Consider the following 126169-nt stretch of genomic DNA (forward strand, 5'->3'; position numbering starts at 1 on the left):
GGAGTTACTGCTGTCAACGTACAGATCAAATAAAACTGAAGTGACTGAAGCATCATGAAACTCAGTGGGTTAGGGTTAAAAGGAGAAGAGCGAACCTGAGATAAAGGTCACAGGCAGGAAGTGCAGACATGATGGGTTTATTATTGCAGACTGATATAAGCTGCAGATAAGGAAAACTTCATAAAACCCTCTTCTGCATCTCGGGGTCAGGGATTTGTCTCCTTACCTGTGTAAAATGTAGACTTGACTGCTGTAACATACTGATGTCTTGTCTGTTCAAAGAGTCAAATTAATAGTTAACATTTTGAATAATAGATCTGTATCTGTCATGACACACAATCATGGTGTCTTTTTATTGAAGGCATGGTCTCATATGGTTCCTTTTAAGCCGGTGTAACATTGATACATCATCAGGTTACTCATTAATCTGAAGCACACTCACATTTTTAAATAACAAACACCAAAGCTGGATCTTAAAGGACATTAAAGGACAGCCCACTTTAGAGTGAGACTGAGGACCAGAGGAGCAGTGGATATCGCTGAGGCTAAACATTGAAACGTTTGTGTACGTTTAGGTGAGTTGCGTCCTGGACTGGAAGCCAGCATAGGATGGGCAAAACAAATGACTCTGAGGTGGAGGAGAGACCCAAATGGGACAACAAGACTGAGTACATGCTAACGTGTATCGGCTTTGCAGTGGGAGTTGGAAACGTCTGGCGTTTTCCTTACCTGTGCCAAATCTATGGAGGAGGTAAGATGCTATCAAATCACTACTCAAAACACACCTGTTCCACTCTGCCTATAATTCTTAACCACCACTTTTCCTAATTCTGTTTTTGTTCTGTCTGACTGTTGTATTATGCTGTTCTATTTACAATGTATCTACTTCTCTGCGTTTTCTTGTGTTTCTGTGTTTTTAAATGTATTTTAATTACTTATTTTTCATCTGTAAAGTGTCTTTGAGTGATTGAAAAGCGCTTACAAATAAAATGTATTATTATTATTATTATTATTATTATATGACGCTTGCAAAAACCATGGCTACACAAACTCTAGCTGTAATAGGTTGCTATTAAAGAATTGAATTAAAGTGGTAGTTTAATCTACTGTATTCCAGACTTTTTATCCAATAATGAGCAACCAAGAAACACTTACCTCTTTCTGCCTCAGTATAATTAGTCATTAACAAATAGGCTAGGCCATTCATTTACAAAATGGTTAATCTTTTCTGTGTATGATTGATCATCTCATCATTAGGGATTGCTCACGCTCGACTTTCTAATCCCTGTATGTACGTCCGCTTACAGTAGTTTCAGGTAAACTAGGAAATTCACATATTCAATGAAATTCTTAATTCCCACAGGGCTAAACTCAATTTAACTACAGTTTAGTGATGAATAGGACAGCTTTTTCAGGTATCTTCAGCCAAATATCTGATCTATTGTTTTACTTCTCCACTGAAATGATGGGATTAGTCTATCAGATAGTTAAAAAATGTGTATTGATGTCTTCAGGTGCATTCCTCATCCCCTACCTGATCGCGCTGGTGTTTGAGGGCCTCCCTCTGCTCTACCTGGAGATGGCTATTGGACAGAGGCTCCGTATGGGCAGCATCGGCGTCTGGAACTCCATCTCACCACTCCTTGGTGGAGTCGGTGGGTGGAAGACAATTATTAGCGATATTTCTTAGAATTATATTTGTCAAATTCTCTATTATTTGAATAGCTAATCCCTTTCTAGAAATGAGTTAAGATCTTCTAACCGACCATGAACAACTGTAGTCAATGTAGTAGCCCCTGAAGCGTTGTAATTCACATTGAATGCACCCATAATAGATGTGGTACTCATAGAAAGCGTCACCAAAATGTTCTTTGCGATATTAAATATGTTGTTTATCATGTATTTGTGTAGGAATCGCCTCCATGATAGTGTCCTTCCTGGTGAGCATTTTCTACAACACGCTCCTGGCCTGGGTGATGTGGTACTTCTTTCACTCGTTCCAAAACCCCCTGCCCTGGAGCCAGTGCCCGCTCAATGATAACCTCACAGGTAATAAGAAAACACATCAGTCATTCTATCTGCCCTTTAAAGGTCTATTATCACACGTGCAAGGACTGGTTAACAATGATGCAACACGTGGCATTTCAGGTCAGATTTCATAGGAAAACTACTGGATTTTTTTGTGGTTTTATGGCACCAACATCCTGTGGCTTAAATTAAGAATTGGCTTTGACCCTTGACTCTACTGACTTTCTGTAGCAGTCATGGTCCCTATTGTAGGAACAGACATTTTAATCATTACCTCAGTATGTGCATGAGCACGTGTCACTACTGTGGACTGATATTTTTCTGCTGTGCTGTAAGGACCTGACCCGGCTTCATATCGATCCACTTAAGCCCTACAGGATTGACATGGTGCACCTTTGGAGTAAACCGCACAGTGTGACTCATCATGCACTGAGGAAAGTCCAACGTGGACTGAAACATGTGCACATTTTTCTCTATGGCCCTGTACTTTATCAAAAAGCACAGTCTGTAAGAGTCTCTTAAGTTCTCTGTGTGCAAGTCCTCCCCTAATGCACTGTAAAAACTATAGCTCAATAAAAGATTATATTGTCTCGTTTGTTTTTAGTATTCTTACCAAGACATTAAGTTTGTTTCATGGTGGTAAACAGTTTTTAAGATGTTCCTATGTCTTAACCTATGCAGAACTCTTTTATTGTGGGATAAAATAACACTTATCTCTGACAGTACAAAATAAAGCCTGCCACAAGAACCGTTTTGATGAAGCTCATATTGTCCTTTGTGAATGCATCTTTACAGGCTACAATGAGGAGTGTGTGAAGAGCACTCCAGCAAACTACTTCTGGTACCGTGAGACCCTGAACATCACACCTGACATCGACAACAGTGGCTCCCTGCATTGGTGGCTGGTCATCTGTCTGGCCAGCGCTTGGTGCGTGGTCTACATCTGCTTCATCAGAGGCATCCAGTCCATTGGAAAGGTCAGTTTTCCAGGAGAAAAACAGAAATACGTCCTATTCTAAAATGAAGCGCCTTCCTGCACATCCTTTATATCAATTCTGACAGTTACAGAGGGATGTAGGGATTTCATATTTAAACTTGATTGTATGTTTGCTTGTTTCAGGCTGTGTACGTGACAACAACATTCCCTTACCTGGTGCTGACTATCTTCCTGATCCGGGCCCTCACTCTGCCTGGAGCTACTGATGGACTGGTGTACCTCTTCACTCCTGATGTGAGTGTGTTGCTACTAAAGGGGATGTAAGATTGTAATGCAGACAGTAGACCTGATGTGTTTTGTTATGCTATGTGCAGTGGGAGATCCTGAAGAACCCTCAGGTGTGGCTGGACGCTGCCACGCAGATCTTCTTCTCTCTATCGGTAGCCTTTGGAGGTCTGATAGCTTTCTCCAGCTATAATGAAGAGAGGTAAATGCTGATACACTTGAACTCGCTTAGCAAGATTGGGATAATTTGGGTGACTTGTTTCCTCTTCTGTGTCAATTAGGAACAACTGCGAAAGGGATGCTGTTCTAGTCGGAGTAATAAACAGCGCCACCTCTCTCTATGCCTCCATTTCCATCTTCTCCATCCTGGGGTTTAAAGCGAACTCCGCCTACAACTCCTGTAACGAGGAGTAAGTACGCACAAATATTCTATGTTAATGTTATGCTGCTTTCACAACAGCCAGTGCTTTGTATCAGTAGTAGGAACCATTTCCCTTCTTCAAACATATATGTTGATCCCTTAAGAGATAGGGAGGGAATATAGACTCGAAAGGGAACGACATACCATGACGGCTGCCTTGGTACATGGGATGCCTACCTTACCAGGATTGCACCATGGCGACAGTTTAAATTCCTACCTACATGTTACAAGAAGCTGCATTACAAGTTAAGAGTTAAACAAAAAATAGAAGCAGTATGAAGTGCGACCACTGAAAATGTGTGTTTTCCTTTGGGCAGAAACCCTGTGAATGCAGCATAATGCCTGTTTCATGCTCCTTATGGTCAGCACGGTGGGTGGCAGATGGCAAAATTGTGCAGTTGCGACCTGGGCAAATGTGCGCCAATGGGTTTGAGCATCGGGCAATACACTTACAAGATTTTGTAACGGTGCAGGCAGGGTTTGTGGGGAACATATACGCGAAGTTCATACTGCGCTGTCCACAAGAAGCATGAAACAGTTTTAAAGATTCTTTTTTCCCTGCCAATACCATTGAGGCAGATTTTCTTTTGGAATCCTGTCTGCAGAAACATCTTGATTCTGACCAACCACTTTGAGTTTTCTGACCAGAACATAACAGTGGAGAACTATGATCACTGGTTTAAGTATCTAAATCGTTCATATCCAGGTGAGGTGGCCGGTTTGGACCTGAAGCACTGTGACTTGCAAACATTTCTCGACCAGGTACTGTAAACACATTGGATCTTGTAAACTGCATTCTAATTTCCTAAGTTCCCTCTTCCCCTTAAATCATGGTTGTTACTTCCTTGCCTCTCTTTCATCGTCCTCCCCCAGAGCGCATCGGGTACCGGCCTGGCTTTTATTGTGTTGAGCGAAGCAGTGGTTGCGATGCCAGGCTCACAGATATGGGCCATACTGTTCTTCACCATGCTCTTCAGCTTGGGTCTGTCTTCCATGTTTGGCAACTTAGAGGGAGCCCTCACGCCTGTCAACGACCTCAACCTATTTCCCAAGTGGATCCCTAATGAACTCGTAACAGGCAAGTGGAATTTATTGATGTTGCCGCTGCTGAAAAGACAAATTGATGGCTGTCTGTTTTCCTGAGCTTAGCAACCACGAACAACAAACTGCATTTACTTTCACACACTTTGTTTTTTTAAAAGTGTGCCTTTTTCTCTACTGGGGATTGTAACTTCATTAACTTACATTTATCATCTTTGCTAAGTGGATACAGCTATATGGGGAAGACAAACGGCTATCCTCTCAGTGCTTTGGTTGTGTAATGGTTGAGGGCTTATAGGCAATCAATCTAGCAACAGTTAGCCAACCGTGTAAAGTCAAGTTGTTCTAAAGACAAAGGAATACATGTTTATCCTATTCATTCCTGCCCTTTTTCTCACTTTCTTAGCAATCATCTGTTTGATATCCTTCTCGACGGCTCTCATCTTCACCCTGGGTTCGGGGAACTACTGGTTTGAGATCTTTAACGGCTACGTGGGCTCCGTACCACTCCTCATCGTTGCACTCTTTGAGATTATTGGAATCATTTATGTCTATGGAATGAAAAAGTAAGTTGTTCTCCTCTTCTGATATGAGATTTATAAACAATTTTGATCTCAGTGTGTGAAACCTCATCTCTTGTCTACGTGACCTCCAACAGGTTCAGTGAAGACATCTATTTCATGACTGGGAGGAAGCCCAACATCTTCTGGAAGGCCTGCTGGATGGTGATCAGTCCGTTGATGCTCCTGGTGGTGTTGGTTGCATACGTTGTCGTTCAGGCACAGAAACGACCCTCTTATCCCACTTGGAACCCGGACTACGTAAGCAAGCCATGGGTACTCACATGGAGATGTTTCGGATTTAGATGTTCGAATTCCAGGCTTGAAATATAATTGGAAGATGTACTGCAATGTGAAAATCCTAATGTAAAAATATGTAAATGAGTATTTAACTTTGCTATCATCCACATTACATGTTAACTATTGACTCCATGACTGTGATCAGGGTCTCTAATATGGATAATTATTCCCATTAACCTTAGATCTATAGAAGGTTTAAGCATATTTTAGATATTGGTTTTAATGCCAACAAAGTTACCAAATGATTACTACAGTTATCAGTACAAATGCAGGTTTAAATGAATAGTTTTGGGGAATTTGTAGCTTCATATCGAGCGCACAATGATGTAACAATTCCACATTTTACACTTCTTTGTATTTTTTTCTTCAGGAACTATTCCCAAAATTCGAGGTAAAGCAATATCCAGACTGGGTGTTTGCCATCATCATCCTCCTCAGTCTGCTACCTGTGATTTCCATCCCACTGGTGGCTCTCTACAAACTGATCTCCTGCAGAATGAAAAAGTCCTCCGCTCGTGCTCTACATAGTCCCTACTGCAACGACGGTTTTCAGGTTGAACAGGAGGAACGGAAGAACCGGAGGGCTTAAAAAAAAAGGGCATAATCCTGTTCATTGTCACTGCTACTGTGGAATTTGCATCCTAATTCACCAGAAAGCTGACAAAATCAGTCATGCTGAAGTGTATTATAGATGTTTCTATGATTTTTGAGGTTTACATTTACCCTGACGAATCACATTTGCTTCCTTGATAATATAACTGGATTTATTTAACAGTGAAAGTTGTTCCTTTGTACATTGTTGTGCAGTGAACATGATGTAAATAAACAATTTACCACATCATATTGAATCATATAGCCATGTCAAAAAGTCATTGCATGAGATATAGATAACCGTGAGTGCTGACAATATTTCTGTGTACTGATTGACATAGGTGATGTCATGTCTGCCTTGTGGAAAACTACCACAAAGTGTAAATCAAAGTCCACAGAGGAAAGCAGCAGCGGTATGAGACGGGGTCTAGTAAAGTGGCTGGATGATTTTCAACTATCCATCTTTATATCTGCTGTTTTATAGGGTGTGTTTAGGACTGAGGTTTATCACTTTACCTCTCTAAAGCCTTTTCCCTCACATTGTGAAATGGATAAATTACATTTTTATTTTGTTCTGTCACTTTTGTTGACACATTTATAAAGAAAGGTAGACACAACTCCAGACATAAGTATGTAGTCCAGCTTCTCTAAAAGGTTTGTCTATACCTTTGAGCTGCTGTGGCTTTCATGGTTGTGTTGGGAGCTGTATTTTGGGCGTCTACATCTGGATGGCGAAGAATTCGTCAGGGGTCCTGGGGTTAGTGGCCTGTCGGACCCTGGCCAGCCTCAGATCCCCCAGACGCTGCTCAAGACTGCGCTTCCCTGTCAAGACAGCAGAGGACACTTTTTTATTTTTCCCTCGTTAATGGTGAGATGTAATATTCAAGCATCAATTAACAATGTCTGTACATTTGGATTAAAAAGGGAATGGCCTTACGGGCAAGTTGTCATGATGATTTTTTCATATTGAAACCAATGGCGCTGCGTTTCTGTGAGTTATTTTCTTGCTCTTAATCAACATGCTCAGTGAGGCTGTGTTCATTATTAGGGAAGGCCTCTCTCATTGCATTATAAAGGCAATGTTGATAGCTTAAATTGGCAAAGGCACACACACCAGGATTAGCCTGAAACGGCCTAGCACCTCTAAAAGATAGTCGTTGCATGAGTATCCTGCAACCACAGTGGAGGAGGAAAAGACTGAAGCAGACTTCGGTCCACCTTGGTTTGAAAAACAGCTACCCCCAGAGGAGCTTCCCATCTTGTGCTGCAATAGGATAGTTCCTGTGTGGTATTGTTGTGACTGTGTGGATGCTTCCTAAGGGTACATACGTTTGTGCAGGTGCGGGATCAGAGCCTTGTAGAGAGGACGGTGCTGTGACAGCACAAGCAAGAAGGAAAGACAGAACAGCAGCTCCACTGCTTCATACTGCAAAGTCCCAGTCTGAGCCTTACTGCCTAAAACCAGTCCTGCAGAAAAGGAAAGAGATAAGGGAATTATAAAAAATGTTTTGAATATAATATTGATGCAAGTCTTTTTAGATGTAAAAAAAGGAAATGCCTTTGTTGCTGAGCCTGATGAGCTGATTGCCGTATTCGGCCATATCAGATATCATCCTCAGGAAACACAGAGGGTTCTTAGCAACAGTCTGGCCAAAGGGCAAACTCTGGGCACACACATGGAACCTAATGAGGAAAACAAACAAAAAACAGAAGGCAAAAGTGAAAACAACACACTAGAAAAAAGGAGGTTCAACTAGTTCCCAGTGAACTTTACCTGCATGCATGAAGCAGCACCAGCTTGTAGATGTTTTTGTAGACTGCCTCAAGAGAATTGGTCTAAAAAGAAAAATAATTCATGATCATATGATAAGGACAAAAGCCTAGTTGCAGAAATAAAATGGAAGAACTGATAGAAATACAAGTATTATATATGACACTTGGGATTGATGCATCTCAAGAACTTATATGAAAGTCAAAATGTTAAAGCAATTTAATTTGTTGTAATTGCGATTCCCTTTGGTTTCTTCCTTTGGAGGTTTTGTCTTTCAAAGCAGGCTACCACTTAGCTGTGATGCAGCTAATGTGAGTTAGCTTATTTTAACATGCAGTTTTGTAAACAGCCTTTGTGACCAGTAAACACATTTGGAAAAGACCCGTTACTTGAAAATCTATTTAATCAGAGTAGTTTTGTTCTGGCCAGGCACCATCATTTCCCTCACCTTCAGGTCCAGGAACAAGGCATGGGACTTGAGTCTAAGGACAGCCATCAGTTTCCTCCTCATTTGCTGTCCAGCTGAGTGGAAGGAGCCCAAAGTGAGGCTGTAGCGCAAAGACAAGCCTGCATAGCTGTGGGAAATGGACAGTAAAGAAATATATTCAAAAACTACAAAAGAGAACTTGCCATGAACAAATACTGTAAGTAAAAATGTGGTTATATACTGTGCAAGACTGGGAACTGTAAGAACAGTTAGGGTAGGTTCCAAGTACATGATCACTATACTGACGAGATGCTTCACCTAGAGTAGTCTTTGTAGACATCCAGTGAGTGTGTGTCCAGCAATAGTCCGCACCAGGGGAAGAGGCAGTTAGGGGGCAGCACACGGATGCCGGGACATGAACCCATGCTTCCCGGCACCTGAAAGTTAACCCCTACCTTCTGCGGGTTGACCACCAGACCGTACTGTGGTACCCCGGCCAGCAGGATCCTGCACACAATGTGCAACTGTCATTATCAACCCTTTAACCTCTTATCAAAATAAAACTGCAGCAAAAGAGAAACAAAATGAAAGAGTAAAAAGATAAATACTAGGTAAGAGCCCTTCTGAAATATAGACAGTAATGAGTGTAAAGAAAACTAGTGTAACCAACATACTTGAGAAAGCTTTGTGCTTTGTTTAAGTCTGGGGTGATCAGAAGGAAGTCATCCACCAGTCTCATCAAACATCTGCAGGACACAGAGGAAGATAACTCATGCATTAAATACTGAAAGCAACAATACAGAAAGACTGCCCTCTGTTGCTGCAGATGTTTTACTACATCTACAGACATTACATGAATATATAACCGTCTGCTGTACCCTTTGTTTTCAGTAATGCCTTTAAACAGGACATTCTCCATGTGACCGTAGCAGAGACAGCAGAGCAGGCTGGACACGACTGAGCCCTGAGGAATCCCTCGGCACTGACGGTATGTTCTGAAACACAAAGGGACAAAAGCAGATTCTATTTCAAACGAGGCAAAATAACAGTTAATGAGAGTTTTAATGTTATATAAACTCAAACACCTCCTGGGTTCTTTGCATGGCATCACATTCACAAATGGGCTGTGACAAGCTGCTTACATATAGGTCTATTTAATCTCGATAGTGCTTACTTCTTGCCAAACTGAACAACACTGCCCGTCAGCATTTGGGTGAAGAACTGCAATGCCTCACTGCCGTGAAGATCGAAGCAGAAATGCTAAAAGAAAAAAGAAAAGATGCAGAGGTTAAAAGAAGTGACAAGCATAATGATCCGAAGAAATATCTCAGGATGTCTCACCTGCTCCACCAGTATGGCGTGATGGACTTTTCCTTTTTTCTGCAGTGACGTCACGAACCCTTTCATGTTGGTGGATCCCATGCTATCCTCCAGTAAATCTGCCTGTATGAACAAACATGAGAAACAGTTGCACACACAAGCATACTGTGTACAATATGTGTATGTGTGTATGTGTGTGTGTGTGTGTGTGTGTGTGTGTGTGTGTGTGTGTGTGTGTGTGTGTGTGTGTCGTACCTGTCTGACAAAGGACTTTTTCAGGCCTTCATGTCTGTCCGCCCAGATCTTGGCATAGCGGCGGATGGTGAAGAGTTCGTCCTGCACAGGGGACAGAGCCTGCTCAACCACTTCAGTCAGTTTCTCATGGGGCAGACTCTCATAGGCTCCACTCACATCCACCTAAATGCAGGGAGGGAGACAAATAGCATTTAAGAGGCACAATGAAAGGGATTGATGGATGTGGTTTGTAAAAACAACAAACAAATACAGATGGTCTGATTTACAAGCCCTGATTTTACGGAAGATGGCTAGTTCAAAACCAACTAATGCCGCTCGTTTTGCCTTTTAAAAAAAAATACTTTACAGCTTTAAGTATTTGTTTCAAAGTTGCAGGAGTGCTTAAAAAATATTACAATGCTTTTTGGAGTCATCACAAAAATACAAACATTTAATAAACTGTATATGAGAAATATACATAAGAGACAAAACCAACCTTTACAAAGTAGAGGGGTTGTGGCTCCTTCTTCAGGGCTGGAGCTAGAGAGCGTAACACCCTGTGGATGTCTGTCATCCCCCACACTGTGGAGCCCAGGAGGGATGGAGAGGAGCGCACACAGGCCCGGAGCATGTCCAGCAGGTCTCGGACACGCCCTCTGTAGTGCTACAGGGGAAAGAAAAAAACCCTAAATGTATACACAAGCTCACAAGTTGTAATAACCTACAATTTTATGTCATTATCAAGATTTACCCTTGTTTTGGCATCTGCTCCAATGACTCGTGTGATAGGCCGCATGCTGTCAGTTTTTGGAATGAAGCGAAGGCGGGATGTAACGGTGGCTTTTGGGAGCGATGCCACCTGAGCCGGAGTCATCTCCTCCATCTGACCCTTGGAGATGTGACCCCTTAATCAAAAAAAAAATGATTGTGAGCTCTCCAGTGATTGCACGAGTATACACCTTTGCAGGTGTGTGTGTGTGTGTGTGTGTGTGTGTGTGTGTGTGTGTGTGTGTGTGTGTGTGTGTGTGTGTGTGTGTGTGTACCTGAAGGCTAAGTCCTGCAGTTTTGCCCAAACTTCCGGTCTGTAGAACCTGATGGCGTTCTTCTGGCCCATGCTCTCAGTGACATAGAAGCAAGCTCGAATGAGGCCCACAACATAGCCGTCCAAAAGCCAAGCCAGGTACTGACCCAGGATCTGAGTCCGGTATGCGAGCTCACTGGGAGGGAACCTGCCTGCTGATAAGAGGGATGTAGTTAAATCAGCTAAAATTAGAAGAAGAAAAACAAAAACCTATGATGAGTTACCTGTTTTACTGATCTTCAACCAATCACAGTCATTCCCCTTCATCTTCCACATCAGTTCAGAGAGTGAGAGCTTCTCAAACTTGCCACTGCGCAAGATGCCCCTCACCCTGAAGAAGAAATGTAGTCGATTGTGGTCGGAGCCCCACAGCTCCTGAGGGATCACAGTGGAGAGGCATTCCCTGACGAACAGGTAGACCCGGTGAGGAGCACAGTGTTGAGGCAACAGGGAGCTTAACTCCCCTTGTTCTGTGTCTCTCTCCTCTACAACTGGACACATCCTCTGCAGTATTCTGCTGTAGGCACATCTCTTGTGTTGACGCAACAGCTGACTGAACAGGGGGACCATGTTAAAGAAGCGCCGGGGGAGTTTCTTTGGCTTCCTCTCGATCCCGTTTAGGTACGGCAGTCCCTCAAAGAAGATTGTTCGTACCAAATCTTGCCCTTGTAGCCTTCTGCATCCATTGTTACTCTTTTTCTTCCTGTTGAGAATGAAGCCACGCATGCCCTTTCCGCCATACAGAAATCCTAGTGTGCGGATAAAACATTGCGAGGGAGGCAATGGGGGGAAATTCCCTGATCTCCATTTGGGTCCTCCCTCCAAGGGAATTGTGCCAGTCTGCATTTCAACAGACTGTTTGGAACCTGTAGGGCCATTTTCTAAAGGATTTACTGATAGTGTTGGTTCCACACATATAGGCTGCTCTTCCTCCACCGGTTCAATACAAACCTGTTGAATTTCCTTTGTGGATTCTTGCTTTGCAACTCGTCTCCTCTTTCCTACCGTGTCAGAGTCTCTTCCTCCTCATTCTGATCAGTTTCTCGCTTTCTTTTCCCCTCCATCACACTTTCATTCTTTCTGTTCCTCGTTTTTCTGTAAGTAGGCTTCTCAACATCCCGTCTCCTTTTGTAAATCCCTGCACCTCGACTCCTGCTAGACTGAGCACCACTTTTCTTTTTAGACCCAGGCTGGAGAAAAAAACGATTGGAAACAGTAGACATGGACACCCTGTCATAGATAGGAGCGCCGCACACCTGGAAAACACATGATGGAGGGACTGCCACAAATACAGAGCAGCTCTCCAGCAGGTACCGTGTGAGGTCTGTGCCAAGGCGTAATGTGACTCTCTTCCACATGTCACTGCCATGAATATAGGCAGCACTTTGAGTTACATCTCCTTGGAATTTAAAGGGGTCTGCATCCCTCTTCTCCTGAGCCAGCCCCTGAAAATTGTAGCCATGGGCCAATATGTTCCTTTTTCTTTTTCTTTTCAGACCGTTAAGAACAAAAGCCAGCAGTTCAGGGAGAGTGCACATCTGTGGAATTCATAAAATAAATGACAGGGTTCATCAGAAGAGTTTCTCATTCAGATATAGCAAGAAAATGCTCTTTCCTTCTTAAATGTAAAAATATACCTGATGGCTTATTGGTTTGAACATCCATAACATAGGAAATAACAATACCTACTGAACAACACATGTTTCCTTAAAATCACAATTTAGGGTATTTAACAGTACACAATATAAAAATAATGTATTTGAAGTGCACTGTTCATATAAGTAACATGTATTTACTCATTTACCATGGGATAACATAACATTAAAACCGTTGACAGTTAGCACGACAGCTAGCGTTAGCAACAACTGTTACATGGTTTTACAGAAGTCACGTTTTGTTAGCTAAATGTTAAGTCTACAAAATTAAAATGCCAGGTAGTTTTTAAGGTAAAGTTACCTGGTTGAAGCTTGGCACTTGCTGTAGTTCCTTGTCAAAGCACACAAAAACACCCCGGACGAAGGACTTGAAGCGGTTTGTGTCAGACTGTTCAATGAGCACTGCTTTCTTTCCTTCTCTGAACACGACGCTGTTTGCAAACTCCTCCAGTGTCTGTGTGTGCGTGTACAGGGACCGGACAATGTCCAGCGTAGGAGACATATCAGTCGTAGACATACCGATGGTTGATGGGTTTGTCATTCAGGACATGGTGAAATATAGGTGAAATTCAACAGTGGCTCGCATTAATACTTCGAGGTTGAGATTTATTATGCCATTGAAGGTCCCGCGTCACCCTCAGCCAATGAGAGATCATCTTACTTTAAGCGTCCAATCAGAAAGCCCCATACTCCAAATGCAAATTCCAAGTCGACCAATAGCCATCAAGAAAAGGCATGTTGTCTTTTTCCCCCATGCAATGTGACTGTTCAGCTTGCAAAGAAAAACTGTAAATCAAAAGGAGTAGGTTTCAAACGTTTTGGTTTCACCTGGAAAATCGATCCCACACTTCTTTTAGGAGGCGTTTTATTTCATTACATTAAACATTCCTGCCCACGGCAATAACTCTTTTTAATAAATCTCCTCTGGCTGGCAGAGAACTCTCTGCTTCATAGCTTCACTGGACTTACACCTCACTGGACATTCACATCCACATTCATTTAAATTATTATTAATCCTGTTTAATCATTCTATGTATCATTCTTACTTCCCGTTCTTGTTCTTCAGATTTGTAAATAATTTTTTGTTTTTGTTTATCGTTATATTTTACTATTTCTTATTGTGTACATTTTGTATTGTCTCTATGTTTCTAATGCTGCTGGAACAAAAGAATTTCCCAAATTGGGATCAATAAAAGTCCTATCTATCTATATCTATCTATCTATTAAACCTACATTTCAACAACATGAGGATTCAAGATTCCACCTCAGAAAGGACATTCTGATGTACAATTTCAAAATAAAACACCTTTGAAATCTCTTATATGAGCTATCGTCCCTCTGTTTTTAGATAAGAATAATAATTAAAAATAATAAAGATTTCACAAATTAAAACGTTGTTGTTTGGATAAAATGTGCATGACAAAGTTTATGTAGCGATAATAAATATAACATATATTGTTAATGGATTTTACTTCTGAATCTGGAGGTAACCACACCCCGTTCATTTGAATATAAGTAATGGAAATGTAGAGCTGTGAAATAAATGTGGCATTGTAAATAAAAGTCCCCTGAAATAAATAAATGTGGCATTATGAAATAAAAGTCCCATGAAATAAATACATATGTATTTGAATTTACATTTATATATATGTATTGCCTTATTTATTTATTTCCGAATTTATTTCATTACCATATGTATTTATTTCATAGGCATATTTATTTACATATGTATTTATTTAATTATTTATGAATTTATTTAATTCTGGCTTAACTGCTGCCCTCTGCTGCTCTGCACCCTTTACAGTTTCTGCTCTCTGATTCGCTGAAGGACTGCCCTCCCGCTTGGAGAGAGCGCGCGAATGCACCCACGTCTCTCACAGTCGGTTGTTAGCTAGCTGTTAGCTTAGCGTTGTTCACTGTGCTTTTAACAGCACCGGGGCTCTGCTGGCACACAACAAGGAGAACCTGAGATAAGGATTTTTGGCTCAGCAGCTCAAATATCCTTAGGTTTCTGTGGACTATCAGCTGGTTAAGAAACCTGCAATGGCGGACAAGGAAGGTAAGTTGATAGCTTTTATTGTTTTCAGTTGTTATCTGACATGTTTTAGCTAGCATTAGCTACCTGGCTAGCTTTGGTAGCAGCTAGCTTCTGTAGCACCAAAGCCATAAGCGGTCATAACAATAGCTGGGTGCGTTTTGACTTGTATGCTGTAATAATCTACGTTTTAGTTTACAGTTGTTGTTTTCACACCCCTTGGTGTTGTCTACCGTACATCATATTTGCTATTGGGGCCTTTTGCTCGACCCAGTTAACGTTATCAAAAGTAACGTGTATGTTAACACTAGCAAGAATATAATCTTGATAGCATAGTAAGCTAACTGTTGTGTTGGTGAAAACTTGATATCTAGTACTACGTACGTAACACAAATCAGGCCATGGTTATATTTTTCGTCTGCAAATGCAACCATACACAGTTGTTAATTATGTACCATAGTATAACCTATCATTTATGTGTTGACGATCTGAGATACACCGACAGTTTCCGTAATGTTACACCAGCAGAAACAGTTAATGACACGTATACACGTATCCGTCAAGTGATGAATTATTGTTTTCTAACTATTTCAAAACTCATGAACATGTTTTTGTAATCCTTCTCAGTTGGAGCGTTTGATGATGCGGTTGAGGAGAGGGTGATAAATGAGGAGTACAAAATCTGGAAGAAAAACACCCCCTTTCTGTACGACCTGGTTATGACCCATGCTTTAGAGTGGCCCAGCCTTACTGCCCAGTGGCTGCCTGATGTTTCCAGGTACATGCTTTCACATACACATGCACTCTTTCAATGGGTATGAATGGCAATACTAATCAAGAATTGTTCTCCTCTTACCAGGCCAGAGGGGAAGGACTACAGTGTGCACCGTCTGGTGTTGGGCACTCATACATCAGATGAGCAAAATCACCTAGTCATTGCCAGTGTTCAGCTTCCCAATGATGACGCCCAGTTTGAAGCCTCACATTATGACAGCGAAAAAGGAGGTGGGTTACCGGCTAAATAAGTGTCAATGATAGTAGTCAATTTGTGTAAAGTGACATGCATGCAACAGTTTCCTTTGCTGCAAGTGACCACTGGAGAAACCGTTCTGGTGCTCTTGGGTGAATTGTACCTTATTTTGAAAAACGAAAACGTGTTCTGTGTTTCCCCTCAGAGTTTGGAGGCTTCGGCTCAGTGAGTGGCAAGATCGAGATCGAAATCAAGATCAACCATGAAGGAGAGGTTAACCGTGCCCGCTATATGCCCCAGAACCCCTGCATCATTGCCACCAAGACCCCCACCTCTGAAGTGCTGGTGTTTGACTACACCAAACACCCTTCCAAACCAGGTATGTATCTCACACACAGCACATACGACTGCTTAGGATGGCATATTGTTTTGAAAGTGAAGGGACTTATTGAAAATATTTCTAATTATACTGCCTCATTACAGTGTATGCTTTTGTTCATTCTGCAAAATAAATAAACAATTAATAAATGCAATCATCAGTAGATGCGTCTGGAGAGTGTCACCCTGATCTTCGTCTGAGAGGCCATCAGAAAGAAGGCTATGGTCTTTCCTGGAATCCAAATCTGTCCGGCTCTCTCCTTAGTGCTTCAGATGACCATGTAAGTCAGGTTTTATTGCTATTGCAACAAGACGCTTCCCATAACTTGGTTGTTTTATAAGGTCACCAAATTTATTTTGATCTGTTTGTGTTTTAGACAATCTGTCTGTGGGATATAAGCGCTGTGCCGAAGGAAGGTAAGATTGTAGAGGCAAAGACCATTTTCACTGGTCACACTGCTGTGGTGGAGGACGTCTCCTGGCACTTGCTGCACGAGTCACTCTTTGGATCTGTAGCTGATGACCAGAAGCTTATGATGTAAGAAGCCTGCACTCAAATCTTACAGGAGGGTGAAACGGTTAACCCCGAAAAGTCATTTTATCTTGCAGTCTTTGAAATTAAATGTTTTGTTTTTTACCTCAGTTGGGACACTCGTTCAAACAACACCTCCAAACCCAGTCATGCTGTCGACGCCCACACAGCAGAAGTCAACTGTTTGTCATTCAACCCTTACAGCGAGTTCATCCTGGCCTCTGGCTCTGCAGACAAGGTAAGGTCATGTTCCACTACATCTTAATTGATGCTATTTAGTTTGAATTACAGCGTGTGGTGCAACTCTGTGAATTCACATGCATTTGTAACTCCTTGACTTTGCAACTACAGTGTGTGAAATATTTTTCTCTCGCTCACAGACTGTGGCTCTTTGGGACTTGAGAAACTTAAAACTGAAGCTGCATTCCTTTGAGTCACACAAAGATGAGATCTTCCAGGTAGGATATTTACCAATCATGACACTGGTCCAGGTTCATGAAAGACTTTCTGTTATTCATGCCTAAAAGTTATAACTCCGAAGTATCAACACCTAATGTGTGTTTTCTGATTGGCTACTCCAGGTTCAGTGGTCACCTCATAATGAGACCATCCTGGCATCCAGTGGAACAGACCGCCGTCTCAACGTCTGGGACCTCAGGTAAACAACTTACCATCTTATCCCTGATGTCCACAACATTCAGCTGTGTTGCATTCAGGCTCCTTTGTGGTTACCAGACATGATCCCCTTCACGTAGGGGTTAGTCATAGTTAAACAGTGTTTGCAAATAGTTCAACTCTTTTGTTTTGTATTGTTTTTTTTGTAGTAAAATCGGAGAGGAGCAGTCACCAGAAGATGCAGAGGATGGCCCGCCCGAGCTACTGGTGAGTCTCATTGAAGCCTGTCTCACTGTGGAAGTTGAGATTCTCTATTATTGTTCACATCAGCTTGTATAATGATAATAAACATGGGGGGCTTTGCTTCTATTTTCTAGTTTATCCATGGAGGCCACACAGCCAAGATCTCTGACTTCTCCTGGAACCCCAACGAGCCCTGGGTCATCTGCTCGGTCTCTGAAGACAACATTATGCAAGTCTGGCAAATGGTAAGACAGCTTCAACCACATTTTATTAAAGCATGTTTGTAGGGACAGGCAGAGAACATGACTACTCCTTTGTTTTACATTGTAAGAACATGTGGAAGATAATAAATTCTGCAGCAACATGTTTGCGTCACAAACAGCAGGCAACTCTGCTCTCCGGTTTCCATATCTCATACTAAAACCTCAACCTGAATCAGAGCAGGCTTCGAAGAATTCTCAGGGAAATGGAGTGATGCGTAGTCCCTGACATTTCCACTACTAACTGCAAAGAGAAAATCTACCATTTGGAGTGATTCAGTTAGGGAAAAGTGAGGAAGCAAAAGAGAGGAATGGTGAGTTTACTAACCCGTTCCCCTTCTTTCACTTTTATAGTACTATGTGTTTTCTGTAACACTGTGCTTTGATAATAGTCAGAAAAGCTCACAGCAGAGCAGTATTCCTACTGATTTCTTTTTTTATGTGGCTCTTTGAAGCTTCAAAGTTGATCTTTTTGTGTTTGTCCTAGAATCCAAAAGATGATGTTAATACATCTTAAGGACCCTTGGCTAAATGACTAACCCACTGATTCTCCATTTTAGGCTGAGAACATCTACAATGATGAAGATCCGGAGGGTTCGACAGACCCCGAGGCCACAGTGTAACTTCTCTCTGCTGAGTGTCTTAAACTGCAACCTTATCACAAACTGCCAACTGCCACCTCTGTACTTCCATGCAGCTACTTATCCCTCCTTCCTTTCTCTATTCTACTGTGGAGGAGTGTATGCTGTAAATCCCTGTAAATACAAGTAAGAAAATAATCCTGTAACACCTTGTTTCGAATACTCATAGTGAAGAACTCTCCTTTTAAACTGAGTAACTTATTGTTGGAAGGATCTCACTCGTGTTTTTTCGCATTGCCTATAAAATATATATTTTTGTAATGAAATTGGCTCTCCCTTGTGTACTGAAATGAAGCAAATGCTTTTTCCATGATAAACTAAACGCGTCTCTAGAACCTAAGATGGTGATCATACTGTAAGCCCACAATAAGTGGAATATTCATAACAACCTGTTTAAAAAAAACCGAAACAGATTCTTATAAGCTCCCTCTGCAAAAGTTGGAAATACTGCAGGAAATTCATCCAGCTTTTTGACAAGATCCACAGCCCAATTACTGTAACTTCAAAAGATGCCAGCCTAGAAATGGTCCTAAAAACGTACCACATCGTCCCTTGCTTCAGTCTGGTCATCACCTAGTTGTTCTTGATTTTCACTCCTGCTGCTTCTCGGATGAAATAACTATTTTAGAAAGAAACATCTGTGTTGTGTCCCATTTGTCCTCCCAGCTCCCCTCACCCTAGTCCTTTATTAATCATTTAAATGTTGTGATGTAGATTAGTGCTTGAACTTTTTTGATGTTCAATATTTTGTATTGTACAGTGATTGCATTCTTAATAAAAATGTGTTTCATTGGTCATTGGGTGCACTTTGTCAATGTTTCTCAGTATGAATGTGTCACTTGCATATTTCGTTTATAAGATCACCGGCCTGCTAAGCTTGGAAGTATTTAGTAAACAATCCTGAATTATCCTTTTAGCAAAAGTCAGTTACACCTCATGACACTTTTATGTGTCTGATGTGACGTGTTGGTGCTTTCCTGTCTGCCGTACCTTCTCTCACTCTATTACTCTGTCCCACTGTTTAGATCTTCATCCCCGTTGCCCGTATAAGTACATGAAGCCCTCTCGGCTCATCTCGCAGACATTAACCATCAGTTGCACTTGGATTACAACCAACACAAAAGCTTTATTCATAAAAAAAACGTTCTAGAAGCTGCAGTCTAGGTAATCTTCACAGACTATTCTAAAAACTACAGCATTAAATGTGTGTAAAGTGCATTAATTGAAGTTCACTGTTGCTAACAAAAAAAAGTTATAAAATCAAGAACGTAAAATCATGTTTTTTCCTTGTCGTCACGCTTGTTGAGGTCCTCAATGGCCGTCCTGTAAGAAAGAGGTTTCCCTTAGAGCTGTTTCTGAAGGTCTATTTCATTATTATGATACTGAATACCAAACCGTACCTGTAAAGGAGAACTTGTTTTGTTAGGCTGTCTCTCAGCTCCTCTATCTCTTTGGTTTTTCTCTTCTGAATCTTCAGCTCTGTCTTCAGCTCTCGGCTGCTTTCCTCCAGGAAGTACACTGTCTCCTTTAAAAAAAATAGCACAGCTTATAGCTTTGTGTATCCCTGTGTCTTACTTATGCACGATTAAAAGGATAGATCTCCACTCCCTTTAATTTTACACCCATTTGCCATCTTGCTTACCTTGTACTGCCCCACATCCTCTCTCCTATGTATGTGAATCAGTTTGAGTTTCTCCTCTAAGCAAGCCCTCTGGAGACTCAGCTTTTGGATCTCCTCCTTCAGGGGTCTGAGCTGGGCCCTCATCTCTTGTGCCTGCTCTCTGGCTTTCGCCAGCGCTTCCACCGTTGTCTCCCTTCTCTTCAGCAACGTGAGCAGAATGGGTTCATACCTGTCCGAGAAAAGCATATACAGATAAAAGAGTCAGACACGAAAGATCGGTGTTTGAAGTGTAATCAAATAAAAGTAAAGTAACTATCATGACCAGTACTAGACGGAGACAGCACCTGTCCTCCAGCGCTTTCAGCCCAGCCTGCACATACTGCTGGATGTCTCCACAGGAGTGCCTCTTGCTCTGCTGCAGCTCATCCTGGGTGTTGGAGGTCTGACTGGCGCTCCGGGCATGAAGCTGTGCCTTCAGGTCTAACAGCTGCTGATTTTGCGCTGCCCTCCGCTGGGAACACTCTTCTGTGAGCTGGAGCACAAGCGACTGCAGCCTTTCCTGGAAGATGGGAATACAATTAATTTTACTTCAAGTCTTTGTCTGAAATGTGTTGCACATATTAAGACTTTTCCTGAGGTTCTTCTTACCTCTTCTCTCTTCAGCAGCTCCACCTCACGGTGCTGTGTGTTCAGTGCGGCCTGGTTGTGAGCGCAGTCCCTAACCATGGAGAACAACCTCCTCTTTAACTTTCTAAACTCGTCATGCAGCCCCTGCCTCTCCAGGTTCACCTTCCACAGCCTCCTCTCCTCCTCTGCCCTCTCCTCCCTGAGGCTCTGAATCTCTTTTTTCCTCTCCTCTCTTCTCCCTTCTTCCTCCCTCTTCAGTGCCTTGATCAGCTCTGCCACCTTGCCTTCAATTTGTTCTTCTGTCTCCTCTTCATGGATCCCCTCCGCCTCCTCAGTGTCTTTATTCCCTCTCAACTCCAGCACCTCCATGAGCAACTCCTTTCTCCTCTTCTGTAACTGCTGAACCTCCTCTATGCACTTCTCCATCTGACATCCTAGAGCACTAAGTTCATTCATGCCAGTTTCCAGATCCTCCTGTCTGTCTTCAACAGCCACTTCTGTGTTGTTGACTTCAATCCCAGTTATGTCTGATGTGTTAGATGTGGCTTTATTAGTAGTTGTCATCGCCTCACAGTACATGGGAGCATTTTCTTTACTCTCCAATGGCATTGATGGCCCTGAAAACCTAAACCGAGGATCAAGCGCACCCTGGTCTTGCCATTCCAGTGTTTCCATTAAGAGGCCACTCTGGTTTCCATTTCCTGCTGAACCCACTGTTTCCTCATATCTTGTTTTTTTTGGAGATTTATCGTCCTCCACATGTTGACCAACCAAGTATTCAAACTGCATCGGCTGGGTTTCAAACTTCCTTGGACTTTCTTGCTGAATGGGCACCAGTGTTGTACCCCGGTGAGGATTCTTACTGATGTGTACATACTCTTGGCTTGCTTCTGTAGCCCAGCCTTGAGGCTCAAAATCCATCCCAGACTCTTCCATACAGCTCTCCAACATAGCCAACATCCCCAACAGCTGACCCTCGTACTCCACCATGGTTTCACTCAGTTTCTTTCCTGCTGAAGTGAGAGGCATTGCTTTTTGGTGCAAATCTCCTGAGGTCACTTGACACCTGTCAATGGTGCCCATCATCTGCGACTGGTCTTGTGTTGGTTGGTCTTCTGTTCCAGACCCGTCCATGTGTGTGTCAATGTAGCTTGTGGAAAGATATGCTTGGGGAGAAAATATTGTTTCCCCGTGGCTCTCTACTTTGGTTTCCTCTCTGCTGTGGCTATAAGATGTTTCGGCCAGGCTTGTTTCATTGAATCGAGAGCCAAAAGAGAGACCAGTGAGCTCTTCACAGCTCTTCAATAAGCCATCCATCTCCTGCAAGTATGGCTTGATTAAAGATGATTGATTCACCTGTGTTCCTGCGAAGGTGAGTCCAGATTCACTTTGTTCCATGAGGCTTATGTTCGGATCTGCATCCTCTTCTTTAATGAAAAGAGGCCTGAGCCCAGGTGATGAAATGTGATCGTCCTCCATTGGTTAAGCCTCGTTGTAGCCTCTTCCGATGAAAGAGTCTCCTTTACAAGTGTCCCATCCCCTAACAAAAGAACATGAATACGTTACTGATCCTAGCTAATACATATCAGACATGGTGGCTGTAGGTCAAGGCGGTCGTGTTGCAAGTCAGAAATACTATGCCTGGTTTAATATTTTGGCCAGACAGCTGTGTAAGTCATGCTGATGACACGTAGAGGTGGGCAAGGGGGGCATTTTAGCAGATGGTAAGCTACCAGCAGCTGTCCTGGAACGCTAGATGCCCAAAGGGACTGACTGAATGCTTGGCAATGGTCAGAAACACACCTCAAACAAGCCTGCTCTTGCATCTACATGTACACCACAGGACTACTTATATAAACACTTACAAAACTAACAAGTGGCATTATACAGATTACATTAGAGAGCAGATTATCATAACATGTCAGTGTGCCGATGGATGGGCATTTGAGTGTTTCCCTGGTGAATAATGGAGCTGTAATTTCACCCTTTGAGGTGTTTGCCAAAAACTATCCAGAGACTCTCAAAGGGTAGATTGATCAAATTGACCCAATACTGTCATCGGTACGGATTAGTAACGTAGAAAAAAGGGCATAGGAGACAAGTGTGATTTATTTCATAGCAGCTGTTTCTTCGCCAAAATTCTTCTAGACCAAAATTCTAGATGCATCTTCCGAGTCAAACAAGGTCTCATGAAAAAATAATGCTGAGTACTGAAACACACAGGAATGGATGTCGTTGTGCTTTGCAAGGCTGACTAAAGCCCTGGGAAAGTCATCAGCTGTCTCGCTGCAGGACAGGCATGGGCACAAGTCACATTCCTTTAGACCTCGGGCACCCAAAACAGCACTGGCCTATATTTGCTGAGCATTGTGAGCACTTACTTCCATTAATCATCATATATTTAACATATAAAGAGTATCTTTCTTTCAAGCTTCATGTGATACATGTATTAACTGTGCAACTGCTACATTAGTTCACAGTTTAAAAGCTGCATGAATGGTTAGTGTTTTGCTTTTCTTCAGGGATTTCCGTTCAAATTTGATCAACCACATTACACAAGCCTTCGTATGTCAACATGAAATAATAATCCACTTACTTCGTGTGTATCTGCTCGCCGTTATCCTCAGGGTGAATCCGTTGAAATGAGTTGAGGTTCAAACGACAGCAAAGAGTGAGCGGGAGCAGTGTGTGTGCATGAATTTAGCAAAGGGGGGGAGTAAAGACAGTTGACCCAGCCTCCTCGCTCTCTCAGTCACTGTACTGCTATGTGTGACCATGACTACCTCAGTTCTGTTTAGGTTTATTAATAAACACTTGCTGGCAGAAAGAGGAGTCACTGCAGACTGTTTCGACCCCAGAGACACGAAAGATTGTCTCAAAATGAATCTCTAAGAATTATACTGAACCCCTTCTCACCACATGTAACACGTTTATTTTGTATAATTTATCATCAGAAATCCTCCATCCCACCAAACTGAAGGTTGTATTTAGACCTACAGTTGAATAATTGACTGAAAATGTTTGAAAAACGTCTCTCAGATTTCAACGCTGGATTGCCAGATTGACTGGTGGAGTTCCAGCTGGATGCATTTATTGTGGCTGTTTATGAGTGTGTGTGTGTGTGTGTGTGTGTGTGTGTGTGTGTGTGTGTGTGTGTGTGTGTGTGTGTGTGTGTGTGTGTGTGTGTGTGTGTGTGTGTGTGTGTGTGTGTGTGTGTGTGTGTGTGTGTGTGTGTGTGTGTGTGTGTGTGTTTGTGATGAAAGAGAATATGCCTCCAGCAGTCCTCCCATGCCTCCTCATTATCGAGTCTTAAAATACTCTAAATAGCAGCCCTCACTTTTCTGGCCACTTCCTATGGGAGGATTGGTTTCAGCCTAAACTTCTGACCCCCTACAATGGACCACAGGTGTTCTTCTGTAGTCTGAGGAGAGGTCAGCGAGGATGAGACAGGCCTGTCAAAGACGGGGAAACACATGGGGCAGATGTCAGGGTGAAATGTTCCAGGGATAAAGGAGGAGACGATGGACGAGGTGGAATGTTGAGAAACAGACATCAGTGGAGAAACTGTGACATACCGAACATTTTTGCTCTTACAACAAACTTTATTTTGTTAATGACAGTTTTTTTTATTCATTTGACATCCTTTTTATTGATTGTATGTGTTGCCTTACTGTTCATATGTCATACCTTTCAGTAAGGACTATTTTTAAATATTTCTCAATGTATATTGCACTCAGACACCACTAGATGGCCCCACTGTTTAATTTCAACTCATCCTAATGTTAACATAAAAGGAAAGGATGAGGGTCTTTGACTTGGATAAAATTGCTTACTTCAGAAACTCCTTCATGCTTTTAACTTTGTCTTTCTGTAGGTTTTTTCTATATGTGAATACAGCAACTCATATAATTAAATAGTGTTTTAAGATCTAATATAACAGCACACATATTATCTGCTTGTTGAAAAGATATGATGACCTCTTACAGAGTTACTGTAAGCTTTTGAAGATTACTTTTCACTTATTGTTTGTCTATCTTGCTCATTATCAGATGTCTCATTGAAAGCTAATTCTTGCTTTTACAAAGTGATGTAGATGTGAAAACGGTGAATGATGTATGCAAGTTTTGCTGCTTTGTGATATAAAAGGAACAAAACAATAGATCAGTTTTCTGGAAATTACACTTCAGAGAACGATCATTCTTACTAAATATACTTTAATTTGCACTTACCCTATAACACCCTATAAAACAATGACGCTCATTCCTCTGAGATTTTGCATCAGTGTTTCCATGACTAGATTACATCCCTTGTGCTCAAGAATTGATGTCATGTTTATCTAAATCACCCTTGTTGACCACGGTGACTCTTTGTTTTGGCAGGTCTAGTCCTTGGGAGAAACACAGTAATTTAGATAAAATGATGTCGAGTGATTAACTGTTTCAACACACTGTTCAAACCTGAAGCACAGCCAATGGACTCCAAAGAGAGACTTTCTGTTACCTGCCATAAAAATCACCTTTTCAGTCTCTTTTCTGTGCTTTCCTTCATAGATGATGTAGTTCATCAGTGTGGGTGTGAAGTAGGACAACGGGGGAAACCAAATATTTAAGAGGGCGTTGTGGTTGACGACTGAATGTCCCCACTGAGACGCACCATATGCTGGACATTCATTTGGACCGGTGTGTTAGCTCCAATCTGCAGTACTGTCCAAACTCACCAGAACATCAGGGTGTCCTCCCTGTTCTCCTGTATCTCTTTTATTCCATCTTTTATTTTCTCATATCCAGCTGAACTCATCAGTGTTTTTTTTTCTTTCCATCACTCTGGTATATTGGGGAAATGGTTTCGTAGGTTTATATTATTTCATTTTCAAACCTTTTTATTGTCATTTAGGGATTGCAGGGGAGTTTGTCTTGGTCCAGAATTGACAAACAAACTGTACCAAACAGTCTTTTATGTATTATTTGATATATGATCGTTCTTTATGATCACCTGTTAAGTCAACTTTACGAAACTTTTGTTGACGTGTGGACTTCTCATAGTCTCCATAGTCTATAATACTATATTTCCAAGGGTATTTGAGGGAAGGGAACCCTGTGTTTAATCTAAAAGTGGCGCCTATGGGTGATCCATAGTGGTTGCAGTTTTTTTTTGTGTGATTCTGAAAGGTAGTTTTTATAAACCTCCAAACTCTTACTTCCGTCCTCTCACTTTGTTGTTCCCTGGCTTCTGTCACGTCGGGCACCATAAAGCATTGTCTCACTGTGGCTAAGTGTGTTTTAATGACAGTGACCTTATCGTGTGTTTACTTTAAAGAGAGTGCCTCTGCTACATAATTGTCAGCCACCATCTTCTTACCGTCGTCAGCCACCCAGTGTTTGTACCAGTTGGCTTTTCATGGTCTTAAGGGATCACTTGCTATAATAAAGGAGGGGGCCCGTGTGTCCTTCTTTAGTGTGTTTTTCCACTGTTCTGGATTAAGAATGTTCTCTATTTAAAGATGTGTGTATGACATACACACTTACCCTTTAAATGACACAGAGCTTGTTCCCACAGTGCTTCAATTAGCCTTTTATTTTCCAACCAGGTTACTTCTGTACTTCTGAGAGTTTTTGAGAAGTTACACCGAATTAGGAGACAGAGTCCAGGTTTTCTATCTGGTATTCCTGACTGTGATTTATTGTTCAATAAAACATGAAATCACCATAACAAAGTCACAACCAGTTCCCATGAAGAGACACTGCAGATGAAAACAGCTGATATAGAGAGAAGAGCTGACAGGTCACATGCTCAGTCAGTGACAATCATACTGTGGCTTCAGTTTATGGTTCAGTCATAGTTGACAGATTTCATATTTACAGCGATAACAATTATATCATTAGGAGATGTTCAATGTTGATCTGTAAATCTTCAACCACTGACTTGGTTAGCATATCGGTGTTTGTTTATGAGTTGGACAGGCTGTTTCTGTGTATGAGTGTGTAAACATAAATATTCCTATGTTCACTGACATTAGGACTTTGTGGGAGGATTCAGTGACTGCAGAGTCAGTGTCGCAAGAGCCAGATGTATTTTTCAGTCGCTTTAAGAAATGCTGTCAGCATACATACTTGGCTGAACGTCTGACCTTTCCTTCTGTAATTTCCCCAACCTTTTCATTGTCTTTGTTCTAAATATATTGACAACTATTATATTGATTGCCATGAAGTTGGGTATAAATATCCAGACTTATTCTTTGGTGCCACCACCAGGTTAAAGTGTTCACATCTCCTGTGAAATTCAATATCTACTTGATGGATTGGCACACATTTATTTTACAGACATGAATGGTTCCCAGACAATTTACCCTCCGAGTTTGAAAACCCCCTGACTTTCCAGTTATTGCCACAATGAGATTGACATAGCTGGTTTTGACTGAACTGTCCCAACAACTATTAAATAGATTGCAAAGAAATGTTGTACAAACATTCATGGCCCCGTCAGAAGGAATTGGATTATTGTTGATTATTTAATTCATTATTTTATGCCATCATCATTAAAAAGTCCAATCCTAACTTGGAAACTAATTCCAATCAGATTATAGCACTAATTGTTAGCTTTTTCAAATGCTAAACCCACTTGTTACCATCACAAAGCCCCCTGTGCTTCAGTGTACGCCTACAGAGCTGCTTGCATGGCTGTAGATTTATGGTCTTGTTTCAACATTAGCACAAGTAGGTCTTACTTGGTTCCAGTAAGTACATCAACATATTATCCACCACACTAGTCAGTATAAATTGTAGCATTCCACTGGTCTTACTCATCTCTCTCCAGCAGAGGCTCACCCAGTAGCTGGTGCCACTTTTAGCAAAACCATCCATCATAAAGACAGTCTTCACCTGAAGCTCGCTGTTAACCCAAACATCTGAAACGTAGATGTAAAGCTAATGTTGCTATGAGTCAATAGGTCCTAACGCACTCCCAGCAGCCTTAGAGTGGGACTGCACAAATATATTTTGTATCGCTTTTGTTTTCAGAAACGGTTTCTGTTTTCAGCTTTCCTAATTAGATGTTGTGCATGTGCCAAACCTGTTATTTTTATAAAGATTCAACAGAGGTTAACTCGGGTTTCCTGGCTGACACACGTCAGTGCTTAATTTAAACGACCCCCCTGAGTGATTGAAAACAGGCAGATAGTTCCCCTGCAAATGGAAAGAGGGAGAGACAAAAAGAAAGAAAGAGAAATGGTTGGTGGAAACTTGTGGCTTGTTTTTGTCCAGTCCCAAACAACCCAGCAGCAACCACACCCTCGCAGGAATTCCTGCTGCAAAAATATTTCATGTCACGTTCTTTTAAGGAGTTGTTAACGTAACATTTTTAATGTTGTGTTGCATTAAAGGATGTATGGAAGTTAAAAAAGCAATATATTTCACGTCTAAATGCAGCTTTTAGTAGATTTGTTATGTAAAATGTACAGTATGATAACAATAACTATAAAATGTGTCAATGAGAATACATATTTTTACAGGAAATAAATAGAAATGTAACTTGTGGATTTTGAACAAACCCTAATATGTGGACCATAGTTACAGATATTTAATTAGGTTAGATTCAAACTACAAATGTCAGAGGGAGTAAGAAAGAGACAACAATTACAGACAGTAGTCATGAACAAGGTTGTTTAAACAAAAGTATTGTGTATCCAAGCCCTAAGTATATGTGGCTTTTATTTGAGTAAATTGTGTGTATTAGTGTGTGAGTGTGTATCTTTGTGTGTATATGAATTGCCAGCCAGATGGCTCTGTACACAGCCAGTGTGTTTTGGCTCTGACCACTCTTGGATTCTGGGAAATACTTTGCCGTCCCCTGTGCAGACAGTCCACTCCGAACATCAACACAGGGATTTGTAGGTTTGCTCTTACTCAGTTTTATTATGTAAGTACAAGCACAAGAGTGGATGTACTTACACCAGTGTGGATGTAATGGACCATTTATAAAGTTTATTTTATTTATGTATGTCCAGAAAAGGGTCATGTCAACCTAAAGCAAGAACTTTCAACAGTCCATCTTCAACGTGTCGGGGCAGAAGCAAACAATGATTGGCTCGTAAAATTTGATGGGTGGCATAAGGGTCAGAAAGCTGATCTATGACAGGGTTACACACACATGGAGATCCCACCCCTCGTCCCTTCTATAGATAGTATCAGACAGATAGACAAAATAATTCAGGGTTGACACCTCAATTACATTTTCTTGAGTATCTCCGTCACATTTTTACTTTCGAGGCACTACATCAGATACTAAAGTGTGTTTAGCATCAGCTTCAAAACAGTTGTTTGAAGGAGAAGTCATGATAGCGATAAATATAGTTTACATTACTGCATTGTTTTTGGATTATTGGTATGTTGTGTAATGTGTTTGATTGAGAGAAAGAGAGCCAAGAGAGAGTGATTCACAAACTGCAGTGTCTGAAGGATATTGCTTGGTTTTAGGGTAGAAAATCACAGCTAAGAAAGAAACTGACCCTCCTTTAGCCCTAGTATAGGCCGTCTGGTTCTTGGACAAAATTGTTCCCTACAGGCGCCATAAAACAGACAACAGCCAACACTTACAGCTTGATTTTCAGCCGGTTCAACCCACATGTTCTCTTTCCTGTCCTCCTCATCTCTCACTAGAGGCATGACTCAACAATGTTTCTTCTGCTTTCTCCTTTTCCGTAAGAAGGCAATGAAATGGACACCTCCCGCTTCCTCTCACAACCTTATTACCTAGTCTTTTTGTGCCTCCGTTGAAGGCAGGTCAGAGGAATGTGGTAGGGACAGTGAATGGCTCTCCTAACACCAAGGGCCAAACATGTCTGGACGGGGAAAACTGGAGTGCAGAAGAGTCGGAGGATCGTTTTTTAACCTCCTTTTTTTTCTTTGCATTTTTTCACAATTTTGAGTTGTTCATTCCTCTCTCCCTACCCCTTTTCCAACCAGAACTCACTGTGAACAGAGACTGACATCTATTCTAGTCGTGGGCTGGTGAGACAAAGCTGTCTCTGTCGAGTCCCCTCTGTGTGTTTCACAGCTGAGTTTCAACCTGGAACATCTCCCTCTTTCCTCTGAAACTATTATTACATGCCTTGATTCTCTCTCTGTCCTCATTCCTCTTTCAACCTCTCTTGCCACCCCTCCCAGCCTTGACTGTATAAATAGTGGACTGTGGAATGTAACTTTTGGAGAGTTTAGTTCAGTTTTATCCCTTTTAATTACATACTTTAAAAAGGTATCTGAACATAACAACAGAGAAGTGCATTTGAGACATGTTTTGGTGGGTTCTTTTTCAATGTAGTTTCAATATGTTATGCTGTTGTTAGAGCAACAGACACAGAGAAGCAGTCAGTGCAGAAAGAATGTGTGTGTGGCCAGACAAAGGCAGGTCGGGAACGATAATACTGGTCCGAGAGAGCAGAGCTTATCCCAACCGGCAGTACGGACTTCCTGCCTTAACACAAACTCAAATACACATACACCCAGGTCATCGACAGAAAGGTCCAGCTGCTCTTGTGATGCTGCTGTCAGCTCACCGTGTGATTGGTCAATCTCACGGCCTCAAATGCTCTTGAGCAAGGTTTTATGGACGTTGTTAATCATTTATGTCAGCTTTATTCTTAAACTCCATTAGGGGACAATAGTATCTTATATGCATATGTTCCTTACTGGATTAGTACCATAATTGAACTACCGGTTACATATCGTGTCAGGATCTTTTAAGAAGAAAAAAAAACTCTGTTCTACAGCGCACCAACGGCTGGAACTGCGAAAACAACCACTTTACGACAGCACTGATCGAGGCTTTCTGTAACTGTTCAAGTCTGTTTACAGTTTCTGATCCACTAACAAGTCCTTAAACACTACAGAGTCCATACCGTGTTCCTGTTAGTGTTCACTTCCTGTCTGTCTTCTTCTGGTGATTTATCTGACGTCCAGCGCTCCGTCTTTTAACATATTTTCCTTTCTCTTTCTTGATCCTCCTTAGCAACGGTCTTTATAGTCCTTGACAGCAGTCTGTACTACTGGATTAACCACCTGTCACATATTCTGAATCAACCAATCAGAATCGAGTGTTCAACTACACCGTGTAGTCAATGATGATAGTAAATTTGCCACACCGTTAATTCCAAGTACAGAGTTCTTTGATGAAACTTTTACTGTAGATTAAAATGTAGTCATGCCAGTGACATGACTCAATTGTTGGTCCATCCAACCCTTGGTTTTGATGATCCCTCGGCTTCTTCTTGAGCGCTACCTTTAGGTTCATATCGGTGCCTTTGTGTAAATAGTTTTGTCAACTTTTGAGTTGAGTTTGTCACTCTAATACTACATATTCCTGGCTCTACTTGTGTTGGCTGTTTGTTTTCAGACTGAACTTGTTTTGGGTAGTTGCTATGTCTTATATGCACGCAGTGTTCCAGATACTGCCGTATTTTTCTGCAATATTCATCATCCATACTTAACAAGGACTGGTAAGTCCCTGTAGTCATGTGTTCATGATTCTTGATTCTCTTTCTTGCTCTGTTCTCCACAGATTATAGAGAATTAAGTTTGATGCACAGAGAAATGCTGGATCCAGAGCTTTTGCGGCAGTCTCTTTTCCCTTCTAACTCAGTCCAGAAGTGGTTTGCATTGTGTTTTGATGATCAATTTTGTTTGACCTTTTGTTTTACAAGCAGTATTAATGCCTGCAAAGTAGTGTGTGCGTGCCATCATAGCAAGCAAATGAAGCTTACACAGTTGAGCTAGAAAAGTGGAGATTGGGGAGAAAAGAAACAGAGGAGGGGAAGATTGGGTAAACATTCCCCAGAAGGCTCTAACGTTTCTGGCTGATAATTATTTTTGTTCTTCTTTCTGCAAATGTACAGACCCTCTGCAGCTCCCTCTCAGACATACAGAGGGCGGCTGTTTTCGATTGTATCGCCATGGAAACATTGAAATATTTCAATGTGTTCGGAGTGAACTAAACCATGACTCACGTGAACCCCTCCCAACACACCAGTACACGCACACAGTATGGATTCCCCCAGTGAAGAAAAACAACCACACAGAAACATCATGAATCATCCATTCGTAGAAGACAGGTCAGATTTTATTCAGGGGAAAAGCACGTTCATTTTTGATACTTCTCACAAAGTGAATCTGCCGCACATTCAACACAATATTAATTGTATAATCTACTCCATATGTATGAATCCAGTCCTGACTGAAAAGGATCCACACGATTCTCTGTAATGTTTACTCATGAGATATAGCACGAGGCTGCCGGTATGTGATCTAGTTCAGGAATGAAGCCATTAAAGTTGCAGCGTACAGAAGAACAGTGACAGTGATATCTTCAGGTCGTGTGCCGGAATTATCCCAGGAATCTCAACGGACAGGTAATTTAGCTGTCTCATCACAGGAAGCTAAATGAATACCCATAGGTCACTTATAATGGAAGCAAACCTTGTGTCACACATTATATAACAGATATACACGCTTTCCTTGTTGGATATGTCATTTGTCCAGAAAAACTTGTATTTTATTGCTTTTTCTTTTAGCTGGGAAAACTAAAACCAAGGAAATGTCAAAGCTTGTTTGTTCGTGGATTCGAACTACTCAGTAATTTGTCTGCTGAAAATCTTTTCTAACCAATTTGGCTGCTCTATTTAAGTGTCTCTGGATAACTTTGGTAAGTTCTGCAGTGCTTTTTTAATACCCAAGTGATATATATTAATGTAAGTGAACATTATTGTTTGCGAGACAGGGTATGTTATTGCTTGACAATAGCATTTGGGGTTTGGGGAGCGCAGGAAATTGATGAAAAAGAACCTAGCTGGCAACTGCATAAAGTTGAAACAGAATAGCCATTTGGATAAAACCATCTGAAGTGGCCGACCATGTAACCGGCAATCCATCATTTCACAAGCCCACCATGAGGAGGAACAAATATGTAAATCGCCGCTCAATCCCTTTGAGTTAAACCACAGAGCTATTCTCGACAATTCCTGGTGTGGTGTAAATGCAGCTTAAGTTGAACTCCTTTAATTCCTCTGCTTCCCCTTTTTTTTTTACCCCAGTGACTCTCCTCCACATTCAAACCAGATGAGCCAGTCCCACATGTGCACTCCACCCATTTCTGACAAGTGTCCCCCCACCCACACACACACCCACACACACAAACTGTGTCAGCTTGTTTTGTCCTCACCACTGAGCAATTTGAAACTCACTTTAGTTCACTTACAGATTTTGAATGTTGTGTTAGAGAACTAGACATCACTTAAAGGTAACTGGCCCCTTGTGACCCGCCTCACCTGTCTGTCTGTCTGTCTGTCTGTCTGTCTGTCTGTCTGTCTGTCTGTCTGTCTGTCTGTCTGTCTGTCTGTCTGTCTGTCTGTCTGTCTGTCTGTCTGTCTGTCTGTCTGTCTGTCTGTCTGTCTGTCTGTCTGTGTCATGTTTAAAAGGGGTGGGGGTTGGTTTCCACCTGGCTGCACAGTGACAGGAAAGAGTCACTCCCTCTTATCTGCAGAAAAAACTGCTGAACCTCTTCACCTTTGCCAGGCCAGCTTCCAACACTGAACTGCTCAGTAGTTTTCCAGGAAGCTTTGTCCTCAGATTTAACCCTTTTATCTAACTTAAAGAGAAAAAGCAAAATCACCGGCTCTCTCCACAAAGGCCTTCATCTATCTGGAGATTTACTGGCAAAAGGTGAATATTTCTTTCCTATCCACCATGATGCTTGATGACCCAGGGGTTCCCTTCCTGAGGGAGACTGGGATGACTGCACCTGATCCCCGGAAAGGAGGCTAGCAGAAGAGACGAACAGAAAAGCCAACAGCAGGAAAAGTAACTATGAATGACCTCTGCGAAGGACCCAAAGCTGAGGCTAAAATACAGTTTAAGAAGAAGCAGCTAATACTGGAATGGTATGGCCAAATCCTAACAACAGTGTGAGAGGTGGGAGGAGAGGCTGGCTCTCACACAGAGGGAGGGAGGGAGGGACTGAGCGAGCATGGAGCTTCATTCACTCTGCTAAACACACACACACACACATGCTTGGAAAAGCTGTTCTCAGGCTGAGAGAAAAGAGGGGGAACGAAGGAGAGGACTTCTCGATCACTGAGTAAGTTGTATACCGTTATGTACTGTCTGTCTTAACAGCAAAACTCTCTCTTGCTTTCTAACTCTGAGCAGCTGAAGTGCATCTACATTCTTTAAACAAGTCTTAAAGAACTAAAACATAGGAGTTGTGTGTGCAGGTATTTTTCCACTGCTAGTTTTATTGAATTGAACTTCTTTCTCTTCTCCAACTCAGCGTTACACACTATTCTGCTGATGTGAACCACATGTCACACATACATGCGCACACACACAATAACACACGCATAGACTCTGCAGAGGTCCAGCTTTCCTCCCTGGGGCTTCTCTTCTACATACACAGAAATGAGAGAATACAAAAGGGGGGAGTGAGTCCGAATGTGGAGGGGAACATTTGTAGGACAATGTGGGAATGCTTTTGATAGGGTGAACATGTAGGCTGCTGTCTTCTGAATATTTTATTCTATAAGAACCCGTGTGAGTTTGAATTATTCCATTTAATCTATTCTAATGAATCTGCTTTTTTGCCATCTCATTCTTGCTCTCTCATCTCACTCTGTCCTCCCTCTGGGTTTCATTTTTAACCTATTATTGTGTCTTCCCATCTCGCCCTCTCATCCTGCTTATCTCATTGTTGTCCCAGGTGGTGACACACAGGAAAAACAGAGAGTGAGGCCAAAGAGGGACTGAGGGTTTTTGTCACACCGATGAGAGCTGGGAGGTTTCAGATCCTGTGACTTGTTCCCAAAGAAGACATCCGGGTGGAGGTACCGATACTTTAACTCCCAGGACCAACCTCCAAGATGTCCCGGAGGAGGTCTACAGGGGACCTGGTGCCCAGGGACGTCACTGAGATCTTAGCCCGGGAGGCAAGGGTTCAGCGTGGGCAGAAGAAGCCGGGTAGCTCCCTGGGACAGGCCTTCGGTTGGTTAAAAGGGAGCCGGAAGAAGAAGGGCCTCGGTAATGGGCTGAACCCAACTGGAATTGGTGTGACGGATGCCAAGCAAGGACTTCAGAATCATGACCCTGCAAAAGGTGAGTGGGTCAAGACATAATACTTTTTATGTTAGCTTAGGTGCTCAGCAGATGCTTTTAGACAGTGAGCGTCCATAAGACATAAATCAAGATTTAGGTCAAGACTTTTGAGAATTTACAATATTCGCTTATGAAAAAGACTCATTTAAAGTTGAGTTGAAGGAAAAAAATTCAGTTTTTCTTTCAAAATTTCGTCTTTCAGCTCATTGTTGGGTTTTATGCCCCGCAACTCTATCAGAAAAGACGTAAAATGAATGTTTATGTTTCCCCAATATCTACTGGCAGTCCAAATAAACAAGCATTAGCTAATATGTCTGCCATAACAACGCATAATGTTATGTACTGTATCTCAGTGTTGTGTTTACAGCTTTTTGTTCTGCCCCCAAGTGGAGAAAGATGCAGGTTTAAGAGATAAAACACTAAAGATGTTAGCTTAACTGCAAAAATATTTGACCTTGCAGCAACTCTCCCTCCAGGAAAGGTATTTTGTTTGTTATTAAAATGGCCAAGGTTGGTTTATGTGTCAAAACAGTTCTTCAATCCATCATCTACAGAAAGCCTGATACCAATGACAGAATTGTCTGTCCCTAATAACAGTTGGATGGATATTGCTTCCTAAGGTTCAGTTAGGTGAGGTGAGGTCACTTGTTTGGCTCTACTGTATAATTCTGTTGTTTTGTCTCTCATGACAAAGATTGTCTCGTCATGATGTTTCAGATAAATGTGTTGACTTTTGGATTAAGAGGGAAAGGTATCAGGGTTATCATCAGTCTGTACATGTGTAAAATGGCCAAAGTGACACACACGTAGACTGACACAGCGGTCTAATCCCTCTTTCTGTTTACTGATGCGTTTGCTTGGTCGGCAGCACAGAGATTACCCTCGGTCCCCATTTCCTGTTTTTCTTCCATCTCCAAAGCCATCCCTTTCTCTTTTGTCATTGTGTGTGTGTGTGTGTGTGTTACTGTAGTAACTATCCAACAACTCTTGGAAATCCAGATTCTGTCTCTGGGCTCTTGTGGTTTTTTTCTCCTTCCGCCTAAAACGATTTCCATGATCCCTTATTATGCCTAACATTGTGGTTTTGTTTTTTATTTTGGAGACTTTTAAATACTGGATGGGTAACAGACAGTGACTCCATTTGAAACCAAAGATGAACTAGCAGTAGGGCTAATAATTCCCCAGCAGAGGATGTGGCCAAAGGCTGATAGTAAGAATGTGTGGGAAATATATTTTTGGGCTTTTTCTCTCATGTTTTAAGAGCATGTCCAAAAAAACAGATGCAGATAATCACGGAAGCCAGGCACTTCAGAAGGGACCTTCAGTTGTTTTCTTTTTAATAACTCTTACGTTTTTGTTTTAATGCTGATGGTGATGGACCAGAGGGGGGTCCTAATGTATCTCCAGATCTGCTTACCATTGGTTAAAAGGTTTATTTTGATCAGTGAACCCTGAAAGTAAAAAAAACGGAAGGTGTTTTGTGTTGATGCAGCCATCGTTGACTTGTTTTCCTACACTGTATCTAGTGACAGAACAGTCTGTTCCTTATTTCTCCAACATGAACAGCTGGTGCTTTCTGTTTCACCTCTGAGCGTAAACAAATTGTCAGGTTGGGATTGTCTTGCTTTTTCCTTTTGACACTTTGTCTCCTTCAGACTACAGATAGTGTGACAGGAAGAAAGCCTGTTTTTCCACCAGTAAGTAATTGGTTCATTGCACCTTCCATTTTTCCTATGCTACGCTTCATTCTCCCTGAACTCGCTGAGTGACTTTAAAACCCTGACAAGACAAAGCAGAAGTGTGTTGAAAGACAACTGTATGTACTGGATGTACCAATACAGGCTCGATAGTATATGAAGTGAAACAATCAGGCCTTGTATCTTATCACTTTGTCTTTGCAAAAGTGTAACATTGCGTTTCATTTTGACACAAGCTGTTCAAGCAGTGACTTGTCCTATTGTGATACTTGAAAATGTGGTTATCCAAATAGTTTTAGTTCGCAACACAGGGGCTCGGTCCCTCCAAAGGGTCACAAGATAAGTCTGAGGGGTCAGGAGACGGTTGGTTTGTCCCCAGTTATTTACAACAAATACAACTATTTTAGAATCATTAAGTGTTGTTTTATACAATTAATCAGATTATGTGACCATGGGCCCTAGCTGCTTTTCTTTAGAGGGGTTATAAGCCAAAAATAGTGGGGAACCACTGACTTGAGCTACATGGGGGCGACTGTGGCTGCGAGGTGTGTGCGGTCGTGTTTCAACCAGAAGGTTTTGGGTTCGATCCCAGCCCGAGCAGTCAACATGTCGATGTATCCTTAGGCAAGATACTGAACCCCGATTTGCTCCCGATGGCATGGCCAACGGTGTGTGAATGTGTGTGAAATGTAGTTCGCTAGAGCAAAAGTGTACTGCTCTGTATGAATGGGTGTGAATGGGGTGAATGAGATGTAGTATGTAAAGCGCTTTGAGGGGTCGAAAAACTGGATAAAGTGCTACAAGTCATTTACCATTTTACCATTTACATCTGAAATCATCCCCTAATTGCTAATCAGTGCAGTACTTATTAAATGCATCCAAATGTGAATTCTGATTCTGTTTCTTTACATTGTAGTGCCCCTTTTTTTTATCATTATTCTGGAGCAAAAACAATAGACACTGTGTTGTCTTTGCTCTCATGATACCATATCTTGTACACATTCCTTTACAATAATGCAAAATGTACTCCGGCGATGCCACTCACATTGATTAAAAAGTAAGTAATATACGAAATATTGAATAACAGTCAAGAGACCATTTCAGAATGATAGGTTCCAGTTTTGGGAAAACATTGGCATGATGGCCAAACAGATTACAGTGAGAGAAGTGAAAGAGAAACTTTCTATCCTCCTCTCGTTTCTGTTGCAATGATATGCAACTCTTGCTATAATCTATCGTTGTTGCTGTGTTTACATTGGCTCAGATCTTCTCCTCCTTGATCTAGAGCTCTGCAGTCCATCGCTGACTGCCGGCTATATTTTACAGAGATTTCTCTCCCATAAAAGAAACTAACACTCTTTGATGTGCTGAATTCCTGAGAGCCGTGCATCAGGGCAGCGAGTGTGTGTGTGTGTGTGTGAGCGCGTCAAGGTTTTTCAGCGTGAGTGTGTGGCAGCCTGGATGCCAGATTGGGCCTAGAGTTATGCGATGAAGAGGAGAGATTACAAGGCATCACAAAGGCCCATTCAGCCTTGAGAGGACTCTTCAGGAACACTGTCTCAATGGCTTTTTTTTATTAGAGCGACTTCTCCGCACACACAAACACACAAACACACACACCTATTTCTCTTTCTCTCTCTCATCGTGCCTTCTCATTACTGCATATTACTGTTTTTGATTTGCTTCTCGCATTGCTTCATACCCTCTTTTCAGCGCAGGCAGTATGTGTGTTGGCCTTCACTGCTTATTATTGTGCAATCAGCGTGTGTTTAAAGTTGTGTGTGAACATCTGCTGCCGAGGGAGGGTGTGTGACAGAGTGCTACCCTGTATCAGAGGGTATCTCTGTGTTTGTGTGTCAGCAGCATATTGCCGGGCTTAGGGCGGCGCCAACCCAGAGCCGGCGCTCATTACATCACCTCCACACACACACACACACACACACACACACACACACACACACACACACACACACACACACACACACACACACACACACACACACACACACATAAGGGTTTACAGAGCCCCCGCAACTACCTGCTTTGTCCAGCCGAGCCCATCTTCTGCTGCTGGCTGTGTGAGCGGTGAGGTCATCCTGCACATTCCCTTGGATTCCACGTGTTTGTCCGAGTGTGTAGTCATTGTGTGTGTGTGTGTGTGTGTGTGTGTGTGTGTGTGTGTGTGTGTGTGTGTGTGTGTGTGTGTGTGTGTGTGTGTGTGTGTGTGTGTGTGTGTGTGTGTGTGTGTGTGTGTGTGTGAATACTTGTAAAGGCCAGCGTTGTAAATCTGTTCATAATGGATCCTTGATTTTTCTCTTTCTGCATATATGTGTGTGGGTGTGGTTGCCACATCACAAAACACAGTCAGGGTGTGTAGATTCACAAACTATAATGCAGATTACAGAGCCGAGCGGAGTAATTGAAGAGCAAACATCTCATTACACGGAGAACACTGTATACAGCCTCAGCTCTATTACAGGCCACAACTCAGGGCCACTTCAGTACTGGATGGAGGCAGCGGGTGGAGGGCAAAGCAGAGAGAGAGGGAGGAGTGTGAAAGTTTAATGCAACCTCACCATGTCCCCTGCAGACTTCATTCACCACACACTTTGAGGAGGGAGGTAATTTTACCTGGGTAAGCTGATACCTCCAGCCCTCATACATCACCCATAGACCTAAAGCCGTGGTGGTGAGGTAAACGTCTCCCAGGCAACGGCACTGTGTGGCAACAATAGTGTCCGTGTTGCACTGAAACATTATTCGTCTTTCAGGAGGACATGCAGTGGAGTAGCATGCAGATATGTGTTGCGGTAGAGTGGGATAATGTAGAGCGGATGGAAAGGAATGGAAAACACGATAAGAATGGAAGGTCACAACCCCCCCACTGTTTGTGTTTATCAGATTCATTTCATCCTGATAATGATATGGCCCATCCACACACCAACGCAGAGAGCAAAACACGTTTGACATCCTCCCAAAGAGGTTACGTTTTCCGCTCAGTTTATATGGTTTCTCCAAAAGATTACAGAAAAATTTGGGGCAGGTTTTCATTAAGTTCTGTGGGAAGGTTGTAGCATTCGTCCCCAAAAATGTGGAGCCAATCCAAGGGTGCAGACCGGAATTATGTTTTACATTTCTTAACATTGCGAGGCTGTATTCCGGTATATATTTACAGACTGGATAAATCAATTGACGGCCACTTAGGTCGGATTAACAACTGTTTAAATTCACAGAGTTATGATAACAATTAACGTTTTAGTGTCCATGTTGTTTCCACATTGAAACCTAAAGCTCCTGAAAACACTGAAGTCAGAAGTTACACTCCCCATGGAGCATCCCAGGTTATGTGAATGCACCGTTGGCCTTGGCGGAGGTCTGCCATCTCTCTCGTGTAATTCTGGTTTTGTATATTTTCACCATATGTCTCTACAGTATCATGCAGAAACCCCTGCAGATTACACATATGGATACACTCACATGTACATTGGATGGGGTTGCCAAGATGAACGTCCATAGCTCCTCTCCAGAGGGTGTTGTTTATGGAATAATAGCTAATGGTTTGTTTTATAGGACATGGAGTGCGTTTGATGTGGCGGGGGGGAGCAGCTGGGAAACATCAGCGTGGGACTGAGGAAGTGGGAGTCTGTATACACACAGGGATATACAACTGCTTTACCCTTAAAGAGTGTGTGTGTGTGTGTGTGTGTGTGTGTGTGTGTGTGTGTGTGTGTGTGTGTGTGTGTGTGTGTGTGTGTGTGTGTGTGTGTGTGTGTGTGTGTGTGTGTGTGTGTGTGTGTGTGTGTGTGTGTAGGTTCCTGTTGGTTGTAATAGATACACCTGTTGAACAATGTTTACCTGATCCAGACTTTTTGGGGGGAAAACTAAATGATAGACCAGATGATGATATAGCAACTTAGGAGTTCAGTCAGTCTTGAGTAAAGGGACATTTAGGATCATGTCTGTGCTGATGGCTTCAGTAAAATATCTTTAAAAGTGGATGTAGTCACTGTGACTCCACCCATTTTTTCTAAATACCCTGCTTTACTTTAAGTGGGACCCTACTTTACAAAATGAGCAAGATGATGAATTAAAGTAGACCAGAAACCAGCAACTCATTTTGAAAATGCTTACTAAGGTAATAAAAGTGAAAGGTCAATTTCTCCTAGACTTCTATACAATCAGACTCCTTTTTGTGGAGTAGCCCCCTGCAGGGTATTAGGGAGAATGCAGGTGTATGGATCTTGGCTCTTCATTACCTTTTCAGATTTAAAGGTTGCAGCCTGGACTCTTACTTTAATTTAAAGGATAAATCTCCTGATTTTTAAAATGAAGAGGAAGTGGGTTCAAAGGGTTGATCAGCTATCTGTCACTCTAATGGAGAGCATTTTCTAAAAAACAACATGATATTTCTCTCTATTTTTGGGTCTATGTTATGTTTGGATTGGATCCCATTCCTCCCTGGTTCTTTTGAATAACCAGAAGGACAAAGGACTCTCAGTGACATTTAGAGCCTTGTGAGCTTTATACTTTTCCCAGTATTCAGCAAAAAACATGCTGAACTTAACAAAACTCTTTCCATTTTTGCAAGTCAATACCTCAAAGACACATAAACAGAAGCCACAATGAAGAAAACACTGCAGGTGTCCCGCTCACTTTCCTTGCCTGTAGGTGTCGCACATTCTCCTCTCTGCATCTGATTTTTTTGTGTAGATGGCACAGGTTAGTCTGAAACTGCGGGTCTCTGCGACTGTTATTAGTTTAATGGTTTTAGCCATGCCTTGCCACAAGATGGGAGTGCTGGGCTGATGTCGGCATACTCATTGGATGTGGAGAATAAACTGTATAATTGTGCAGAAGAGAATAGACACCATCAATGCCATAAAAGTCAATCTAGAATGACTGTCAGTGATTTATTTTCCATGACTTTTAGAACAAACTAGTTTTAAACCCGCTTAATCTGACTAATTAATGTATATTATGAAAGACAGGGGTCCCTAATCCAGTCTTGACACCCTGGCGATAGTCACCCTGACAACCACTTTCCCCTGACAACGGCATTCCCCAACACAAGCAATGTACGTCGGTCTGTGTGCAGACTTCGATATCCTTTGAGTTCCCCCGCTGCTGTCAAATCCTTAAATTCCTCCTGACAGTGACACACACTTTGATCACACTCATATTTAAATGTATCTAGGGCACGTTGCATTGCAGCTGGTGGGTGAAGGCAGGGTACAAAGCATCCAACACACACACACACACACACACACACACACACACACACACACACACACACACACACACACACACAAAGTGCACTCTCTATTACAGAGAGGTAGTGAGTGCTCCACCAGCACAAATGTACTGGGTGTGGTTCTGGTGGGGCTGCATTAGGAGGCAGCATCTCTTTGTGAGCGTTTTATTGCAGATCATTTTACACATTAAGCTCGAGTGATATAATCTCATATCTTTGATCTATCTTTCTCTTTCTCTTTCTAGACCTTGTTATTCAGAATCAGAATTCCTTTATCAGAAATAAGGGCTAGGAAATGAGTAGCAGCAAATAAAAACACTAAAAGATATTAGTAACACATTAGGGTGTTGAGACATTATAAAGATTGTCTTTTTTTCACATAAAAGTGATTATCTCACATTAAAATTGCTTTAAAAAGGTCTGTATATTGCACGTTGCATACTTGGGAATTCCCCTAACTCCTCCAGTTCTTCAGACACAAAATCAATTCCTCTTCTAGAAAAACCAGGGGATTGTAAATTCGCTCAGTGGTCCAGCACATCTCCCCCTTCCTCACGACTCCCTCAGTCAGTAAATCTGCTTTTTATTGGAGGCTTTTTATCTTCCAGCGGCCCTCTACTCACATGAGGGGTGGGGGGAGAGGATGGGAAGAAACGTGATCAGGGTGACCGTGATGAGCAGTGTGGGGTTTCACTTTCTTGCTCTTCATCCTTACACCCTCCCTGCCTCTTCCTCCATTTTGTAGCTCACAAAGGAATCTCAGTTTCACGTGTCTCGAGCACATGCTGATGTCGTTTCACTTCATCCATTTGTCTCTCGCTCTGACCTCGCTCTGGAGGACTGGTATCGATCCGCAAGCTCTGGGAGCCCTCAGTGAAGACAATGGATCATGACATCATCATTGTGGGCCTGCCAAGTCATCATGGTATTTCAGGGACGTTCAGGGATGGCAGGAGGATGAAGGAAACAGAACATGAGGAATGACTTCAACTTACTGTAATCATTTACTTCCTCATGTTCTCCCACAACCGTGTTAATGCTACATTTAAAGTAATGTTGCTTCTGTGAAATCCCCAATCATCCCTGTTTCTGTGACTCACCCATCTGGCTTTACATCTGTATATTTCCGTCAGGCATAGCAGGAATGTTTTCTCATCTCAAAACAAGCTTTGATCTGTCACAGCGGTTGACTGGCACACATCCTGCCCTTTCTAGTTTTATCTATCTATGTGAGTTGTGAGAAAATTCAAAAAGTGCCAGACAGGAGAGCTGCACCTGTGAAGATCGTTTGAATTATTGAACATCCCCTCCTCTGTTTTTAGTTTCCAGTCTTGCCTTTTAGTCAGTTTTTGCTCATTCATTCCTATTAACACCACTGATCTACTGCTCTGTGCCCAGCAGCAGCAGCAGCAGCAGCTCTGTGTGTGTGTGTGTGTGTGTGTGTGTGTGTGTGTGTGTGTGTGTGTGTGTGTGTGTGTGTGTGTGTGTGTGTGTGTGTGTGTGTGTGTGTGTGTGTGTGTGTGTGTGTGTGTGGGGGGTGTGTGTGTGTGTGTTTGCTCCATCGCAGCGTTTTGTTGACAGGATCTGTCAGCTGTGCTTTAAATGGTTTGTGATAAAGAAAACTGATCACTGCTCTCCACTTTGGGACATTTGGGGAGATACACTTCTGAACAGTTGCAATCACCATGAGATAAATGTGTGTGTTAATCATAGATGATAGTAAGGAGAAGAGTGTGTGTATATGTGTGTTTCTTCACCCCCCTCTAACAGTGAAAGCGCTGTGTGAATGCTCAGCTCGGGAGCACTGCGAGCTCAGAGGCAGAGAGTGGGAGGGGCACTTGCACACATGCATACACACACACACTTGGTAGTGATCTTGTCAGTGTCGGATGCTGCGGCTGCTTCAGCTGCTGGATGTACGGGACTGGAAGTGTGTCAGCTTGGACAATAGGATTGTTTTAAGTCTTTGCATGCTGGATATGTGTGTGATAGCATTAGCTGTGTTTGTTTTAGAGTAATTGTGTCAAAGGGTCTTTAGCACGCATTCACTACACCGAGAGAGTGTGTGTGTAGCAGCAGGAATTATTTGAACCAAAGGGATTCAGGAGCACATCAGTGATCAAGGGTTTCATGCTGGAGAAAGAAGGACTTATGAGAAGGATTACAGATGTAATGACACAGGACGACGAGATGACAGACCCTCTTTAGGGGCTTTAGGACTGCCCCAACATGGGGAACAGCGTCCACAAGAAGAAGAAACTCCACTCAAACTTCTCTGTACCGGTGTCCCCAAGCCCCAAGCGGGAAAAAACGAAAGGCTTCGGGCTGTTTGGACATCAAGACAAAGTGAAAACAGGTGAGAGGAACGCAGAATGTCTGTTGTCATAAATGTTAATGCACAGTTTAGTAGCTTTTCATTGGATTTGTCAGATAGGTTGTTCTCGGTTCTGTTTGTTTGTCTGCAGGCTAGGGTTAGGGTTGGAGAAACTACTGACCTGATATTCATGAAACTTTGCATAAAGGTGTAGCATGGCCCAAGACAGAACCCTATATATTATGGAGAGGATACTCATTATTTTTAAAATGTACATTTCTAGGACATATTGTTAAGATCGGAGCCCCAATTTTTAATGTCATCACTTTAGGATGAGTTGAGATTACATACGCACTTGGCTCTGTATGCCTGTGGATGTGAGGTTATGTGCACGTGAATTAGTTCCTACACTAAGCATTTTAGATGCAGAGTGACAATATTCCCATGCTGATTTTATCTTAGTCAGCTTCAAGGAGTTCCTGCTTATTGCACACGTGTGCAGAAGAGAGTTGTGTGGTGCAAGGGGTGTGATTTGGTTCCAATGACTTGTTTCTCCTGCTGATAGATGAGAAATGGAGGATTGTGGTTGAATTTGCCTTTTTGTGCAGCTATTTTCCCCTAGACCTCCATGCACTTCAATGTGGGTGTGTATTTGATCCTGTGTGTGGGCTATGTTGTGATTCTGTGAGCTGTTATTGCCACACTAGTCTACCTGCAGTGGAAAAACAGAGCCGAGCCTGTCCCACGCTGATCACTGTCAGACCCTGGAGCAACAAAAAGCACCAGACAAACAGGTTTAACACAAGCTCCCACTGACACAGACAGATTGTCAGATAATGAGATTTGTCTTGCACAGATTTGCTGTTGACACTTTCTGTTTCTCAGGCTTTTTCCTTTCATGTTTTCTGTCCTCAGCAAAGACTATTTTTAGTCTACCTGGGTTTGGGCTTGTGCCAACTCTAGCCTTGAATTTGCAGTCAATATTTTTATACTAACAAGGGATCCAATTACTGCGTGCACACAGTATAAGGTTTGTTATTTCCCTGATGATTATCACTTCAATATGCAGATCCCTTTATTTCGACACAGCTTTCATTTGTGTTTTTGGTCACATGTTTTTCATTCTTCAACCTGCACTATGACTTTACTATTATAAATTGTACTATTTTGGGTCACTCTGCTATCATTAGCCTTGTTTCCCTTCGCAGCAGGCAGCTATTTTTTAGCTGTGGAAAAACCCATTTGACACCACATGCTTAGCAACAAATGTCAGAGAAATCAATGTACATAAAAGCTGGTGATCAAAGTGGGGCATTTTGGCATTTTGGGAGTTTCTACACACCAAAACATAGATTTAAGTTGAGTGAATATTCAAGCCATATCCACCAAATGGCCGGGCACACACCGAATCAACTTTATGAGGTAACAATATATCAGTGTGTGTTTACAGCTTGTTACGCAGCCTAAAATGACCACAAAAATGCATTATGCTGCCTCAGTAAATGATGCTTGGAGCCATGCAGTTAGACTTAAATACCTTCAGGCTGCATTAAACATACGGGTAATGATCCTTTCTCTTTTATTTTGTACTCTTTGGTTGGAACTACAACGAAGGCTGCCACCTGGTTTACCAGAATACACCCACAATAAAGTATTTCTAAGGCGCTGTTAAAACTAATATGAGCCTATCAGTTGTTTTATTGTCTTTGCTAAAGTTTCCATCCACGTACCTTTAGGGAAAGTGAAACAGTGCTAAACTAAATACAAAAGTCAGTGTGGCGAAGTTTTGATGACGAGCTGTTGCAACACTTTGCTTTAAGCGGGTGTTTTTTAAAGTAAGTTGGGATAAACAGTGGTGAAAGACTTGAGCAGATGCTGATGAAGCAATCCTTCCACCACAGATCTGCGTTTCCTCTTTCCATTAGAAGGCCATTAGTTGGAGTTTGTGCATTTCTAAATGCATCCAATGCTTGTGTCATTAGGCTGCATAAAATATGACTTAGATTAGCAGGAACAGAAATGACAATCAGACCGAGGCTAATCCACTCTTGACCGACTTCCATTTTCTCTTCTTAGTTTGTTCTCCATTATTTTTAAACTTCAGAAGATGACCAAAAGTATCAAAACACTCTTTATAATTGTCTTTATAGTTGAATCACCCTTCAGCGGATCTTGTTTTTCACTTATACGTCTGTGATGATTGAAGTCTGTCCCTGATGCGACTGGTTTCCATGGTAGCGTCTGACCCTCCTGAAACCCGCGTTGGCTGTCTGGAGACTGGGTAGTTAAGTCTCCTAACAAAACAATCAAAATGCTGCTTGTTAGTGTGCGTAAAAAAAAAGAAGGACTAAGCTTGTTATGGATTATAAATGTGTTCACATCTTGATTCTATTTTCTGTCCGGGCGGTCGATGTTCATGCGGCCGTGTGTTATTGTCTTCCTCTGTTCCCCTGTATTCAGCCACCTCATTCATCAGGAGTTTATTCAGAAAGATGGGGTGTGAAAGCATTCTTACATTCCAGCACATTTCCTTACGCATGAGCACCCATCCAACACCCAAGCACTCAACTACATGAAATGAGGCTCAATTCCTGTTGTTTGGGATTTTATTGCAGCTGTTTTTTGTCCCACAATGCCTCAAAATGAGTAAAGATTGAGCAAGAGAGAAGAAAAGAGTGCTTTGTATTGCATGGAACTGTCATTACATGTGTTTATGTGGAGCTGCATTATGGCAATGCTCCTCAAATGTGTATTTATGTACCAGTAAACCATAGCTAATGGATTAAAGTCACAGTACGGTTCATGGTATCTCTGTGCTGCAGGCTAATGAAACAAGCAGGATATGAACACCGACCAGATCCTCACTCTGTACTCCTGAAGTATGTGTGGTTTTGGACATTTTCCAAATCAAACACCCTGCCTGTGGCCTTCACAACACCTGAGAGGTTATTTATGTTGGGGAACGCAACACTTAGCAGACTGGGAACTGCTGGATGTCACACGTTTAATGTTAGCTTTTCCTGTATTTTCTGGTCAAGGCCGTCCATCAGAGTTTATGTTTCTCCAAACCACGTTTACCATTTGCTTTGCTCAGTCGCAAACAACCTCATTTTTCAGCTCCTTAAACAACATTGTGAACACTAAAACCAATTAAGTGTCATCATGAAAACGAGTCATTCAGTAATTGCAAAGATTGATTGTCAAGCAGTGGGTCGCTGTAATGAAGGGGAACCACAGGGAAGCACTGAAGAAGAGTTACCATTAGGGATGCAACCAACAATTATTTCCATCAAATCATTCGCTGATTACTGTCTCAATTAGATGTTTGGGCTGAATTATATCAGAAAGATAGTGAGCAACGTTTTCTGGAGTCTAAAAATGAACTGGAAAAGCATTACTCAATACTTTAAAGTTAAGAAACAGTCTAAAAATAATAATAATTGGGAAATGGGAATGTTTTATTAAAGGAACGGAAAGAATGTCTTTCAATCAAGTAATAAATTAAATGACTAATCGACTAAAGTGTCTTAATAGAGGGACACTTTCTAATTGTTGACTACAATGTTAAAACTAGATGCTTTTGAATTTTTTAACATGAATTTTGATTTATCTGGCACAGTCCCACTGTCAGCTCATCAAATAATGATCAATGAGTGCCTGCGTTTCTTGGTGCACAGTCTGTCAGAGGACACAGTGTGTGTGTGCAGGGTGGAGATGTTGTCAGCTGAGCTCCGGAGTCACACAGATGCCTATTCATCTGCTGGTGTGGGCGCAACAACAGTGGATAAGATTAGCTCACTGTGAGCTCACTTTATCCACAGGTGGTCAGTGACACAGAGAAAGAGCCATGCACACACACACACACTGTACATACACACATGTCTTTATATAATTATTGGGCCCTTTTGAGATTTCATAAACGTATATGATGTACCTCCAGATGTTTTATATTACTTCTGACTGTCCGCTCTGCAGGGAGAACCTCAGCTGGCTTTCATCGCGGGATATATTGTGTTTCGAGACGAGACGTCAGTATGATTCATCCCTCGCACTGGTATCCCTGTGAATTGAAAATATTAGGACAAAATAAAACACCTCCTCTGGCTTTTTACTTTCACCTCCTCATCCTCCTCCTCCTCCTCCTCCTCCTCCCCTCTGCTTCCTCCCCTTTGTGCTGTTATCTTCTTGACCTTGCATTGTTGGCTGCTCGTTTATCTTACAGCATTCCAAAGGGCTGATATTTGCATGAAAACACGTCAAGATTTACTCTGACCCGAGCTGTTGTGACTTAAGCGACAATGAAGAATTGATAGGTGAAGTAACTGATGACAGAATTTGGGAGGGAAAACAGAAAGAACTTGACTCCAGTCTAAAGGATAGCGAAGAGAAGAGGAGCACGATGTATGGCGCTGTGTATAATTCAGGAACAGGGCTGCGGGCAGATTTCATTATCACTGTCTTCCTTTTGGCCGCCTGCTATATTGCATATTCCATTATCCTGCCTAAGCCTTTTGATTTCTGTAAGCTGGACTAAGACTCTCTCTTCTTGGTTCTCCTTTGAAGATCCCATTTACTGTGTGCCACTGTCAAAGTCGTGGGGTCCCAGCAGAGAGCTTAGGCAACATACGTGGATAAAGAGAGACGACTTTTTCTTCTTCTCCTCCGCTATCTTTCCCTCCTACGCCTCGCCCCATCTCGTCATCCAGCCCTGATCTTTTACATTCGGTTGCTGTTTCTCTTTCTGCATTACACTGCATCTCTTGATGGCGTACATATATAACAGCCATTTCCTTTTCCATTAGTTTCTCTTCTGTTCTTTTTGAGGCAGTTTTTCCCACCGCAGGAGGATTAAACTAAATGGTAAAAGGGTTAGTGCATTTGACTGCATTTATACAACATTTTCCAGTCTGTGCAACCCTTCAAAGTGCTTTCAAATATACAAGTCAGCATTTACACACATTCATACAGAGGCAGAGCATTTTGGGGTGCATTTCTCCCAATCTCCTCCCAAGAAACTATTCTTTTCCTCTCCTGTTTGCCTTTCTTCTTCATCTACATCTTCACGGTTTCAAAGTCTGTTTAAAGTCAGTGAAAAGGCTCTGTCTGCCTTCATTGTCCTCATCAGTTGTTCACCTGTAACCTCATGTTCTGGCCCGTTGCACCAAAATGTTTTCCGGAGATGAAAGAGGGTCGTTACCGTCTTCCTCTACCCTGTCCTCTCATGCCCTTTAGCTTCAGGAACTTTTGTATTCTTCCTCTAAAGGAGAGGAGTTTAGCAACATGCAATTGTGGTTTGTCTGCATACTCTGCTCCTAAAAGTAGCATGGGAATCCTCCAGGGCTCGTTGAAGTAAGGATACATGCTTCTTTCCTCCAAAAAAGAGAGTTTATGTGGAGTGCTTCTAAGTTTCCTATGTGAAGAGTTGACCCAAATTTAACTTAAGTTGCCGCTGTGAAAGAAAATCCTGTTATTTCAGCCATGGTAAGGAGCAGTGATGGGCTCATTGCTCATTAGAAAAGTGTTTACTACCTGAGGCAGTCATACATTAAACCAGATATAACATCCATTGCTTAATTATAGCCACACTAATCAACAACTGTTTTATAAACAGTGGATGAAAGGACTTAAGGGAGACGACTCTGCAGTTCCTCTCAGCTCCACCGGGCCTTTAGCATCTTTCAGCTCATTGTTTTGGTTGTTTATCCCTCAAGCTTATATATTAGCTTTGTTAACAGACAGCTGTTTACAGTAATAACAAAATCAGAATATCTTTATTCGTCCCACAGAAGGGAATAAACACTGTCCTCTGTCTACTCAGAACCACAAAACAGACGTCATTGATTAGCTGCTGAAAGTCAGATAAGGTAAGATAAACCTTTATTGATCCCTCGAGGGAAATGCAGGTGTCTTATAGTGGCGACAGAAATAAGGGTGTAACACAGCATAGGACAGATGTGGATTCACACAAGGAGGACTAATATAGCAAATTGTGATGAACTGTTTTTACTTTTATTATAGAAAACTGACGAGACATTAGAAACAGACAAACAAACAACAGCAGTGTTGGAAATCACAAATTAGAAAGTATGATACAGTAACAGAAACACATTTTAATAAGAGGCAGATATTACAAAGCAAATGACAGTAGACTGAAAGAAAGGAAATATGACTTCCAGATGTTTATGTTGTTTGTACTGGATGTTATTACATTAATGCAGATTGAATCTTAAGGGAATTGATTTTGTAAAAGAGGGACAGGAGAAGTAATTCATACTTTTTCTTGTTAATGTTGTGTAATTGGACTCTCTTTTTTTCTGGCATAAGCCGTGTTGCTGCTCAAATCCCCCATAGCTTCGTCTCTGTGTCTCCAGTACAAAAGGACTCAGTGTTTGGATTGCTCTGTAATGGGGCCCAGTCCAGTAGCTTCCTGCATTGCCACCTAAATTGAATTAAAGCATCAGGCCATGCCGCTAAACAGCACACACACACACAAACACGCAGACCTGTGTGTGACCTCCCTATTCAAAGGACATTATTTGACATTTAGACACGGCATGGATTTGATGTTTATCCTTTTGAAAGGAGAAGAAAATCATCTTCAAATACTCACGTTAGGCTTCATTTCCCCAAATCGCTGTGTCCAATCTGTAATTTGAAACTTGTGACAGTCTTAGCTCTGCATGTCCTTCCCTGCTGATGGAGACGAAAGATTAAACCTCGCTGAAATTAACTTATCCATTCATCCAAATGGCTTTTACTGTTTGTCAACTCAGAGGTTTCCTTCTGACACTGACAAGAGTAAATCTAGTTTTCTTCCCTGTGAACATTACTCATTGCTGTTCTGTCTTGTGTTGGAAAACCGAGACTCCAACCAATGTTCTGTGATTGATTTAAACATAAAATAGGACCATGATCAGTGGGTCCGTTACATCACACAAGCATGCTTTTATTATCAGCATGAAAACGCCTAAGAATTAGCATTTGAGACCATCAAAGTTCAAGGGGTTTTATAATCAAATGCACAGTACAGTGTTCTTATGGCAATGAAAATATTAGGTTTCGAGCTCCTCCAACAATACAACATATTATAAATCGGACATAAGACAAAATAATAATGAGAAAAACTAATAATACGAAAATAAAACAAAACAAATTGTGCAAAAAATAATAATAGGGTATCAAAGACCTTCCCCTTATCCCATTATACATCTGTGGTATCTTTTAGGTGCAATATGCATAGAGACACATAGAGTTCAGCCTAGCATTTACAGACTGACATTGATGAAGTGTAAGTAAATGCCAAACACCAGGGAGTGTTTATTCTGTCAGATAATTGAAATTACTTTGGTTTTACCCTTGGAAATAACATTAAACACCAAACAGAGCAAGAGAAATGTTGATTATGTGAATTTCCAGAAAGGTTTTTAACTAAATGTAGTACAAATAACGCAGATTGTAACAAGCACACACATGTATGCAAACAGGAACTCATTTTGTCCAAGTTTTTTTAGACAAAGATACAGAAAATGTGTTTTTCCAACTCTAACACCGTGGAGTTTTAGTCAGAGTGCGATGGTTTTATTATGTTCTTAAACACATGGGATTCCCTGTAAGTCTTTGATGACACCATCTATAATTAACCTCAACAACAGAAGTTATGTCATCTTACTGGTGACAGGAAACCTTGTTACCATGTTGGCGTCAAGAAGCTGTGTGTGAGTGTGTGTGTGTGTGTGTGTGTGTGTGTGTGTGTGTGTGTGTGTGTGTGTGTGTGTGTGTGTGTGTGTGTGTGTGTGTGTGCCAAGCAGATGGTGTCGAGCCTCAGCCGCTGTTTGTACTTCAACGTTTGGCAGCAGGTTCCCTCACACACGCTGTCGTCTTTTCACGGGGATTTGCAAGTGTTTTCAGACTGATTCAGTCAAAATTGGACTTGTTTACGAAAAGGGAGGCTTAGTTCATTGGCCGTGAATAATGGGATTTAACTGAGGAAGAGTGATGAACAGGAGTGTGTTTTGGGGACTTTTTTGAAGGCTCAGAATTGGCAGAATAAGATGTTGTTGTCTGTGGGCAGGAGGCACACACACAACCCAAAAAATCTGCATATCTCTTACTCACATGCACATGTTGTAGCACTAATGAAACAACTAGTACTCTCCCTGCCTTTGCTTTAATGTGTGGTGCTTTAAAACGTGTGTGTTTCTGTTCAACCCTAATGTGTATTCGAACAAATCAAATTAACTTAAAGTCAATTGCAGCCCATAGCTCAGGACTTCAAACGTAAGCAAATGTTCCTCATCAGCTCATTTGGCTTTGATGAAAAGCGTCAACATGGTGACCTTATCCTGAATGCGTAGTTTTATATTTTCCATTGTTAAAACAGCTATATCCATTCCAATCTGTGGCCGCATTCACATGACATCAATCCATTATAATAGACACAGTCCGTGTGAACAAGGGAGCGTTGTCTCACAGAAATGTCTGGAAATCTTTACTATCTCTATAGCTTCCAGAGGAGGGTAGGGACTTGAAATGATGTAAAATGACATTTTGGTTAAAAGTCGAATGAAGACATACATTCTGATTCACTAATGAGAAAAAAACCATGCTGTGACATTTGGATTTTATAGAAATTGAGGAAAGGGCAACAAGAGGCGGAGATTTTTGAACTGCAGCTCGATGTGAAACAATGTTTTCCTGTAAAATAGACTTCTTTATCTCAGAGTTTTATGGTGATAACCCAAGCCTCATTGGTCTTGGTGTGCCGAGAGTAACACTGTCTTTCTGTTTGCAATGCTACTACAACCAAACAAATCAGAAACAGCATTTTCTCTTTAAGAAAAATGTACCTCTTAAAAGTTGAAGAGTGACATTAATGAATGCACCTGAAGAAAGATCACATATGATGCTACAGCCGGGATACCGTTAGCTTAGCTGCTGCTTAGCATAACGTCTGACAGCAGGGCAGAACATAACCACGCTTAAACCACACCTTGTCATTTTAACTCTGACAAGTTTTTTGTAGAAATTAAGATAGCTTTGGATGTGCTGGTTGGCGGATTTTGTTACATTTGGTGTCCAAAGTAAACAAAAGCCAGGCTAGCTCTTTCCCCCTGTTTCCGTTCTGTGTGCTAAACAATGCTAGCTTTAGCTTGAACTTAGTATTGATAGGAATTAATGAGCACATTTAAAGTGTCAAACTAATGCATTAGCTAATACTAAACCATGTTTGGACTTTCTAAAAATGTCAGAATATTTTTAAATGATGCCCTTTTTTGTTGTTGCTAGGATTGTTTTATTTTTAGTTCACACCAACGTCTCCAGACTTTTCTAAATAGGGGCTTTAGGCCTGACAAAAGACCTGAGGGCGTCGGGCCTGTCGTGTCTTGTCGTGCTCGGAGATGAGTCTGTGCGGAAGCTGTAGCTCTCTCATCAATCAAAGCAAATGAGTCCATTCACCATTAGGGAGACATGACCTCAAATAACCTCCAGCACCTGCAGTGCTTTTTTCTTCCAGCTGTTGCTCGGGTGGTTTACCTGTGTTAATGGTAATGCAGGTTATTTAGAGTTTACAAAGGTTTTTGCTTCTAAATGGTATCTGTATCTGTGACACTGCATGGGAAGCAGCCACAATGAAATGAAGATAGTTTTTTTGATTTATATCATGCCCTCGTTTGGTCTGGAGGCCTTTGTGTCTCTCCAACCCTCTAATTATCACCCTAAACGACTACTATGCTCGCTCCCACGATAATTACCAACAAATAGATTTATTATCTTGTGTTAAGACTGCATGATTGAAGTGGACAATAGAGGATCTGTGTCTCCGCTGTGACGCATCTGTATCAGTGTTTGCAGAGCTCTCAGTTTGGCTTTTTTTTAAAGTGGAAATGACAGGAAGCCAAAACAGCTCATCCTCCATGAGGAGAAATCCCCTTATCGGGTAGAGAGAGAGAAAGAAAAAGGGACAGAGTGAGAAATACACAAAGAGACACTTTCCGGGTTTGTGTTTCCTTTCATTGCAGAGAGTCCTGAAGTGCAACCGGTCTCCTCCGCTCAGGTGTTCAACCTGCTGCAGGTCGGGATCAGCTGACAATGGTTTCTTAACCATACTCAAATATTGCATTGAGCTGATTTTACTTATTTATCCTAATACAACATGAAGCTGCCCAGAGTAAAAACATCAACTTTGTCAAAGCTCTATCTCTTATCACCGATATCTAACATAAAAGAGGTAGATTTTTATGATGTAGTTTTGTTCATAACCCTACAGTGACTTGCTTCCCTCTTCATCCTCCCCCCTCTTATTCAACCCTCTCACCTCCTTTCCTGTTCCCTCTTTCTCTCTCACTCTGTGAACCCCCCCAGCGGAAATCAGAAATGCGGTATGAGGTTCATGTGACAGTTACTGTACTCAGTGATTTATGTCCTTCCTCTCCCCTGAACCCTTCCTGCCTCCTCCTCCTGTTTCCTTGCCCCTCCCCTCTGTCTCCTTCCTCATGTCTCTACATCTCTCTCCACCCCTCGTGCTGTCATCTCCTAGTCTTACATTTTGTATGTTTTGTATCGCTCCCTCAGCGACTGTTAGCTCCCCTCAGACACAGAGTAATCTCACTGTATATATTTTATTATAGCATGTCACCTGAACAGATGTGCCGGATATTTTCATACCAATAACAATGCAACATGAAGTCTTCCACTGGAAATGTACATAGCCTGCTCCCCCCTCTCCCCCCCTGGTTAATACTACACCACTCAATAGAGGGGAGCTCATAACTCAAGTATACCACAGCAAGCATAGAATACAAATCAGGGGAGTAATGACACCTGTGTGTGTGTGTGTGTGTGTGTGTGTGTGTGTGTGTGTGTGTGTGTGTGTGTGTGTGTGTGTGTGTGTGTGTGTGTGTGTGTGTGTGTGTGTGTGTGTGTGTGTGTGTGTGTGTGTGTGTGTGTGTGTGTGTGTTGGGGCGAGGGTTTATTGCTGGTCACATTTTAACCCTGTCTTCCTGCGCTCTGGCAGTTTCATTACCTCTATCTTGAAGGAGGGAAAGAGCAACCAGGAGAGAAAGACGTTGTGGTCAGCAGGAACAGTCACCACTATGGTGGCAGATTTTTCTATATTCTGTCTAATTCAGCTGCAGTGATGTCTAAAACACATTCAAAGTACATTAATGGGACACACTGTTTTATGTTCCGTTCTTAATATTCAACATCAAACACTGTCCTTATTAAAGCACGAATTGTGTATTCATCCACCCCAGAAAATAGTTCCAAGCAAATGCATTGACTCATTTATGAATGACATAGTATCCATTGTACGTATTTAGGAGATTTTTTTTCCCCTATTTAAATATTTTGTATTGAGCCAAAGAAGATTATAGATACTGCATATTGTTGAGTCAATGCTCATTGTTATTCATATGAAATTATATAAAGTGCTTGTCATGTAAAGCCACAGATACAAGACGAATAACACAGTTTCCCCCCTGTTTTTTCTCATAAAATAGGTCTATGATCAGTGATTTCTACAATAATCTTCTTATCTTTCTAAACCTCTGTTTTCAATAACACAACATTATCTTGGGGCTGAAAGTCCTATAACACATCTTACAGCCTACAGTCAGTTTTCCAATTGCTTAGACATTAACAGACATTAAGCTTATTCCATAGAAATGTAAGTACATAATTGTTTCATCAATCCAACCGTACATTTCCCAGAATCCTCTAGACACTAACAGAGGACGAAGAAGTCCCAGGCTTTCGTCTTGAACAGGCACTTTGTGTATTCCCCAGCTGGGACCTTGTGTGAAACCATGCGGGCTCTGCAGGTGTGCCCGACACCTGGTGAGACACACTGCTCCCACTACTTTCAATGTTGTCTTTGTTGTACTCAATTCTATCTTTATTTCTCCGTCCCTGCCTCCCAATGCCCCCTCACCCAATTATTTTTCTAATACACCCAGCATGAAGGCACTGAATATGCACACACAGTGACCATTTCAAGCGCAGTCGTGCATGAAGTGGAAACCCGGTTACTTCTCATGGCCCAATGGCCTGAACGCTCACCTGATACTGATGTGAAGGTTGAGATTTAATTTCTATTCTCTATCTGATTCCCTGTTTACACGCTTCTTCCTCTGTGCAGCTAATAGGAGGTTGAGCTGAGGACATGAGATGAGCTAATACTCCCCATGTGGTCACGGTATTACATTTTCCAATAAGTGTGTGTGTGTGTGTGTGTGTGTGTGTGTGTGTGTGTGTGTGTGTGTGTGTGTGTGTGTGTGTGTGTGTGTGTGTGTGTGTGTGTGTGTGTGTGTGTTAGACTCTGGGCTTGGTCAGTCCCCTGGGAGTCATTTTTTACATTTAGCTCTCTGTCATCAGGACGAACTGGCCCTGTTTATCTCCAATTAATGTTCTTATACTATGACCTGCTGTTTTTGCAGAATCATACTTGCAGAACAGAAGGAGTCGATATAGCGCTCTCTAGTGGAGCAAGAAGTTATATCTGCGTACACGAAAGGGCATGTCGATGTAGCATATCTGCGTCTTATCCGCTAAAACTGGCATATTAGGTTTTTATTCAATCCTGATTTTTGTCAGTCAGTCTCGTCTGGTTTTTAAACGATTACGTTTTGTCTGATTTATAAGCAGCATTTTATTCCAGAATAGTTATGGTGGGTGTCTCGAAGAGCTAGCTGCAAATCAACCTTACAGTTTTGGTTTGAAGGTTCACTTTTGTGTCCTTAAGAGTGGAGAAGGTGGACCTACATGCAGGACATTGCAGGCGAAAAGGAGTTGAGTGTATACCTATAAGATCATGAGGCAAGGCCAAACTGAAAGACAAACCAAAGGACAGAAAGACTGAAAATCCTGACTTAAATACAAACTAACCTGAGGAGAGGATGAGGTGCAGGTGGAGAGGTGGGTGCTCAGGTGAAGGTGATTGAAGTAATTAGGCAGAAGATTGGGAATGGCTGGGGAACTTTTACAAGGCTGATTGAAGCAAAGGAGGGAAAGGCATTTCAGTAAAACGTGAACAAAAAAGCACAGGACCAAAATCTGTCTAGTCTGCAAAATGTCTGAGAGAAACTGGACACATAAACAATAACAGGTTCACTTTTAAGATGCTGGAGCCAGGGCATATTTGGGTTACAAGAATATGGATTTCTTAAAATGATTATCAAAATAAAAAATGTGTTTTCTTTGATTTACTACCCGAATAATCAACTACTTCCCTCAGCTCTATGCCACATACATACCAGCTTTACTGGCTGGAATCCACAACTCCCGATATAAATAAGAAAAAGAAAACATTGTGTCAAATTATCCACACTATTTTCACAGTGGCTCTTACTAATGAGGTGTTTTTCTTTTGGCCTTTGACATTTTAACAAGTCTGTTTTGTTGGCCGTCTGAACTCTGATTGTCCTCCTGCAGGCAGCCTGACTGGCTCACCGTCCACTCGGCTGATTTATAGTATTATCTTTAGTGTTCCTCGCAGAAAGCCCGTAAATCAGCCTCTGGGCCGCCATCAAAGAGACACAGTACTTTAATTAAAAGTGTTGAAAGAAGGTTTTTGCAGCTTTAGAGTTAAATGGATATTGGTATTGGAGGAAAAATGCTGTCTCTTCTTATTTTTTTCTAAGCCGGATAAAAGTCACATTAGCATGGAGCTAGCATATGTTACTCTCCTCTTCTGCACGGTTTGATTTTGCCTATGCAGTGGAATGGTGTGTTTTTGTGTGCTGAATCAAAGGCATTTAGAAACCCTCTGTCCCAGGACCAGATGGTGTCTCTTTAGGCCTTCTAATGAATATTGATATGAGGGGTCTTGGTTAACAACAGGGGGGTGCACAGGCGCGGCCAGAGATCCCCAAAATTGGCACTTAGTAAAAGGTCTGCATTGAAGTGTTTGGAGTTGGGTTTTTGACCAAATACCTTCAAATAATGATGATTATGACCTTCAGATATTATGTTTGACCAACAATGCTTACAAAAAATATTTGTCAAATGACAATGTTGTTAATTGATCACCATAAATGTGGATTAAATTACCATATGGGTAAAGGCTAATAAAAGAAAAGCTGGTAATATCGAAAATGATATGTTTTTTTGTAATGCAGCCTTAAAAACAGGGAAAAGACAGTAATTACTACATATATTTATTAATAATATTCAAAATCTAGGACAATATCTAGTGTCTTATCACCAGAACTGTATTACTTATTGCCCAGGCATTTATTAAAAGGCCACATCACTGTCAAAGAGAAGCGATTTTCTCACTTTCCCACATATTGGTAAACTGTCGTGCTCAAATGAATATGGATCAGGAGCTAATGAGAATTGCTGATGGAGGGGAAGTAAATATGAGAGGCGGGGGGTGTGAGGTGATGAGAGGGACAGGTTTAGTCTCTGACAGAGTAAATCCTCTGGCCTGACTCCCATATCTAAAGCTGCTCTCCTGGAGGCCTCAGATAATTCCTGCCGCTACACCACTGCCAGGCAGAACCGCAGGCCTTGCAGTCTGACCCTGGACACCGGGGTGGAGATTTTCCTTCACTGGAGGAGCTTTAGTATCCCCAACCAGTGCCAGGTTTACCAGCTTAAAGGCAAATCAAAATCTGCTCAAAGATTTTAGAAGAATGTCTGTGAATTGACCAACCATAATAACAAATTGAGGCTGGCAAACAACTCTGACTCTGGTTCCTCAGGTTCTAGGTCTTTTCTTTTGTGAAAAACTTCATAACGTTGAGAAAGCAGGTGAAAGAGAGTCCATCAGTATTTAGAAAGACCAAATGGTGCGTCTCTTTTGCGACCAGAAGGAATTATGGGACAGCATTATCTCTAAAGGAGGGTCAAATGTTTTCCTATGTTAAAGAAGACAATAAAGGAAGCATTAAAGAGCCATCCCTCAGCGTTCAAACTATTATTACGGCTGCCACTAAGGTACTTCTGGGTTTATCTTTTGGGCCGAAAAGACCCCAGTCATGTCCTAAAGAGCGAATATGAATTGATACCATTACAACCGAGGTAATAAGGTTAGCCTGAAGACAATCCCAACATTAAACACAGAGTTTAATCCCGGATGAAATGTAGATTTAAGGGCCTTGAACACGTTGTCTTTGGTAATTTAATGTCCTGTTAGTCTTAAATATTAGCCGCTGTAACCGATGTCAGCCTTAATCTGACAGTCATTTATGATCCTTCTAATCTGTATTGTAGGAGTTCTGTGTTGGCTTGGTGTGAAGCGGGATGGTGGGAGTGATTGTGTACTACCCTCCAGCTGGTCCTGTTGTACGGGCCAGCTGTAGCCCCCTGTCGTGCCACTTTATTGGGAATAAACACCGTTCAGAGGACAAGTGCTGCATCTGTAGTGTGGAAGTAACCCTGCAACACAGCACTGGTTGTTTGTTTGGCACTGAATCTGCCTCTCCCCCCCCCCCCCCCCCCCCCCCACACACACACACACACACACAGCAACGATGATTCGAGGCTCTGTCAGATATTTATAACTTTAGACTTCTGTGGCTAAAAGGCAAAGGGGCTGACAGGAAGGGAAAGGCAGAGATGTAAAGGAGGAGCAATGTGCAGAGACAGAGGGAAGAGAGACGGCGCTGGAGGAAGAGGGTTAGACTTAGGCATTGAAATAGTTTTTCAGCAGTAAGGACACAACCTCTGTTGTCTCATGCAGCCCCTGTAGCCGTGAGATAATGAGACGGAGCGTCAGGCAGATGCACGGAGTGGAAGGCTTTCTTTAGGGGAAGGACAATGACTAATAGAGCTGTATAACCCTAAATAAATAACCATGATTACAGCGTGGGTTTAGCTTTTATTATAGACACAAATAAAATGTATGACAAATAACAAAAGGAAGAAAGCCTGAAGTACTAATAAATAACATTTGATGGCACAGGAAAAGGAATGCAGTTATTTAAGGTAATAATAAATATACTCATGTTTTGCTATGAGTAAACAACACATCTACGCATTCTTAATTAAGAATATTTGTATTTAAGCTGTTTTATACATTAAAATGTGTAATACGTTCAGGTGTTTTCACTTATTATTTGTAATATTTCACACCAATATATACATTATTGTTTGTATTTTGCTTTTAACCTATTTTAGTTTGCAACAAAAACAATTACATGCACCAAACTCTTCTAAAGAATTAGGTAAATATACTTTCATATTAAAAAACAAACAGGATATTTAATGTAAACCCTTAAAAAGTAGTTCACAAACTGTGGGTCAGACTCTCTATGGGGTCTCAAGATAAATCTGAAGCGTCACAAGATCATTTAACGGAATATGTTGTCTGATTTTTCTCCAAAACGTTGTGTCTCTCATGGCTCTTGGCTCGTGTGTGTGCCTTCACAAAATCACACGTGTCCGTCTGTATTGAACGAAGTGGGGGTCGATGCCTCCTGAAAGCCAAACTTTGACAGCCGTTTTGCTGCTGAGGGGGCGTTCTTAGTTGGACAATAGAGAGGGAATCGCAATGGAGCGAACCAGTGTGAGCGACAGATCTAAATAGAGAGAGAGGGGGCAGAGGGGGAGGGGAGGAGGGGTATCAGACTCAGGGATAAGGCAGCTGGGACATGCTGCTTGGCTGGAAGCAGGTCTTTCGTCTTTTCGTCCTTCTCAAGTCGCCCTGCAGAAGAGGAGAGAGCTTCTCACTCTGGTCATCCAACGGCTGTCAAGGTTGCTATAATTTTTCAATCCTCAGAGCTCAACTGGATCTACTTTATTTTCTCACCACTGACAGAAAGAGGACTTTACTTTGCTTCCCACAATACTTTGATTTTGAATCTGTTATGGCACTGCTGTAGGCATGGTGGTCTACTTGAGGAAGAGCCTCCACTCTCTGCTGTCTGTCTTCAAGAAGAAGGGTGAGTGCTGAGTCACGTGGAGGAATTTGGCAGGCTCTGACTTCAGGCTGCTGACAGAAACTGACACTTGTTTATACGACAGTAATACTTTGTTTCTGCAGTGGAGCTGACATTTTCCAATACTTTCTATACCCTAAAGTGTTCGTGTCGTGTTAAGGTGTTGGATAAGTAACATATTGTTATTGTAAAGGTTATAATTGCTGATTTAGTGCATAGATTATTGCCTCTCCGTCTCATACTCAGACAAACTGGTGAGAAAGGATCAGAATTAAAGGCGCTTCGGGGGTCCTCTCTAATGAGATAAAAGGCTTAACTGACTTTTTTTCTGAGTATCGTCTAAATTGACTAAAAACCTCCCTCAGGGGTCTCATGGAATCTCATGAAGTGCTTTTCTAATGTGAGTATTGTTCACTCAGAGGTGGTCGTTTCGAGATGAACTCTGTCTCTGTTTCTTGGATTGCATCAGAAAGTCCCAGGTTCACAATGAGCTGAGATTTCCCACAGCCGCGCACAGGGGAGGGCATTGTGTCTGGGCTGCCTCACCTGTGTGAACGCAGTAGGATAGGGGTATGTGTGATACCTTACACACACACAGACACACACACACAGACACACACACACACACGTACAGTATGTTCGCGCACAGTGAGCCACAGTGTTGAGAATGACAAAGGGAGGGAAAGCGGACACCTCACTTTGACCTTTGATTAGCTAATAACAGACAACATACAACTTGTATACTGTATAAAGCCCACACAGCTGTTCAAAGCAAACAAACAACACCCACACTAGAAATTATAGACCAAATTGAAACGAGAAGAACTTTTTTCCTTCCTTTAACTTCCACAATTTCCCCTTATAGCCATTTTTCTCCCCTTGCATATTTGTGTGTAATATCAAAATGTGCTTGTTCAGAAACAGGTTGATTTCTTGGACTATAATATTTGTGCTTTCCACTCTTTTCTCTCATCGAAAACATCTTCACATCCGACACACTCACATGACGGGCTTCCTTGGCTCCTGAGCAATGGCAAGCCAAGTGTGAGGTCTATCAGATAAACGTTTGGACAGACGTGCAGAGAAACAGAGCCCACTTTCATTAAATATACTCAGTCAGATGCCCTCTGCAACGATAAATGGATTGCTTTTACAAAACTCTTTTCTACTCTTTGCAACCCACACACACATTCTTACACTGGTTAAACAAGGGGATACCTGCTCATCAGGAGCGATACATATTGACTCCACTTATACACCGATGGCTGCTCAGTCAGGAGGAAAGTGGATTGTTGACGGCAGGGGATCAAACCAACACCAAGTGATCACATCAAAAACAGCCAATAATGCAACAGTATGTAAGTCAAGGGAGGGCTTCCACTGCCTAAATCATCAAATATCATTGTTGTGTCCACATCAAGACAATAAAATATCAGGCTAACCCTCTCCAGCACACTGTCTTTAAGAATAACTGCACCTGCTAGCTTTACTCGTACTTTATTTTCGGTTGTCTCCCATTTTTTTGGGCTGTTTTCTGACATATTGTAAAGCCATCATGAAGGGAGAGCCTGGTGCACTTCGCTGCAGGAGGTCACTTAGCAGGGGGTCCAATGGCATCTTAACATTTGGGACAATCCAGATTATCTCACCCCCCATGGACTAGCGAGGATACTGCAGGAGATTAACCGGTCAATAGTTTACGGTAGAGAGACTGGTCTGGTTTGGCCGTCTGCCCACACAAACTGAGGAGATTTGAAGAGCGTACTCTGTGGAGGGGGTTGAAAAAGATGTAAATCTGATCATTTGGACACCTGTTGAGTATGCTTGGATGTAGTTTGACGTTTTTTTCATCCTAAGAGGACAAGAAAGATGTTTAAAATAGCTTGAAGTGTGGTATTTTTGTTTTGCAACATGGCAGATACAGTGTAATACGTGTGCGTAATGGCTTGCTGTTGAATGACCAATGTTGCTGCCTGGAATCCACTCTCCCACCTATGAATAAATCGTATTACCACAGTCAATGACATGTTCTCCCTTTTCCCCGACCCTTTCCTCTTGTTCACAGCTGGCCCGAAGGGGAATGAAGAGCAGAAGAGGTTGACCGTCCACTACAGCACCTCCCAGCACTACCAGGAAAATGTGTTCATTGAGGGCAGCAGGCCACAGTACCTGGAGGATCTGCACACTGAGGCCCAGGAGGGGCTCAAGATACAACAGCAGGAAGGTCAGGCGCTGCACTCAAACATATGAGCTCACAGATTAGACACCAACTGGCTATGATTCCAACACTAATTATAGATACTGTATAAATCATGATTGGAAATGTAGTTATGAGCTTCCTGGTTTTGATTCTCCTCTCTTTTGGTCCCAACAGAACACACAAATGGACTCAACCTACCTGACAATGAGAGCATTGCTGTAAGTAACCCCCGGATGCTGATTGTCATTTTTCCTTCACACAAATAAAGCCACCTAACTCAAAACCGGTGTGTGTGTTTGTGTGTTTTAATCTCCTGCAGTCCACAGACACTCTGCGTCCGGAGCAGGATGTCAGCTCCAAGGACGACGACTGTGGCTCTCCGGAGTCGAGATCCACCACGGGGAGTAGTGATACCACAGTCACCTCTGCTGTGTCCACGAGGCCTGTGCTCACTCGCCAAGGTAAACCACAGCTCTGTGTGTGTGTGTGTGTGTGTGTGTGTGTGTGTGTGTGTGTGTGTGTGTGTGTGTGTGTGTGTGTGTGTGTGTGTGTGTGTGTGTGTGTGTGTGTGTGTGAGAAAGAGACTCTGAGAGGAAGCGTCTGTATCTGGTTCATCTGAGTGAAATAAGAGCTAATCACAGTGCTTGTGCCTCTGAAGCAGTTGGGGTTTTGTTCCTGGGTTCACTGCTTTACAGCGAGTCATAAGCATGTACTTATATAGCATGCGTGTCTTATTCCCAGCTGCTTGGTGCCTGTGCAGATATGATGTGAATTCAAAGGGAAATTGAATACAGACACACACACAAACACAGAGCAATTAATTTCTTCTCCAGTAACTCAACAGTTCTAAGCATCTGAAGACAGCACTGCGGCTGCCAGTGCATATCACAGCTAGAGCACAGTATGCCGTGTGATTAGTATTCTGGTCCTTATTTAAAACTTACTTTGAATCCTCTGGAAAAGCCAGTCCCCTTTCCTACGTTATCTGCATTGTAGTGCATTGCAGATGGATCCCTGCTGGTTACACACAGTGAAATTCAGACACATTGAGTCTCCAAATTCTGTTCATTTGCGTCTTTAAACTATTTTCTTTTTGTGAAAGCTTTTGGACATATTTTAATCCTATTTATCTGAGCCCTTTCATTCTATTGTCTTACTTCCTCTATGCTAATGTCCTTTGACTTTGAACTCATTTCCTTTGCCTTGTTTGGTTTTGTTTGCATTTGTACAGCAATTTGTATCATTGTTAAGAGTGCAATATAAATAAATGTATTTATAAATGTATTAATCTTCCCATTATTATCCCAATTTCTTCACCTGTTCCAGCTTTTTCAGTGCTAAAATAACCCTTCAATTCAGTTACAGTATAAAGACTTGTTCATCTTTCTTTTAAGGGTCAACATTCAAGCCTCTGAATCCCGTGAAAACAATAGATAGGAGCAGGAAGAGGGGCAGGAGGACCACCATCATGGGCATACCCAACCAGGTCCAGAAAGAGCTTGGTATGTCCACACCATCATCTTTGCTATAGTGGACATCAAATATCGTGGGTGGGGGTAAACTTGTTATTGACGGTATTTTACCCTCCTTTCCAGCTTTGCACAGAAGCTTCCAGCAGCTTGATTCTACCCCAAATCATGACGGAAAACTCAGTACCAGCCAATCAGGGGTTGTTACGGTGGATGGAGGGACTCCAGAAGCCAAAAAGGAGGGAGCAAGAGTGCACCTTTCAGAGCTAGAGGTAAACAGTTCTCCAGAATCCTGAGTTTTGACATGCATTACTGTTTTTTTCAGATAAGAATATTCCTCTTTTCACTCCTAAACAGGCATCCAGAGATGAGCAGCTGCTGAGGAAGCAACTCCAGGCAATGTACCAAGACGAGCAGCCTTTCAAGCACCAGGGCCTTGGCTCCTATCTCTGCCCCAACTCATCCATGAGACCCAAGTCCCTTGCAGTACCTGGCATGACCACTTCCTCCTCCTTCTGTCCTACAACTATGTTAAGCTTCCTCCAGGAACCCCAGGTAAAAACTGAATTCTGTTAGCTAAGGATACAGTTTTTAATTCTATCTTCTGTAATTTACCATATCCTGAGTTGACCATTTAATACAAATTCATTTTTCTGTGTTTTGTTTCTAGGGCCCAGTGATGTCCATGTCTCCCCAGGCCACCTACTTGTCGACAATCATCCCTAATGCAATCTTACCAAGCTCGATTGACGTCATAGAGATCGACCGCAGCTGCAGCCGGACGCGTGGCGCCAGTGTAAACCATGGCAGCAGTGTCCGCACAGTAAGCAAGAGCAGTCTGGCATCCGGGGACTTATCAGTCAGCCCGTTTTTGTCCAGAAGATCTGATGGAGATGGTTCTCAGACTGACAATTCCCAAAGCGAGTCAACACTGATGCTAACATCTGCTTCGGGGTTGAACTGGAGCGAGACCCAGTCTTCAAAGATCATTATTTCAAACTCTTCTCCAGGATCTTCTAAGGGTAGCACACGTAGCGGTAACTCACTCAGAGTGGGTCCGAATGGGCGGGAGAGCCAGGCAGAGCAGTGTAATGGGGACCAAGACATTGACAGTCTGCGCAGTTCAGTTAGCATGATCAGCAGCTTCAGCAGTAAAAGAGAATGTGTTACAGGTCAAGAATCGGAGTCTGATGTTTCAGGGTCAGTGGCTGCTGGGGACGATGCAAAGACCAAACAGAATTGCACTCGCAGTCTGTCGGTTATGAAGACCAAGCAACCCCCGCCACCTCCACGGAGAACGAACTCTCTGCATAGTAATAAGATCAGGAGTAACTCCAAGGTGCTGGTGGAGATCAATGACTCTGCCTCGGGAGATGGTGCAAATGTCACAGAAAACAGTATAGATGGGAAAAAATCAGTCAAGCTACAGACCTCCACTGGGTCAAGCTGTCTAGAAGCTTCCTCCGGTCCTTTGACCCCAACACAGGCCTCTTCCACTGGAGGAGCAACAGAACCAGAACACAGCAACTACTCCCCACAGAAAGCTCCCTCAGAAGGGGGGAAATTTGAACGCACCATGTCCCCTTCCAGCGGCTACTCCAGTCAGAGTGGCACTCCAACACTCACTCCAAAAGGGATCTCCCCAACCTCCCCTGACAAACACAAGAAGAAACCAGTCAAACCGGAGAGATCTGTGTCTCGAGTCTCATCCTCAGCAGCTTCTCCTTCCTCCTCGCTTACCTCCTTATCTTCTGGTACATCTGAGCCTGTCAATCCAGATTCTTCCACATGTAGCTCCAGCCTGCCTTCACAGGGATCTCAACCCATTGTTGCAGCAGATGAACTCGCTCCGAATAACATTTCTTCAACTTTTGCAGCTGAAGTCAGAGAGCTGTTGAAAATCCCACCACCTCCCAAAGTCAAAGCGCCGTGTCCTCCTCCTCCAGAGGCGTGGGTCCACAACAAACGCACCTTTCAGCTCCTGTTTGGGCCATACCCTAATGTCGGCAAAGTAACCCAGGACCCGGCGCAGAAACAAGACAGCACAGTTAAACAAGCAGGAACCCAGACTGAAGACATCAAGGAGATACCTGTATTAGTTGAAAAACAATCAAAAGTAGCCCAATCTGTCTTAGAAACACATGTCAATCCTGAAACTTTGTTAGAAAGTAGCCCTGAGGGAGTTTACAAGATAGAGAACAGGGAATGCCCAAGTAACAAGCAAGAAGAGATACAAGTAAGTTCCGACGTTCAGAAACAAGAAGAGAACCTTGTTGTGAAGGACCCTAAGAGTCCGAAGAAAGAGCCTCCTCCTGTCATGAAGAAACCAGTGACGGTGCTGCACAGAGAGGAACTGGTGAAGAAAGAGAGTGCGACTTCAGCGGTTCATCTACCTGTTGAGAACCATCCAACCGCAACACAGCACGGGGTTATAATTGTAGTTGATAAGAGTGACAACGAAAGGGCCAAAAGTGATGTTGCATTTGTAGAGGTCCCCAAAATGACTAAGGTCTCGCCACCACCGTCTCCTCCCCCGGCATACCACCCCACACCCCCTCTGTCAAGAAAGACACCTCCTTCATCAGTGTCTTCGCCACCAGACGACTTACAGGGGCTGCAGGAGGAGATCAACGTTGTAGAGTCTTGCTGGCCGCCTCCTCCACCTCCAATGGAAGGAGACTCGGTCTTTGATGGAGGAGATGACGTTGACTTTCCACCTCCTCCTCCACCCTTGGTGACAGAAAGTGTATTAAATGTGATGGACAGTTGCGTCACTGATCTGGTTGCGTCAACAACACCAACAGAGGTGGTTAGAGAGACTAGTGATGATTCGAGTGAAGCTAACACACCTGTACGTGAACAAATTGCAGACGCGCCCCCTGCTGCACCACAAACAGTAACGGACATAGAACCAGAGGTTGTTGTGCAAGATTCAGAATCTCACATTGCAGATGATATTATTTGCAGACCAGTGCAGAGTTTAGTATCCGTTTCAGACTGTGTCCCATCTCCACCAGTTGTGGCAACCCCTTTGGCAACCATTACAAAAGCAGATCCACCAATATTGGAGTCTACTTTGGTTCCTCCAAGCAGTTCCCTGAAGCGAGACTCTCTAAAAATGGAAGATCAGTCTCCAAACGTGGCTCCCGTCAGCGCCCAACCTCCAGTGACTGCCCCAGTGGCCCCACCTCTACCGGCAGAGGGTTTGACCCAAGGGGTTAACTTCAGACGGCAACCCAGCGTACAAAACCGAGACGCCAGGAGCAAGGAGCTCCTTTCCCGCCACAAAAGTAGTGCACCCATTCCTAAAGAGGACGCTAACATACCTTTGGTGACCCCTTCCCTGCTTCAGATGGTTCGCCTCAGATCGGTCAACATGACTGAAGATGTGATGAAGGCGGAGGGGGAAGACAAAACAACAAACCAAGGAGCTTCAGTTCAGGACGATTACTCAGTCTCAGTCACAGGAGCTCAGAACATTCCCCAGAAGCCCATCCGCAAGTCTTTGTCACTAAAATCTCCCCCTCAGTCCGTAAAGACCTCCTCAGTAACACTCATCGCCCCTTCCATGCGCTTACAGGAAGCTATACGTATGAAAACGGCAGCCATGTCTTCAAGAGATGGTCTCCCATCCCGACTGGGCGTTAGATCCCCTTACAGCTCGCTCGGGGAACGCGGGGCTCTGTCGTTGAAATCACACGAGGGAAGTGACATGTTAAAGTCTCCAGCCTCTACCGCCAGCTTTATCTTCTCCAGGAGCACAAAAAAGGTTGTGATAGAGACTCCAGCTGCCTTCTCCCCTGAAGCTCAGGTGAGTCTGAAGCAGAGCTTGGCGGCAGAACTCATGCAGGTGTCTGACCAATCGAAGGCCGCCGTTTACTCCAATGGCGGGGTGAAGTCGGACAGAGCTCCTCCACCAGTGGCAAAGAAACCAGCCTCTGGGAGCATCAGCCCTTCACACAACCAACCTGCTGGTTCTGCAAAGATGGACTTCAGCGTTGAAGGGAACGGAGTGATAGGAGCAGTGCAACATACGAGTGGAATAACGCATCCTGAGATCACAAGTAAGAGCAAGGAAATGATTTTACTAGGCATGAGAAGAAAGGAAAATAGGGTTAGGGTTTACATCTCGGACACTTCTTTAAAAAAACTATATATATATATTTAGGTCTCTGAATAATTAAACGATCAATACATTTAAACATATAAGATAATTATGAAATAGGATTTTCTGGTGTTTCTTAAATAATTCCTTTATTTAAAAGAAATTATTATTTTATTTTATTTATTTTTTGGTAACCATTATAGCATTAAATCGTAATGATATTTATGAGAATCCTTATAATGGGCATTCATCAAAATTGTTGTCCGGATCTGTGACAAAATCCTATATTGCCCCATCCCTATTTGGTTCTAGGGTTTTCTAGGAAGTCATGACATTACCGCCTTCATCAGTGTGTTTGAGCCTACCGGAGTGTGTAAAGTCTTTAAAGCTGATTCAGTGTGAGCAACAATCAATAACTACCTCTCGTCATGAAAACACAAAATGCTATTTCTAGCATTACCATGATCCTGAACAGCTAAGCAGTTTTTCATTTGCTCTGCATACTAACATGAGAAACTGCACACAAACACAATAGAAGCACTGCTGGCTTTTCCCAGTTAAGTCTGTAAACACGTGCTTCAATCTGCCTTAACCTGAAGCTTGTGATCCTGAGTGAATTAAATTAGGACTTTAGATGCATTATGTGTGTTCCCGTAACTGTATTATTTCGATGCCATCATGTCCAACCTCATCTTCTCTTCCCTCTTCAGCTACCAGGGTGACAGCAGACACAATTGAAACACTGTTTTGAAGACTCCAAGCAAGCAGCAGAAACTCACAGCAAGGACGGACATCACTGAAAGACTTTGACTCAACTAAAGTGTGTCTCCAAAAAGCCTTAGCCTGTAATGGCCTTCCTACATATTTATGCAAAAAAAAAGAACTTGTCGCTCCTAAATTTCTAATGATCGCTTTATTCTGGAGTATTTTTCTAAACTATAGATTATCTCCCCTCAGGGTGAAATGGTGTACATTGGCCTCACTGTAAATATTTGGCTTGTGTGACATCGCCTCCCTGAGGTGGAGTTAGGTAGTGGAGCTCAGAGAAAAGGATTTATCCATGATGAAGCATCTCTGTACAGAGGTTTACTGTCCCTTAAGTCTTTTTTTGCTTGTTGTAATATAATACATAATTAAGCAGAGGTCAGAAGAAGCTGACGATGGTATCCGCTTTAGAATAAAATACACCACGATCAATTCAGTTTTACTCCTGCTTTTTAGAAACTTTGGATAGCTATATCTGGAAAGCTGCACAATTAAAAAGTAAGATGATTGTCAACTGAGACAGAGGCACTTTTGTAAAGCTACAGATTATAAAGCATCTGATTACAGCAGCTTCTACTCAATCTGCACAATGTCTTCCTGGGTTTAGTAAAAGTAAATCCATTCGGAGAAACATGTTAGGACAACAGTAACACAAGCGTCCTGTTTATTTATGTGTGGTTCTTTCCACTTGTAGCACTGTCGGTCACCTTTTCCTACCAAATATGAAATATTTTTAGTTTCATCTGACACACCGCTCTTAGGGCTGCGATGAGGCCCGGGATGATTGATACACTGGAGTAGATGAGTGTGAGGTCAGTGTTCTTTTTAAATGTGCTGCATCTAAAACTGTGGCCCAAGCCTTTCCACGTGGAAAATCCAGCTTATCACTATTTGCACAAAATGCTTTTTCCCCAGCAGAATCATCAGTGAGTTATTCTGACGTCTTGATGATTATAAAGAATTATGTACAGTTATTACTTCTATAAATAAAATGAAGTGTATTAAAAATGCACCTCCCTGCTTTGTTTCTTTAATGCGTGTACATAAATATAGTTATTTAACACAACATATATTTCATTTCACACAATTCAGCCACAGTTCATTTCATGTTGAAGATGATGCATCATTTATTTATATGACTTTTAAATGTGTACACTTTCCTCCAAGCAACCGTTCTTGTTTCATAACACAGCCCTGACAGGCAATTTCAATCAAGAAAAGCACTGAAATATTAAGTCCCTTTCCACCTGAGATCCTTATTATCTTGCAACATTTAAGAAAGTTACCCTTCATTATCTTAGCTGTAAACTCTTGTATTATTTATATTTAAGTGCTTAGGAACACCGTATATCACCAGACAAAATCAGTAATGAAACACAGGATGATTAATTGCACAAATTAAAAGATGAAGTCAAAGCAGTGTAACAGGATTTGTCTCAGCTCGCCCGAAGAGACTTTTGGCATCGATGTCCCATCATCCTCCAAGAAGACACAGAGATGAAGTTTGAGCAATGTTGCAGTGGTGAGGTTTTGATTTGAGTAATATAGTTTGCAAAGCAGCCGACAGGGTAAACTTCCGAGGCGACGGTAATGCTTCTAGCTGATGTTTCCTCCTTTGAGTGTTTTACATGTGATCTGACCCAGTTTAGTCATCAGCTGCTTGTCTTTCCACTGAGCGACACACTCGTCTGATATCTTCAGGTCAGCCTGGAGAGACAGAGACAAAACAAATGTCACAGTTTATCCTAGGGCTGTTCGATTTTGCCCAAAAATAAAACCCCGGTTTTCTTCTCTCAAAAACCGATTACGATTTTTTTGTGAAATGACAAAAGAAATGGCTTTTTTGACAAAACACAAGCATGGCCACCTCAAAGGATATCGCTTTGTTTTTTTGCCTAAAAAGAGCATATAGTGACCATTACAAAGCACATATCAAACGCTATGAAAGCAGCCGCTGTGAGATACGAACCCAGTCATGCTTTCAAAAGGTATTAATCCACTGCCTTACCGCTGATGGCCTGAGCTACCGTTCAGACGTTGAAAGAACCAGGTGAATATTTATTATGGACTATTTACTTGTAGCTGTTCCCAACAATTGGGAAAAACAGTAACAATGACATGGAAACTGATCACTGGATGAAGTCAATTAGCAAATTAGGTGGCAAAGGATATATAGCTGTTTAGACGGGCCATTTATAATCGTCAGCATGGATGGAAAAGTGCTGACATAATGTCAAAGAAGGGCAAGACCTTGATGGGAGGACGGAGGCGGAAGTCACTATGGAAACCCAGCGCAGACCCAGATACATGAACGGGGGCTGTACCGTAATTACCCTAGTTAAAGTGAAAAATCGTTTTTAACATCGTCCTCACTAAATAATCGCGATTACGATTTAAAACCGATTAATCGAACAGGCCTAGTTTATCCCAACATGCCATTACATGAAGAAACTTCAAATAAATTGGAAAAAATAGTGAAGTAAAATCTGAGTGAAACCCACCTGTACTTTCTCCCACACTTTCTTCTTTGGGTTGAGTCTGTCGTCTGGTTTGCCCGTCTCATATCCCTCAACGAAGACCCGATCTCCAGGCGATGATCCCTCTGGAGCGTCCAGAGGCTCCACCCTCCTGGGCTCCCCTTCACTACAAAACCAATCAGAAGAGAGGAATTTTACAAAATTACAGAAACTACAGGGACGCTACAAACTCAATTCAGATAGGGCTGCTAAATTCAGGAGCCACAGCAGTCCAGTAAGTGTTAAGGCAATATGGCCAGAAAGAGTAACGGTAAAATGTGTATTAGTTTATCAATTTGGATTGTAGGGCAGACAAAATGTAGAAATGATTCGTGCTATACTGCTAAAACCAAAAACGTATTTTCAAAGTTCGCTGGAGAATAAAACTGGGTCATTAATACAACTGGTATTATTCCCAAAGTATTGAGACTTTCATCTTTGCATAGTAAAACAGAGAGGTCCCTTTTCCTGGAAGATTGCTGAATCCAAATGCCTTGAATAACGAAGTGCCTGGATAGGATATTGTGATGATTCATTGCCCATTTTAGAGTCGGTTCGCTCTGAATGAAGGGCCTGAATGCGTTGGTGTAAAACAGAGATGACACTCACATGGAGGCACACAGCAGCATGGCCTGAGACTCGATGCCTCTCATCTTCTGGGGCTTCAGGTTGCACAGCACCAGCACCAGTCTGTCCTGCAGCTCCTCCTGAGAGACAAAGGCCACCAGCCCGCTCACCACCGTCCTCGGCTCTGGCTCGCCCACATCGATCTTCTCCAGGTACAGCGAGTCAGCATCCGGGTGCTGAGGGGGCGAGAAAAATAAAGAAACCCTTGTAAACAGAGAGAGAGAGAGAGGTGGAAACAACCGGAAGAAATAATAACAATCCGTGATTCAGGCGTCAAGAGAACATTTTCACGTCCTACCTTCTCCACACTGATGATCTTGCCCACCCTGATGTCCACTCTGGAGGGGGACAGCTCATCATCATCCTCTCCTCCACTTCCTCCTCCTCCTGCCTTGGCAGCTTTTCCTGCTCCTTCTGATCACACACACAAATGTAATATAGTTGACCTCCTTATTTCTATAGAACTCTTCACACTGTAACTTCTTGGATTAAGAGAGGGGACACAGAGAGGATGATGGGTAAAATACTGACTTGTCTTTGAGGGGTAGGCGGTGTTGGAGAGTTTACGGAGCTCCGGTGACTCAAACTTCTTTCTGATTGGGGCCAGCAGCTGGTTCAGTGACGCCTCCACTGAGGCCTTCAGGTCCCCTGGATGCACCGACTACCAACATTAAAAGATGTCCAATAATTAGATGAAATCACATTTAGAACATAAAGCAGGGAGGACTTTAAGAAGCGCTTTTATTCCTCAAATAAACCAGCGTGTATCTACTCTACCTCCGCAGCAAAGTCCTTCTCCAGCTCTTCAAAGTCGGTGTAGGTTTTGTCTCCGCCCCACTTGGGGTCTCTTTTGATGGAGAACTCTGAAAAAGATTGACATTAAAACATAATTTACCCCCGGAATAAATCACGTATTCTGATTCTGATTTACTGATGACAGGAAGAGTCTGAAGCCGAGGAGCCGAGAGGTTCCTTACCTCCGTGCAGAGGGAAGATGACATATTTGACGAAGGAGAGGACTCCGTTGTTCTGGATGTTTCCCGGCTCACAGAAAGCTTTCTTCAGCTTCTTCTTCACGTCTCCAGCAGAGTCCAGCAGATCGATCTTTGACTCCTGCAGCCAAAGACATACTGTTATAACCGACAACAAACTAGAAGAAATTATTCATAGACTTTCTTTTTTACAGTGACGTACTTCCTCTGAGGAGCTCATCTTGGCCCCCGTCAGTCCCGGTACCATCGGGTTCATCAGATGGGAGCGCTTAGCGTAACCCAGGGACGGCAGGTACTGCAGAGAGAGGAGATATGTTTATACAGATCTGAGTGTGGAAACTGTTTCAGCTTGTGGCATTAATATCTGTGATTCATGGCCGTAAATGAGATAAAAGTAAATAGGTTTTTAAGTGAAAGATCATCAACATAATCAAAGCTTTTCCGAAACTAATCAAGTTGCACAAAAGCTAAGGGGTATGTGTGGAAAATGAAAGAGAAGGGGTCAGTTATGAAGGGAAGAAAGAGGGTGAGGTGTTTGAAATAGAGGATGCAAAGATGGAGGGAGACGGTACCTTCTCTGCCAGAGTGAAAATCTTCCTCTGGTCAACGCCTCCAAACTGGGCATCGCACTTGAGGTACTCCTCATCCAGAGCCTGAAGGCACAGATATAAATAGTTAGTCCCATCATCATCCATCGCAACAGCAGATTTTCTTTTTGTTAACAACTTTTTATTGTTATTTCTGATTAATTCATCAGAAAAGAGAATGTATACACACAGATATCGTTTTAAATGAAACTTCAATAAATTCATGGGATATTGTGCATGTACATACACCCCGTCATTTGCAAATAATATCCATATATCCATTCACTTTGATTGGCATTACATGCACAAGCAGATACAGACGTACACCTGCACATACAGAAAAAACTTGATCCTATATAAACATGCATGCACACATACTTACATATGCACACACGCACGAACGTACGCATGCACAAAAGCATGCACGCACACACGTACACACAATATAAGTATATTCAGTACCCTTATTTCCCTCCCTGGTGAGTGATCTTCAGCCCCCCGCCCCCCTCCCCTCCTCTCTTCTTCTGGCAAGAGATTTAACTGCTAGAAGAAGAGCTTCTGACCAAGACTCTATAGTCTTTCCCTTGGCACCATGAGACCGTGCAATAGAGAGCTCTAGAGTCAAAATATCTAACAGCAGGTGCCACCAAGGTTTTAGTGACAGTAAGTGTGGTGGTTTCCACCGTACTACCAGGAAGCAGATATAACTTTTAATGATAAAATATAAAATATGAAAAACAAGTTCAATGAAGTTCAAGTGCACGAAGGAGCACATCCACAAGCTGACCTGACCTTTTTTCATTTGTCCAGAATAATACCATTTATCATAGCCAGAAACATTTTCTTTGGATTTTCCTTGTCTTTGATAGTGTTGCACCGTGCACCGATACTAGACAGCATTGGTACTTTAACAATGATATTGTTTTAATAAGAGCCGTATTTCCTGTATTTCGAGCGGTTCCACTCCCTGCAGCAGGGCATGCAGTGCCTCCCTTCTCTCATGCACGCTCTAGCTATCATACCATGTGACAAAACGAAAGTATGGCTGCAAGTGCGAGTGCTATTGCCGATGCGCCTCAGCTTGTTGACAAAAAAGACGCAACAAACAAAATTTGCAAACATTTTGGTTACATCTCTGCTGACGGAGAACACGCAGCTCTACAGGATCACCGCCGCAGCACCGCCCGTTGTGACGGGACCGGTGCGCGGTGCAAAACACGGACTTCAAGTTGAAGACCTAACACAACTTCACCGGCTTATCTACATCTGGAACTAGCTAAACTAGTTTGGTCACTCATTACTGGATCATTGAGCTGCATGAGACGGATACGACTGGCTGTCAGGAGAGAGGGAGAGGGGAAAAGAGAGCACTCCATTCTTGACTCCGTATCGAAACTAAAATGTTGGTTGACCACACTAGTCTTTGAACAAATCACGTGACAACTATTTATTCTACACAAACCATTTGCATTTACAGCATATGCAGCACTTTGATGGCATTATTCCTCTGTTACACTTTACAAAATACATGCTTGAGTTCTGTCTTATTTTATAAATGGGCATGCTGGCTACATAAAGGTACATATAATAATTGAGTTACTAACCTGCAGTCCAGGGTAGAGCAGGCCACTCAGCAGCGGATGCTCCACCTGCTTCACAACCTCAGCTCCGGCCTTCTTAGCATCGTGCTCCGTCACCATGGAGGAAAGGCGGTACACATCCAGAGTGTACTCTCTGACAAACATGAAAAAACCCAGACCTGAAACATTAGTTTGAAGCCGCAGCCATACAGTGTGTTTCTAAGAATGTAAAGCTCAATGAATGCGCATTAAGACAGTGTCCGCTGAACACTCCTGACCTGCTGAGCTGGAAGTCGGTTCCTTTGACAAACTTGAGTTTATCCAGAGGCACGCCGATGCTCTCCAGCATGGCCTTGATGACCTGCTCATAGTACTTCACCCTGAGCTCCAGCAGCTCCCAGGGGGCCTTCATGTTGTCCAGGAAGGCATGCAAGTCTGCGAACAGAATAGTGACCTAAACAAAGACATGAAGCTACTTGTGATGGGAGCTCTGATTTAGCAGGAAGTACAGATTAAATCATATCATGTTTTATTCACTCTTCCAATGTTCAGATAATATTTCATTAATGTTTTCCAATTTCCAAGAGCTCCACTCACCTCACATCCAGCCTTGAGGAAGTCTGCTATCTTGGACATGGGGACAAAGTAAGCTACGTGGGGTTTTCCCGTGGTCGCCGTGCCCCAGTACACCTTCACCTCTCGCTCCTGCAGAACCTGCTTCAGCTTCTCCTCTCCCAGGACCTCCTGCAATGCACAAGGGCAAAGAGATTAAAGACGCCAAGCGGCAAAAGGACTTCAGTCACGGTGAGTTTATGTTGGTTTGCATGTCCCACCTGCAGGTTCCTGGTAATGAGCTGGAACTTCTTATCTGGACTGAGCTGATCGGCCATGGCGCAGATTCTGATGACAGGAATGTGTTTTGATGTAATCGAGCATAGACAAAAAACACAAAACTGACAATTGAATCAATAAATATGTGCAATGCAACTGTTTAAAAAGAAAGAGCCAGCTAGGTCTACAGTATGACTAAATATAATATTCAATGCAATGAAAGCAGCTTCTTTAACATATCTAAAGATCAAATTCTATTAAATCAATGTTAGTTTGTTATTGATCTCAGTCACAGACAAATATATGATCAGTGGGAATCCAACCTACATTTTGCCATTTAACGAATGCTGAATTATTTCCTATGAAACAAAAGTACCACAACACTTCAAAGGTGTAGGGCTTTTATGTTAGAGTAGTCAGTCACTGTGAATCATCACAAAACAGAAGCTACTGGGTAATGGTAGCTAGCTTTTATATGTATTAAAGCTGTAGTTTATTCTGTATTTCAGGAATATGCCGATCAGACAACTTTACTTTTAATAATCAAACAGCCTTCCTGGCCAGCTCTCCCTTAACGTCACGCTGATAATGAAAGTACAAGCTAGCTAATGCTATCTGCTAGCCAGCAACAAAACAATTTGTAGCTAACGTCAACTAGATCCGGTGCTGTCTCGAGTTGTAAAATACCATTTATTAAGAGAATATATTTTCAGTTAATCCAACAGCAATATTAGTGTAACTGCTTCTCACCTGAAATCCTGTCTTATTGCAGTGAGTCGGTGGAGAGCAAAGCCGGTGTGGAGGACCTGTCAATGTGTTGCATCAGCGTGAGCTTCAGCTCTACTATCGACTCACTTCAGATGTTCTTCTTCTTTGGGTTTAATGGCGGCTCGCAACCAACTTTAACGTAAACACCGCCACCTACTGTACAAGAGTGTGTAGCATTATGTCATTTACCCTTTCTTAAATTCTACTCACCAGCCTTGTGTTATTTAAAAAAGTAAAGAGAGCCTTCCTGGTGACTCTTACCCCCTCTCCCTCTGTTCCCAGTATCCCCATTAAATCCCAGTCCCTCCCCGCCTCTTGGACTTTATCATGTAACCTTTCTCTTTCTACTGCATACATGGCACAGTGAGTATGATATGTTCAACGTTTTCTTTCACTCCACAGTTCCCACATTTGTCACTATTCCTTTTCCCCAGTACAAACATGGTGCCATTTAAACCTGTGTGATCCAATCTGAGTCTTGTTATGATGATTTCCTCCCTTCTGTTCCTTTCTTTGTAGTTCTTTGTTATCACTGACTTTTGTATTGTATGGTACCCCTTTCCTTTATGGTCTTCCTCCCACCTTTTCTGCCATATCTCCGTTCCTTCCTTCTTAATCACTCCTTTTCCTTCTCCTTTTCCGAGTGGAACTGGTACTGTTATTTCCTTTTGTAGTGCCCCTTTTGCTATGTTTATCCGCACACTCATTCACTTTCAGCCCCTCATGCGCTGGTACCCAACAGAACTGTACATCCATGCCACCTCTGTGAAGCCTTAGCAAACTATGGTACAGTTCAATGATTAAATCGTCTCTGACAGATGTTGTTGACTGAATGCTTTCCAACACAGCCATTGAATCTGTGCATACCACCACCCTATCTGGTCTGACCTCTTCCGCCCACTGTAACCCAATAATGACTGCCACTATTTCGGCTGTATACACTGATAACTGATCAGATAATCTTTTAGAAATAACTATTTGGAACTCAGGGACATACACACCAATTCCCACACAGTCCTGTTTGTTCTTAGAACCATCTGTATATATTTTGAGATAACTGTAGTAGTTGCTCCTCAGGTAAATACTTGTTTGAACTCCTACTTCATTCATTTGCCATTGTCTTTTCTTTTCCTGAATACTCATATCGATCTTTACTTCTGGGAATAGCCAAGGTGGAACGCTACTCACTGGGGTGGTCCTGGTGAACCCTAAGGCCTCCATTCCATATTTCTTCATTTGTTCATCCCTTGTCCACCCAAACCCTAACCCCTGGAACTTTGAATATTCCCAGCATTCCTGTATAGTCTTTTTTGCAGGGTTTTCTTCTCCATTTCCTTTTAGCCTGACCCAATATGCGAGTGCCAGTTTCTCCCTTCTTAACTCAAGCGGTGTTTCTCCTGCTTCTATAAGTACTGCGTTAATGGGGGTTGATTTAATAGCTCCTATACATAATCGCAGTGCTCTGTACTGTAGTCTGTCCACTTTTTCCAATGATGTCTTTGCTGCTGCTCCATACACTGTACTACCATAATCTATTGTTGCCCCCATAATAGCCCTATAAATGTCAATGCCTGTTTATCTGCCCCCCAGTTGCATCCGGCCACCGCTCCTAATAGGTTAATGACTTTTTTGCATTTTGTTTCCAGATGTTTGATATGTGTTTTCCATGTATATTTGCTATCCAGCCATAACCCCAGATACTTAAATTCAGCCACCCTCTCCATCGGCTGCCCATATAATGTTAACTTTTCTGTACCAACCTTTCTCTTATTTGAAAACATCATGTAACATGACTTGCTTGTTGACAGCTTGAACCCCCACTCATATGACCACTTCTCCACTTTCTCTATTGCTTTTCTTATACTATCTACCACACATGGCACATTTCTTCCCCTCGTCCACTTCAGATTTTAGGGGAAAGCAATCAAGCGTAGAGCCTGTGATTAGGACACATGAAAAAACGTTGTTGCCGAGCAATATGTGTGTTACTATCATAGACTATAATATGTATTTATTATCCAGGACAGCAAGGCAGGACAGTATTCATTCTCAATTGAAATAATTGTTGTTGGGCCCCCTTATAACTCTGTTTTACATTTATATAACATTTCAAACTACAAAGTTTATGTTCAACTGTTGATATTATCCACTGCTGTACAACCTTTTACTAAACATTCCCATTTTACAGTTCAAAGCATTTAATTCTACTGGACATTTAATTTTGCAGTGTTTTTTCCTATTCTGTATTCATACATTTGACTTATTCCTGCTTTTATTTTTGCAACATTATGTTTTTGCCCTTTTTAATTTCATGTCTTTTTTTGATTGAATTTGATTTCGGCATTGTTTTGGATTTTTTTTGCAAACAATTAAATGATTTTTCATGAACTTGGGGTTTTCAAGACGTTGAAAGACCAGGAAATGTTGCCAGTTTTTCCTGCTTTGCCTAGTTGGAAACCAGCCTTGCCCCTCAGACTTTGAAAAACAATTAATACACAAAATAAGAAAAATACTGAAACCTTTGAACACTCAATTTTAATGGGCAACATAAATATACACAATTATACTAAAGAACCATATTACATTGGATTATATAAACTACTTTTCCTGTAAACAGGATGTGTTGTTTCTATAATTGCAATATACAAAGCTGCTTCGAAATAAGAACAACATGATTAGGTACTTATATTTCATTAACTACACACTGCTGCAACGAAGTGCACTGTCCCATAAAATAGGGACAAAGCCAGGCAATAGATGGCAGTAGTTGACCATGAACTAGACCCTATGCGTGCACAGGAGCTGCAGTATGTAAAAGTGCAACTAAAGGGCATTTCGCCTGTGGAATGATGTGAAAGGTTAGCTGATAATGTCTCCACATCATGTTTGTTTTGATTAATACATATTGTTTCGTTTCAAAGATGTTTGAAGGTCCATTTGTAGTCATTTATTTCTGTTAAATAACTGCTCCAGGGATGTTTTTATGATAGTGTGTATAAGAAGCTACTAAAACATCATGATCCTTTTATTTAGAGGTTTTTAAAGCACCCAAGGACACTTTACAATTCAGAAAATGTTCTTTAAAACGGTACAAATGGACAGTGACAGGGGACATGGAGCACTACAGTGGGTAGTCTGATCTGAACAGGTGGGTTTTGAGGAGGGACTTGAATGTGGTGATTGTGTCGGACTGTCGGATGTTTTGGGGGAGGGAGTTGCAGAGTCTGGGGGCAGTGTAGCTAAAAGCCTGAGCACCCATTGTGACGAGGCGTGGGGTGGGGACAGACAGTGGACCAGCAGAGGATGAGCGAGAGGTGGGAGCCAGGTTGTGGAGGTTTTTGTCTGGTAATATAAGACTGATACCATATCCCTTCAGTAGGCTTTGATAACTATCCACATGATGTGTGTTTGTGAGATATAGGAAACAGGTTTTACATTTTTTCTTTTATTGGCTGTTTGAGTTGCTTCAAGTAAAGAAATGTAAACTTGTTCACAGTACACATATCAATTAGTATTTATTAACAATAACTTTTTTAAATCTCAACATCTTTTTCTTAAATAACTACATTGCAGTGTACATATTTCATTTCACAGCCACAAATATCAAAGATATTTACAGGTCTACATACAATATATACATATGCACAGGAGACATGTTCACAAGGCTTCAGTGTGTCCCTGGAGGGGGTAAAGCTCACACGTTTGGCTACTGCCTCAAGAGTCATGAGGGGTTTCTACCGAAAGAAAACTCTGACACATAAAACCGTTTACACGATGTGCAATTATCACAGAGTTAGTGGGTGAAAATGGCACTGTGTTGGCCTGTAAAGTATCCCATTCAGTTAGAAGAAAAACACTCACAAAAATAATAAAGTTAATGAAATATGAACATTTTCACATCGGCATCCCTGTTGTCATAAACAACATGTCAATGATGTAACAGTATGTATAACATATGACACTGTATGTACACATTTTCCATATCAACGGATATGAAATATGTCAATCCAAACTTTCACAGGGATTGAGATGATCACTAATCCTTCAATAAACACACATATATACAAAATAATACATCAGCAAGTGTACTCCCCGGTCGTCCATTCTTCTTTTTTCAGAATTATGTGCTTCCCTTTTTGAATGCATTTGGAGCAAAGGTAGTAGTGACGGCAACATCCATTAAAAGACGTGTGAATGTTTAAAAATGTCGTTTCCAACCCATTATGAAACTTTAAATGGCAACGGGACTTCAGAGCCTTAAATATATTTATAAGAAGCATGACTTTCCAGCCAACATGAATTCAAAAACAGTAAAATCAAAGCTATTATAAATATTTAAATAAAGATATAACTATGTCAGTAGCGGCTGTAGTCGCCGTGCCGCTCATTATTAAAGTAATGAAAGCATTAGGAGAGAAAAAGGCTTTTCCGCTCTTCAGCAGCTGTCCTATAAATTAGATAATGCCATTTATGTGTTTACAAACCAAACGGCTTTTACTTTTGTAGTGGTTTCGTTTCTATGGCGGGGAACTAAATCTCACAGATGTAGATGTCCCACCTCTTAACATCACATTATAATGGCTTGGGAAAAAAAAGGAAAAAGCAAGTTGGATGGGAATGAGATGAAAACTGTTAGACTGCTTACAGTAAACTTTAAGTATTAGTTATAATATTAGACGCTTAAAAGACGTTCAAAACACCAAATCAATGGCAAAAGAGCAAAGTAGATGAGCAACACTTTTGAATTTTTTGACCCCAAAACAAGTCTGGTATTAAGGCGTAATCACTGTTCAGTTTTATCACGATGTTCACGTCTCAGAACAACACGGTTTTCAGTGCTCAAGGTCATTAATGCTCGATATGTTTTATGTACAAGAAGGAAACTGTTCATCTGCAGAGAGTAGCACCGATATAAAAGGGCAGCAGTTACATAACGTGTTCCCATCACATTTCATGCTATTGTGCAATTTCAACTGAGAACAAGGCCAACCTTTAAAAGGAAAGAAAGGATCTCCACAGAACCCAAAAGTAGTTGTACAAAAAATAAGGCTTTTGAGGTCTGACTGAACAAGAAAAAAAGATAGCAGAGAGAATTTCATGCTGGGGAAAAAGTCACAAATGTAGGATGTTTGTTTAGGCATCAGCGTGCCTGAAGTGACGACTCTTTCTAAGTCAATGAAGTTTTTTGCAGAGATGGAACAGCAGCAGTGTGATCGGACAAGGCAGTGTCTGTATGATCCGACAGGGCCATGGTAAGTTGGTCCCGCCCAGTGCAAAATGCAGGTTGATCACCCGATTGGTCTCTTAAAATGTCCTAGATCATGATGACCAGTTCTGTCGAGTCTGTTTCTGAATCTGCTTCGCTGTCCCTGCAAGAGAATTTAAAAAGTGTGGTCAGTTTTCAATTTGCTTCAAATGACACACGCATAAGAAAGGCATTTCAGTGCGCAGCCTTACCTCAGATCCTGCAGCAGTTTGCGGTTGCCTTGCCTCTTCTCCTCTGTGATTGGATACGAGTATAATATCGTCAGGCCGATTAAGATGAGAACTATGGGGGCGGCTGAGACCAGCACTTTCAGTGTTATATCCACTTCCTCTGGTTGAGAGCAGCCTCGACTGACGTAGCCCGCAAAACTAAAAGAGACAAACATTATTTAATTAAAAACAGAAACATGCTCTAGTATGGTAATCCCTTTTTTTTAGTAAAGCCAACATCATGGTGAGGGCAGAATTCCCATCAAATTTCTGATCAAAGGCCGACACGTCCGTAGACTCAGTCATGTGGTGCATGCAAGACAGACTTACTGTACTTAATCTAATGAAAGCAGAAGGAATTCCTTGCTTTGATGTGGGATTTGGGTAAAGGGGACTTTTGGCTAAGCCTCACAAAGACTTTTTTAAATTTCCAAGTGCATTAGGGGAAACCTATTGAAACTCCTACAAGAAACGTAATGAATAACTTTCAATAAGGCTATGTGTGTAGAAAGACTCACTCTAAACTGAGTGTGGAGATGCCGAGGGAGACTCCAGACGCGAACTTGGTGAAGAAAACGTAGAAGGAGTAGAAGAGAGCTTCGTGGCCGGTGGAGTCGGGGTTCTGCACTTGGAAATCGTCGACAACATCAGGCAGCATGGACCTGAAAGATATGAAAAGTTAGAGTTACAGTTATAGACAAGAAAACCATGCAAAAAGAGCTTGAAAAAAAAGACTCAAAAATAGTCTTACCAGGGCAGCAGGAAGGCTGCAGCCACGCCGACCCCGGCAGCAAAAGAGACGACGTATGTGACGATCAGGTTGCTCTTAATGCACACCACCAGGATCATGAAGGGGACCACAGCCTGGAAAACACAGGAACACATTAATTAAAGCACACAGATCAGCATCTCTCATAAAGAAACCAGAGCTGTTTTCACTGCAAGCCCTATAACATGAGCTAATTCCTGTCTCACAGGCTTCAAACGACTCAGAAGTGATGTTTGGACGCGGTTTTGGGACTTACCAATGTGCCAACGTAAACCGCCGTCTTTTTCCCAAAGCGAGTCAGAAACCACTGCCAGAAGGGGATGGCCAGAGTAGCGGAAAGCTGAGGGGGGGAACACATTCGAAGCCAGGTTAACCAGATGTTTTTGTTGTGACACACACTCCAGTAAACCCACACTAAGCCCTTTATTGACAGGCTACTATGATTTAGCAGAAAAACCAAGAGAAGCCACTCTGAGCCACAAAAAGCAATGGCTAAGACATTAGCTGCATTGTTAGGATACTTTAGCTTTCTGTTTCAGTTTGGACATGACATGAGCACGGTGAAGCAGGAGCACATTTGACCTCTCCTACCTGCCAAACACAACAGTGAAGGTGGAATATAATATGCTTTCTAAGGCTCTTCCCAAAACACAGTTGAGTTCCGTGCAATGCAAAATACCACAGGGATCATCCTGTGACTCTACAGGGGGCTCGCTTCGGATCAGTTTGGCCTCTGACCCCTCCGTGTTTGACTAAGGTTGAGACAAAAACGGTGGTGCAACTGTATTTTTCCCCGTCTTTTTTCCAAGGTTTTAAATGAAACAGAGAGATCGATCGCACAGACAGTCATGTGGTTCCATATTATTGCTCTGTGGTTTTAAAAGCAGTTCTCATTTTAGCAATATGAGTAACGATTTGTATATCATTTACTTCCCTTTTTCAAAGTCAAATCAGCAGAATATGTGCACATAAACACGTCACAGTATTTCCTCTTTAAAGTCAATCTATTGCACTTCTTTGCATGTCTCCCCTACAAGCCCCATCAGCCTTTTCACATTCAAATTAGAGATAATAATCATTTAATTATGGCTACACATTGCTTAATATGGCCTTATCTTCTGAACAGACCTCATAAAGCATGTCTGTCAATTCCTGCCAAGTGAAATTGAGTAGCACGAGAGTGCTACTCCTCCATCCAGCCCTTGAAAATTGAGAATTTGTGCATGAGAACAATGTCCCAAACAGCATGCTCTCTGCAATGTGGTTAACATTAGCAACAAAATAGTAGACACAAGGCTCTTTTTGTTTGTCGAAGTGATTGAATTCCCCCTTGCTCTCATACAAAGTCGCATTACTATGACCTTTACTGTGTTAGCCCATCAATGGACAACCAGTTTGAGTTACAAGTACTTATATAACACCGGAGAGAGGAGTTAAACAAATCAAACTAATAGGATCGGAGTAAATCAGTGAAGGTGAGGATCAGGATCAGTTTATGGAGAAGTTCCTGTCAAAGCTCGCACTGTTGAAGCCTCTAAAAAAGTCATTTCGCTGAATAAATGTCTTAAAAAAAAAGATTAAGGACTTGACTTCATAATCCGTTCCATAAAGTAAAGGATAGAGAATGTAATCCTCAGTGGAGTTCTGCTACAGGACGCACATCTATGGATTAATTGGCATTAATACCTGTCAGGATCTGAGGTGATTCTTTGACACGAGAGACCATTCTTCCAGAGAGGTCAAGAGATATAACTGAGAGGAGAATCGCATGTGGCTCCCTGACTGTCTGTGGGAATGGGATGGCATTCAGGCTGAGCGGTCAGAGTGGACACTGCTTTCTAGAACAGCCCTGTCATTGAAGAAGGTTTATGTGTCTGTCCCGGGGGGGGGGGGGGGGGGAGCAAAGCTTTTGTGTTCACTCTGAAACTAATGGCTTAACTTATTCCACACAAATGCGTTACTCTAGGTGTCATGTGCTGAGGGAAATGCAGTCATTGCCATGGCAACAGTGCGCCTATCTGTCTGAAGGTCTGCAAAATGTGTGTGTTTGTGAACTCACCATGATGACAAGAAGTATATTCTGGAAGTCGTTTCTGAAGCCCAGTGTGGAGCTGCAGAACAGGGCGAAGTTTCCCTCCAGGAGCTGTGGGACGAAGCGCAGACACTCAGACAAATTGTACAGTCTAAACACACACACACACACACACACACCTCGGCCAACAGGCACCACATAAACTCAGACTGGGAGCAAAATACAGCTTAAGAAGAGCCGGTTGGACTGACCAAACAAAAGTGATACCAAAAGTGATACCATACTGTACAAACATCAGGGCTGGAATTATAAAATGGACTAGTGCAATATTCAAGTCACAAGAGGCGCAATATTTATTAAATGCAAAACATTGTATTGTAAATAAAGGATTGTGGTGATGCATGTCCCGGCCGAAATCATGTTCTTAGGACTTGATAATGTTTAATCCTTGTCTGAGACAGATCCTCACCCCATGATCCTTTAATCCTAATGAGAATTATGATGCAAAAATGACATTTCCCGGCAATATAGACCCCAGCGTACGATGGGTGAACTTGCAATTGTGTGTTTATACGCACCATGAAAGCGAGCGAGGTAAAGAGGAAGACCATGATCAGCTTGACGTACGGACCGTGTCCCATCACTAGCCTGATCCCCTGGAAGAAACCCATGGGCTCTGACCGGGGACGACAAGACTCTGGAAGAAGGAAGAACAGGAAAGAGTGAGCGAGGATGCAAAAATATTACATCCGCATTAATACAATTTGAACTTTTGTCTTACTACCATGGTTTCTCAGTTCCCTCTACATGAGGAGCAGCCTTTCAGACTCATGCGTTACTAGATTTCTATTTACCACATCACTGATCATGAGGTTTCCTATTAGAAAGTCCTCCCACAGCCTGTCAGACCATAGTCATACCACAGCAAACAGCTACACTCTGCTTCCCCATTGGACAAGAGTGAGACAACAGCTGTGCAATGTTAAAGACGTGACTTTTGGGCATCTAATCTGGAGGTTGAGCCCAATCAGAGGATCATAAAAACACATATTTGATTGGCCTGCTATCATGGTTTAGTTGTCCCTCACTTTGGCTTTCAATGCAAGTCAAAATGAGGCAATTTAACCCCAGTTACTTCCAAATCAAAAGGATGGAATTTAAGGGATTAAGGCCTCACCTTTTTGCTCTCTCACACCGAAGAACAGGACGATAGCGCAGAGGACGTAGATGATGCTGATGACACCGGAGGAAATCATGTAGGCTGTTTTCTGCGAGGACAGAACAAAACAAAGTTAGCATTCGTGTCCCAAAGTCTTGTTTGTTAGAGCAGAAAAGCTATTATTAGCCCTCACTGACAAGCATGTGAAAGTGTGTTTACCGTGTGATCCAGGGAAATGACAGGCTCGGAGCTATTGTGTCCGGCAAGCAGAGAATCGTTGCTTAGGTTCGCCAAGATCTCCCCAGGTCCCGGGAGGCAGGGAGCATTGGCCCTGCCCACGATCTGCCCCTGGATGGCCGTTCCCACAACAGTGCCCAGAACCTCCACCGTCATCCCTGGTGAGAGGAGAACATGGGGGATGTTTAGTCTTTCAGGAGGTCAACAAGGGGAATAACCTTTGTCCTTTATAATATTTATTCTGACTCGGAAACTCACTGTATGCCGTGGCTGAGTCTCTCTCTTTCTGGTCCGTGCTGATGAACATGGTGAGGGCAGAGTAGGGCACATGGAAGCACTGATTTGGATAGAAAAAGAGAAACAAGGTGAGAAAAATAAATGCGGGTTTCATTTTTGCTCATGCATTTCAGTGAAGAGAAGCTGTGTTTTGGAAAATGTGTGTCATTGTAGTTTTATTAAAGAAATGTATGATAATATTGATACAACAGTCAGATGACTTGCAAAAAAAGCAAATACATTCCCCAAAATTTGGATTATTCCTTGAAGTACAGCGGCAACAATGAGTCAACAAATAAATGTGTGGATCTGCTACGAATAAATGTTCTTAATGTTATGATAATGGTTCATAAATGTTCATGCACAAATGGCAGAAATGTTCATTTTATCCACAAAAATACAGCTGTTGCAAGCTCTCCCTCTTTTGCATTATATATTTAATAGAGGAAACAATTAAACATTAAACAATTTGAGTAAAACATCATCATAGAGTCACTGAAAGAGGAATCTGATTGGCGGTTCAGAGACAGGAACCTTAGGATATGCTCATGTAGTGTTATTTTACTTTACACTTAACGAATTTCATAGTAGGGAATCATTGAGGCGATACTGGAAATTGTGTAAGTCTTATATCTTGGTATGCTGTACGTATGAGACAGAGTATTAGTCACTGGGAGTGTCTGATTGTTCGTACTCACAGTTTGAAGGGACTGGAAGATGCAGTAGAACACAAGGTACCAGATGACTTTTCCATTCTCAAAGGGAGGAACGTACCAAATGAGGAAATAGGAAATGACAGCCAGAGGGGTCGAGAGCAGGATCCTTCATGTGGACAGAGAGGAGGGTAGGGGACAAAAAAAAAAAAACATCAGTGGATGGAAACGTGAGTCTACTCGAGCGTGAAAAAATGTCCCTCTGTAAACAATGATCAGCATTCATGAAAGGGGGGACACTCATTACGTAACAAACGGTGGCCCTTTACACCTGGCTTTCATTCAGTGCCAAATTCTCACTCACTACATTCATTTCATGGTGAATATCACTAATAAAGACAGTGTTTATTCGCTGTGACATCTGTGGAACAGGTTGAGCTTGTGAGATCATGTAGGGAATGCTGCCTTTCAAAAGCCAAACATACTCGTGTCCTCTCGTATTCAAATGAATGTTCATCTTTGGTTACACAAAGCAGAGGCAAAGTGGAAATATGTTCGTCCCAATAAGTATCAGTCATTCTAGTTTGTAAACACATCCTTGCCATCCTCCCCACATGCCTTGATGTCCTGTAAATGAAGTCATTTTGTTTGGAAATAGACTCAGATGGAATTCCATTCAGTCTCTTCCTTCCCTCCGTTTACAGCTTCCTATCGCAGATGGAGACTCTCCCATCAGAAGTGATACAGCGAAGCAAACCACACCTCTGAGGGGAAATAAGAGTCTGGCTTGTGGAACAGGAAAGGAGCATCCTGCCTGACGTCTTTCTCCAAGGGAAATCACATGATGTTCCCTTAGTATGAAATGATGTCACAAACGAATGGATACAGAAAACAGCCTGCTATAGTACTTGTACAAATGACGTAAATTCTCGTCATGTCTAATGCACATAAACCACTTTATAATGTATGTTTATCAGATGCTACCTCAGTCAGACTATTCAACCACTGTAACACATCTTTATGCAATATATCTGGCTCCTATCACACTACTTATACATGCTACACTTATTTATTTTTTAAATACTGGTACTGTACTTATTGTTGTCCACATGGATGTGTACTTTTGTCAATTTTGAAAAGGTGCTATATACAAATGTAATTGTTTATTCATTGTAAATTGTGTAATTTCTATCTTACAAAACGTTTTGCCAATTTATGTTTGATGTAACAATGTTTATTTCCCCTCTGTGGGACTAAAAAAACTCAATTCTGATCTGATCCGAAGAGTCACCACTAATGGAATTAAAGCCAAACTTTGATATGTGCTTAAAGGAAAGCAATGCCACGAGGAGTGGCACACAGCAGACTCCCCAGAGCATGTAATGTGATTAACTGTACACTCATGTGAAGGCACTGTGGGTGTCATGGGCTATGTCTCCATTCAGTTTAAACACTCCCAAAAACCCCAGGACACAGATGATTCGTTTCCATGGAGTTTACTGGGAATCTTGTGAAACTGTAAACACAGAACAATGAGATACGATCAAGCTAACCCAATAGCAAGCAACGGTAAAGCAGAAAGCTAACGTTAGCACTAACTTAGCCTAGCAACACAATTAGCGTCTTAGCCGTCTGAATATACTCGCAAACTCAAAATACTTGCACGACGTAATGTTATAACATGCACTAATACTTACAGACTTTACCTTAGCAAAGACAGAGAAAGAATAGCCCTTAACTGAGGAGCTGATGACAGGATGTGCTCACGCAACTGTATATGATCGCGGCACGGCAAATGTACTTCCGGTCTCGCAGCCTGCACTGCTTATACAATGCCATATTTGCGAAAATAAACAAATCGCACTAAACTATGATAGTCATGGCAGATATATTTTCATCAGATGACGCTGCATTAAGGAATGCTTTAATTAAAGTGAATTTCCTCTTTGCAATGCCACACCAAATAGGGCATGGTGCTCGATTCGGAAACGCCTACACTTCAATTCCTGAGCTTTATTCCCACAACAACAATAAAACAAGCTATAATCAGAAACATAAAGCTTCAATCTTATCCTATTTTTCTTTTTCTGTAAGCTCTTCTAAAAATAGTGTGTACCAAGTCTTGCAGTGTGCAGTGAAGTGACACAGTACGCCATATAAGTAGTGTCCTGACACCCCCCCTGTAATCATATTTGAATGTCCTCCCAAATAGCCGTGTTGAGTACTGGGGGGGGGGGGGGGGGGTTCATCTGTTAATATAGAAGGTGACAACTTTGAGTCAGGTGTCTAATTTAATGTGACTTCTTTTTCTTTTTTAATGGTAATGAATAGTTTCATTTGGCAGTCACCATTGGGCTGGGTGGGGGGGGAAAAAAGAAAACCAAGCCAATACTCTGGTTTTCAAGCCTTGACATCATGTTTTCTTGCTCTCATGATCATAAAAAAGCATGTCAAATTTTATCTTTTTATCAATAGTAGGTTAAAAAACCCACTCCCCAACATAAACCCAATCGACTTGTTGCCAGTAAAGCAAGACAGGCAAGACAGCATTTGCATACAAACTCTGGATGCATAACAGCCATTGCAAAAACACAATATTAAAATCCATATTTGGGACATGTCTGTAGTTTTTATCACAATCCTAAGACTTGCTCTGCAGCTTGAACTCTATTAAACTTTCCTCAGTCAGTCTTTAAAAATTCCTACCATGACACTGGGGGCTGAAAGCTGAGACGTCATTGGCTCACACATGTGGTGTGTTGTAGGTTTGACCAATGGGAAGCCAGCCTGACTATTCCACCCTCCCCCACTTCATACACACGCAGCCTTTTCACATGGAGCTGCTCCGGGTGCATTTCTTCTGCTTCCTCTGTGCCACAGCACCCATCTCCTGACATCTTTACAACGGGCACGTTCAACCACATCACGTTCAGCTCTATCATCTTCCACATACAAAACCTCCCATCCCCCCCCAACCACACCCCTTCCCCGTCAACAAATGGATGAGATGCACAGGCAGCACCGAGCATGACCCACTTCTGAGATCCAGACATCAGTGGTTTGATGTTAGCTGCAAGTCTAAATAATGATATCCTGATCATCTCCCCCTCCTGCACATTAATTCAATTATATGTGATGTCTATCCAAAGCACAGTTATTTGTGCTAAAGTAATTTGAGGTGTACATCTATGTGTTCCTTATCATGTAAATAACATGTCTCCAGTAGCTCCTGTGTGGCCATTAATAGATTTTAATTATATGAAATTTCCCAGCAGCACTGTAGTGTTCAGACTACCTCAATCTAAAATCGCAGAACAAGAAGCTATTCCGATGAATCTATATATGTGCTATATCTTGCATTCGTGACCATTCTGAAACTTCTCTCAGACTGCTAACCAACAGCTGGAATGGATGATCATTCCTTTGTATTCTAAAATGAATTATGCAGGTGTTCCAATGCATGCACACCATGGGGAACATTAACACACGCGAGACCTTCATCATCCCTCCTTGCACACGGTTCACACATTTTATAACCGACTGGGGAGATCATGTTTTTAATCAAGCTGTGCAGTGAGCAAATGTGATGGTGTAACACTCATGTCCCAGTAGTGCTCATAATTAGCTGCCAGAGATGGGAAGTAACTAAGTACGTTTACTCTAACTGTATTCAAGCACAATTTCAAGATACTTTACTTGAGTATTTCCTGTTCATGCTACTTTGTACTGATACTCAACTATTAAAAAAGGGAAATAATGTTATTTCACTATTTCAGTGCGAGTGGGTCTAAAACAGTAAAATGCTACTTGATGCAACAATATTCTGTAGAAAGGTCACATACCAATATAATTACAAAGACAAATGAAGGCCATTTCTCTGCACACTTATTACTTTTTCTACTTCATTACATTTTGCACGCTTAAGAAAGATTTTGAATGCAGGACTTTTACTTGTAATGAAGTATTTTGACTTAATGTTTTGCTTCTTATGCTCAAGTAAAGCATCTAAATACTTCCGCCCACACTGTTAGCTGCCAAACCATGCCTTGTACCCAGTCTTGTTGAAATGTCCCCTTTAACCCGGTCACACTTTGGAGGTACTGCATGTCCCGAAATATCCAAAAGGGACAGCAGCTCTAACTTATCCACCGTGTTGACAGAGAGTTTCTGTAACCAGCAGCTATACCACTGACCGCTGGCACCATACTTCTCTTACATCACAGTGTGAAATATACCACTGATACAAGAGGGGCTGCAGTTTTTGACAGAGCAGGAGCCACAGTTTAACGGTTCAATGTTCATGAATAGAGAGATACTTTATAGGAGATGAAGCCATGTTGGGTGCTCAGGAATGGAGAGGCGGGGGAGGGGACGCAGCAGCTGAAAAGGGTCGGCAACCTTTCAGTGAAAAAAGGCCTGAAGCCCCCCCCCCCCCACATGCTCAGCTGAGCTGCCACACAGATATAGGGCAACATTTTGATATCAGTTTTGCTCTTCACAAGGGGATCTCCCAGAGGAAGAGAAACTCAGAAAATTGGGGTGTTTTTTTTACTGAAAAGTCAAGTTCAAAGACATATCTCGGCCCATTGCACAGTTCAGTCTTTGTGTTTTCCCCTCAATTTATATACAATCGGCAAAAAGTACCAGCTGCCTCTTTAAATATTATATGGTCACTTTAAATATATATACACAGCTACTTTTTTATTACCATGGTGTCCTTATTTGCTATTTGTCTTTTGACCTTTTTTATAATTAATAACATGTGCATCCTTAGATATTTTACATTTGTAATATTTTTCTGCGTTATATGCCACTTCTGCTCTAATAAAGTTCCTTGGTGCGGGACAAATAAAGGAATTCTGATTCTGATGGTCAATTTGAACATATAGGAATGCTTTGAAGAAATGTAAGAATGTTAAAAATGTGCTCTGTATTTTAGATATTACGTGTCTTAGAGTACTTTCTAGAAAATGAATATGTGCTGCCGGTAACAGGCAGGAGTTATATTTGTCAATGTCCTGCCAAAGGCCAAACTGTGGGAAATGTGCAAGACTAGCTCTAGCAGGAACCCTATATTTGCTTGGTTAGAAAAAAAAATTACCTCAGTGCTCTTGGTTTTGGTGGCCAGCCTAAAAACTTCAAATAAAATCACTGCTAAAAAAATTCAGAGTTGTTTTATAGCAGCAGTTTATAGCCTGTGTGAGTAGCAGCAGGCACAGTGTGTATGTGTGTGTGTATGTGTGTGTGTGTGTGTGTGTGTGTGTGTGTGTGTGTGTGTGTGTGTGTGTGTGTGTGTGTGTGTGTGTGTGTGTGTGTGTGTGTGTGTGTGTGTGTAAGGGGACAGAGTGTGAATGGACACAGTCGGATGCATGGGCAATGAGGAAACAGCAGCAATAATTGCCAACACATGACCTAGAGTAACCCCTAAGGACGCTGATGATTCAAACACACTTCTCACAAAGACCCGCCCCCTAACACTGACACGTGTAAAAACTTCCACTCACTGCTCTGACTCACGCAGCAGCATACCATTAGCCATTTCCACGTTATCTCAATGACACATAACTGGGAAATTATCAGCACGGCTATAAATACAGACCGACACAAAGTGGAAAGTTGCATCGGTAGGAGGATGACCCAGAGAGAATGACCTATATCTTCAGAAACGCTCTAAAGTGAAAATGCAGACCTACCAGGGCAGCATGCGTCCGAAGCGTGTCCATGGGCTTCTTGAGACTAGGAAGCCCACTGTGGGGTCCGTTACTGCGTCCCATGCTCTGCCCACAAACAAGATAATGGAGGCATAGAAGGGATCAAGCTGTAAGAAGAGAAAAAAAAGGATTAGTACAACTGTAGAAGTACAAAAATGTCAATGAAGGGGGTCATTTATGCTCAAATAACAGCGTTACAGGTAGAAAGGGGTTCCTACAATTTAAGGAATAGTTGTTGTTTTTTAATGCTGCTTGTAATTACATTTAAAACCAACTTAACAATAAGCTAAATTAAAAGGAACAAACATCATTTAAGGATTGAGGAGAATTTTTGTCCAATTGCTATATTTACATAAACTTGTGCGTAAAAATAAATAAATTAAAAAGACAAACAAAAATAACCAAATAATAAAACAATAAGGAAAAATAAAGCAGTACACACGGGGTGTTATTTGAAATAAGGAAGAAAAGTCACAAAAAAAACAGGAATTATACAAAAGTATGTTTTTTTGGTCATTTTTCTTCTGCCAATTTATTGTAGTTGGTTTGTTTACCATGTTTGGGTCACCAATAAAGATTGAACTGATAACAGTATGCAATATGAATACTATGGGACCCCAAATAAATATAACTAATATTGGGTTCAAATTCAATCCATTTCCACCATAAAATATTCCTCCAGCTTTGTACTTGTAGGACGTCCACACTGGAATCACTAAATTTCACGAGCAGTCGAACCACTACACATAGCCTCTGTGGTTGTTTAGGGGAACCGTTAAGCTTTCTGATGCAGCAATCAGCAGTGTGGCCTGACAACATGCCTCTACAGTGAGTAGTGTTTAGTATAATAAGTCAGTAATCAAAAAGGCGGCCCTTAGCTGGATAGAAACAGTGAAGGTGCCACATGGCAGCTCAGCCCGTCTGCTGCTCACTCACCTTGAATGCTCAACTCCTGACTGTACAGTCAGCTCCATGCTGTGTCACCCCATAGACTTTTAATCAACAATCTCGGTAGCGGGACAAAGCAAAACCATGGGAAGCGGTCGACTTACACGCTATCCTGGCCTTAACCATCAGATTAGTGTCAGAGTCCATTAAAGCGAGCCCCTCCTCATCATGCTTTGGATAACTTGACTGATTTTGGGTTTTGCTCTTACCAATGCACTGTTAGATACACCTTTCTGTCTGCAAAACTTTAAAAGTAGAAGATGAAGTAATTTGTCTGCATAGATCTTCTTTAAGAATGCGACTCTTAACCATCACATTTGTGTCACCGAGTTCATTAAAGCTCTACCACCGTTCCCCGCCTCGACATTTTTCAGCCCCCGTAAGCCCCCTTTGATACAGTGGAGCCACATCATGGAGTCAATAATGGAAACTTTTTCCACCTCTTCATTTCAGGACAATCAACCCCTTTGTTGGTGAGCTTTGGCGGTCACAATGTCCTGCATGTGATTATTTCAGGGCAAAGGAAAGAGCATGTAAACTCCTTGTCATCAAGTCTGTAAATGTCACCGCTGTGGCAGCGGTAAAGGAAGGACTGTATTGCATGTACAGTATGTACCCTCTCTCCCAGTGAGGTGTTTCTAGAGGACTTGAGGGGGCTATATTTAAGTCTATGTTAGGAAAGTGACACTCGATGTCTGGACAGGTGTTATCATGGAGTTTTGATCTCCACTCACCTGAGCTACGTCCAGGAGATAGATCTGCAGAAAGAACCCCAAGGCACATCCTGTGATCTGGTAGGGGGCTCCGCCGATGGCATAGCAAATCTTGTTGCAGACTGACAATCTGTTCCTGTTCTCCTTCTAGGAAAAGATAGAAAAAACAGTTAATCAAGGAAAAAATACATTAAACATGGAACCAGATCAGGACATTTTACTGAAGTGCAGACGAGAAATATGACATCCGTTCAACAAATCAGACGATAATGCTTGACAAACCAAAGCCTTATGGGTTATTACTCATTCAACATTAATGTACTTTTACAGAAAGTGTCGTAAAGGCTAAGTATTTGCAGCTGTCTGAGAACCTTTTCAGCTAAGCAGGGACTAGCCCTTGTAATTATAGAAGGGTGTGATTCTGCAGATTCAACACGCAGAAGTTCAAACCTAACACGGTGACGGGAATACAGCTGTGCATGGTTGTATTCCCAACAGGCTTATATACAGGGAACTTTATCAATTTCTGTAACTCCAACCGTCAGTGTCTCCCATTTATCACCAGTCTGACGTCTTTTCCATGCTTTATAAAAGGACTGAGGCTCTCAATTCTATAGTCTCATGAGCAGTTAAGCTTGCATAAGCTAGCTTCCACGTAGTGTATTTGGCAGAAGTCAGGGACAGCCACTGGGAAACAAGTAACCCATGGTTCCCTAACAACAAATGCTCATTCTTCTCCATTTTCTCCACTGTATATATACTCATTTTGCGAACAGACAGACTCTAAACAACCCCTCTAATAGCAACACAAATCTCTGCAGATTAGTGCCAGGGCATGACAGCATCATGGTGTCACACACTCAGAAAACCAGGGTGACCAAATCTTGGCATAAGCCTGACCTTGCCTGCCTGTTTGACCAGTGGTCTGACCAGTCTTGCCCACAGAGGGACGACAACACACCCTCCTCCCTGACCAATCAAAAATGTTGTTCCACTTTTCAGCTGGTTTCATCGCTGGTGAGGAAGAAGAGAAGTAAAGCCTTTGAAAACCAAGGAAACATGTTTCAAAAGATCTTGAAAATGACCATTACCGCTGGCCCAGTTACTAGAGTATATATGTCACTGATATGCATGAGAAAGAAACAGACCTCATCTAAGATCAGACCACAACACAAAACATCATTGTGACTGAATGAACCGGCCTCTGTCTTGTTGATACACCCAACCCGGCCTTTGTTTAGGTGACAAAAAGCTCTCTGGCACTATCAAAAACAGAAGCAATTATTCAAACCTTTAGCGACAGCACACAAAGGCTGGCTTGTTGGAAACACCAGTAGAACTACCTGTTGATTTAGGCCATATATATTCATTTTGGTGAGTTGTGGGGTACAGAGGATCAAGGTTGACCCACCATATGATGCACATTTTCATCCAAACCAAACATTACTGCTGTGACGTGTAAGGCGGATGACTGTGGACATATTTAACTGTCAGTATGGGTGAGTCAAACGTATTATTTGCCCATAACTAATGCTCCTACACCTGTTCAACCAGTGTGCATATCATAACACTTCTGACACTCCTAGTTAAAATTACACTCCAGTGAGTGTTCCCACCCTGTCATGCAACCTATCTTAATAGTGTGTTGGATTTATGTCACTTGGCTTTGAAGAAATCCACTTTAAAAAACACACCTCTTTGCATACACACCCTGATTAGTGTGTCTCTAGTCAGGACGTCTCAACAGTGTTCAGTAAACCCTTCAGGCCTCCTCTTACTAACTCTAAGGCTGCCAGTTGTGTTATCAGTGCTAACAGTCATGATATGATATCGCTGCAGACATGGGAAAGTCTGATCGGGAACAGGTGGGATTTTCTGATTTCTTAAAACCGTGTCTGAGTAATGTTGCACAACGGTTCCTAATGGCAGTAATGGAATTGCCAAAAACGTGAGGATGAGAATTTAGGAAATTATCCTGTGCCCGCGCCCTGTCTGACACGTCGTCTTGGTGTGTGTGCTTCCTGCCGCATTCGTGCAGTCAGAGATATCGATGTTGTGCCCCATAATGCACACCAACATCAGTTTGATGAATTACATTCATTTTCTACAGCAACCGAATTAATTACACATTATTTTAGACAACGGTGGAAAAAAATAGCTCGAACTATTTCCATTCAAAACAGTAGCTCTACATGGGGACGCAAATGATCTACTCCGCATTTCTCTACAACAATGCAAATCATTGTCACACTGTCAGACACAGAAAAACGTACCCTAAATGTTCTTGTTTCACTTGTTTTGGTATAATGTACACCTGTATAATATACATACTGTATATGTTAGAGAAGTGTGGTCCTTTCTTAATATCTGGGGACTCCAGGGAAGCCCATGAACGCAGCACTACAACAAACCTACTTTCCATGCCATTTAAATAAAAATGCAGCATGTATCCCATGTAGCTCATATTTTTTTGAGAGAGCTACACCCCCGGAAGGAGTGCATATGTTAATGCAACGTATATCAATTTAAATTCATTAAAGAGACCGTTATGCAAATGAGTTGTACGGATTTAAGTTAAGCTATATGTGGCTGTGGCTGAGGACTCCACCGAAAACCTCCCTCTACAGTCCTAAAATAAATGAAATCTACTATACTAAACCATCCAAAGCTTTGGTTTGTATCATTTAAACGATTGGTTGAATGTCTCTTAATGTTCAGAGGAGGCTTGGTCGCTGTTGTGGATTTTTTGACTGAAAATTAATCATATTTATTTAGGTTTTACATTTTTATCGATGATTTCGTTCATTGACTAAGCAAATGAGTCACATTTATGCTAAATATTATGAAACTCCAGTTGGGTAATATCACAATGAGAAACGCGTCTAACGTATGTCCATTGAATTGTCACTTGCGCTCCATTCATTCAAATCTTCAACACAAAATCCCCTAAAAAAACTCACTTCTTCATCATCTTCTGTTGCCTGGTATTGATTTAAAGACACGAAAATATGGCAAAAAAGATCATTTAAAATGAAAGAAACAACTCACCTTTGATGAGAGCTTGATAACATCAGAGCCGACAGGTTTATTCAATAAACTGGCGTTGGAGTATTGTTCACTCCCTTCTCCTTTTGCCATAGCAGTAAACACAATTGTTCTTCTATTGGAAAACAATTAATCGATGAAATATCAAACAGGTCTTCCGAAAATATTTTAGGATAAGGAAACGAGTCTTGTTGTATCGTCGTGGTATAATCTCTGTTTGAACAGTGTTGAGGCAGAAGGGAGACGTAGTAGTTTTTAGAGCAGAGAGGCACCGCCCCTCTCAACATGCCATTCAGACTGTCTTTACCCCGCCCCCTAAAGGCGGGTCTCAGTCAGGCGGTGTGTCCGTGTGTGACGGATCATCTCATCATCATCATCAACATCATCATCATCATCCAGTAGTGGAAGAAGTACTCAAATTATACTAGATCCAGAGGTGGGAAAAATACCTAGGTCTTTTATTTGAGTAATAGTAGAAGTACCAGAGTGTAAGAGTACTCTGTTACAAGCATCACATTGATAGAAAAAGTGCTGGGGACAATTTTCCTTCCGATTAACATCAGCATAGCAGAAGACAAAATATGTCCCTCCCCTAGGTGATGAGCCTCCAGCACCTGCATGAAAAACCAATGCAAAGACGTCTGGACCACCAATGTGTTTTAAAATGAGGAACGCCCAACTGAGACTGAATTTTTACCTTTTTGCGAGCACACAGGAGGACAGAACATGACATAAGTACAACATAAGTAAATGCACAAATACAGGAATAAATACCAACCAGATGTGAGGGTCCAAGGAGGGTGTCTTATTCATATTCTGTACAAAATGTCCACTGAGACAAATGAAAAATGTGTGATATTGAGCTATACAAACACACTTTGGTTGATTGATTGATTTATAATAAGCCTACCAGGTAAAGATATGACAAATATTGCCCAATTGCCCATATTAGAAATAGTGCAAAGTCTGATCTATGCTTCACAGATAAGAAACAAACACATCTAAGAGTTTCTAAATGATATATTGACGATGATCCGAATGTAAGCAACGTTTCCGTTTCCAATGTGATTCTATTCAGGGATTTAATGTCATCTACGTGTACACACCTCTTTGGCACAAATTGTGTGTTTTGGAAAACCTTTAGTTTGTGTTAGTGTGTGTTACTGCTACCTCTGGTCATGCTTTGGTTTAACCTCACAAATCTTGTTCAAAGTGACCTTTTTAACAATACGGACACACATATAGCTTGGCGGCTAAATGGGAGCATTGCACAAGATTCCTCATGTGTGGCAGAACAAATCACAACTTTTATCAGGCAGCGAGCAAACTCCCGCTCGCCCCATCTCAAACTCTCTGACTCTCAGCCCTGTATTTGCTCAGCATCTTCTGTTTTTCATGCATATGTTCCCAGATTAGCTGAGCACACACATACAATACACACATGCAGTCTGCACCACTCGTCTGAATGCTCACCTTTGTGTCCACTCTGGACCTCTGGATTGCAGGAGACGTATAGATGTTTACTTTTGTGCAGCCTATGCATGCAGTCAGTCTCTACTTCTGTACACACACTTCAACTGGCCTCACTAGGTAGATGCATCAGAATCAGAATCAGAATCCCCTTATTCGCCCCACAGAGGGGAAATTTAAATGTGCTACAGCAGCAACAGAGCCAAATACTGCTTTACGAAAGAAAATATGCATTAAAAAATATTAAGAAAAAGGAAACACACAATTTACAAAATACACATCTCACCTGCCACCTCCCCTAGATCAAACACACATTTACAATTCAGCTTTATCTCTGAAAGAGTTTGCACCTATTTGTTTACAGCTACACCTTGTAAACGGACTCTCCAAATTGTATTATTAAACTTCTAATGGTTGAACCCTGACATTGCCAACTGTTCAATCAAGTCCAGACCAGATGCACCATGAGATTTGATGGACAAATCAATGTGGGCAAACATACAGATTAGATAAGACAGTATTTGTTGGCTATACAGATACCCCAATACATAGTTTAATAAAAGTAAAACAATTTCAATCACATTCAAGCAGATAACTAGTGCATGGTGTTGGGAAAGCCTTATCTGACGATCGTCTGCTCACCTTTGAGCTTATTTCAATATCATTTTGTTGTAATGCTTCTGGTTCAAAACATCATTAAAGTTGCAAAACTGTTGCTAAATGTGCATGTTGAAATGATTTTTAAGGTCGTTTTGAGACTTACCAAAGACAAAATTGCAATTGTTCATTTCCAGGAGGCGAATTGAAAGAGAGCAACAGATTATTACACAAATGAGACAAAATCCCAGACATCTTAATGTGTACGAACAAATGAAAAGCGATTGACTAAGTGAAGTTCACCCCACTTTTCTCTGAGTCTAACTGGGCAAATTCAAAAGAAGGAAACGGTTTATGGCCTTTCCTTTAAATACAAAGTTGAATTTATGACAAAGACACCCTGCAGCTTTACATGGTTTAATGTGACATGTGGCTAAGGGTGATGAACGGGATCGAACATTAAAATACTGTATATTGACTTATAAATTAATTTACTGATTCAGTGTCAACATCATTTCCGGTTATCCTGATTCACATGATAATCACGCCTTTCCTATTTTTCACTCACAAAATGAAAAGTTGAATTTATGTATATTGCTTCATAGAATAACTGAGCCAGTTCACTGACCTTTTGACACTCTGCTACTGTAACACTAGCGTATCTCTCTTAGATACTTTTAGATAAATACTGCTGTGGTGGAGCAGATATCACTGAGCCAGATCAGCACCTTTGTGACTGTTGCAACTTGTTGAGGAAAATAAAAATCCTTCATTTAGTCACGCTGCGAGGGAATGTACCGCCTAACAACAGCAAAGGTACAGTGCAGAGAAAGAGCAAGAAATTAAATATGGTGTGAACATATAAACGTTTTAAAGACATCTGTAATAATTTCAACTCTCGCCCTGTAATTGTCCCCATGTTTTCACACATTTTAAGCATCTGTTTGAGCATCTTGGCGAGGGACATGCATCTCATTACCTGAAAGTAAATAAAACGCTGTGTGCGAAAACGGCTGATGAACGTGCTGTTCCTCCAAAAGCTGAACCAAGGTGAGTGTTTGACCCAACTGATTATAAACCAAAGTCTTTTGGCTTTTTATTGCAACCAGACAAAGACTGTGCCCTGCGCTCTGCATCCTGGGATACCTAACCTAACCAAACCCTAACCCAGAAACGCACTCTCCCATGGATCACCCCACCTGTCCCATTTCTTCTAGCCTTACTGAAAAAGCACAAGAGATGGATCTGCTGGGTTTAACTTAGAGGAGATTGTTTAGAAGAATGAAATATTGTTTTGTGTTTGGCTTGTTGTGCGTTGACTTTTGAAAAAAAGTGCAAGCAGAGGCAGTCGCACCGGAACATCTTGATCCCTGCATGGCTACAACAATTGCAAGCCCAAGTAATTTGGCATCAGTTTACGTGGGTGTTTGTGTGTGTGTGGGTGTGTGCTTGTGCTGTTAGAGTTGCAAAACATAAGATAACGTCATATTGACAAGGACAGTTCATAGAAATCACATTGGCACTTGTTGACAACTGCAACGTGTACAGGCTGTTTAATTGTGTGTGTCTGTGTGTGTATGTGTGTGTATGTGTAGGAATAGAGCCTTGTGACTGTGTTTATTTGTTTTTCAAACGCAGTGCGTGTGAAAATTTAGGAGAGAAATGCAATGCGGTGAATGCAGGGGTCGAGCTTTGTGTGCGTCAATCCAGCCGAGGGGTAAACATAGCTACAGGTGGTATGGAAACTCAGATGGGCAGGCACTACACACACATACACACATACTGTTTGAAAACACACACATAGGGGAGTTGTCATGTGCCTTGACTCCAGGATTTCAGGTATTTTCCCATGAAGGGGGATTCAAAAGAGATTCAATCATCCTTTCTTTTTAGTGTGTAGGTTTGTGTGCATGTCAATGGTCTGCAAAGGCTAAAATTCCCAAGTAACACCTGGGCTTCTATAGGCTAGCGCTCCAACACAATGCACGTGATAGGCTACGGGGTGGGACATCTCTAAGCAGTTGACCAATCCCAACAGAGCCAGCCAGCTAACCAATCAGAGCAGACTGGGCTCTGGTTTCAGACAGAGGGTGAAAAGAGGAGCTGCAGCACAGGCAGTATGAGAAACATAAAGAGCTTTTTGAACATTAAAGCATGGAAACTGAAAATTAGCATACTAGGGCACCTTTAAGACTTTCATTACGAAAAACAACGCTGTAACTATTGTGCATATGACAACAAAGCATTTTGGTCTTTCTTTAAAAAAAAGTGAAAGGTCACAAAATATCTCTTGATCTTTACATTTCATAATTGAGCAAAACATTGGTTTTGGTTAGACTTTGTAATTGATCAAATATGAACCTTACGTAATTTCCCTCAAGTACCTCAGGCAACCCTGATCAAAATACCTGCACCATCCCTTTATGCTGCGACATGTCAAATACTTAGACTATTGTGATCACACCCACATGGTGATGAAAGACGGACAAGTTCTTCCTAAATTAAATTTTCCCGTTGTGACTTGCTTTGAAAGCTGTGCCCTTTCTCACAGCCAAACCCACACGTGTATGAGTGTGCATTGATGCAACATGACTTGCAGCTACACTTAAGGAGCAGGGATTAATATACAGCAGTTTCTGAACGCAGACAAGGCGTACAAGACGTCCTTCCTTCATGTACTCTAAAGGAAGGCCTACAGGTAGCCGGTGCGATGAAGGAGAAGCTTGTGTTCATGAAGTTTGCTAATGGAGGGTAAAGTTTGTTGGACTAATTACACACGAGAGCCACATTAATACTTCTGAGTAAACACCTTAACTCTGTAGAAAAGCATTTCTGTGTTGTTAAAGCTTCGTGAATAAATGTAGTCACATATTTACAAGTCCAAAGGAATCTGTTTAATGCAGGTCAGATAAGAAAAGTTTAATTTCAGACAAACAGAAAGACAGAGGCTCCTTCCTTTCCTTAGAAAAAAGTGTGTTTATCCGCCCGTTGATTTTGGATTTGCTCCCAAATATACAGTCTCTTTGGCCAATGACCCGTGGCTCGATAGCCAATAGTTTTTTCCATTAATCCTGCTGGCAAACAAACCAAATCAAAAACATAACCTCATTGGCTGAGGTCATAAACCGATGCAGGCACATTTTAAATTGACTGAGACCAACACAGAGGAAAGTATACAAATTCAAGTTCACGTCACTTCACACCATGTTGTGGAAACTGGGGTGATTGGTTCAAAGTTCATGTTTCCTGACTGTGTGGCTGAGAGTGACAGAACATTGAACCTAGCTCTTATCAGGATGCACTGCCTTTGACATTTAGCCCAGACTGATGATGTTGCACTGTTTATGTTAGCTGTCTGTCAGCTTTCACATCTCCAGGTCAAACAGGACCCCGGATTAAACTGTGTTAGAAAGGCCTGGAGAAATCAATGGTAGGTCCATCACATATTTATTGGCTCAAACCTCTTTGCACTTCCCAGAAATCATATGATGTCATGCTGACAAACGTGCTATAAAGGCCCATAACACTTCCCATTAGGAGACTCGCTCTGCAGACTGTATAAGATACATGCAAATGAAGGAACAGCTTCACTAAACTGATGTCCAGCCTACCGAAAACAAGCAGCAACTTGACGGAACATGCGCAGTGTTTACTGAAAGAGCTGCAAATAATACTACATATAAAAAAAGATATAGAAGCTCAAAAATATGGGAGGATTATAAAGTTGGGAAACTGTCAATGCCGACACAGTTTGCCTGTTTTATAATAGTAGATGTTTTTTCAGTTTATTTGAAATGACTAAGTTAGCTAGCTCGCTTACAGCAGATCTTCCTTGGCAGCTTTTTATATTTGCAGTGTTTTGTTTTCGTGGCTTTTAGTAAACACTGGGCATGTTTCGTTAAGTTGGTTAGTGTTTTCTAAATTTTGCATATGTGTTGTCAGGTTGGTGAAGCTGTTTCTTAATTTGCACGTGTTGTGGCACATTAGTGTTTTTACAATTGCATCGATGTTGAAACTGCAGTACGTTTATCTTAATGGAAATATTTTGGACTTTTGTAGAGTGTGCACCTGTCAGCCACCATACTCGGAAGCTGGGTAAGACACTTTACTGTAGGGCTTCATGTATTTGCACATAAAATGTTGCAGCTTCAAATGCAAAATGTCCAAGCACCATAACGTTTAAGTGTCAACGGTCAAGAAAGGTAAAAACAACTCTTCCCTCTACACCAGGGGGCTGTTAGACTTTATATCTTTAGTATGATCTCTGCACAGTGAGGCTCATAAAGCAGGCAGGAAGAGAAAAAAAGATCAAGATGTTATAAAAGATTATGGCGTTATAATAAAAAGATCACACTGAGAGATATATTTTTCATGTCAACAGTGCTGTGCGTTTCCACGTAGCACCGTGATGAGATGATGCAGATACCAGAGAAACCCCAGGGATTTTGAGGCACCTTTGAGGGGGAATAAATGAGAACAGGAGATGTGTGAGAAAGAAACCATGACAATGTAAACATGCACAGATCAAAAACCTGCAAGGGCAAACCATAAAATAAATTGTTCAGTAGTCTTGGTGATGAAACCTGCAGCAACACGAATAAGCATGTAAATTCAAATTGAATGTAATTATCAAAACTCAAATTCCTGACTACTGCACCTTGCCCTTCCTTGCACATAACTTTTTTTATTTGATTTGAATCTTTATCCCTGCTTTGTCCTTGTAATCAGCCTTTAGTATCGAAGGGAAGAAAGACTTGAGCTCAATAAACCAACTTCAAGTTTTTCCTGTTGAAGGCGGGTTCAGAGTTACAGTTGGTCACTGGCTGGTACTGGTTTCCTCATTTATCTAACATGTTAGGGATAATAGTCCTTGAATGATGGTGTTAGGACGCTCCCTTAGACCCCACATTAAGATCACATCTTATATTTGACCAAAAAGAAGCTATAACCTCGGTGAGTCTCTTTTCTTTTCTGTCATTGCATTTTAGATACATAACATGACACTCTATCTATTCAAGTTTGAAACACGGCAGCAAAACGATATGTATTTAGTGTCTTGACACTGAAGATATTCCGTAATAAAGGAAAAAGCTTCACACCGTCTTTCATACTTGAGTCATTAAAAAATAACCACCAGCTTTGCAAATAATAAAGGAGCATTTTCAGGTTCATATTTGTATTTACTGTCTCTCCTGGGACATGTCTCCATGCCTAAAGGTCCAAAAAGCTCTTTATGTTTCTCATACTGCCTGTGCTGCAGCACCTCTTTTCACCCTCTGTCTGAAACCAGAGCCCAGTCTGCTCTGATTGGTTAGCTGGCTGACTCTGTTGTGATTGGTCAACCGCTTAGAGATGTCCTGCCCCTTAGCCTATCACTTACTATGTGTTGGAACACTAGCCAATATAAGTGCAATGTTACACAGTGATGTCACTATGTTACAGAAGTTGAAAAAGGAGTCCAATGGAGGCGTCTCAGGCAGGGGGTCGGGGAACTTTGGGATTTCAGACTTTGCAGACCATTTACATGCACAGAAACCTACATTACACACTACAGGAAAGGAAAAACCCCAGAAAGAAAAATAGGGCCTCTTTTAAGAAGGTTTAGAAAGGTTTGACATTTTCGGGAACAGTTGTTTTTCTCTTTAGAAAAGATTGAAACCAGTTTTCATGAATTTAATCTTTTAATTTAACTGTTGGCAGTAAACTGTATTTCCCAACTCTTCCTTTAAAGGAGTAAAACAGCTGTTTGCCCTAAAGTTAACGCATCTTCCAAAAATCCCTTTATTTCAGCTCAGAGCAGGGCTTAAACTACTCTTTGAGAAGTGCCCACTTTTGATTTGACGAAATGAAATGGAACTTTATCAGTTAAGGATTTCCCTTTTACTGACAGCTAAATGTTGATCATGCATCTCTGGGACTTTCTCTCACAGAACATCGTGGTTAGCAGTGAACTCATGGAAGACTGTATGCAGGGTTAAAGGAGATACATGGGGTCAGATCAATGATGTACTGAATGTTCTTACATGTGGAACACAGTGTGTGTGAAGCACGTAGACAGCAGCAGGTATGTGGGAACATACAGTAGAGTAAAGAGCGACTATATTACACATACACACATCTTGATTCAAAATTGGCAACAGTCAGGATGTGGAAGTGGTTGTAGGCAATCAAAATGTTGCATCTCATGTCCCCTTCAAAACTGCTGACTGAATATACATACACAATAAGGAAATGAGAAGCTAAAACTGTTTGTAAAACGATGATGAGTTCATATGCTTTCAAAAGTTCAAAAGTCCTATCATAATCCTTTAATACACACACACACACACACACACACACACACACACACACACACACACACACACACACACACACACACACACACACACACACACACACACACACACACACACACACACACACACATATCTGAGAACTATAAACCAAAGTCCAGTTGCATGTGTCCGATTTAGATTTCCACCGTGGTCTGCTTCAGATAGTTTAGTAATAAAAGTCCATGATCACTTTAGTGTGGCGGTGCATGACATGAGCATAGAATCAGATAGTTAAATTAAAAAACTACACAAGTCCAAAAATTAAATACATAAACGCATACATTTACAACAGAAAAAAAACAACAAATAATATGAAATACATCCGATACAAATATGTACTATATTTATCTCACTGTTGTTACTCTGAAGACTCAAATAATACTAAAATAAACCCCAAAATGCATCATGTATTATTACAGGACATGATAACACTTTATTGACCCCCTGGTGAAATATACAAGTTATCCAGCGGTATCTAAACTCAAAACAAACTTTATTACGTTTTGGCTGTGTGTGTGTGTGTGTGTGTGTGTGTGTGTGTGTGTGTGTGTGTGTGTGTGTGTGTGTGTGTGTGTGTGTGTGTGTGTGTGTGTGTGTGTGTGTGTGTGTGTAGTGGATCATGTGCTCAGTCTGTGTAATGATTTATCCTTGGTCACTTCAGGCTGCCCCAAGGTTATTTTGACATAACCAGGTAAGTCATGGAATAAAAGCTGCGATCTTACATCAGCCAGAGTGTATGTGTGTGTGTGTGTGTGTGTGTGTGTGTGTGTGTGTGTGTGTGTGTGTGTGTGTGTGTGTGTGTGTGTGTGTGTGTGTGTGTGTGTGTGTGTGTGTCTACACGTGGAGACAATGTTGTGTTTTGATCTGATCAGGTGACAGTACAGCAGCAGCTGGGGTGTCACAATGGACTGGCTGTGTATAGTTATGGTCTCAGAGAGGTTTATTTATGTTTAGGATGGAAACTGTGACGTCTTACCTGTCAGTTTGTTGTGTGTGTGTGTGTGTGTGTGTGTGTGTGTGTGTGTGTGTGTGTGTGTGTGTGTGTGTGTGTGTGTGTGTGTGTGTGTGTATGAGTGTTGAGTTCACCCCTGATTGCATGCGGGCCTCCAGGGAGAAAATAGACAAGGACAGTCAAAGGGAAATTGGAGTTTGCAAGTCCACTGGCAGACTGTTGAAGCGTAATCTCTGTGATCCTGTGTGTGTCATATCTGCCGCTCCTGCTGTGTTTCCATAATTTATATCCAAATGGGCATTTCTCCCAACATATAACATTGACACACTTTCTCAAATATCCCAACACACTCACACGGATGTTGGGTTGCTTATCTCCCAGTGTGAACCATTATCAAACATCATTAGTAATTATCTTTATTGCCTCTCCCGAGATACTGCTATTAATGTTTCCTGTTGGCCTCTCATATCACCTCTCTGCATGGTGCTTTTGAAGAGTGCATCTTTGAAGTGTTTCGTATCAGTTCAGTCTTTGAAATAGCAAAGTAAACTGTCTGCTTTTTTCCTAGAAGGGTGGGGGCTGCTCCATAGATGTGCAGTGACTCCAAGGACAACATGGTGGCAGCAAGGGAAACATTACTTTGGTTTCAAATCTTTATTCTACCACAAGACGAGATTATTTTTGCAACAAGGCAAAATGATTTCAAACGAATCAATGAGTAGATATGGACATATTTTATGAAGGATTTTGTCCTTTCACTCTGGTGTTGTGAAGGAGGAAGGGGTGTCATTCCGAAGTAAATAACCACTCTTACAACAAAACAACTTGATACACGATAACCACCAGTTTTAGAAAGATATATTACATTTTGTTTAAACTCAAATGACTTTCTCTGACCTTACATTTGTGTAACTCTGCTGCCACCTACTGGGATGTTTGATGAATTACGTGGTATGTGATTCTGCATTGAGGATAATGCGTTGGCAAACAAAACCTGCTAGTTAACATTAATTATATTATCGTTACGGGCATTTCCCAATATTTATTTCACTTTCTGAATTCTCTTCACAAATACAGCCCATGTCCTGCCAATGTGGACTAAACTGTGCATACATTGTCGTTATTGTCATTTCCCCTCCAATATTTATACTACTTGAAAACATTTAAAATATTTTTTCTGAATATTTAGAAAATAGCTTTTTTTTTTTTTTTTTTACAATTTAGTTCTCCTACTGTGTGTATTATTAACATTATAGACCAAAACCATTTTTTTGGCAAGCCTTCTTGGTTATAAACCTGATTCTCTCGCTCAAAATTCAACCACCACCAACTCTCTGTGTATTTACTGCATTTTGCACAAGATAATACAATTTATAGAAAATATAACATAACAAATATACCTGAACATTAAACTTCAATGTTGTTAAAAAGTTCAAAGGTTGGATTCCACATGCTCAGATGTCTGTCCACGTTTTAATGGATACAGGATGGTTGCAAAAACAGGTTGAGTACTAAGGCTGTACATCTGTATGAAGCTCTACATGTGTATGTCGTATGGCATTACTGGAATTACCTCAGTTTAGTAATTCCTACTGAGGCATATACTATCAAATAAGTATAATTATTAATCTCAAACTTGGAAATGTTTTCATTGCAGCAGCATGTTAAACACGTATTGCACATCATTAGAAACAAAAAAGGGTAGAAAATAATCAAAATAGAAGATAAAACAGAACTAAAGAGTGGAAATATCAAATCTGACCGTGAAGATCTACAAATAAAAACACTATTGAAGCTTTAAATTACAACACAGGATACAAGTAGGATATTATTTACATTTAGTATGCAAGAAAGGCATATTAAAGTAAGTATAAATGTGAAATTTACAACATTCAAGATATAGCCTGGCCCCTACAACAATGCAGCATAAATATATATGGAACATAAAACAAGTAAAACCAATACAAATAGTGAAAGAAAGAACGGTAATTGAGAAGTTATAAGACCATTACTTAATTAATATTGCAGCATTTCAGATTCATTTCTTAAAATATTTATCCTAAAGGTAGCATAAAGAGTTGCCCTTTTCTAATATTGAGTAATAAAATAATACAAAAAGTAAAAACTCTGTTTATTTTGCTTAAAGCAGACCCACCAGACTCAACCATGCTGTCAGGGTAATGACGTGTGTTCACCACCAGGTGTCACTAAAGCACAGTTTGGATTAACACTGACAGGTTTCAATATTTCAATAACTATGTTAAGAAACAACATAAAAACAACAGAACTATACTGTGAAATAGCTTGAATAAACAGTACAATTAAAATGAGCCTTAGGATAATTACTTCCTATTTACTAAGGGGTCATATAGTTGATGTATTTGACTGTCTTTCGGATGTGTTTAGTTTAGTTTTGTGCTTTGTATGTCTTGAAAAGTTGAAAATGAGAAATGCATGTGGATTGGCTGTTTTTCAAATATAATAAATAACCGAAAAGAGTCCAAAATTAGCTTTGTTTTAAGACACATTTCACAAATGTTAATATCATGAGAGGTTTATGACAAGTTTCATGAGTCTTTTGTTCGTAAAAACGTTTTCAGAATTAATTTCTTCTGTTATTCCCAACAAAAATACTGAAGATACCTACCTGTATGCTATATTAAAACCAATGAGGTGGGTGCAATTGATTTTCATGTGCAGGAAAAAAACATGCCCAGCAGGGAGCAGTGAAGTCAACGGGTTACAATCACTCGTGCAATGCAGTTGTTTTTTCCTCAGAAGCTGTGAACGTTATTGCATACAGGACCTTTTCTCTCATATGTGGCATTACATGACTGAGTAGAAATAAATGTAAAACAGTAGGGGACACAATACAGACCCCGACCCTGACATAAAGGAACAACACAAAGACAGACATTAGCACAGCACCTCTTTTCAAAGAAAATGTTCAGGGTTAAGTAAGAGAGATTCTTTCCTCCTGATCCTTGAACTGGATCTGATGCTTCTTATGCTGAGTGAAAGGGAAATATCATCACAGTCACAAGTGGAAAATCAAGTGCTTATTGTCTAAGTTTCCTGAATGAATGAATTAAGGTTTGCATGTATTAACATGTTGTCCATGCTGATATAGAACACGCATCTTTCTTTCGTTATGTGAGGCATTTGTGTATTCATACTGACTGAAATTGCATGTTTTTATTTGATGAACAGCTTGAAAATGCAATGTCGGCTCAGAAATGTACATTTTATACAAACGATATTCAAAAAGACTGCTGGGATTTGAATATTGAGCTACACCATTTCAACACCTTTGAGTAAAAAACGTCCAGGTGGGAGAAGTACTCAGATCTTGTACTTGAGTAAAAGTGGAAGTACCAGAGTGTAGGAATACTCTGTCACAGTAAAAGTCCTGCATTCAAAATGTTCCTCCAGTAAAAGTAGGAAAGTATTCTCATCTAAATGTACTTAAAGTACACAAAGTAAAAGTAGTCATTGTTTGATTGGTCCATTTCAGAATAATATCTCTGATATGTTTTATAATGATTGATCATTAAAGTGTTCTCAGAGCTGGTAAAGGTGCAGCTAGTTTGAATGGCTTTGTATACTGCAGGGTAGCTGCTGGATTTACTCCAGGTGAACTAAAGTCTGATTTAAGGGAGATCATATTTACCATCATTAATCCTAATCTGCCTAGCAACTAAAGGTGTTAAATAAATGTAGTGGAGTTAAAGTACACGATTTGCCTCTGAATCATGCAGGAGTAAGAGTACAAAGTAGCATGACATGGAAATACTCAAGTAAAGTACAAGTCTCTTAAAATTGAAATACAGTACTTCCCACCTGTGTTTATTTATAGATATATTTCCTCTACCATATATCTATCGTGTTTGACGACTCTGGTTTATGTGGAACTGCCGAAAGATGTCACTTATTCATAAAACAAAGCTAATAAAATGTACATTCATTCATAATTTCAAACAATAATGTGTATATTAAGGTTCAAACTGTCCATTACCAAACCACAACTCTGAAGAAATGTCAAAAAATGCTTGTAATGCAAATGAGCTTCTTTAGAAATGAAGTCATTTAAATGTAAACAATCCCATTGCCACAATTGAATTGAAGAGATTGTAAGCATAATTACTTCAGGGATTTTCAGGAAAAAAGCGGCTGACTTTTTTTTTTCTGTTGTCACCGCTTGAATCGCCACCAATTCCCAGTGTGTCTCTTTAAGTGGGGTGATGGTGAAGGGGCGAGATGATGTCACAGCTACCTGTCTGACTGACTGAGTGATTAATCACCAGGGGGCTCGGTGGGGGTGGAGAGGGCAGGGGGTGGGGGGGTCGGATTGGAATGAGCAGAAGGCTGATCAATCACAATGATTTACAGGCCTGATCCGAGCATCAGCATCCCTGGAGGATCCTGCATCACACACACATGCTCAAACACACACATGGACACACGGTGCATTCACACACACATGCACATGCTTCGAAATGTACACACTCTAAGACACGTGCACACCTTATGCCCACGCATGGGTGCAGCTTTTCTCCACCATCCACACTTGAAGAATGTGTCAGCATGGGAGAAATACACCCAGATGCAGCTTGGGTAATAACAGCCTGAGTACAGATGGATTTACTGCCATGGTTGGGACACACTGACAGACACACACACACACACACACACACACACACACACACATCATGGTCATTGTATCTTGCAGAAGGGGAGTGGAGGAGAGACATTCAGGGACGAAGACGTGCAGCGCTATGTGATATTTAATGAAGCTGGGTGCATACATGTGCACCCAGCTTCATTAAAATCACTCAGAAATGTTGTACCCAGAAGATCTCCGTGCACAATAGATTTCATGGAAAGTCATTAATATTCACACAGTTAAGGTTATAGTGAGATTATAAAGCAGAAGGACAAGGATAGAGTTATACAGTCAAGAAATTAGCAGAGCATGAGCATTTGCTGTGTGTTATTGTGTGTGTGTGTGTGTGTGTGTGTGTGTGTGTGTGTGTGTGTGTGTGTGTGTGTGTGTGTGTGTGTGTGTGTGTGTTAGCTCCTATATGACACGCTCCATCACTCAGTTAATATCAGGTGTGCCAAGAAATTATATAAAACAGGGCTCAGAAAATCAAATATCGAAATATACCTGATTAAATGTTCGACAGTGATATTGAGACGATGATGGGGTTGACTGTTGATGCTTTCAAAAAACACAATTATTTGATAAGCAATCATGTGTTATAGGAATTACAGCTTCACGTGTAAAGACAAATAATACAACAGTGTGTTAAATTCAGAAAATAACATCAGCTTATTGTAACGCAGCTTTTAAAACCAGGAAAAGACACGAATGCATTTACACACTATCAGAAATCTGAGGCCAGATGCTATATTTCCCTTCCCAAATGTAAAATGATAAAAGAAATGCCACTATTTTACAAACTGCTCATAAGTTATTTTTTGCTTGCCGCTGTATTCATTTTTTTTGTGTACATGCCTTTTCATTTGCACTGTCCCCTTTGTTGGGATGGGGGTGAACAAAGGATTTCTGATTCAGAGTCTGATGGTGAATAATGTATTTAACTGGCGGATATATGATAAAACAAATCCTTCCCAGATTCAGTATTAGAATCGGGTTTATTGACAATTAGGCTTACACAAGGAAGGAATTTGCTTTAGTGTAAAATAGTGCAAACACAAACACAATAAGAAGAATTACGTTGATAAAATTGAAGAAAATAAAGAAGTATTGAAAGTACAAACATGTAAGTACAATAAAAATATGACAATTTACTTAAAAAATGTGCAAAAATATACAGAGAAATGTACATTAACAGTATGACATATGAGGGATGGAATGCATCAATTTCATTGGAGGGGTTGGGAGTCAAACTCCCTTCTTTCTCCCTTTTACGTTTCCCCCTCTCCTCTTCTTCTACAGTATCATCTGCTGATCACGGCTAAATAATGGCTTTCACAGACATCTGTCTTCAGATGGGGACGACACATGGAGAGCCCCCGAGGCAAGAAGCCACCACCTGAGAGACCCGAGCCCACCACCAGAGCCTCTCCCTGGGGTCTGATCACTCCAGCATCTCCTTAACCAAATTCAGCGTAGAATTTTACCCTAAATATCCCCCCCCAGCGCTCCTCACCTCTTTGTCATCCCATCACCCCCAACATTTTGGTTTTCTTACACATACAATGGGCCAAGATTATAGGAGCATTAGCATTTCTCTATCTTCATCCCACCCCCACACCCCCACCTTTTACCCCTCACCCCTTCCCCCAAGGTACTAGCCTCACAATAGGGGTAGTGTCCCCCCACCCAAGCCCCCTCCCTTAGTTAAGATGTAACAAGATGTTCCTCATTGATATCTCATCCTGATAACATCTGGCTAGTCCGACTGTGTGTGTGTGTGTGTGTGTGTGTGTGTGTGTGTGTGTGTGTGTGTGTGTGTGTGTGTGTGTGTGTGTGTGTGTGTGTGTGTGTGTGTGTGTGTGTGAGAGTGTTGAGTTCACCCCTGATTGCATGCCGGCCTCCAGGGAGAAAATAGACAAGGACAGTCAGAGGGAATTAAGTTTCCGGCCGTTGATTGGTATGTTTTTAGTGCAGAACACAAAAAAATGATGTACATTTCTATTGATTTTTAAAGATTTAACACTCAAACATTTGCTCAAACTTGCCTGAAAATAAAGACGGTTTATCTTTTGATTTAATTTCATTCCTAATGATTTAAAATCTTAATGAATTGGGAGTGTCGTCAAACTGCTTCATTTCATTTTTGCCATAGTATTAAGAAAAGGGATTAAGAACCATTACTTGTAATATCAGCAACTTTCAAAAACACAGTAAAGGCATTTTAAGTCTCAATTAAGTCTCATTTAAGTCTCATTTAAGTCTCATTTAAGTCTCATTTTAAGTCTCATTTAAGTCTCATTTAAGTCTCATTTAAGTCTCATTTTAAGTCTCATTTAAGTCTCATTTAAGTCTCATTTAAGTCTCATTTAAGTCTCATTTAAGTCTCATTTTTCATCTTTTATTGTATTTTAAGAAAACTCTTTCTGATTTGTTTCTCACAGCTTTTCTTCTTAATTAATTTCATTGTTATGGCTTTTAATTCAGGCCAGTTTAACTAGTATTATTGTTTATGTTTTATTGTTTTGTTTAAATAACTTCTATTTTAATATGGTTGGGTTTTTTTCTGCTTGTTCTGTTGCTTCCTGCATGAAAGATGCTATACGGATAAAGTTGTTAATATTATGTATTACATTATTATTATTAATAAATTGGAAGATATACAAAATAATAAATGTACCACAACACCAGGAGGCACAATAGCTCTGATTATTATTTGTTGAAATAATTGAAATCCGGTATCCTTTAAAAATCACGTTTTGTCCTTATACTGTAGCGCGGAAATGATCAGTGTTACAGAAGCAAAGCGACAGTGAAGATGAAAGGTCAAACTAAAAAAGCGAGCTACTACATCAAATAAAGAGGCAAAACAACATTAATAAAAGTGCATACAGATGGATAAGTAGCAGCATGATAAACAGTAATAAAGTGTATATCACTTTCCACCTCTGCATAAAAAGGTCCCTATAAAAGTATGCAGTGACAGTAGGCTCTAACTAGGCTGGGATTATTAGCTTCTCGTGTGTTTATTAAACCGGATCAGGTCGTATTGAATGACCTGTATCAATGTGTGTGTGTGTGTGTGTGTGTGTGTGTGTGTGTGTGTGTGTGTGTGTGCGCATTTTCAAGCATGAGCGCCTTTTCACTGAGTTTGTTAAAGAGGAAGGGAGGCAGAAAGATTCCCAGAATGATTTGAATTCCTTCAGACTGTGACCTTCTGCCTGCCATGTCAGAACGCCATATGCTCTGCGGACAATGCGAGTAAGATTCACACACACACACACACACACACACACACACACACACACACACACACACACACACACACACACACACACACACACACACACACACACACACACACACAGTGGCTGCCTCACTTTGAGGAGGAGCTGCTGGAAGAGGAGGCATTGTGAAAAAGTTAGCCATTGTGTCTTCTTCTTCAGCAGGGACGGTGAGAGACAATCGCTGGGTTTTTGTGCGGAGGTGGAGGGGGAGGTGAGGAGCGAGTCTTTGTAGCGAGGGCAAGCATCCCAAAGAGACCCAATGAATATATGGTCTTCTGCAGCATATTGTGTGTGGGCGCTGAACACTCACAATGTGTCATTGGGAGGACACCTTACGTCAAATGCTGGACAATGATGAGGAACACCCACAACTCTCTGTGGAGATCCCCAGCGTTCAGTTATTCTGAAAGGGATGCAGCCACATTTATGTCTGTTTATACTACTACCACTAAACTGCTTCATCATCCCAATGTTCTCTCCATGTCTCTGCAACATGACTATGGGAGTGTTATCATACTTACAGCACTGGTATATGTCTGCGAGGCGATAAGTGTTCTCAATGATCACATGCCATTAGACTGGTAGAAAATTGGATTTTCCCTCTCCTTCCTCCACAGAAGAGATTGCATGAGTTTTCATTGACATGCAGCATTATATCACTATTTACTTTATAATTCAGAGCAGCTCTGTTGGTATGACCATATAAAAAACAGTATTGCTAAAGCACATATTACAAGAGGGTACCGTTTTAAAGATGCTGAAACATTTAAATGCATAAACCCTCTATTTGTGACTGTGGTTAACCTTTTTACTTCCATCTGGATTGTGTCAATTTTTGTCAAAAGTGAATCAATTTCAAACCATGTTCAATCTTTCTAACACCTGTGAAGAGGACGTAATGAAAACTGCTCTATGTAAAACAAAAAAAGTGACACCTGAATTTATCTGTCCTTATTGAGTAGAGATTAAATTAAAATTCAAAGGTTATTGTCATGAAATATACACAACTACGGTGGAATTATGTTATGTATGAAAAACGATATAGAAAAAGAGGTGCAATAAACCCAACTCTTTTCTTGTATTTGGGGTTGTGTTTGTGGCCGTTTGGTCACCAAAAGTCCAATATTAACTCTGTCGTTAGCTCTGATTTGGGGTCTCTAGCAACTCCCAAAGTATCAAAATTTAAATATTTCTTATGATCTAAAACCACTTGGAAATGGTGTTGAGCAGGTAGCGTCCAGTGATTTGCTTTCAGGACTTTATTTTGCTCAAAACAGCCACCTGCTTTGTCTAAAGAAAACCCAAAACAACGTGCTGAAAGACCCTAAAGCGCACCATACAGCTTCTGTGGTAATTTCCCGTGGGTTTAATCCTACATACTTCTCTACCGCACAGATAGGGATGTTGATATAAGAATGTTGATTATAGCAGCTTGATATAAACACTTTTCTGCCATGCTGGTGGTTGCTCACTCTGCAAGCTCTCAGAATTTAATTTCTAAATAAACGGCCTCAGAGCAGCAATGAGGTTGGTGTCCCAGTGTACTGAAATAAAGTGGGTACTGTACTCTGAGACAATGCTAACTAGTGAGGCGATCTGCGTGTCGACAGCTTTGCTTTTGTTTTGAATCATCATTGTGTGGGAAATCACACCCACAGTGCCAATAGGAATTACCCCCGGTCTTGAAAAGCCAATTAATCTTAATTAGGAATAATTATGAGGCGAGGTGGTCTCTCTCTCGGTTCCTTTCATCTCCACTTCTCCTCCGCTGTTGTGTGGGCAACTTTGTTTATAGCTTGAACATTTCCAACGGGAGAAAGAAAGCAGAAGTGGTTTTCTAATCTATAGTGACTGGGCGACTTCATTTGAATAACAAATGTCTCAAAGCTGTCACGATGGAAATCCAGGATTTCAGTCAAGCCTACAAGAGCAATTATACCATTTTTATTAACGCTGATAATTTATTTTACTATGCATTTTACTGATTCAGTTTTGACACTGAACACTCACAGTGTGTCATCGGGAATACACCTTATGCCAAATGCTGGACAATGACGAGGAACACCCACAATTCATGTAGGAAATCCCCAACGTTTCAGTTATTTTAAATGGGATGCAGCCACATTTTAGGCTGTTTATTTCACTACTTTATCGTTGCAAGGTTATCTCTGCACATAGCAGCTCCTTATCATACTCACAACACTTTTATTTTGTACGAGAAAGATGTGTTTAACCAACTTATTGTGCAAACATTGTTTTGCATTTACCGAGTTTGATGTTGAAGATAACACACTCTTCATCCCTCAACTTCCTCCTCTCTCCAACCATCACAGATGCCACGGTCCATCAGTCTTCTCCGCTGACAAGCCAGAGTCACACTCCCTCTTTTGATCTCTCTGCAAGGCCCCTTTGTGTGTATGCATGTGTGTTACTGTGTGTGTTTGTGCCCATCTGTGTCTGAGCGCCCATCTGTAGGTCACTACACATCCCCACCTCTCTTGTCTCCAGGCTATAAGACCAGCTAAGGAGCAGTATTCAGAAGCCACTCCAAACAAAAACCATTAATCTCATTAACCTGAAACAGAAAACTACAACCAGACAAAGAAAAGGATAGAAATGGTGGTAGAAATATGAACTATATGCTGATTTAGTTGCAAACAATCACAGCCTATCAATATTTCTACTGACAAGCCCTCAAATGTATATATTTGAACTGAATAAAGTTACAGTTATTTTTGCACATGAGTAAAGGATTGAATAAAAATATCAAAAAAGGGAAATTAGAAAAGTGTTTTATTTCCAAATCTTGAGAAATCACTTAACCTTAAATGTGTCAATTTAAATATATGTGTCAATTTAAATATATGTGTTTTTAATGTATTTATTATAATTAATGGGTTCAATTTGACAGTTACGGGAACCACACTTTGAAGGAACTACAGAATTTCTGCTTTGATTAATGTTGCTCTCCTTCTGGGGCTTTGAGCGGTATGTTTCTAAACGTTTGAAAAGGTTACTTTAACATCCTTAAATTGAGATTTTCCTCAATTGCTTCACACACGACACACTTTGAGTTGTTCTTTATGAAAACACAAGGGAAATCCTGCATCTTGTCTCATCAACCAAAGCTGAAACTGTTTAAGGTCTGCACAATGCTGCAGCTTAAACAACTCCCCCCCAGGGAAAACACTGATATTGATTGATTGATTATTTTCAGGGCACATACAAGTCCTAAATCCAACTCAAATATTGCCCCAACACTAACCGTAATACACCTTTTCACTTTGAGGAGCTTTGTTTCATTGGGGGAAAGTAAAAGCTGTAAATTAGCATTGTGCTCAATTTAAATAATGACAGTAATATTAGAGGAACATTAGCCAAAGGTATTAGAAATGTTGTCTTTTACCACAAAGAGAATATCAGTCCTGTACTCCAGTTACATTCTCCAGCAGCAGATGATCAGACATTCATTTTGGCCCTAAACCAATCGGTGAATTGCATCAATGGGGTGACATCCCTCTGTGAGTTTGTCTCAATTAGCAACCACTCTTGCATTAACCTTCATCACCATGATTTAATTCATGACAATGTTGATTGGTGCAGCTTTAAATGTGTTGCCTGCACAACTTTGTGTCAATATTGTCACATCACAGCAAGATTTGTGTAGATTTTCTTCAACAGACCAAAATGCATGGCTTTAATTAAGTCATTTTATGGTGTGAATGTTATTTCAGAGGGTTTCTTTTTTCTGTGCAAGCTGTTGTTTTGACATCTGCTCTGCATCAAAGTGTTTGCCAGGTTGTTGCTGTCTGCACAAAGACTGTTCTGCATTGGCTCGTCAAGGTTACATCTTCACCGTGTTCACAAGCCAAGTGAATTCTTCGTCATTGTCGGAACAGAAAGCACATTCAAGGACGGAACTACTTCTTTGTGTGTGAATTCCTCTACAAATTAGCACCAAGCTCTTGCTACGCATATAGAAAAATGTATATTTCTTGATACCGTGACAACTATTTCCCTTCTTGCAGTCAGTGCTATCCACATATTGTACATTATTGACAAGAGAGATGGCATTATATTGAATTCAATGCAGGAATTTCAAAGTACAGACATAACTTCATTTTTAAAGCTTCAAGGCCAGTGCGCCTGCAGAGTTTACTCTCAGTCAGAAGCATTATTTCTCACCACTAGATGTCTCACCTGCTGAACAGTACGTCCTGATCTGCTGCAGAGGGGACACAGTGGGGGGTGCGGGGATTCAGGCTATGTACCAAAAGCTTTGCAGGGACACAGAGATGCTGCATTTGGCTTTAATGTGACACCAGACTATCACTTGGGAAGGATGTGGTGGTAAAAACATCACTCGTACTATTTAATTTATCGATTGACTGCTGGATGTGTAGCCAAACCCCAACAAAAGACACCATTAATAACTATTTTTATTCATGGGAATGTAATGTTTTAATCATGGTGTTAATCCACCAATATGGTTCACATGAACAAATCAATCAATATCAACCTTACAGGGGGACAACATGTCAGGGTTGTGTTTATAGCTTGCTTTAACTGCTCCCAGTTGGCTGAGTTTATGCAGCTTTAAATGTTATAAAGACATATGTTTTATCATATTTAGTATGTGACATTTACTGCTGGTAGAAACACACCGTCTCCAGCATAAAAAAACACAAGTTCTTATCTATTTATGGTGCTTTGACCACATGCACTCAACACACCTTTTATATTCATCATTGCATCACCAATCAAATGCTAACCTAACAGGAAGTCCGGATGAACAGAAGCATACTGTGAAAATACCACAAGCAACTAATGCTTTGATATCATGTATGACGTTTTTGCATTTTACCGATGTAGATTTTTAATGTTGTGTTGATTTTACCTCCTTAATATGCCGTGGGTAGTTAAATCAACAGGAATAATGACAGACTGTATGTCTGAAGGTCAAGGTAATTATACTATACACAATAAAAACACCAATAATACTACACATGCAAAAGCTCAACAAAGGACAACAGTGGAAAAGGTAATGCTCTGTATTTGGAATATGTTCAACTGCATGATCCATATCAAATGCAAATACATTCATTTCACAAATAAGTCTGAAGAAATAACAATTTCATAATATTAGACATTCGGTCCTTTAATTTATCAGACTAAGGATGTGAAAAATATTAGATTTGTTTTCAGGAAATGTACTACAAATGAGATGTATTGTAATAAGTTGTATTAAATGGAAATCCTCAATTAAAGTACAAGAATCGCACATTTACATTCAAGTTTATGGAGCAAATGTGTTTAGTTACACCCCATCACTTCCAAAAGTAAACACTGTTCATTAAAAATGATCAAAAGTTCAGATGTAATTTGGGAATTGAGCAATATGTATCCCTTCTAGTTTGAAACTGCTGTGCTGCCTGCTGATATTAAGAAGCTGTGATGAAAGAAAACAACAAAGCAATAGTGCATCTTCACTCTGTGGACACACACACACACACACACACACACACACACACACACACACACACACACACACACACACACACACACACACACACACACACACACACACACACACACACACACACTGATAATTTGCCAGACATTTTGCATTCACGTAATCTAACTTAAATGCAAAGCAGCAGGCGGTTTATCAGAGGAAACGTAAGCAGACTTTTATTAGTTTACTACATGTTGTATGCATAAATGCGGGTTTATCTGCACTCTGTGTTGACTGTGTGAGAGTGTGTGTGTGCAACTGTCAGTGCATCAATAAAGCTCAATAACACTACCCTGCCAAAGAGCAGTTATGTAATTGCATCGTTTGCTTCAAGTCTGTTCCTGCCATCTCTCCAGCTCCTTCAATCTCCATCCCTTCTTTCTTCTCTCTCCCCTTTTGTCTCCCCCTCTTCCTCTTTCGTATATAATACCCTCACTACTTCCTATACATTCTTCACACCTCCTCTTAATTCATTATTTTGCACAGCATCTTTCCTCTGAATTTCGCCCCATCCCCTGTTGACACTTGTTATTCCTTTGACTCTGACACGCACATACACACCCCTCTCTTTCTCACACTCTCTCTTTTTTGTACCTCCCTCTCTTTCTGTGTCTCTCCAGGGTACAGTCTGTGCTGACAGCCAGTTCCTCAACAATTGATTTCTACCCAAAATGCAATAAAAGTCACCAAAGAAAGAAGAGCAGCAACTGAGTAACAACAGCTTGTCAGTGATGCTGATGTGTGTGTAATTTGTGTTGGGCTGTTTCCATGTGCTTGTGCAAACACACACACACACACACACACGGAAAAGGAGTAGATTTACCTGTCCTACACAAGACGTCTTTTGTCTATACATGTAAAAGCAATGAGGTTTCCCACTCCTTTTTGTCATCAGGCTGAATGGATTGGCTGCCACTTTGAGGCTTATTTCTTTAACTGCTAATCATTAGCGGTGTTGCCATTTGATTAAAATCAATTTCTAACTTGATGACAAACAGCTGTGGTTATGTACAGAACATGACACAAGAATATCAATACAAAGATTATAGAGCAAAAGATGTTCTGCAGGGAGTGAACAAATGTTCTCCCACACATTACTGAAAAAGCTATACACACACTTTAATAGCTCATCTAAAAGTCCTAAACATTTATCTGATATTAAATATTCATGATTACAAAATCAGCAATTAAAGTTTGGAAGAAAACATCTTTAGGGATTATTTGTTTGAGCTTTAATGTGTGGAAAGTTTATGCATTTAGCACATTTCCGCAAAAGGACAAAAGGTAAAGGGCATTTAAATGCAATTAGAAAAGCCGTTAAAAGAACTAAGAGAATATAAAAACCAAAAATAGAATAAAACAGATATTATTTCATCAAATTAAAAAACAGCGACTAATAGAAAGGTCTTTCTGAGAGTTGAAGAGGGCATATAGTTTGTTTCCAGACATATGGAGCATGGATCAGGGGACAGTAAGCAGACTTCTGGATGTTTCATAATGCAGCAGATAATCAGAAATGTATTTTGGCCCTAAACCATTCAGTGCTTCATAAAACCTCACTGGTATGTTGACATCAGATATTTTTCAGATCTTTAAAAGTATAATTTTTAGAGGTTAACAAGACAAAACCTTACCAGGATTCTTTGATTTGATCAGAGATCAGGCTATAATAACCTGCAACCACTCAACTGTCATCCAAATATTATGTTTATTTTTCTTAATTATTATAAAAACATTTTGTGAATTACATATTTTTTTAAAAGCTGTTGATTTCTAACCTCCTAAGACACTCAGTTTCAGCTTTGGTAGAAATGTCTCTGCATAACTGAGGAAGAATGAAAAATAGGTTCTCAGACCCTTGAAACACTCAATTGATCCAAACTACAAAATAAATGATAGTTGCTTATATTGTTTTAGTTGTGTTTGAAAAAAAACAGCATTCAACAGCAACACACTGTTCAGTATGTGTCCTTGTTACTCGGAATAATCCACACTCCTCCATGAGTGAGGAGGAATCTTCTACCAAATATAAAGTCCTTGAGAAAAAGGACTCTTTGAATCATCCAAAGCAACAAAGACAATATTTTGGAAATAAAACAGGATTGTGAGTTTCTGAAATAAAAGGCTTTTATGTAACAGTTTCCAAAGTGGGTACACAAGGAGCAGAGTGTAGTATTAAGATGATTTCCTGACCGAAAGTTACTCGCCAGTTTTCATCAGTACCTGAAACCTAGATGCTTTTTGTCAGCTTCAAATCAGCCCTTCTTATCTGCATAGAGAGCTTGTCCTCATTTATACGTCAGATTTTGAAATGCTGAGCAATATTCAGTTTGGTGCAAAATGCAACCCGACTGCTAGATGTCACTTAATCCTGCACACAGCTCCTTTAAGTAAGGCCTAAATTCATTAGTCACGATGACTTAATGCATGGATGACTGCAGGGTGCATCACCCCCCTCCCACATACATGTTCCTGGATAACCTAGTGTGCCACATATATAAGCTAAGGGGTGAGACAGAAGTGTTTCTTTGAATTGTATTTGTTGCTGGTTTTAAGGGAAGTGGAGTGAACTTCATATTTTCATTTTAGCTTGAGTTAATCACAGACCTAATTTCAGACACTTACACCAAAATCATCTACCAGGTGAAAATTGACAAATTATAGGAGAAAGGATTAAAATAAAATAGCTTCATTTTTAAAGGGGCCCTTTAATGCTTTTGGGGCGATTCCCTTTCCTGTAGTGCGTTATAGGTTTGTGGGCATGTTAATGGTCTGCAAAGCCTAAAATCCCTGTGTTACCTCTCATCATACTAGTACGAAACCATCCCATTGTTAGATATAAAAAAAGGGAATTGAGAAAATGTATTTGGGGTGAACTAACCCTTGACAAAACAAGCAGGGGATGAGAGAGTGTGTGTGTGTGTGTGTGTGTGTGTGTGTGTGTGTGTGTGTGTGTGTGTGTGTGTGTGTGTGTGTGTGTGTGTGTGTGTGTGTGTGTGTGTGTGTGTGTGTGTGTGTGTGTGTGTGTGTGTGCTTGCTGTAATGAGCATCTGGACTGAAAGGCAATCCTGTGTGAGTGTGTGTGTGGTTAATGTGTCAGTGGGAGGTCAACACCATGCAGTGGGTAGCAGCTGTCCCTTTTCCTCTCCGGGCTCCCAGATTACATGAAGGAACCTGTGGAGTCCCAGACACCACACACACTGATGGGCGGGAACCAGACTAGGTGTTCATTGATCAGTCTGGAAGGTCAGGGTCGGCTGGAGCACGGGGCGGGTGGAGAAGTGACCCAGGAAGACGGGGGGGTCGCCATTTGTCGTCTCTTCTCTCCACCTTACGATCCAGAGAATCACTCATCACTTCAACTCCACCCCTCCTCACTCAGAGCAATAAATAATCTTATGTAATTCTTAATATTTCTGTAAGAAGAAGTTTTGTTTTGTAAATTTAATAAAGAAACAGAGTCAAGCAAGCTGCAACATAATGTTCCTCTGTTTGCACTACTTTTGTTTTATTATCTAAGACAATGTAAAAGCTAACACACACACACACACACACACACACACACACACACACACACACACACACACACACACACACACACACAATCGCTTCATCATTTTCTTTTATCATCCGCTGTATAATAAAGTCATTTATCATAAAAAAAGCACTCTGCTGCTGCTGCTGCACCAGCCCTGTGGGGATCACTGTGGCTTTATTTAATCTAATGTAATGCAATGATTAGAAGTCACTATGTAACAGTACAATGAAACACAATTGTTTTCACAGTATGATATCGAAAGGCTGCAGGTGAAGTTTGAAAGGAAATCAACACTGTTGGACGTGAGTGTTATAATCACACATAATTAAGTAATAATTTGATTTAGGGAGAAATCTACAGACAAACTAACAAGATGCTGACCCGGTGGTTTTCGCTTGGATGTCTCGGAAAACAATATATGTGATAAACAACGAAATAAAGTTGATCTGAATGTAGCCTTGATAATGAAGGGATGAGAAGATGTATACCACTCTCATGTCTGTATAATCAATTTGGATCTACAGTTTGCAGATGGTACGCTTGGCTTAGCATAAAGACTAAAGGGGCAAAGAGGTCGTGGACATTGTTTCTTGGCCACGTAAAGAGATGTCACTGCACCATGACAAGAACTAGTCGGCTCATATTGTAATGTCCTGTAAAACCACACTTGCCAATTTCAATGTCATTTTTGTGTAGATTAAACAGATGAGACATTACATGACATTACATTCAGCGTACACTTTTATTCAGATCAACTTACATTAAGTGCAATCCACCAGGAATATTTGAAGTCGGACCAGCAGAAATCCTGCAAGGACATTATCTTAAATTATGCCATTTGAGGTCCTGGTTCATTAGCTCCAAAAAAGCATACCCTTTAAAGTACTTTTGATTTATTGAAATGGGCTAGGTGCGAATCAGGTGGGTTGTCTTTCCGGAGGTGTTAAGACTTTCTGAAGGAGTATGATTACTGTCTCAGCTTTGGACAGAGCCAGGCTAACTGTTTTGCTCTGTTTCCAGTCTTTGTTCTAAGCTAAGCTAAGCTAAGCTAACAGGCTGCTGTGAATGTACATTTCCTGACAGATATGAGATCATATAATATTAATCTTCTCATCTAACTCTGTTCAAGAAAAACAAATGGGCTCATTTCCCCAAAGTCTTGCATTTTGTGTTAACATAAGCCCGCTTTTGGTTTCACACCAGCACCAGTATGTTATATATTAGTATGCATAGTGCAGATCAACATCATCAGACAGTCTATTCTGTGAGTTTAATTGGTACGTCATGAGTGATGGCGTATCGCTAATCCTCAGAGACTGTCGCTGGCATGTCGGTACTGTATGGGTGTTTTAGAGAGATAGAAAAAAAAGCCTGAGATAGATCAGAGGTTTAGCGCACATCACAAGTTTCCTCTCCTATTTTCATGCAAACAAGGCTCACTAATCCATAGGGGAATTACTGTAAATGAGCTATTTCCCTGGGAGCCCCACCACAGCACATCCATGTC

The 126169-nt window shown here is 41.3% G+C and overlaps 7 protein-coding genes and 1 long non-coding RNA gene across 12 annotated transcripts; 4 read left to right on the forward strand and 4 right to left on the reverse strand.

The window, feature by feature from the left end:
• Window positions 1-319: 319 nt before the first annotated feature.
• On the forward strand, window positions 320-7101 carry LOC134875004 (sodium-dependent neutral amino acid transporter B(0)AT3-like). Of its 2 annotated transcripts, XM_063899376.1 has the most exons (13): window positions 366-575; window positions 698-751; window positions 1515-1655; window positions 1912-2049; window positions 2824-3005; window positions 3149-3259; window positions 3340-3452; window positions 3532-3660; window positions 4277-4433; window positions 4545-4749; window positions 5119-5278; window positions 5371-5533; window positions 5943-7101. In XM_063899376.1, exons 3-13 carry the CDS (start codon window positions 1580-1582, stop codon window positions 6159-6161), a joined length of 1653 nt encoding a protein of 550 aa, XP_063755446.1. In that variant the 5' UTR covers window positions 366-575; window positions 698-751; window positions 1515-1579; the 3' UTR covers window positions 6162-7101. The 2 variants fall into 2 exon arrangements, with proteins under 2 accessions (XP_063755445.1, XP_063755446.1); XM_063899375.1 differs by having other exon boundaries at window positions 320-751.
• On the reverse strand, window positions 6323-13250 carry tert (telomerase reverse transcriptase). The gene is given in 17 exon segments (XM_063899374.1): window positions 6323-6985; window positions 7493-7630; window positions 7722-7846; window positions 7938-7999; window positions 8383-8509; window positions 8680-8868; window positions 9036-9107; window positions 9240-9356; window positions 9536-9621; window positions 9703-9804; window positions 9937-10098; window positions 10412-10579; window positions 10667-10820; window positions 10959-11148; window positions 11221-12013; window positions 12016-12534; window positions 12953-13250. Coding segments are annotated over 17 exon segments (3348 nt in total). The 5' UTR covers window positions 13193-13250; the 3' UTR covers window positions 6323-6881.
• A 1219-nt stretch (window positions 13251-14469) lies between these two features.
• rbbp4 (retinoblastoma binding protein 4) lies at window positions 14470-19122 on the forward strand. 2 transcript variants are annotated; one of them, XM_063899522.1, is made up of 12 exons: window positions 14470-14710; window positions 15314-15464; window positions 15546-15691; window positions 15862-16035; window positions 16197-16315; window positions 16412-16572; window positions 16678-16804; window positions 16947-17024; window positions 17148-17224; window positions 17391-17448; window positions 17559-17669; window positions 18245-19122. In XM_063899522.1, exons 1-12 carry the CDS (start codon window positions 14695-14697, stop codon window positions 18305-18307), a joined length of 1281 nt encoding a protein of 426 aa, XP_063755592.1. In that variant the 5' UTR covers window positions 14470-14694; the 3' UTR covers window positions 18308-19122. The 2 variants fall into 2 exon arrangements, with proteins under 2 accessions (XP_063755592.1, XP_063755594.1); XM_063899524.1 differs by having other exon boundaries at window positions 16200-16315.
• A 309-nt stretch (window positions 19123-19431) lies between these two features.
• On the reverse strand, window positions 19432-23256 carry sync (syncoilin, intermediate filament protein). The gene is made up of 6 exons (XM_063899521.1): window positions 23170-23256; window positions 20595-22113; window positions 20291-20505; window positions 19968-20175; window positions 19726-19850; window positions 19432-19648 (listed from the first exon to the last, which is right to left on the reverse strand). Exons 2-6 carry the CDS (start codon window positions 22050-22052, stop codon window positions 19600-19602), a joined length of 2055 nt encoding a protein of 684 aa, XP_063755591.1. The 5' UTR covers window positions 22053-22113; window positions 23170-23256; the 3' UTR covers window positions 19432-19599.
• Window positions 23257-33566: 10310 nt separating this feature from the next.
• nhsl3 (NHS like 3) lies at window positions 33567-70401 on the forward strand. 3 transcript variants are annotated; one of them, XM_063899214.1, is made up of 10 exons: window positions 33567-33695; window positions 34314-34705; window positions 62916-63074; window positions 63225-63268; window positions 63370-63511; window positions 64445-64552; window positions 64646-64791; window positions 64877-65074; window positions 65190-68583; window positions 69335-70401. In XM_063899214.1, exons 2-10 carry the CDS (start codon window positions 34474-34476, stop codon window positions 69373-69375), a joined length of 4464 nt encoding a protein of 1487 aa, XP_063755284.1. In that variant the 5' UTR covers window positions 33567-33695; window positions 34314-34473; the 3' UTR covers window positions 69376-70401. The 3 variants fall into 3 exon arrangements, with proteins under 3 accessions (XP_063755284.1, XP_063755285.1, XP_063755286.1); XM_063899215.1 differs by lacking the exons at window positions 33567-33695; window positions 34314-34705 and adding an exon at window positions 43516-44009; XM_063899216.1 differs by lacking the exons at window positions 33567-33695; window positions 34314-34705 and adding an exon at window positions 60625-60853.
• A 90-nt stretch (window positions 70402-70491) lies between these two features.
• On the reverse strand, window positions 70492-77411 carry yars1 (tyrosyl-tRNA synthetase 1). The gene is made up of 14 exons (XM_063899224.1): window positions 77273-77411; window positions 76525-76591; window positions 76289-76435; window positions 75970-76145; window positions 75716-75845; window positions 74097-74177; window positions 73727-73819; window positions 73510-73645; window positions 73310-73395; window positions 73064-73193; window positions 72831-72946; window positions 72515-72708; window positions 71891-72032; window positions 70492-71096 (listed from the first exon to the last, which is right to left on the reverse strand). The coding sequence occupies exons 2-14, from the start codon at window positions 76579-76581 to the stop codon at window positions 70986-70988; spliced, it is 1599 nt and encodes a 532-aa protein (XP_063755294.1). The 5' UTR covers window positions 76582-76591; window positions 77273-77411; the 3' UTR covers window positions 70492-70985.
• Window positions 77412-80719: 3308 nt separating this feature from the next.
• mfsd2ab (MFSD2 lysolipid transporter A, lysophospholipid b) lies at window positions 80720-98541 on the reverse strand. Its single transcript, XM_063899225.1, has 14 exons — window positions 98312-98541; window positions 95285-95410; window positions 93585-93709; window positions 87937-88060; window positions 87221-87299; window positions 86945-87120; window positions 86744-86834; window positions 86145-86263; window positions 85594-85677; window positions 83791-83874; window positions 83517-83629; window positions 83284-83427; window positions 82748-82924; window positions 80720-82659 (listed from the first exon to the last, which is right to left on the reverse strand). Exons 1-14 carry the CDS (start codon window positions 98399-98401, stop codon window positions 82605-82607), a joined length of 1587 nt encoding a protein of 528 aa, XP_063755295.1. The 5' UTR covers window positions 98402-98541; the 3' UTR covers window positions 80720-82604.
• A 16890-nt stretch (window positions 98542-115431) lies between these two features.
• On the forward strand, window positions 115432-116690 carry LOC134874945 (uncharacterized). The gene is made up of 2 exons (XR_010167146.1): window positions 115432-115583; window positions 115769-116690. It is a non-coding gene; the product is annotated as an uncharacterized LOC134874945 (long non-coding RNA).
• Window positions 116691-126169: the final 9479 nt, after the last annotated feature.

This window comes from Eleginops maclovinus, chromosome 13 (assembly GCF_036324505.1).
Source record: "Eleginops maclovinus isolate JMC-PN-2008 ecotype Puerto Natales chromosome 13, JC_Emac_rtc_rv5, whole genome shotgun sequence".
Lineage (NCBI taxonomy): Eukaryota > Metazoa > Chordata > Actinopteri > Perciformes > Eleginopidae > Eleginops > Eleginops maclovinus.

Bases quoted from the DNA above. Each gene is read 5' to 3' on its own strand.
- LOC134875004 (XM_063899375.1), top strand. From the start codon at position 610: ATGGGCAAAACAAATGACTCTGAGGTGGAGGAGAGACCCAAATGGGAC. The intron at 1,656-1,911 runs GTGGGTGGAAGA...GTATTTGTGTAG, and splicing joins ACCACTCCTTGGTGGAGTCG to GAATCGCCTCCATGATAGTG. The intron at 4,750-5,118 runs GCAAGTGGAATT...TCACTTTCTTAG, and splicing joins CCCTAATGAACTCGTAACAG to CAATCATCTGTTTGATATCC.
- rbbp4 (XM_063899522.1), top strand. The intron at 16,316-16,411 runs GTAAGTCAGGTT...TTTGTGTTTTAG, and splicing joins TTAGTGCTTCAGATGACCAT to ACAATCTGTCTGTGGGATAT. The intron at 16,805-16,946 runs GTAAGGTCATGT...TCTCGCTCACAG, and splicing joins CCTCTGGCTCTGCAGACAAG to ACTGTGGCTCTTTGGGACTT.
- sync (XM_063899521.1), bottom strand. From the start codon at position 22,052: ATGGAGGACGATCACATTTCATCACCTGGGCTCAGGCCTCTTTTCATT. The intron at 20,506-20,594 runs GTAAGAAGAACC...CCCATCTTCCAG, and splicing joins AGCTGCTGAAGAGAGAAGAG to GAAAGGCTGCAGTCGCTTGT. The intron at 19,649-19,725 runs GTACGGTTTGGT...TCTTTCTTACAG, and splicing joins AAACAAGTTCTCCTTTACAG to GACGGCCATTGAGGACCTCA.
- nhsl3 (XM_063899214.1), top strand. From the start codon at position 34,474: ATGTCCCGGAGGAGGTCTACAGGGGACCTGGTGCCCAGGGACGTCACT. The intron at 34,706-62,915 runs GTGAGTGGGTCA...TCTTGTTCACAG, and splicing joins GAATCATGACCCTGCAAAAG to CTGGCCCGAAGGGGAATGAA. The intron at 63,512-64,444 runs GTAAACCACAGC...CTTTCTTTTAAG, and splicing joins GCCTGTGCTCACTCGCCAAG to GGTCAACATTCAAGCCTCTG.
- yars1 (XM_063899224.1), bottom strand. From the start codon at position 76,581: ATGGCCGATCAGCTCAGTCCAGATAAGAAGTTCCAGCTCATTACCAGG. The intron at 73,646-73,726 runs GTACGTCACTGT...CTTTGGCTGCAG, and splicing joins AGATGAGCTCCTCAGAGGAA to GAGTCAAAGATCGATCTGCT. The intron at 73,194-73,309 runs GTAGAGTAGATA...TAATGTTGGTAG, and splicing joins AGAAGGACTTTGCTGCGGAG to TCGGTGCATCCAGGGGACCT.
- mfsd2ab (XM_063899225.1), bottom strand. From the start codon at position 98,401: ATGGCAAAAGGAGAAGGGAGTGAACAATACTCCAACGCCAGTTTATTG. The intron at 83,875-85,593 runs GTGAGTTCACAA...TCCCCCCCTCAG, and splicing joins ATATACTTCTTGTCATCATG to CTTTCCGCTACTCTGGCCAT. The intron at 83,428-83,516 runs GTAAGACTATTT...CATATCTTTCAG, and splicing joins GCAGCCTTCCTGCTGCCCTG to GTCCATGCTGCCTGATGTTG.